At 47.3% G+C, this 144,179-nt stretch overlaps 1 protein-coding gene across 1 annotated transcript; it reads right to left on the bottom strand.

Moving 5' to 3' along the window:
• Positions 1–47,994: 47,994 nt before the first annotated feature.
• Positions 47,995–116,601, bottom strand: LOC147732818 (uncharacterized). Its single transcript, XM_086954718.1, has 5 exons — positions 116,422–116,601; positions 66,782–66,914; positions 51,000–51,101; positions 49,763–49,894; positions 47,995–48,431 (listed from the first exon to the last, which is right to left on the bottom strand). The coding sequence occupies exons 1-5, from the start codon at positions 116,599–116,601 to the stop codon at positions 47,995–47,997; spliced, it is 984 nt and encodes a 327-aa protein (XP_086810844.1).
• Positions 116,602–144,179: the final 27,578 nt, after the last annotated feature.

The raw sequence follows: 144,179 nt of genomic DNA, 5'->3' as shown, positions 1-144,179 counted from the left end.
AAACAGCCACAATGTACACAGTCATGCAGTCTGCATGAAAACATGTACAAAGCGACAACATACATGTGAACACAATGTTAAACTCCATCTCCCCTTCACATTGCAGAGGGTAATCCAACACCTCCTGCAAAGCAGGCCGAACCTCTCTTCTCTGATGACGAAGAGGACCACCACATTTTTGACTCCGACACCCTCCAACAGCTCGTGGAGAGCCTCTGCACCCCACCTCTAGGAACAGAGCAGCCCAGCTGCTCTGAGGAGACCCCACCCCCTGCACAGACCACACAGCAGGCAGCACCCACCACCACGGCTGCCTCCCAGGACCCCCACGAAGAACACATGGCCTTCCAACGCCAAGTGTTGGGGTGCCAGGAGAATCTGGCTGAACAGGTGCGGGTCGGGTTCGACCGCATGGCAGCCAAACTAGATTCCATGCGTGGGTGTCTAAGTCCCATCAGGGACCACTCACAGACCCTAACAGACACCCACAGTCTGCTGCATGCTCTCCAATGGACCATGGCTGACATCGCTGGAGCCCTGACTCAGAGACTAGAACAACTGTCCAGTCAGAGTGGCTCTAGAGATGACACACAGGAGTTGATACACATGGGGAGGTTAATGGAGACCATGTAGCGAACGCAGGCAGAAAGAGCCACAGCCATGGTTGCACACCAGCAAGAGGTAGATGGGTTCCTCAATGACCTCAGAACCATCCTCATGGCATTGCTGCCACAAGGCCTGGCGCTGATGCATGCTGCTGCTACCACAACATCCACATCTCCACCCCCTGAAGTGTCAGTGCCACACAGTGTGGCAGGCATTCTACCTCCGGCCTCTGATGTGTCACTGCCACACATTGCTGGAGACACCCACATGTGAGGCACATAAAACAGCAGAGGACGAAGATGCAGATGAATCTGGCTTCGTGGTAAGAAGGACGCAGTAGCATTCATCTCCGCCATAGGGCTGGTTTCTGCTTGGTTCTGCCCTCTGCATTGTAGTGTAGCTCCTATATTCCCAATAGGCTCTGCGCATTGGAATAATATATCCTATAGATTTGACGTAGGACTTATGTCGACTAGGACTCGAATATACTAAACTTAATTGTGTGTGTGCCAGCTAACTCAGAGGTCACTAGAAACTTTCTCGAATTCAAAAGAAGGGATTAGGTTCTGGCAAGCGCATAAACATGGCAACTTTGTTTCCCAAGAATGAGAAATGTATCTCTCAGAGTCGCGGAAACAATAGATAAGTATTTCACTCAGTCAATCCTGCATGCTTTGTTTCTACAGAGTTGCAGAGAAATAGTGAGACGGGCGTTTTCAATAAAAAGGTTTTATTGAACAGTCTTCTTTCTCATGCAAGAGAGGTGAACTGCTACAATTGTTATACAGACTGCAAAGTATAATGCGTACAGCGTAAACAGTAGTATGAAATAATACTGTAATAGCATTGTATGGTTTCTAAGCCATATAAAAATACATACATAAATAACATATACTAAAATATTCAACTGGTGCTTCTAAAACTGCGCCTACCCCAATGTACCTAACCTAAGTCTAGTTCGAGGGAAGAGGTAAGTATTGTGCAGCATAGGTCTAGTTGTTTTTGCCAAGAATCTACCAAAGGTTTATCTAGGTTCTAATCAGCTCCATACCTTTGTTTAGAATGAAGGAAGTCTGGTATCTCTGTCTCGGGACTCGATTTCCCAACACCCTGCAAGGGGAGCCGGATTCTCAGCAGGAGAAGGGCAGCCTCTTAATCAGTGCGTCAGCTGGAGAGTCGGCTTCCTTCGGCACTTGCTGTAGCGAACTGCGTCGGACAAGTAGATAGTAGAACTGCTCCGAACCACCGTAGTTTGCCGTAGCAAGTGAAGGCATATTTATACCTTAAAGGTGTTTAGGAATGCAATAGCTTGACGTAAAGTCGGGCATATGAACGTCAGGAAAGAACCCCTAGGGAATAGTTGTTCTTTGTAAAGTAACTGAGTTCTTGGACAAATCAATATTCAAGCAAGGGGAAGTCCCTGACTGCTTAAGCTGGTGATCCAAGAAGTCGTTGTGATGTTTTGTATGGGTGGAAGTAGCCATGCCTGTATTTGGGTAGCATGGGCTATGCCTAATTAAGGGTTTGATTTCTATGCCTATATAAGGGCAATGTGAATTGTACCTATATAAGGGCATGAATCGGGAAAATTCACTCGGAGCTTAAAACGCCACACAATACCATCATCACCTTACACTGTCCTCTGATACACACTCTGTGACACTCACCTTGGACCTCGCAATGGACTGCCATATTCTGTTTGATCGCCAATGACACAGCAATCAGACTGCAGACTGAACTCTTCCTCTTCTTTAGGATTGTCATTCCCTGGAGGACTCTGGCTGGCCCTCCACTGGCCAACATTGTAAAGTGGGGTTTGCATGGCCCTGTACTGCTCCAGCTGCAACAGTCAACTGAATGTGCATTACACATTCATAATCACACAGATGTGGTATGTATATGATCTTTCAAGTGTGGAAGTATGGATGAATGTAGGGTCATTGATTCCCCTTTATGTCCATGTTGCTCATGTTGTTGGACTTGGGTCACAGGGTGACACATTGCCGATTGCGGTCCGGGTGGCGCCGACACAAAAACAGGGGCACACGCATTTGTTACATCCTTGTCCAGCCCAGTACGGACCCACGCCCAGAGCCCTGGGGTCATTGTTCAAACCCTTACGCTGGACTGGAATACGCCAGGCCAACCCACTCCGCTTACGCTCACAGGGGGGGACAACGCTATATGTCCCAGGTCTACCCTGAAGTGATCTACTGATCACAAGTCTAGTTGTCAGCAGGCCACAGCCACAGCCACTCCCTCATGGCTGGTTTACACCCACACCACACCCATCCAGCTCACGCATCACAGGACATGTGACCCTGCCAAAAAAAAGGGCCTGGTGTATGTGCTACATGCCATTTCCACTGTCTATCTGGGTGTATTTGTGTGGTTATCTTTTATGCATGAGGGCCTAGAACCCTGCAGCATCACATTCCCCAGGGACAGAGGTGACATGATGGCGTCAGCACCACAATACTAAATCAAAGAGGGTCCATGACTTGGAGGGCACAGACATGGTGGCACCGGACACACTGTGTCCGGCATAGGCACACCACCACTGGATGGTGACTTTCGGTGCACTGAGGTAGGGGCACCTTAAGTGCTGAGCGCGTGTGCACCCTGTGATGATGCCCCATCCTGGTGGCCCAGACTGGTGAGGATCATTGTGAGCCCTGCTGGACCGCAGTGTAGGACTGAGCCAGTGGGCAGTGCAGGGCTACCAGCACGTGGCATTGCCTCGCTGGTCACAGAGTTAGTGGCAGCTCAAGGGCTGACCTGATGAGCAATCTCCAATGATGCCCCGTCCTGGTGGCCCGGACTGGTGAGGATCATTGTGAGCCCTGCTGGACCGCAGTTTAGTCCTGAACTAGCGGGCAGTGCTGGGCTACCGCCATGTGGTGTTGCCTCGCGGGTCACAGAGTTAGTGGCACCTCAAGGGCTGAGTGCGTGTGCAGCCTGCGATGATGCCATGTGCACTGATGTGTCCTCTGCCATAGCGAAATCAAGACCCAGAATCAAGTGTGTGACCTGGTGGTCCGCAGAGCAGGGCTGCATGATGTGGAGGGTGTCATGTTCACGGCCCCAGGCTTGGGGCTTGCACGGGCACGTGGTGGGCCCTCTTGGAGACACAATGGTGGTGGAAGGTGAACAGTGAGCCCTGGGTGCGCAGGGGCGGGCATGCACGGCTGGGCGGTGGGATGGGCTAGGGTGCTGCTGCCTGGGTGCGCGGGGCCGGCATGCACCGCTGGGTGGCGGGAAGGGCTGGGCTGTAGAAGCCTGGGTGCACAGGGGCTGACAAGCAATAATGGTGTGTGCAATTGTATGTACTCTGCCATTGATGTTTCTGGACTCTGTTTCAGATGAGAGACCTGCTGCATTGCAGTGCATACCAGCACGTGGTTTGAGACACATCAGTGGCAGCAGGTGAGCAGTGACGCCTGGGTACTCAGTGTCGGCACTCTCTCTCCCTATTTCTCACTTCTATTCACTGTGTGTCTCTCTCCCTCTCGTTCCGTCTTTCTCTCACTCCCTCTTTCTCCCTCTCTCTCTCCCTCCCTCTCTTTCCTTCTTTCTTCCTCTCTCTCTCTTTCCCTCTCTTTACGTCTTTCTCTCTCTCTGTATCTCTCTGTCTGTTCTTTGATGAGCACATGTCACACATTATCATCTGTATTTTTGTCTTACAGGCTTTGAGCTACATATTGTTCTGAGGAGACCCTCCATGAGTCTTCATAATTGTTGTTTTGAGTTTTTTTTTTTAAATAAAATATTTGGTTTGGTAATTTGAAGGTGAATGTGTGATGCTCCTTTTTGTGACAACACATGCATTTTACTTGTTTTGATTGTGCGACCTCAGGCGAAATGTTTTCTACATGATTTTGTGAGATTGATGTGACATGTCTTTGCCCAGGCGGGGTGCCCTAGCAGGGGGGACTGGGGGTCACAGCGGTGGGTGTTGTGGCCCTGGTGGGGCTCCAAGCTGCATGATCAGTGGCTCCATGCTACCTGTTGCACTTCAGGTGGGGCTCTAGGCTGGGCTCGCTTTACGGGTGCAGGCTGTCGTCCGAGTTTACACCAGGTCAGAGCAGGTGTTAATTTCCTGCTGCTATCGCGCCTCATCGGCTGTTTTGGGTTTTCATTGCCGATCTGGCTGGCCGTTGAGAATGTTGCGGAGTGGTGTTGTCGCGACTTTTTGCACAGGAACGCCTACTCTGCATCTCATTAGCGATAGTTGCCGGGGTCATATGTGGTGATATGGGCTGTTAGCACCAGCTTGTGAATGGGGCGATACTTTTATCGTGACTTTGGCTGCGATAAAGTGCCGTTAACTCAGTGATACATCCTTGAGAATATGCCCCTTTGTGTAATAATGTTATGTTACTGCACAGATATTTTCTCACTGCATGGCTTGCTGCAGACATTTGATATGATTGGCAGTTTTGATATCATAGGAGCACCGTAGAACTGCAGCGTAAAACTCCTCTCACACAACTCCTGCCCATATATGCTTGCGTGCATTGGTCCGCTGGAACGCGGTGGGGTTTCTTGTCAGGGCAGGACGGGCCGTTAACACATCCAACACACAAGTTGTCCCCTTAACAGAAGCCTCGCACAGGAAGGTAAGTATTCAGCGTTTACGCCAAACAGTCCACAACGCTTTACATACAACCGACGCAAGCATATATGGGCAGGAGGTGCGTGGTAGGAGTTCTACGGTGCAGTTCTTAATGCTGTGAGACATTTCACTGACCCGCGGAGGTTTTAAATTGTATTTTATGTTTGGCAGCTCGCAATCGACTCACAAGAGATTATTGCACAGCACTACAAAGACCATCAGGCAGCTCTGCTGCCACGCCCACCTCGGCGATTGTCAGGAGTATGTAAAGCGCTGTGGACAGTTTGGATTTTGCTTGAACTTTAGCCCCAGATGAAGTGCGAGGAGGAGCACGAACCGCGTTGAGCATTGTGAACTAATGGGAACTGCCTTTGCCTTATAAAACTGCAGCTGCTATCAATAAACGCTGAATACTTACCTTCCTGTGCGAGGCTTCTGTTAAGGGGACAACTACTTGTGTGTTGGATATTTATATATATATATATATATATCCGAAAAAACTCCAAACACCACTTCCAGGTCAACCAACGTCAGACCGGCGAGGGAACATAGGAGACGGACCACAGAATGCGCTGCACAGGATCTTTATTTGCAGAGAAGCCGGTAAGCCAGAGGGCACTACGCGTTTCGGGCTGGGAAAGCCCTTGTTCACATGCAAATGAGCCAGTTTCAACTTTTTAATTTTATACTGCTGTGCACACCCAATTGACCCGCCCTGTCACATGGTATAAATCTGCATAGACATAAAAGACATTTTTCTCCTGCATTTAAGGAGAGAAGTACTGCAAAATATACTTTTTCCTTTTTCTCAAATATATATATATATATATATATATATATTTGTTACATTATTACATTTACAAAGAAAATTGTAAATTATAATATACATTCAAATTATTATTTTAATAATAGTTTTAAATTATGTATGTTTCAATAAATGTACACTACTTTCTAACTATACTTATGTTAAAAAGCAATATTTTCTCTTCGATATTAGTGTACAATTATCATTTTTTTGCTCAATATTTTGAGTTTATCGTGTCAGGCTCCTTTCCTGTTGACTCGGACGTATAATATAATTTCTGGCCAATTTGGTAGTAAATTTCAAGCATTGCATCGTACTCAGCAATTTGTAAGGCGTGTGTACGGTTCGGTTGGAAAAAATGACAGGTCCGTGTAGGGTTGAACGTTTTCTGGCCAAAATCGGAATCGACCCATTAATGTAGACATTATGGACAACTTCAAAAGCAACTACTTCATTGACAAAGCCATCATGACCAACACCCCTGCTTATCTTGTAGACAGCCTCAGCATCTCTCATTGGATCTCTGCACACATGCAGGCAGGTCACCACCAGACTGTAGACTAAGAATTGTAAACAAGAAAAACTAAGGTAGCAGGCTTTTCCATGTATACAACCATCTGTATCCATGAGAAGTGCCCAAAACTCTGTTTCAATTTAGGGAAGAGTTGAAGACGCACTTCTCGCATCCTCCCGGTCAACAAGAGGATAACCTTCAAGCTCCTCACCCATGCACACTAGGCACTCCACAACACCGGACCAACGTACCTCAACAGACAACTCAGCTTCTACACCCCCACCCGCCATCTCCGCTCCACTGACCTCACCCTCGCCACAGTCCCCCGCTTCCGAAGAGCGACCTCCGACGGCAGATTGTTCTCCCACCTCGCCACCAAGACCTGAAACACCCTCCCTATCCACCTACGGCAGACCCAAGACCTGCTGACCTTCAGAAAACTCAAGACCTGGCTTTTCGAGCAGTAGCAGCATTCCACTCCCCAGCGCCTTGAGACCCTTACGGGTGAGTAGTGCGCTTTACAAATGATATGATTGATTGATTGATTGATTGTAAGAACGCTACATTCCTGCATTAAGAGTTCCCAAACCAACTACCTCACTCATTAGTTTTAAGCCTACCTTTGACCCTGTAGAGATCTCTGCTGCCTTTTGGTTAGGCTCATGTTATACCAATACCACATACATACATACACACAAACATGCATACATACATTCTTACATGAAAGGAACATTATTCCTTGGATTCAGCACTTTTATTACAAAGATAAAATGAAGTATTTTCTGTATGATAAGACTTCCCTTCTTGCTGCCGGGCCAAGTGCCTCCAGCTGACTCTGGAGAGTAAGCAACGCTGTTTTGAAGACTCTTCTTTGCACTGGTGAATGTCTAGGTACGGTGTATTGGGCTGGCTGAATACCCAGGTGCACCCTGTGCCTTCAGGCGTACTCACCACTGGAGGTCCCCCCAGTGCTCTCTGGCTCTATGGTTTTGATCAACTAATGCCGTGCAGCAACTGGCAGTGTGCTGCCATATTTCCATACAAAATGCATAGCTCAGATTGGTATCTGATCCTCCGTGGATCTGAGGATATTTTAGTTGTCCCTTTCCCCAGTTACCTCTAATTCCTCCTGGGAGAATCTGAGGTCTCTTTCTTCTCTATCCTAGGCCTTTTGGGGATTCGATGGTAGTCTATGTACAGCTGAGGAATAGGCTATTCCTGTTTGTCACCTTTAGGGTAAAACAGCGTCTCTGCTATGTAGTTCTCCGTCTCCGCTACATAGCTCTTCACCTAGACAGCAAAAGCAGAGAAAGGATCTATATAGGCAGAATGAATAGGAATATGAAGAGAAGGATAGGAACCAAAGGATTAGGGTTCAAAACGGCACCCAAGTAGGAACTGACAATACATTAGTCAAATTGGTTGATTTAGTAGAAAAATGTGTACATTAAGATGTATGATCTGCTCTTACATGTCATATGTGCTGTACGTGGGGTGAACTCATGTGAGTGGAAATTAAAAGCGTGGGAGAATTATGTGGTGGAGCCATGACTGTTAAAAAACCTACATCCGTACATTTACAGATGTGTGGAATGCAATTGAGACATTGTTGCTATGTGAGATCTACACTAATGTCAGCTGTTTACTCCTATGTGTCCGTATTTCCATTAAAATATATTAAAATAAAAAATAACATATTTTTGAGACATAAACATATTTCTCCTTTTTCCACATTTTCCCCTTGTGCTCTTAATGTTATTCTTTGCCTCTGTAGAATTCTATGATTTCTACTCCTTGTATTCCCAATAAATGGCCATGTGTGGTGTGTGACGTGCTCCAAGACTTAAGTGGACTAGATTTGAGCGTGATTGGTCGCTAGTACTATTGGAGTAGATGTGGGTGTAACTTTTTTATTGATGTGTGCCTTCTTGAGTCCCGCCTTATTTTGTCCCATAAGTGCTCCCATTGAGTAATAGATATTCCCCATCCTCCTACCACTTCCCCCTGCCCCTCCCACATTTACTACAAAAATGCACACCATTGTGTGTAAAGTTCTCTGCACTCATGGAGGGGAACTGTGCGCATAAGAGACTGGGCACAGTTAAGCAGAGATCTCCACCTGCATGTTGTGAATACATTTTGTGAGTGCATAAAGTAGCAGAACATGAGTCCCTCTTCAATACACAAACATACTTTGGTGGAGAGGCTCCAATGATTTTTTTAAAGTTATTTACCTAAATTCTGAGCTGTTGGAAGTGAACTTAGGTAGGAAAGGGACAACCTCTTCCAACAAATTCTTCATAAAAAATACATTTTCATAGACACTACAATGCGTTGCATCCTTAAAAGTGAACAGGAAGGGTAACCTTTTGTGAGGAGGTACAAGCACATTACTGACGGTGAGGGATCAATGTAGATGTTGCAAAGTGTTTTCTTTTCCTGCCTACTCACAGTTAGTATTGAATTTTCCTTTCTTTGAAAATAGATGAAATTTTAAGGGTGCAGGGATTGACTTCAGGTGAACGGGTAAGAAGACATTGTAGCTGACAGTATGCATATTTGTCCACCTCGAAATATTTCCTGGCACCAATAGATTATTCAGGCCTACCAAGGTTCCTAGGTTCATGCCTGATGTACTGCTCAAGCCCAGGTTTTGTCTTTGAATTATGGGGCTTGCAGAGGAATGCAAATCCCATAATTCAGAGGAAAAAAAGTTAAGAGGAGCAACACATCATGCATGGAGATGGGAAACCTGGCTGCAGTGAATATTATTGCGATACAAAAGGGGATGATGGACGGAGCGTTCGAGCAAATCAAACACTCACCCCCAGTCAACTGATCTGGGTTTCATCCATCACCATTCTTTAGCTCACTCTGCAACCCCAGTTCAGACATGGCCATATGCAAATCAGTCTGACCCTGTGCCTCATGGGAAGAGTCCATCCCGAACTGCCAAGCCATGTCTTCCCTGGACCGGAAACAAGCATCCTAGGACCAGTTTCTGGCATTGCAGCTGTCATCAGCCAGGCTAGCTTGAATCCAGTGGCAAAGTGAGCAAGAGACTCACATCAGAGCATACCCTGCCAACTTAGGGCGAGCAAAGTGATACAAAAGGGGATGATGGACCGAGCGTTCGAGCAAATCAAACACTCACCCCCAGTCAACTGATCTGGGTTTCATCCATCACAATTCTTTAGCTCACTCTGCAACCCCAGTTCAGACATGGCCATATGCAAATCAGTCTGACCCTGTGCCTCATGGGAATAGCCCATCCCGAACTGCCAAGCCATGTCTTCCCTGGACCGGAAACAAGCATCCTAGGACCGGTTTCTGCATTGCAGTCGTCATCAGCCAGGCTAGCTTGAATCCAGTGGCAAAGTGAGCAAGGGAATCACGTCTGAGCATACCCTGTCAACTTAGGGCGAATAAAGCGATACAAAAGGGGATGATGGACCGAACGTTCGAGCAAATCAAACACTCACCCCCAGTCAACTGATCTGGGTTTAATCCATCCTCATTCTTTATCTCACTCTGCAACCCCAGTTCAGAAATGGCCATATGCAAATCAGTCTGACCCTGTGCCTCATGGGAACAGTCCATCCTGAACTGCCAAGCAATGTCTTCCCTGGACCGGAAACAAGCATCCTAGGACCGGTTTCTGGCATTGCAGCCATCATCAGCCAGGCTAGCTTGAATCCAGTGGCAAAGTGAGCAAGGACTCACATCTGAGCATACCCTGCCAACTTGGGGCGAACAAAGCGATACAAAAGGGGATGATGGACGGAGCGTTCGAGCAAATCAAACACTCACCCCCAGTCAACTGATCTGGGTTTAATCCATCACCATTCTTTAGCTCACTCTGCAACCCCAGTTCAGACATGGCAATATGCAAATCAGTCTGACCCTGTGCCTCATGGGAACAGTCCACCCCGAACTGCCAAGCAATGTCTTCCCTGGACCGGAAACAAGCATCCTAGGACCGGTTTCTGGCATTGCAGCCATCATCAGCAAGGCTAGCTTGAATCCAGTGGCAAATTGAGCAAGGGACTCACGCCTGAGCATACCTTGCCAACTTAGGGCGAATAAAGCGATACAAAAGGGGATGATGGACCGAACGTTCGAGCAAATCAAACACTCACCCCCAGTCAACTGATCTGGGTTTAATCCATCCTCATTCTTTATCTCACTCTGCGACCCCAGTTCAGACATGGCCATATGCAAATCAGTCTGACCCTGTGCCTCATGGGAACAGTCCATCCTGAACTGCCAAGCAATGTCTTCCCTGGACCGGAAACAAGCATCCTAGGACCGGTTTCTGGCATTGCAGCCATCATCAGCCAGGCTAGCTTGAATCCAGTGGCAAAGTGAGCAAGGACTCACGTCTGAGCATACCCTGCCAACTTAGGGCGAACAAAGCGATACAAAAGGGGATGATGGACGGAGCGTTCGAGCAAATCAAACACTCACCCCCAGTCAACTGATCTGGGTTTTATCCATCACCATTCTTTAGCTCACTCTGCAACCCCAGTTCAGACATGGCCATATGCAAATCAGTCTGACCCTGTGCCTCATGGGAGCAGTCCATCCCGAACTGCCAAGCAATGTCTTCCCTGGACCGGAAACAAGCATCCTAGGACCGGTTTCTGGCATTGCAGCCATCATCAGCCACGCTAGCTTGAATCCAGTGGCAAATTGAGCAAGGGACTCACGTCTGAGCATACCTTGCCAACTTAGGGCGAACAAAGCGATACAAAAGGGGATGATGGACCATCATCCCCTTTTGTTTCGCTGTGAATATTATGGCATCATCATTGCCTCTTCACATAAGTTGCAGAAGACATTTAAAAACAAAAAATAGACACTCGATTACCCTGCAAAGGATATTCAAATGGCCTAAAAAAGGTCCTCGTACAGTTACTTAAAACAATTGTGGTGTGTTGGTTTGTCCACTTTAATAATACCTTTTCTAGCTGCAGTGAAAAGTACTATTGACAAACTGTTTCTCTCTGGCACGAAAAGTACGCTCTTTTCAAAGATTTTTTAAATGGTAAGCTAAAGTGACAATGTGTTGCGAGGGCAGAGGGTCGTGACCGTCTACCACCAAGATAGTTGGCAAGCCCTGTGAATAGGCAGCAGGACAGAATACACTGTCAGCATTAAGGCAGGTAGCATTCATGTCATAAGCTAACAAGGCATAGGTCGCCTCTGCATAAGGGTTGTAGGAAGAAGTGTCAGCGCTTCCATAGCATTTACTCCATCACAATGCTCAAGGATTGTGGGACATATTTACAGGAAAAGTGGGAGTGCGGGGCTGCAACTAAATTTGGCAGCGCAGCGCTCTGACATTTCCAAAGTGCAGGGATGTGCCGAATTTACAAGAATATGGCACACCCTTGTGTTTTCCCTAGGGCTGGCGTTAACATTAGCTGCCTAGCACCAACACCGGTACCCTTGCACCATAGTGCAAAAGGTGCCTGCATTGCAGGGAATGATTGTATATGTGAAGGAAGGTATTCTTTCCTGAACATAAACAATCAATAATGGCGATTTGTTACTTCTAGAAGTACACATAGAAGTAGCAAATCACCATTATTTTATGATTGTTTATGTGCAGGAAGGAACACCTTCCTCACATAAACAATAATTTATGTAATTTTGCTCTTTCTATGCGTGGTGCAGACTGCAGCACACGTAGAAAAAAAACAAAAATGAGAAGAAATGAAAGTATTTCTCCTTATTTCGCCATTCTAATGCATGTTGTTGCATGGCGTTTGTTTTTTGGTCCTGCCTCAGATTTCCACATCCTTGTAAACCTGGGACAGCGTTAGAAAGCAATGGGTTTTGCCGTGGAACGCCCACAGCAAAACCCATTGCACGCCCCTTTCACACAAACTGATGCTTGTAAAGGACCTGTATTTACAAGGCGGTTTTAAGTGGCAAAACGTAGCTTAACGTCACTTTGTAAATATGGAGATGGGCAAAGTGCTACCAAAAAGCCACTAAAAGTGACGTTCTGGTGGCGCTATCCCCTTGTAAATACCCTGTTATAAATATACCCCTGTGATTGCTGATTCATATTTTCTGTTCAAAATAACTTATCTTCGAACCTCCACTCTGGAAAGAGTCTTCCCATCATGGCACTTCTGGCAGTATACCATCAAGGAAAGTTGTTCTGAAATTTGTACTTTAGATTAAATGTTGAGTTCATGAACAAAACAGTCAAGATAAGGAAGATTTACAAATGGACAGGGAGAACGTCAACCTGTTTCAAAAGGAAATTGTAGGCTTCCGAGCACAGACAAGAGCATTAGCAGTAGATCTGCATCCAGCGTCTCTTCTCTGTGGGAGGGAGAGCTGCAGCTCAGGTTTTTATTCTTAATCTTGGAGATGAGCCAGAAAGAGTTTATGTCCACAGTGGGTTTTCACGTTGAATCTTGGCTAACCCTGCTCTTCCTGGAGAGAGGGAACATGCTGAAGTATTTTTCGACATCTTAACTCATGCTGTGTGCATCCACGTTCCACTGTTGTCCTTCTCAAGGGGTGTTCTTAACATTAAGGCAGTCCCAGGGAGCAGGTCACGGAAATTAAGAATAAGCTTTGCCGATTGTGTCTTTCTCGGCCATCTCCTTGCAAAGATGTGGCTTAGTCAGTGTTTAATTTGCAAAAAAAATAGTGCTGGGTCCAAAATTTTTCTTGCAAGGTTTCTGCTGGCGCTTCCAAATGTTGGGCTTGGCGAAAACCAAGGCTGTCTGACCTTGAATTCCCGTCATGCCTCTTTCATCCCTCCCATCTCCGCCTGTCTCATCGGTCACCGTACTCTCCCTTCCCGCTTATCAATTTCTTGCAAGTTTTTTCTCCTCTGCTTTCTCCATTTGCCACTGATTTTCTTTCTCTACCTCCTTCTTTCTCTGTGTTAGACCTGTCAGCCCTTTGGGTGGTCCCTCCTATTATTTATTTATTTTTGTCCCCTTTTTCCCCTCCATTTCTTTCATTTTTTATGTCCACCGGAAAGTTTTGGTGTTGTCCTGGGGGTTAGGTACTCCTTGACCCTAAAGTTCCTCATAGGTCTAGAAATCCCTCCTTTTCTAGGGCAAGTTTAGCTGCACAAAATGGTGGCTAGTAACTGCCACAACTGTTTACCTCAGGGACTGGCCTATAGACTCATATGGGGAATCAAGGGGCATATTACCAAGCAATAGCGATAATTATCGCTATTGCTTGGTTAGAGACAAAATTTACCGCTCAGCTGCGGCGATTTTTACCGCAAATAAACCTAGGTATTACCAAGGTTTATCGCAAATGCGATAAAAATCGCCGCAATGCATGAATATCGCTGAAAAGTCCGCGATATTCATGCATTACCGAGCTAATGCTCTTAGCCATGTTATCCACTTCCCATTGGATAACATGGCTAAGAACTGCACAGGGCAGGTGTTAGCTTTTGGAGATATTCGCGCTTAGCGCGAATATCTCCAAAAGTTGGTAATAGGAGATAGCGATGTTAGCGACTGTTTTCAGTCGCTAACATCTTGGCACGCCCACTTTGCATGTCATTAGTGATAAATATCACTGACATGCAAAGTGGGGCCCAAGATGGTCGCTATCTCCTACTAGCTGTCGCTAACTGGTGTTAGCAACAGCTAGGTAATAGGGAGATAATTTTATCTCCGCTTTCTTGGCTTTTAAAGCCAAAAAAGCGGAGATAAACCCCCTTGATAATATGCCCCCTAGAACCTTCTGGCCTGTTCTGGACACTTGAGGCAAGGAGTATAAAAGGCCAACTGTAGGGCGGCCATTTTGTCATTCAGAGAGGGTCAGCTGGAGTACAGGCTGTGGCACTAGGTGGGGTAGGACATTCAGAGGGTGGACTTCTTTTTAAGGGTTGCCTCCTTACTGTAATCACCGCCCCTATTCCTGCAGACCTGACCTGGTTAGACTGCCGTCCTGTTGACCCTGGACAGGTAGTTGGCTCGAGAAGAGAAAAAGATCTAGCCCTAGCCTGGGGTGAAACTCGAGAGATTTTGACGAGGGAAGGGGTGTGAAAATTGGCCCCACTGTCCAGTATTGAGATTTAACCAAACCCTTGAGGAACTTTGCAAGACTGGTAAACGGATCGAGGGAATTAATCATTTTCCTCTCCCTTCGGCCATTGTGCCCATCTGCCGCCTGCGCTTGGCCCCCAAAGTCTCCCCTCACCTTTATTTAGAGGCGCGGCTGGGAGTCCCATCCTCCGCTATTGGTGCCCTGGGTGAGGAGAATCGAGACCCCTGAGGTGTGTTCCGCCTGGCCTGCAGCCCGTTTCTGACAGAGAGGCTAGAGACGGTTGGGGCTGCGGTAGTGTGGCGAAGCGGAACAAGCATCCAGCTGGGCCTGAGGAGGCGCTATACTGTGCAGGCCCGGTGCAGCGTTCGCTGTCTCTGAAGGGGGTGGAGATGTAGTCAGGAGGGGCCTAGGATCGCGCAGGTCTGAAGAAGGGCCACTGTTCACTTGAGATGAGCGGGGCGGCCTCTGCCTAACGCCGCTACTCTCCCGCGCCTGCGCGGAGACGCCGATCACGAGGAAGACGACGGAATCTGTTTGAGGCGGAATTCAGCAGAATAGCAGGCCATGGAGCACTGTCCCAGTGCAACCTCTCCTCGGTACCGGCTTGGGTGACATTCGGCCTGGCCCGCGAGGGAGGCGCTGCTGGGGAGAAGGAGAGTATTCACAAGGGGTTGTACCCAGAAAATGTCACTGGGACCTGGGCTATCAACGTGATAAGTGGAAGGGGTCCCAGTAATCAATGAACAGTTTACTACATAGTAACAAAAATAAAACAACCAAGAGACAAATCTGTCCACATTGTTTTAATCACAATGTGACATGTATATAACAAATATATAATGTTATGTCAGAACGTGAACACAATTTCACAGTGCCCCAGAAATAGTCAAGAAGCAAGGGAAAGGGGAGTGATCCTGTGAGGAGGAAGTGAAGGGAAAGAAGAAGAAATTCTCAAGTGACAGTTTAGTCAAAATATATACATCATTTGTCCTCACTACACAGTGTGTGCGGAGATAGAGACCACAAGGTTCAGATAATTATTTATACAAAACAACATACTCCACAAAATTCAGAAAATGAAAACAATGGGGAGTGGAGTTGATAATGCGAATAGTTGTCGACGTTTCGACCCCCTAGTATGCAGGTAGAGTTGCTATCCTTGCTGTGGGGTCTTCATCAGGACAGGGGTGGGGACACCTATTTAATATAAATGTATGAATTAATGTGGGAAGACTAATCCCTATATGAATTCATCAGAAAACGCACATCAGTATAAGAATCAAGTGGTAGAGGGAAACCATGGCTGTGCCATGTAATTAGCGTGAATTGAAGTAATACGCCACATGGTCCAAGAATATAATGGTCATTAGCAATTTAATCACGAGCGCATGAAGGATAAGCGCTCGATGAATAGATAAATTGAATTAAATCATGACGTTTATCATGAAGGAAGGAAAAACGGCCAGTCCGGATGGGAGGCAGCAAACAAACATCTCAGTACCCACTAAAAGGGACCCTAACATATAGGCAAGAACGAACAATGTCCAGGTATGGCAAATAGATTTAATAAAGACTTACCACGAAGTGGTATTCAACAAGGACCGTGGTGCAGTCCACTGGTGCGGTCCATATGAATCGTCAATAATGATGGTACTAGTTAATATACAAACAAGGCCCACAGTTAGACCTAGTTACTCATAAGCCAATTAGTTAGAAGATCTAACATATAGAGGAGGGTGAGCTTACCACAAGTTGATATGGGGACAGCCACGTGTTAGTCAGTTAACATAGTGCAAAGCGTCATCGAATCAGGCGGAACTACGGAAGACAAATAGATAGTAAAAGAGAACCATTATCACAACGGACTGGGTATATAACAATAGTCCGAGTGAGACAGGGATGCACTCACCAAGGAACGCGGTCAAAGGTCAGAGCGCGAGGCAGTCTGGACTAGTCAGATCAGGGCTCCGTTAATAATCTAGGGGGAGAAGGCGGAGAAATAATGAAAACCCTCCAGAGCGGGGTAGTCATTCAAATGAGTATCAGTGCAAAGAAACGCACGCTTACCGGTCAAAGAGGTAAATCAAGTCCCGCAGCGAGCTGGAATCGCAATAGCGAGGCTCGTTCCGGGTTTGAAGATATCTCCATAGTAACGAAGTCACGTGGTGCGGAGCACCCGTGTAGACATAATAGACAGACTAGGTTACTATAATGGGGTTACTTAAAACTATCGACTTGAAACCGGGTCTGATGATAATTTTTAAGTGAAGAACCTTTTATAAAGTGACCATAATAGATTGATATATTAAAACATTGCGTCATGATGGCATTCATTGATCATTTTCATTGACAGTAATACATGATGTTAACCATGCCGGTGATAATAATATTTGTCTCCCACTAAACGGTGTGTCTTTCGAACGCTTTCAAAGCCCTTGTAATGGCGGCAATCACTCCATTTATCCATTGTCTCACATTAGTAGATGAGGTCAACCGTGTCGGTCACAACAATTGTCTCCCACGATATGCACGGCGTGCCCGGTTTTTTCGAACAGGTTTTTTTGAATGTGGTTAAAGCTATCTATGATTTAACTATGTGAGTCTATACAGTCCCTGTACTGGCGGCAACGACTCGATGCATGTATAGTATGAATATCAATATCCACACGGCGTTTCCTCTGAATGCGTAACGCAATGTTTTAATATATCAATCTATTATGGTCACTTTATAAAGGGTTCTTCACTTAAAAATTATCATCAGACCCGGTTTCAAGTCGATAGTTTTAAGTAACCCCATTATAGTAACCTAGTCTGTCTATTATGTCTACACGGGTGCTCCGCACCACGTGACTTTGTTACTATGGAGATATCTTCAAACCCGGAACGAGCCTCGCTATTGCGATTCCAGCTCGCTGCGGGACTTGATTTACCTCTTTGACCGGTAAGCGTGCGTTTCTTTGCACTGATACTCATTTGAATGACTACCCCGCTCTGGAGGGTTTTCATTATTTCTCCGCCTTCTCCCCCTAGATTATTAACGGAGCCCTGATCTGACTAGTCCAGACTGCCTCGCGCTCTGACCTTTGACCGCGTTCCTTGGTGAGTGCATCCCTGTCTCACTCGGACTATTGTTATATACCCAGTCCGTTGTGATAATGGTTCTCTTTTACTATCTATTTGTCTTCCGTAGTTCCGCCTGATTCGATGACGCTTTGCACTATGTTAACTGACTAACACTTGGCTGTCCCCATATCAACTTGTGGTAAGCTCACCCTCCTCTATATGTTAGATCTTCTAACTAATTGGCTTATGAGTAACTAGGTCTAACTGTGGGCCTTGTTTGTATATTAACTAGTACCATCATTATTGACGATTCATATGGACCGCACCAGTGGACTGCACCACGGTCCTTGTTGAATACCACTTCGTGGTAAGTCTTTATTAAATCTATTTGCCATACCTGGACATTGTTCGTTCTTGCCTATATGTTAGGGTCCCTTTTAGTGGGTACTGAGATGTTTGTTTGCTGCCTCCCATCCGGACTGGCCGTTTTTCCTTCCTTCATGATAAACGTCATGATTTAATTCAATTTATCTATTCATCGAGCGCTTATCCTTCATGCGCTCGTGATTAAATTGCTAATGACCATTATATTCTTGGACCATGTGGCGTATTACTTCAATTCACGCTAATTACATGGCACAGCCATGGTTTCCCTCTACCACTTGATTCTTATACTGATGTGCGTTTTCTGATGAATTCATATAGGGATTAGTCTTCCCACATTAATTCATACATTTATATTAAATAGGTGTCCCCACCCCTGTCCTGATGAAGACCCCACAGCAAGGATAGCAACTCTACCTGCATACTAGGGGGTCGAAACGTCGACAACTATTCGCATTATCAACTCCACTCCCCATTGTTTTCATTTTCTGAATTTTGTGGAGTATGTTGTTTTGTATAAATAATTATCTGAACCTTGTGGTCTCTATCTCCGCACACACTGTGTAGTGAGGACAAATGATGTATATATTTTGACTAAACTGTCACTTGAGAATTTCTTCTTCTTTCCCTTCACTTCCTCCTCACAGGATCACTCCCCTTTCCCTTGCTTCTTGACTATTTCTGGGGCACTGTGAAATTGTGTTCACGTTCTGACATAACATTATATATTTGTTATATACATGTCACATTGTGATTAAAACAATGTGGACAGATTTGTCTCTTGGTTGTTTTATTTTTGTTACTATGTAGTAAACTGTTCATTGATTACTGGGACCCCTTCCACTTATCACGCTGGGGAGAAGGAGCCTGTAGGTGAGAGCCGGTCCCCTGGGCTCGTGCAGTGTCGACGGACATATCCCAGTACACTTGGCTACAAGTAAGAAGGCAACTGGGGTCTGCTGTGGGTCTGGGGACTATCATCAGAAGGTCCCGGAAGGGAGACTCTTCCCCCAATTATCTAACTGGAAGCACGGAGTTGACAAGGCGGGAGAAAGACCTTTGAGCCCATTTGAATGAAGTCATTGCCTGAGTTTATTGCTTAACCTTTCTTTTACGGTGGTGGAAGGAAAAGATTTCTTTGAGTTCTCTTTGGCAATCACTTGATGTACCCTAGTGAAGCAGGTTGAAGTTTTTACTTTACCCACTGGACCCATGTAGAAATCCCTTTTTCCTTTGTAGGCGACAGACTCTGCTTCTTACTGTGCCAAGGCAGTGTAACCCAAGTAATGTCTGTATTATAGAATCCGTTTTGCTGAATAGTAACCCATGAGTTAAGAAACAATGTATTGCTGAAATTGAGTGGGGGGAGAAATAATTAATGTAAAAAGGGACAGAACTGTCAGATGAGATAAACAAGAGTATACAGTATTCTTTTATAAAACAGCCCGTATTTTTCTAAAACTGGTGTAGTGTCTTTATTTTCTAGTGGAGGGACGCTGTGTTACTGTAAGGGTGCGACGCAAGCTTTACACTGTGCCTTTGGGATAGTCCTTCCTACTTTGTGCCAAGCTACCCTATGCAGACTGGTAACCCCAGGTCCAACACTCTGTTTCTGCATTTCGCGCCCTCTTGCTCAAAGTCTGATGATGAAAAATATGTCCTGGTCCCCAAAAATGAGTGTCAGTGTGCTACACCTGCAACCGCTGGCTCAAATTAAGCACCGGGCCTAGTGATCCAGTCATGGATGGTGGAAACAAGAGATTGGAATTTCAATGGTTACTACCCTACTTGACCACTTTTTAAAGAGACCTGAAAATAATTGATGAGTAAGAAGGCGTTGGAGGAATTCCTAGCCCAGAGAGGAAGGGTTGCCCTGTCTTACATTAATATTCCAATATTTTTTAAGATGACAGCATAGTTTTACGATGCTAGTAAAACATTTTCTGATTAAAAATGGATTCTCCCTTTTGATTCGTACAATCATCAGATGGCGTTGTTATCTTTTCCAAAGTATAATCTCTATCAATGTTGTTGTCAGCTCTTCTAGGCAAAGCTAACTCTGTAGAAAACCTCTGCCCTTTTGGAGAAAAGTAAGCACCCACAAGTTTTCTGTCTAGTCCAATATTGTCCAGCTATGCTCTCCACAGCCATCAAAGTTGTGATGCCTTCGGTGACCTAAAATAAAATATAATATATATATATTTCCCAATGGCACACCCAGAATAATAGAAATCACTGAGGGAATCTATTACATAGTCATGTAAACTCTGCAGACTCAGCCCTGCTTGGCTTTGTAAATACAATTTAAGGACTTTTCTTGGCTTGTGACGACTTGTGTAATGAAAGGACTATGCCCCTCAAAGTCTAGATAAATTAGCATAACTGTTAAGTAACTCCTGTGTTCCAGGTTATAGACAACATTTTGTAATTTCTTTCTTTTTTTCTCTGATTCTATGCCAAAATCCCATTCCTCATATCCTGCTTGCAACCCTTGTCCTCAACTGAAACAAGCTTTGCAAAGCCTATAGTTCAGGCTTTGATGTGTTAAGGGACGCACACACAAGTTTGGAAAGCTGGACAAGGAGAAATGCAGTTTACATGCATCATCAGCCAATGCCTGTTTTAAGCGTAGGCTAGCTTACCTGAAACGCTGGAATGGACAGTGTAAAAGGCCCCCGTGCTCTTATTCTCATTATATGCATAGCCACCGAATGGTCCCATATAATGTGTGATTCTTCCAGCTAGTCCGAGCTTTTCAGCCAACAGCATGCTAGCCTACACAGAAATTTGACAAAGTCCTATAACGGAAAAGGAAAAACATGTCCCAGAATGAAAAGAGCTGTTGCCAAAAATTCCAGGACTGGCTGAGAGAGTTCTACTTACTTGACAGCTATCTCCCCAACTTCAAAGCACTGAACAAAAGGGTTAAAGGAATGGTCATTGGGCGAGCGACCTTCATTTGGAGAGTTCAGCTGGGCTTTGGCATTCATTTATTCCAAAAATTCAATTTTCCTGCTATGAAACTCAAAATGTTGTCTTCGGTCCATGCATTTTAACGTACACTCTATGGTAGAGAAAGATTTGCTGTTTGTCGGGCATTACATTGAAGGTTTGGAGCTATGTAAATGGTGTTGTGAAGCTCTGCTCTAAAAGAAGCACTGGCAGAGTCAACTGGTTTGTCCCTGAAAAGCCTGCTATGTTTTTCATTTTGTTTGCAAACATATGTAATAGGCAATAAAATATCTTGCATATCTTTTCACAAATAGATAAAAACTACCTTTCACAAAAGTAGATATAAAAAAAGCATGAAAGCAAAAACGAAAGTAGAGATTGGTTCACCAGTCCTGGCACTGGAGTGTACTACCTTCTGGGTAGATGTGCACAGGTGCACATGCAAAAGGCCGTCACTCCCAGTGACGAAAGCCAATGAATGGAGTGGACTGGCCCATTTCCTCATGTTGTATGCTTTGGTGAGAAGGACAATTTCAGTGACACTTGCAAAGACCTGCGGTATGTATGTAAATTTATGCACGTGTTTAAAAAAAATCTGAGGATTGTGAGTCTGTAGCTCAGACATGATTTTTTTTTTACGTTTGTGTATTTTACATGCCTTCTTATGAAAGCTGTGAAGATGGCCGTTTCATGTTGGAACATTGTTTAGCAATGGAAGGGTCATTTACACCCAGGCGGGTGGCCCACCATTCCCCATGATAATTAAAGGTCACATGGCCTCCTCCGGTTGTGGACTACTTGCCTTTTCATGAGAACCCAATCTGCATGACAGGGATCTCATTGGGCTTCCTTCATCCATCAGTGCGATATTTGCATGGAGGGCAAATAATGTTTCTGGGCAAGGTAGGTGTTGTTTTGGCCCTTCTCGGCAAACATTTTTGATTTTCAGAACCAACCCCCTGAGCTATAAAAACATAAATGGGCCTGACCAGCTTGGAGTTTTCTCCCAGCACGTGAGCGCAATTTATGTTTTTTCTTTTCGGGACCATCATGATTTTCCTAGCAGTCCGAATATGAAAAGTTAGAAGGGTAGCTTTAAATGAGACAATAGTTTTGAAACAAGAATTGGTAAAGCCAATTGGTAATGTCTACACAGAATATACAAATGTTGGGCTTTTCTGTATGAAATCTGTGCACTTCAGAATGCTCTGACCCCAAAATGGCCTCATAAAGTCATGTAAATCACAGTTATTATGGTCTGGCTTGACAGCGAGCTGTCGCCTGACAATTATGTGATCATCAATAGAGAGGGACTTTCCCTCTGTCCTCGTTGGGAGCCCGGAGTACATGTTTTGATTGGGCAGATGTGAGCATTCCACAAAAATAAGTACTTGCCCTCTAGCAGCTGTGATCATTTTATGTATCCAGCTATCTAAACTTGAACATTCAGGGGCACACACATGGCAGTAAAATGCTATTAAAGTGTCTTAGCTAACTAGATAATTTATTTTGTTTTCTCTGGCAGCAGCACAGACTGGAGGAGGGCAGCCATTAACTTACATGGATTTTTAGGTCTGCTAGACAGTACAACTGTGCATTGATCGTTTAACCAATATTATTTTACATTTCTTTCCTACCACACAAATACATATATATTCCTATGCTATTTACTTATAATACCTCACCTTACCATATAATGTTATTTTAAAGTCAGACCTATTGGCATTGCCAGTGCTTGTTGTTGCTGATCTTGTCAGACTTGAAGTGGCCATTCCAATGCTCACAAATGGAAAAGTCAATAATGTCGCCATACATGTGTAGTCTTGCACTTGAGTCCTACAAAATGCTTGCTTAATTGAAAAAATAAATATGTATTGATTTTGCATTAGAATGCATATGTGGGATAGTTGACTTAATATGACAAAAAGTGAAATGATGGATCTTACTTTTCAGTTATTAGCTAGTCCCTCGTGTATTGCAGTGGAATAACTTCATATGTAGCAGACTCCGACAACAAAGCCAGAATTATGAAGTGAGAGATGTTTACTCCTTTGAAGCTCACTGTGTGTATATGTGCATTTAAAAAAATATATATTTTTATTAATTTCACAGTTTTAAAAGTTACATACAGTACTTGAGCAACATTTTATCAGGTTATACAGTACATTGAACCACTAGGGAGAATAAACCAGGTGCAGTCACGGTATCTCCAAAGGCCGACCTCAAGTGCGCTGCAATTCCATTTTCACCAATGGGGAAACACATATGTCGCCTCTATATACATTCCATTGGCCCCATTTTCTGTCCCATTTCTTTGGACACCCTCTCGATTTAAATACCTCCTTCTCAGCTATCATACATTTGTCGACCTCCTTTGCCCACATGCGATGGGAAGGCTTATCCGCCACTCCCCACTTTTTCGCAATCTCACGCTTGACTAAGGTTAACCCAGAGTGGTTAGTTGCTGTTCCACCTCTATGAAGTCAGTCTGTTTCTATATATTGAAAAGGGCCAGTCTTGGTGTAAGGGTGAGTCCCTTCCACAGTGCAACTTGGATATGTCTCTTGGCTCCCTCCCATATGGGTCAAACAACTGGACAGTCCCAAAGTGTATGGTAAAAGGTCGTTGCTTGATGGCAGCCACGTAAGCAGAGCGCATCAGGTCTCGAGCCTATCTTTGCCAGTGTTATCCCAGTGAGATAGGATCTATGTAGGATCTTAAGTTGGATTAGTCAGAAACGAAGGGTGATGGCCGCCTCCCTTAGGGACAACAGTGCCGGTTGCCAGTCCTCATCGTCAATGAGCCCGAGATCTATCTGCCATTTCCCTTGGAGTTTGTGAAACATGTCTGGTAGGTTGTACCACAGTTTTTTTTATAAGTGAGTGACATGGCTTTATTGAGCAACGGCCTATCTAGCAGCTGATCCTCCAAGGGTGACGACTCTGGTATGTCGCTCATGTTGGGAAGAGCCGTGGTAAGGTCATGTCTAATCGGTGCTCCCGAAGCCATATGGTATTGCTCTCTTAATTCGCCAAATTTAAGGATTGTGCACTTCCTCACCAAGTCCCCAATTACGGAGATTCAGATGGTATCTTACTTATCAAACCCAGGCTGATGACACAGTAGTCCAAGTCGTTGGGTAAACCACAGTGGTGTGGCTTTGTTCAGTACATTCTAGCAGCCAAATGGGTGTTTGCTTGGTGCCAAATTGCAACTGTGTGTGCTGTGGGGCCAAAATACTTTCCTCTCCGGGACTTCGAATACAGCGCCCCCATATACCCCTCTCTGCCCATTTGACATCTGTCCAGCAGATAGGCCGGATCCATAGGAGAGCGATATTTCCAGTGGTTTACCACCATTAACTGCGATGCCCAATAGTAAAGTCTAATGTCAGGGAAGGTAATACCCCTGTCATACCACCCCTTGGTTAACTTGCTCATTGCTATGCGCGGGGATCCACCGTCCCATAGTAACGTCCTGACCACACTCTCCACCCCTGCAAAATAGGCATCTGGGACCCTATTGGGACAGTTCTGCAACTTATAGAGAAAACGCGGGAGGGCCAACGACTTAAATACAGCAGCGTGGCCCACTAGCTATTGGGGCAAGGACTGCCAGTGTTTAACATCGTTGTGCAGCCTATCTAAGGGAGCGGCTAGGTTACAATCATAGAAGAGTTGGGGGTCCGGAGTTATGAAGACTCCGAGTTAGCGAAAGCCCTCGAGGGTCACTTCCACCTTGCATCCAGTGGGGAGCCGGGGAACCGGGCCCGAAGGACAAATAGCACAGACTTACTCCAGTTAATCGAATAACCCAAGTATTTCCCAAAGTTGGTGAATATGTTTAAAACACAATGTAGAGACTTATATGGGGAGGTGAGATACAACAGGATATCGTCCGCATATAATGATATGTTGTCATCGTGTCCATCTGCCCATTTCAACCCTCTCAGCATGACATCCCTTCTCACCCACGAGGCTAGTGGTTCCAACATCAGTGAGAATATCAGGGGGGATAGGGGACCACCCTGCTGTGTGCCCCTTTTTAGTGAGAAAATTCGAGACGTGTGGTTGTTTACGCGCACTTGTCCCTGCAGGCCCATATACAGAAACCGTACCCAGCCCAGAAATTTTGGGCCGAAGCCGAGGCGTTTCAGGACTTCAAATAGATATGGCCATTCGATGGAATCGAACGCCATTGAGGCGTCGAGGGGAAGAACCACTGCGTCTTCCTCTATAAACTCCTGGTGCGCAAGCATGTTATGAAGGAGCCAGACATTTAGCGTCATATTTCTCCCTGGCATGAAGCCAGATTGGTCTGGATGGACCAGTGATGGAATGACCGAGACCAAGCGCAAAGCCAGCAATTTCGCCGGAATGTTAATTAAAGAAATTGGCCAATAAGAGCAGTCGTCGGTGGGTTTCCCCGGCTTGCGGATAACGACAATCGACGCTAGTCTCTGGTCATCCGGCAGAATCCCCCTCTCATAACTTTCATCATACTTAGCCCGCAAGTGAGGCACAGCCTGGGATGCAACCGTTTTCAAAAATTCTATGGGTATTCCATTGGGCCCATTCGCTTTTCCCAGCTGGATATTGTTTATGGCCTTTTGGATTTCATCACCCGTCAGTACCTCATCTAGAGCATCTCTGTCAGCTTCAGAGAGTGTAGGCAGACTACTATCTAAGACCTGGCTGAAGTATTCCACCATGTATGTGGTGGAGGGGGTGTAAATATGTTCTAGGTGGTCAGCGAATGCATCGGCAATATCTTTTGGGTCTGAAACCTGAGTCCCATCCTTGAGAGTCAGCTTGGGCACCCATCTTTTGCCCTATTCCCTCTTCTCCAGCCATGCCAGTAATTTACCAGCTCTATCCTCAGTTCATGGAGCTTTTATTGGGTGTGAAGGAGTTTGGTTTTCATATGTTCCCTCACCAAGATCCGATATTCTGACGGTTTGAGCGCCAGGTGATACTCAGCCGCCTACGAGGCAGGTTTGATACTTTCTTCCTCCAACAGCTGGAGTTCACTTTCTAGTTGTGCGATCTGTTGCTGCCTTTTTTTTATGTATCCCACTTTTAGTACCAAGGCATGCCCCTTCAGTACTGCTTTAAAGGCTTCCCACATGGTCTGAGCCGAGTCCACCGACCCCATGTTTTCTTTGAAGTAATTAGCCATCTGTGTGAGTAGCTCCTTTTTGATATCAGGGATTTTTAGCAACCAAGAGCTGAGAACTATGCTGGTTCGTGGTTGGCGATTAAAATATGTAAGTTCAACTCACACCGGGGAGTGGTCCGATATCCCCCTCAGTAGAGCATGGGGATTCTGGAAGAGGCCGATTGTTGCCGAAAAGGTTAAAAAGTAATCAATACGGGATGAGCTCTTGTGTGCATTTGAATAGTAGGTGGGCTGAGTTCCGTCCAGCTGTAACAAACCCCAAATATCAGTTAGTCCCAGAGCTGTGGTAAACTTCTCTAGACATGTATGTGGTCGTTTCAGTGGTCGTTGTGGTAGTGTGTCCCTTCGGTCATCCATTGTCATGTTACAGTCACCCCCCAAGATCAGAGTGCCCCTGGGGAGGTCTGCTAGCATCTTCCCCGGTCTATCAATGCTTCCTTACCAAGTGCCGGCGGGCAGTATACCGAGACAACGTAGAGTGCCCTTCCCTCCCACTGCGCCTCTAAGACCCCAAATCTACCCCTTGGATCCGCCCAGGTGCATTTCGGTGTGAGTGCCAGATTTTTTTTGACTAGGATACCTGTCTCACAGTATCCAGAAGTATATTCAGCATGTACCAGCAGCTTATATCCCCCACCGGGAGAGGGCTTTGCATTCGTTACCCACCAAGTGTGACTCCTGCAGCATCACTAAGTCAGGGACCCATCTTTTAAGAGATTGCTGTACTATACCCCGCTTAATTTTGTCCCATCCCACTCACATTCCAAGTGAGCATGGAGAGTGACATTTCTATCTTAGTATCTGTCATAGGAGTAGTGGGTAAGAGGACTGGAGCATTCGTCGTCTCCACAGGGTCCAAATCTTACATCTTGCAGTCCTGGCATCCCATGCCCGCACCGGCACAAACAGTTTTGCGCATAGCCAACAGCAAGGTCCATGACTGTTTTCCCTTTAAGGTAAGCATCAATACCCAAAATCACATATGCCTCAATAATCTCTGTGACTTGTAAACTCAAATAAATCTGTAACCCCAAACCCCCCTCCCACAACTCCCATGCCTCCCCCACCCTGCTCCCCTGCCAGTGGATTCCAAACTACCTACACCCCAACCAGGCAGAGTGCCTAATTCCCCCCTATGAATACTTCTAGGTGCTGGCAGGCAGCCCTCCCTCCCTTGCCTTACCTGAACATTACATCTTGTTTCAATATTTTGGGGATTGGCCATCGACCCTTCTCATATCAGAGCTCGTCTCTGTGGTTTGCAACTATGCTCTGGTCGACGGCTCAAGTCCACATCCCTGCCTGCCCAAACGCCTAAGTTAGGAGTATATATTTTAGAAGTCTCCCCTACTCGCCCCACCACCCGCAGGCCACTTATCTGCGACCAGTGAGTCTCTGTCCCAGTTCCAAAGGTCCCTCTTCTTAGCTCCGCATTGTGTCTCCCGTCCCCGACTGGGCTGGATCATCATCTGGCTCTATCCCATGGGTGAGTCTGTTCGTTCTGAGGCCACCATTGCATTTCCTGTGTGGTTTTTCAACTCTGTGCCAGCCCTCCAACCAGTCCCAGACGTCATCTGGTGAGGAGAAGAACCACGTCTTACCCTCCAATGCTATGTGAACCTTCGCTGGGAAGAGCATAGCGTATTTCATTTACCTATCTCGCAGCCCCTTCTACACTGCTAGAAAGTTGCAACGCTGGGCCTGAACTTTGGCGGTAAAGTAAGGAAAGAATGTGACCACACTGTTGTCTAGTTTGACGGGAGGACTGGCCCGTGCCGTTTGAAGTATCACGTCTTGGTCCCTATAGTTGAAGACCCGGGCAATAAGTGGTCGTGGGGTTGCCTCCGGCCTTGGATGCCCCCCCGGGACACTGTGGCCCGCTCAATGGAGAAGTAGCTCGAGAGTCTTTCAGGCTGTCGGTACTTCAAGATCAAATCCTCTACATAGAGGTCCACCGCAGGCCCCTCCACTTGTTCCGGCACGCCTAGGATGCGTATGCTGTTCCTGCATGCTCTGCCTTCATATTCGTCCAATTGTTTTTCCATTGCGGTGTGTTGATCTTGGAGGTTGCTGACTTGCTGTTGGAGCTGGGTAGTATTTTTCTGTAATTCAGCTGTTGTGTCTCCCAGGTCTTTTACTTTGACGTCCATTTTACGAACATCAGCTAGGAGAAGGGACACTTCTATATTCACAGAGTCAATGCGAGCTTCCAATGAGGTAGGTACCCCACCGATGGGTTCCATTATTTCTTGAAGTGTGAGGTCTCGCTGAGGTGGGGAGTTGCTTTGTTTATCTGGGGCTTCCAGTTGTGATGTATCCTGCCCCCCCCCCTTTATTCCAAGGCGAATTTGGCCAGTTTGTTCTGGGCGGACGCTTTGGGCCCCTTGCCGCACGCCATTGCCGAGTTCTGGAGCAGCGGCTCACATACGCTCACTGAAACCAGCTCCGGTAATCTCTGCCGCCTGCTCAGGAAAAATATCAGTCCCACTAGCGGGCTGGAGGGTGTCCCAGAGTCTGATCCCCGGGGTCCTGGCCACCTTTAACCTCCTGCCTCACGTCCTTATGAAATATGGAGTTTTCTCCTTCGTATGTCTGGGTCTTCATCTCCCTTTTTTGTGGTAGGTAGGGCTCATGCATAGATGGTGGAACTCCGGTATTGTTTGGGGTGGGCTGGGTACGCCAAGTGAACTCCCCTCTCACTCCGCATAGTAAGCCTTCTCACCGGGGTATGGGCCGCCAGCTGGACTCTATCCCTCGGTTTCTGGACCACCCCAATGGCTCCATCTCACAGGTTGCGGTCCTGTTGCATCCGATGGAGTGCGGGGCCACACACGCTCAATAAGGCTGCTTAAGAGCACCCGAGGGTGGGGGTCTCTGACCCGGATTCTGCAACTGCAGACCTGTTTAATATCCCCCACCCCCAGGCGCTCAAGGCTGTTGCTGCTATGTATTTTTGTGGCCACTCAGGGGAAAAAGTGGACGGCAGGCCAGGCAGAGGCTGACCATAGCAGGGTCCTTAGGCCGTACGCTATTCCGGGGGGCCCGGCAGGCCTCCGACGCCGGGGCCTCGATACGGCCCTCCACGGCTCCTCGCTCCCTCACATGCCGCCATCCAACCATTGTCACTTAATCGGAGATCCCGGGGGCCTGAGCACAGGTCGCTCTCCGTCCTGCTGCGCCTACCGCCACTTCTGAGGAGGTTTGGGGAAATCAACTGCTGCCGCAGGGGTCTCAGAGCCTCATCCGCTGCTCACACGTTCGCTGCCATGCTTACTTCACATCAGCCGTGGCAGCCCGATTCCGTTGTTCCTCGCCAGTTCACTGGGCTCTTTTTCCTCCGCTCCTGTTGCCGATGGACTCAGGGGTATGCAGTTGTAAAGTCAATTACGCAGGAAATTAATTTAAGAAGATTTATTGCAAGAACACAGGAGCAAGGTATGGCACAGCCTACACAGGTCTTCTTCCACATGAACTGCCTTCCCAGCAAGGAATCTAGAACCTTGCTTGGAAAGCACGAGAAGAGGAAGGTTAAGAATAAAAAATTCTAAATGCAATACAGAACATGACCCATCTTCCCCCTTAAGGAAAATAAAAATTAAAAAATCATAAATAAGCAACAACAGAATCAGCAAATAAAATCCTCCAACCACCTGGGTGTGGAGACTACTCGCTTCTTGAAACAACATCATTAACATTAGGATCAAAAGAATTAGTGTTCTTAATAGGTTCACAATGACTATTTCCAGTTGTAACTACATTTCCATTGACAGGTGTAGAATGAACCTTATCCAATTCCAAAGATATACTATCTCCAGAAGATACAACAGGACTAGCAACATTTTTCCTTTCTACTACAGGTGTAAGACTAACATTTCCTAAGTCCGAAGTATTAGCTGTTTCAGATGTAACAACATCACCTCGTTCCTTCTCAACAATTTCATCAAAACCACCCAAATTCCCACGAGAAAGTGAAGAGGAAGGAACAGCCAAATCATTTTTCCTCTGTAAATGGCAATTCTTCTAATGTTCCAGACCTTGCCATCACTTAAAAGAACTGCATTTCGCAAAACATTTTTAACCAACAAAGGTTCGTAAAATTGAGATTCACCCTTGCGTGTTTTCTAGGGTTTTTAAACTTTGACCCACATTCCTGCCTTGACATCTACAGAACCTGCCCCAAACTTATTATCAAAAGTACACTTGTGTTGTAAATGTATTTCAAGAACGTTATTCTTAACAGAGTTCATACAAATATCAAGACAAGAATTTTGTGCAACCAATACGGATTACACTTGGTCCTAGCAGTTCGGCCTCTCATAATTTCAAAAGGGGACATTTTCAATGCTTCATGCATATTTGTTCTATAGGTCCAAACAGCTTTGTACACTTGAAGTTCCCAATCTTCCCCTTTCATTCCTGCAATTTGAATAGCTGGGGACCTTGCCTGAATTACCTTGCCATTCTGCCGTGAGGGAAACGGCCAGCGCATGAAGGGAATCCGCCGTGAGGGAAACGGCCAGCATATCCACTACTTCGAGGACCAGGGACTACATCCCCCAGCAGCCCCGGACCCACGGCGCTCCCGTGACGCTCCTGCTGCGCTGGCTGGCGCCATAACACCGCGGAACTTCTCCCGCCCCGCGGGACGCGCGCGGCCAGCGCCGGGCTGAGCCCGGGCAGAGGGCGGGCCATCTGTAGCCATCAGGGGCAGGAAGAGGCAGGGCAGAGCAAGAGACCCTGTGCAAATCACCCAGTGACCCTCATCTCCACGGTAAAGTGACTGAAAGTGTCTGAAGGACTAATTGTAACTGCTGTGCCATTAACATTGGGTGCTGAGTCCATTGGCTTAATTTGCGACAAGGTTAGCTCTCGTTAAACTATAGTTGTACTCATGCCGGGGTCAAAGAAGGACAAGGCTATTGTGGGGGCGGGCTCTATTGACAACGTTTTAGTAAAAATGGTAAATAAGATCAATGATGATAGAAGGGCTTCCTTGGGTAGAGGTAATCTTTCAGATCAGGATCAATTCATGGACGGTCCTTCCACCCCGGAGGTTCCTTCTGAGACTGTCATTGTCACCGATACCGGACCCGAGGTTGTCAATGCAGTAGAAGCACTGATTCACCGGGCCCCAGATATAGAAGTTCTTGACAAGTCTCTCTCGGATCCGGAGGAGGAGGTAGTACCTGCCCACACACACACTAGACCCGTCAGAACTTGCAGGAAGCAGCAAAGCAAAAGGGGGGAAAGGCACATTCATAAAAGAAGGGTGGATACCCTTCTGCCAGACAACCACACCTCCCCTGAGTCTACTGCGACCCTGGAGGGTAAGAACGAGGCAAATATAATCCTGAGCCCAGAGCAGTCTGGCCTGTTAATTCGTACCTTAGAAGCCAAATTCGAATCAAAACTAGCCGAATATCTCCAACCTCTAGTGTGCAAACTGGATAATGCTACCACAGAGATAAAAAGATTAGGAGGACTGTTAGCGAAACAGTTAGCCCACATAGACAAGGTAAACCCCCCACCCCTTCAACTAGAATAGACCTCCCTGAGAGTGGTAGAAAGAAGGTAGCCAAGATGGATAAAAAAACGCATGCCTCTCAACAGTCTACCAGAGTTGACCTTGAACCCCCCGGTCCTTCTGTCCCTCCCCCACTTCCACCAGTTAGGCCAGTAGTACACCCAAAGCCAGGGCCTGTTACCAATCCGATTGCCGCCCCAAGCAGGAGAAGCAATTTTATTAATCTCCCCCCGGATTGTGCCCCCTATGTAATTGTATTAGCAAATGTCCCGCCTCACAACTCGCTTTCGGTTGAGTCACCAGAGGAGTCGCATGATTCCCTCAAGAATAAAGTTGTATCCTGGTTGAGCTCAAATTGTGGTTTTACTACAAAATATGCAGGAGAAATTATCACTACAAGGAGGGCAAATTGGATTGGTCCCACACGCAAAACCTGTAGCGGTGATTGCGTGATAGTAAATTTTAAATATCCTCAACATGTGGCCACAGTCCTGCTAAGGGCAGCCTCGATGACTAACGATAACAACTGCATCTGTGTGCGTCCTTTGGGATATTTTTATAATCATCTTATAGTAGCCCCCACCTCTAGCCTAGGATTGAGTCCCTTTACACCGTTTGGGCCTCGGTCCACTTGTCTAAGTCAGGGACTAGGTAGGGAGAACTTTTTTAGATTTGGACCTCACATCACAACACATAACAGGTTTGACGCACTATCAGGACTTGAAATGTGCGATTGACGGGGGGCTGGAGAGGGTATGGTTAATGAAGCCATAGTGGTCCCTGCCCCTGTGGCTCCTGTACCTTCTGCTGCTAACGATGGATATAAACCGGTAATGGGTACCCCTGACAAGGGGGATAAGGTCAGGCTGTTAAGTTGGAATATTGCCGGTTTACGGTCTAAGAGAGGAGACCCCAAACTTTGTAAAGCAGTATGACATTGTCCCCATGCAGGAGACTTGGGATATGGAATGCGACTTTTGGTTGGATGGCTTTACTTCATTTTTTGTACCTGCTCTGCCCTCTCCAGCGGGACGGAATAGAGGGGGTCTTTTGATGTTGGTCTCGGTGAATGTAAAGGGTAAAATGATAAAGGTTGATTGCGCCACACATAATTTCTTTGTTATAGAGGTAACCCTGGTTGATGGCTGCAAAATACTCTTTGTAAACTGTTACAACTCACCACATGGCTACCCTGGTAATGAGCATTTAGTGTGGCTAACAGATTTTTTAACTGCCTATGAGGAAAAGCAAACCACTTATTGTCATTTTATTTTGTTGGGTGATTTTAATGTACATTTGTGTTCTAATTGTGACCTAATCGATTCAGATGGCCCTGATAGTATTTCCCCCCCGCACTTTGAACATAGTCAGAAGGGGGAGGTTATTGAAAACCTACTAGCTAGTAATGATCTGTATGAGGCAGAGTTTTATGACAAAAGTTCACGTGTAGCCACAGACACTGGAAGGGACTGTGAATCGATAATTGATTACATTTTTCTTTCATTAGATCTTCTTAAATATGGGATTTTATATAATACTTTATCTATGCTATCGAGTGATCACAACCCTGTGGGCCTGGAGTTAGCAAATGGTTTTTCGCTCCTAAATTCTTCTGGTATTCCACAGGCTGTAATCCCAGTTAAAGCCAAAGATCAGGGGAGGAGGATCAAATGGGGACAGGTAGTTCCAGATGATTTTTTCCTTAAGATAATGTCAATGGCTGCAGAAGATTTAAATATTTGTGTCAATCCTCTCTCTAAGGGCGAGGAGGTTTTAACTTCTTTTGAAGGTATTTGTCGGTCAGTGGCCTTGAATTTAACAGCTAAAGGCCAGGGAGATAAAAATAGACCGGTAATGGGCTGGTTTGATAATAACTGTAGTAAAGCCCATAACCTCCTTAAAAAAGCACTCAATGCTCGCCCGAGGGATAAAGTTTTAGTGGTGCAACTGAGAAAGGATTATTTCAGGGCAATCCAAGCACGTAAAAATGAATTAAAGCATGAAGCCTGGGCCGAGCTCATGGACAAAGCTACCCTAAAAAATAGTGCCAAGTTTTGGTCAATTATTAATACCCCATTGTTCTCTCGTGACCAAAACGCGGTGCTGGAACTTAACATCCCTGAGGAAGACTGGCTTAGCCATTTTGAAAAAATCTATGGTAGTAACATGGAGCAGGAATCTTTTGAGGTCCCTGCGTCCGAACTCCCCTTGGCGCCAGTTAGATTTGATACAGTTGAAGTCATTAAAGCAATCGAGGGTACCGCGGGTCGAAAGGCCCCGGGCCCTGATGGGGTTCCCTGTGATATGTTTATGGCAAACTCTTTGTATTTGGCTGATATTTTAACTAAAGTTTTTAATGCCTCAGCTACTGCGGGATTTCCTAAATCTTGGTCCAGAGCTACTATAATACCCGTGTGTTAGACCTGACATCATTGGCTTGAGTCTCTCCTCCATTTTTTCTGTTTGCCTCTACTGTTTTACGATGTTTTGCTGGTATATGCTTTGGGCGCCATGTCACTGCTGATCAGTGCCATAGCGCAAGTGCTCCCTCTGTTAAAATGATGTATCTAGTGTATCCATGTTTGGCTTATTTGGTTTACTGTCAGTCCCTAGTCTAGCGCACCAGGAGTGCCAGGGCTTGTAAATACAAATGCCGCTCGTGGGCTTGCAGCACGTGTTGTGCCACCCACAGGAGCGGCCGTGTAAAAGAATGTCTACGGGTCGGTCATTGCGAGACCCACGTGCAGTCTTGCACTGTCACGTCGGCTGCGCAGGTATACCTACTTGCCAGCCCCTCCAACCTTCCCTTAACTTCATGTTAGTCACCCCTATGGTAGGCCCATGGGCAGGGTGCATTGTAAGTGTAAGGTAGGACAAGCCTGACCAAGTTGGCATGTCCTGATAGTGAAGTGCCGCCATCTTAGGGCTTCACTATTGCGAGGTAGCTAAGCGTGGGCGGAAAATCCGTTCCGCTCGCAGATTTTGCGGATTTTCGGGAAATCCGCAATCCGCGAGATTTGCGGATTTCCCGCAAAATCCGCAAATTCGCACGCAGCGGATTTTTTTGGCGGCGCGCGGCGTTGGTGATACAATTTTTGCGGCGCGCGGCGTTTATCATCGTTTGCCGAGTTGTTTTTTTCGATAGTTTGCGAGTGCTGCGCCATTTTGGATCTTGCTGTGTGATCCCGCGGGAATTGGCGAGCGCGATTACGTCATCGCGGCTTGCCAGCGATAGTTTGTCAACGCGAGTACGGCGAGATCACGTCTCGCGGTACTTCGCAATTGCGAGATTTGAGATGCGGCGAGCGAAAATATAAATTTGCAATTCTGCACAAGAAATCCACCAGCAAGCAGCATAAACCTTCTAGAAATGATGATTTTTATGTGAATAACTCCTTAGTTTGACATTTGCCTGCACTTTTTTAGCGAGGAGTCCATTTTGGGGAGGGGGCAGGGGGGTGGGAGGAAGGAAGTGCCCCATAGTCTTCAACTTCCTGTTCCTGTTCAGCAGGCTCCTCCCAGTGCTTTGTCCATCTCCTGGTCACTTTTCATTCGGATGTGGACCTGGAAGGATTACTTTTTGTGGATGCTGCTGGATCTTTGGATTTGAGGCCTTTTTGACTTTCTTTGGATCACTGTTGGATTAGAAATTTTACAAGTAAGTTTGTTTGGGGCATTACAGTTGCTGCAACTAAAATTTTGGGATTTTCGATTTTTGGGCTGTTTTGGGGCCTTTTGCCCAGTGGTGGGTGGACTGATTCTTTCTGTGGGTTGTCTTGAACTTAAACATCATGGAGGCCATAGATGAATTGGGATTGTGCTGATTTTTCTGTGTTTTTCGATTTTTTTTTGTTGTAAAATTTTGTGTTTTTCGATTTTTGACCTGTTGTTGGGGCCTTGACCAGGGGTAGTGAGTGGTGCATGGGCCTAGTCTTTCTGTGGGCTGTCTTGAATTTAAACATCATGGAGGCCATGGATGGAATGGGATTGTGCTGATTTTGCAGTGTTTTTCGATTTTTGGGCCTGTACTTGTGGCCTTTTCACCAGGGGTATTTGAGTCTAGCATGGGCCTAGTCTTTCTGTGGGCTGTCTTGAATTTAAACATCATGGAGGCCATGGATGGAATGGGATTGTGCTGATTTTGCAGTGTTTTTCGATTTTTGGGGGTGTTCATGGGGAGGGACATGCCATGTGGCTGGTGGCCATTTTGAGTGCAGCTACAGGCACTGGCCATGTGCTGGCAGGCAAGTGGCCATTTTGAATGCAGGCTTTGTTGTTAGGCCTCCAACCATTTTGCCTACTTTTCAACCTTTATTTATGCCCAGGGGTAGTGAGTCTTGCATGGGCCTAGTACTTCTGTGGGTTGTCTTGAATTTAAACATCATGGAGGCCATGGATTGAATGGGATTGTGGTGATTTTGCAGTGTTTTTCGATTTTTGGGCCTGTACTTGTGGCCTTTTCACCAGGGGTATTTGAGTCTAGCATGGGCCTAGTCTTTCTGTGGGCTGTCTTGAATTTAAACATCATGGAGGCCATGGATGGAATGGGATTGTGCTGATTTTGCAGTGTTTTTCGATTTTTGGGCCTGTACTTGTGGCCTTTTCACCAGGGGTATTTGAGTCTAGCATGGGCCTAGTCTTTCTGTGGGCTGTCTTGAATTTAAACATCATGGAGGCCATGGATGGAATGGGATTGTGCTGATTTTGCAGTGTTTTTCGATTTTTGGGCCTGTACTTGTGGCCTTTTCACCAGGGGTATTTGAGTCTAGCATGGGCCTAGTCTTTCTGTGGGCTGTCTTGAATTTAAACATCATGGAGGCCATGGATGGAATGGGATTGTGCTGATTTTGCAGTGTTTTTCGATTTTTGGGGGTGTTCATGGGGAGGGACATGCCATGTGGCTGGTGGCCATTTTGAGTGCAGCTACAGGCACTGGCCATGTGCTGGCAGGCAAGTGGCCATTTTGAATGCAGGCTTTGTTGTTAGGCCTCCAACCATTTTGCCTACTTTTCAACCTTTATTTATGCCCAGGGGTAGTGAGTCTTGCATGGGCCTAGTATTTCTGTGGGTTGTCTTGAATTTAAACATCATGGAGGCCATGGATTGAATGGGATTGTGGTGATTTTGCAGTGTTTTTCGATTTTTGGGCCTGTACTTGTGGCCTTTTCACCAGGGGTATTTGAGTCTAGCATGGGCCTAGTCTTTCTGTGGGCTGTCTTGAATTTAAACATCATGGAGGCCATGGATGGAATGGGATTGTGCTGATTTTGCAGTGTTTTTCGATTTTTGGGCCTGTACTTGTGGCCTTTTCACCAGGGGTATTTGAGTCTAGCATGGGCCTAGTCTTTCTGTGGGCTGTCTTGAATTTAAACATCATGGAGGCCATGGATGGAATGGGATTGTGCTGATTTTGCAGTGTTTTTCGATTTTTGGGCCTGTACTTGTGGCCTTTTCACCAGGGGTATTTGAGTCTAGCATGGGCCTAGTCTTTCTGTGGGCTGTCTTGAATTTAAACATCATGGAGGCCATGGATGGAATGGGATTGTGCTGATTTTGCAGTGTTTTTCGATTTTTGGGCCTGTACTTGTGGCCTTTTCACCAGGGGTATTTGAGTCTAGCATGGGCCTAGTCTTTCTGTGGGCTGTCTTGAATTTAAACATCATGGAGGCCATGGATGGAATGGGATTGTGCTGATTTTGCAGTGTTTTTCGATTTTTGGGTGTGTTCATGGGGAGGGACATGCCATGTGGCTGGTGGCCATTTTGAGTGCAGCTACAGGCACTGGCCATGTGCTGGCAGGCAAGTGGCCATTTTGAATGCAGGCTTTGTTGTTAGGCCTCCAACCATTTTGCCTACTTTTCAACCTTTATTTATGCCCAGGGGTACTAGTGAGTCTTGCATGGGCCTAGTCTTTCTGTGAGTTGTCTTGAATTTAAACATTATGGAGGGCATGGATGGATTGGGATTGTGCTGATTTTGCAGTGTTTTTCGATTTTTTTTTGTGCTCTATAACTGAACTGATGTTCCTCTGTCTTCCATTTTTTTTAGGTGCACAAGACTCAAGAGAACCACCAGTGCCAGGAAGAAGTCCTGCAGCGGTGTGTGTGTGCAGCATAACGTCACGCGACGTCACGTCTGGCCTCAGACAACTCTACAATTCGTGCAACTGCGGCCTGCTCTCTGACCTGCTCTGAAGAAGATGGCCCCGCCCCCAAAGAAAGTTCTCCGTAGCTCCTCTAGCAAGAAAGTTGCTAGTAAGGAGCAGAAGAAGCAAGGTACCAAGGAGGCTGGTGTGCCACCCGCCACGTTTTTTGGGAGCAAAAAAAAAAGTACGCCTGCTGCAGCAGGTTCTGCTGGGGACCAAGCTGGGAGCAGCACCCCTGCTCCATTGGGTTCAGTGCCTCCACCACCACGCCAACTTAAGTCAAAGCCCTTGAGTGCTTCAGAGGCAGTCAGTGTACTTCTCCAATCACCATCGACCAGTGATGTTGGCTCATCGCAAGAAAGTAGCAGCAATGTCCCTGAATCAACACAGCCGCAACAACAACACCATGTGCAAGTACACGCCCAAGTACATGTGGAAGGAGAGGCAGCAAAAGGAGATGCGCAAGCAAAGGTGCATGGAGGTTCACAAGTGCCCACAATAGTTGTTCCTCCCGAAGTAGGGGCACATCAGGAAATCGACAATGAAGCCGAGGTATCATTGGAAGCCACTCCTCCTGATGATCATTCATTGTCTTCCACATCCCTAGCAAGGAAAAGATCAAGGGGGGTGTCTACATCTTCTTCAAGCCCACCTCCTTCTGATGATACAGATCCAGCTTGGGAACCACAACTGCGGTCTGACAGTGAGGCACACCATGATCTGACACCGGAACCTAAGCGTAAAAGGAAGGTCGTCCAAAAACTCAAACCTATGGAGTGTGATGAGGCTCAACAAGAAGTGACAGATACTGCTGGTGATGAAGCCTCTCACGATGACGACGAGCCAGTCATCACAAAGGTCACTGCAGCCCCACCGGGCATGCAGCAAAGAGACATTTTGACCCTATCCCGAGAAGCTGCTGAGCGTGATGATGATGTCGGCGAGGAGGCAATGGAAATGGAATCATTAGATTTGGAGTTAAGTAGTACACCAAAACCTACCGCTTCCATATTTCTTCGCAAGAAGGTACCCACCTCGTCCTCGACCTCAATTCGTGGTGGTGAAAGTGCAAAACGTACTGAAGTTCGGCAATCCACATCCTCCACTTCATCTGTCATTAGCAGCAGGACCACCACCACCAGTATCGCCGCCTCCTCCGGCCCCCGAAGACATTTCAAGTCTCCAGTTTGGGACTTCTTTAGTGTTTGCCCAAAAAAGGAAAACGTAGCCATTTGTAGCCTTTGTAAGCTTCGATTTAGTCGTGGTAAGCTTGGTTCTAACTATGTTACCGGAGGCCAGAGAGGTCATCTTGAGAGAAGGCACGCTGTCGAATGGTTTCCGCACCTAGAGGCGGTCAAGAAAGCCGGAATTGCACGTAATGAAAACGTTGATTTGTCATCTGCTGATGACGAGGAGGTAGAAGAAGACGATTCAAACACTTCACTTACACCCAGTTCCCATGTCAGCAGCACACCCCATGGGAGCCACACTAAGAGTGTGGGAGAGAGTGAGACATCAATGCGGAAAAGTTCATCAGCGAGCGTAACTGGGTCGAAGAGATCATCATCATCCCGTAAATCATTGGTCCAGGGCAACATTATAAAGATGTTGTTTACAGAAGCGCAATATGAACGCAACCACCCAATGACCCGTCTGTATAACACTAAGCTGGCTAAAATGCTAGCTCTGGACCTTCTCCCTTTTTCTTTTGTAGAAGGGGTTGGTTTTCTAGAATTAGTGACAGCGCTCTGCCCTAAATGGAAGGTTCCTAGCCGGTTCTATTTTGCCCGAGTTGCGGTTCCAGCACTACATGAAGATGTTCTGAAGGTGATTGGGGCAGCTTTGCAGAAGAGTGCTGTTCACACTATACATCTGACAACAGACATGTGGACCAGTGGCGCAGGCGCTGATTACATGTGCATCACTGCACACTGGGTCTCTTTTTCAGGGGCTAAAGCAAAGCTAAACTCAGGTGTTGACACTAACATTGTTTTTAAAGGTGCTCGGAAACATGCAACACTAGCCATGTTTGGTTTGGAGAAACGTCACACAGCAGAAAACATTTTGGATGTCTTTAACACAAAGGTCCTTAACTGTCTGTCCCCACTAAAACGCAAGGTTGGTTATGTTTCCACGGACAATGGCTCCAATATAGTTAAGGCCATGAGGGACGGTTACTATTTCAGAGTGCCGTGTTTGGCGCACTGTATAAACCTGGTTGTCCAAAAATTCTTGGGTAATAAACGCAGTGCAGCGTACAGTGTATTGGAGAACTGCCGAAAAATTTGCAAGCATTTCAGGCATTCTTTTAAGGCCCGCAAGCAGCTGAGGAGCATGCTATATCAATGTCAAATGCCAGTGAAAGCACTCATCCAGGAGGTGGTAACACGTTGGAACTCAACCTTCTACATGCTTGAGCGTCTGTATGAGCAGTATACGCAACTCGATCAATATTTCTTGAAAGAGGGTATAGAGGAGCTGAGGATGGGTGGGCCGCAATGGAACATAGTTGAAAGCCTAACACGCATGCTTCGTCCTTTTGAGGTCTTCACGCGTGCAGTCAGCAAGGAGGACTCTAATTTGGGAAAAGCTATCTCATTGTTGTACATGCTGGAGGACCAACTGAAGGAGGTGTGTTCTGTGTTTGGAAAAGATGACAAAAAGAAAGACTCTTTGCTTCTGGCTGAGCAATTATTAGAGCTCCTACAAGGTGATGAACGTCTTAAAAAGATCCACTCAGAACAGCATTACATTTGTGCTACTATTCTGGATCCACGCTACAAAAAGGCGCTGGCAGGCAGAGCATTCTTTCCTTTTGGTGATGAAGATGTTACAAAGTACAAACGTTGGCTAGCCTTGTCAGCCAAGAAGTTTGAAACAGAACGGCTGGAAATTGAAGGAAATGGCAGTACATCAGCAGGCCATCCCCAGTCAAAACAATCCACTTCTGCACCTGTGGCTGTGGCACAAGTGACCTCTCAGCCGTTAAAGACACCGGCAACCGGATCATCTGCACGAAAGACAACAGAAACTTTGGAGGCTGAAGAGGATTGGCTAGCTCTGCGTGGGTTTGGTTCTCAAAAGGTCAGAGGCACAGCAAGAGCTACGCAAAGTGGAGGAACCTTGGAGGAGGACCTTGAGTCGATGGTGAAGGACTATCTGAATGACTCCACAGAGGTCTATGTTAATTCTGACCCATTGGCGTATTGGCATGGGAAAAAAGAATTGTGGCCACAGCTCACCAACCTGGCTTTAAACTACTTGTCTTGCCCACTCGCAAGTGTGTCTTCTGAACGGGTTTTCAGTGCGGCTGGTGGGATTGTAACTCCCAAACGGAGCCGCCTCTCGCCCAAAAATGTGGAGAGGTTAACAATGATCAAGATGAATCAGCACCTCATACCACCAGATATAAGAGTACGAGAGAGCGTGCCGGATGAAGAGGAGGTGGCCAGCACCATAGATGAGGGAATTTCTACTCTGTCAGGTGGCACTGACCTCACCCTGGCTGAATTCGCAGAGTATGATGACGAAGCCTTATTCTTATTCCTGGACCGTGATACCGACTTCGAGCCCTGAAAATGAGACAACGAATCAATAACTTTCTTTTTCATCCTTATTCACTTTTATTCCTGTGTGTCTGTCTTTCTTTGTTGTGCACAGTTAATATAATTCAAACTTTAATCAGATAATCACAAAAACAAGCCCATCAGCAGAACTGTCTTCACTTGTTTGCTAATTTATTTGAAGGTGCCGCAGTCTGCATTCCTCAGGTTCACAAGTTCAGAAGAACATGCTCCTCTATCCTCCTCCTCCAGACTCCTATTTCCATCAAAGCAGAGGGCTGGTTTACGCCCAATGAAGAAAGACTCAGCACTTGTGGGGGTGTTGTTCTACCTCTTTGCAGGTGAGTTGACGGGTCTGGGGCCATTGCTGGGAAGCACTAAAAGTGGTTTGTGCCAAATCCGAGGCGGAAATTTTTTTGTGTTTTTGATGACTTGCTTGCCTTTGAGGTGCTCTTAGGGGGGGTTCCGTCTGTTTGTGGGTGCGTTTCGTGGTCTGAGAGCATTGCTGGGACACTCTAATCTTGATTGCATTTGCTTTTCAGGAAATCCGTCGTGCCAACCCCGACTTATGGCCTAGCTACGCAGCGCGTTTGGACCGAAGGCCCAGAAATGTTGCAAGTATGAGATTTTGCTTTTGGCCTGTTTGGGGGTGTTATGCTTCTTGGCAGGTGGGTTGACGGGTCTTGGGGCATTCCTGGGAAGGTCTAATACCGGGTAGAAGTGGTTGGGACAAAATCCAGGCCGATTTTTTTTTTGTCTATTTCTGACATTTTGCTCTATGTAGCGTTTTCGGGGGCCTGTTTGGGGGGCTTCCTGGTGTTTGCGGGTGAGTTTCGTGGTCTGGGAGCACTGCTGGGACACTCTAATCTTGATTGCATTTGCTTTTCAGGAAATCCGTCGTGCCAACCCCGACTTATGGCCTAGCTACGCAGCGCGTTTGGACCGAAGGCCCAGAAATGTTGCAAGTATGAGATTTTGCTTTTGGCCTGTTTGGGGGTGTTATGCTTCTTGGCGGGTGGGTTGACGGGTCTTGGGGCATTCCTGGGAAGGTCTAATACCGGGTAGAAGTGGTTGGGACAAAATCCAGGCCGATTTTTTTTTTGTCTATTTCTGACATTTTGCTCTATGTAGCGTTTTCGGGGGCCTGTTTGGGGGGCTTCCTGGTGTTTGCGGGTGAGTTTCGTGGTCTGGGAGCACTGCTGGGACACTCTAATCTTGATTGCATTTGCTTTTCAGGAAATCCGTCGTGCCAACCCCGACTTATGGCCTAGCTACGCAGCGCGTTTGGACCGAAGGCCCAGAAATGTTGCAAGTATGAGATTTTGCTTTTGGCCTGTTTGGGGGTGTTATGCTTCTTGGCGGGTGGGTTGACGGGTCTTGGGGCATTCCTGGGAAGGTCTAATACCGGGTAGAAGTGGTTGGGACAAAATCCAGGCCGATTTTTTTTTTGGCTATTTCTGACATTTTGCTCTATGTAGCGTTTTCGGGGGCCTGTTTGGGGGGCTTCCTGGTGTTTGTGGGTGAGTTTCGTGGTCTGGGAGCACTGCTGGCTATATATACTTTACTTTGCAAGAGGTTTGAAGCAAATCCATGGTGGCAGAGGGGACTTAGGGCCTAGCTGCAGAGCGCGCGCGGAGTGATTTGGGAAATTTGTGAAAAATTGACTAAGTCCCCATTTTTGTACTTTTGCTCTTTGGCTGTTTGGGGGTCTTCTACTCGTCTTCTCCTGGGTTGACGGCTCTGGGGCCATTGCTGGGAAGCTCTAATACCGGATAAAAGTGTTTTGGACCAAATCCCAGGCGGAATTTTTTTTGTGTTTTTGATGACTTGCTTGCCTTTGAGGTGCTCTTAGGGGGGCTTCCTGGTGTTTGCGGGTGAGTTTCGTGGTCTGGGAGCACTGCTGGGACACTCTAATCTTGATTGCATTTGCTTTTCAGGAAATCTGTCGTGCCAACCCCGACTTATGGCCTAGCTACGCAGCGCGTTTGGACCGAAGGCCCAGAAATGTTGCAAGTATGAGATTTTGCTTTTGGCCTGTTTGGGGGTGTTATGCTTCTTGGCGGGTGGGTTGACGGGTCTTGGGGCATTCCTGGGAAGGTCTAATACCGGGTAGAAGTGGTTGGGACAAAATCCAGGCCGATTTTTTTTTTGGCTATTTCTGACATTTTGCTCTATGTAGCGTTTTCGGGGGCCTGTTTGGGGGGCTTCCTGGTGTTTGCGGGTGAGTTTCGTGGTCTGGGAGCACTGCTGGGACACTCTAATCTTGATTGCATTTGCTTTTCAGGAAATCCGTCGTGCCAACCCCGACTTATGGCCTAGCTACGCAGCGCGTTTGGACCGAAGGCCCAGAAATGTTGCAAGTATGAGATTTTGCTTTTGGCCTGTTTGGGGGTGTTATGCTTCTTGGCGGGTGGGTTGACGGGTCTTGGGGCATTCCTGGGAAGGTCTAATACCGGGTAGAAGTGGTTGGGACAAAATCCAGGCCGATTTTTTTTTTGGCTATTTCTGACATTTTGCTCTATGTAGCGTTTTCGGGGGCCTGTTTGGGGGGCTTCCTGGTGTTTGTGGGTGAGTTTCGTGGTCTGGGAGCACTGCTGGCTATATATACTTTACTTTGCAAGAGGTTTGAAGCAAATCCATGGTGGCAGAGGGGACTTAGGGCCTAGCTGCAGAGCGCGCGCGGAGTGATTTGGGAAATTTGTGAAAAATTGACTAAGTCCCCATTTTTGTACTTTTGCTCTTTGGCTGTTTGGGGGTCTTCTACTCGTCTTCTCCTGGGTTGACGGCTCTGGGGCCATTGCTGGGAAGCTCTAATACCGGATAAAAGTGTTTTGGACCAAATCCCAGGCGGAATTTTTTTTGTGTTTTTGATGACTTGCTTGCCTTTGAGGTGCTCTTAGGGGGGCTTCCTGGTGTTTGCGGGTGAGTTTCGTGGTCTGGGAGCACTGCTGGGACACTCTAATCTTGATTGCATTTGCTTTTCAGGAAATCCGTCGTGCCAACCCCGACTTATGGCCTAGCTACGCAGCGCGTTTGGACCGAAGGCCCAGAAATGTTGCAAGTATGAGATTTTGCTTTTGGCCTGTTTGGGGGTGTTATGCTTCTTGGCGGGTGGGTTGACGGGTCTTGGGGCATTCCTGGGAAGGTCTAATACCGGGTAGAAGTGGTTGGGACAAAATCCAGGCCGATTTTTTTTTTGGCTATTTCTGACATTTTGCTCTATGTAGCGTTTTCGGGGGCCTGTTTGGGGGGCTTCCTGGTGTTTGCGGGTGAGTTTCGTGGTCTGGGAGCACTGCTGGGACACTCTAATCTTGATTGCATTTGCTTTTCAGGAAATCCGTCGTGCCAACCCCGACTTATGGCCTAGCTACGCACTGCGTTTGGACCGAAGGCCCAGAAATGTTGCAAGTATGAGATTTTGCTTTTGGCCTGTTTGGGGGTGTTATGCTTCTTGGCGGGTGGGTTGACGGGTCTTGGGGCATTCCTGGGAAGGTCTAATACCGGGTAGAAGTGGTTGGGACAAAATCCAGGCCGATTTTTTTTTTGGCTATTTCTGACATTTTGCTCTATGTAGCGTTTTCGGGGGCCTGTTTGGGGGGCTTCCTGGTGTTTGCGGGTGAGTTTCGTGGTCTGGGAGCACTGCTGGGACACTCTAATCATGATTGCATTTGCTTTTCAGGAAATCCGTCGTGCCAACCCCGACTTATGGCCTAGCTACGCAGCGCGTTTGGACCGAAGGCCCAGAAATATTGCAAGTATGAGATTTTGCTTTTGGCCTGTTTGGGGGTGTTACGCTTCTTGGCGGGTGGGTTGCCGGGTCTTGGGGCATTCCTGGGAAGGTCTAATACCGGGTAGAAGTGGTTGGGACAAAATCCGCGCGGAAAAGCCTTTAGTTTTGGCACTTTTTGTAACTTAGGGTTCGTTAGGGTTAGCCCTAGCAGCAGGATTGCATGTGTTTCGGGGTGTTCTAGATTTTTCAAACTGAGTTCTGGGGTCTTAGAGCACTCGTGAGAATGTGTAATTTTGGTTGCAAGTCATTTGAAGAAAATCCATGGTGGGAAAGGGGGGATTTGGCATAGTTAAAGAAAGCCTTTGCCACTATTCTTAACTTAGGGTTCGTTAGGGTTAGCAGTATTTCTATTGCATGTGTTTGAGTGGGGGGGATTTCGAGTCTTGGAGCGATGCTGGCTATGGCTACTTTTGCTTGGTTGCTTGCAAGTGGTTTGAATGCAATCCACGGTGGGTAATGGGTAATTAGGGTACTTCGGCCTACTTTTACTTTCAAAGTAAGTTTTGTCACCAGTTTTCTGCTAGGCCTCGTTTTTTGAGATTTGATTGGGGGTCTTCTACATTTTTGCGACTGGCTTTAGTAAGGGTCTGGGTGGGAGTACTGCTAGGAAGATCTAATTTTGTTCTAAAACACAGTTTACAGTACACCTAGCTTGAGGGGCAAGATCCGCTACATTAATTTGCCCATACTTATTTATCCTTCAAAAGGTGACTCAGAGTACGCACTTTCAAAAACATTGTACTGTCTACTAGGAAAAACAAATTGTGACTTTTTGCACTCCACAGCCTACATACCTTATATTTATTTATCAGTGGTGTTGTAATATTATATCACTTCCTGTTTTTCGTTGAATAATTACAGGCCGGGTTTCAGTCTCTGCAATGGGGAAAAAAGGATGGAGTCAGGCTTCACAGTAGCGAGCCACAATTCAGCATCAGGCAGGCAGTGGACAGGGTGTCTTCTGGTGACCAACATCGATGGACGAAGCGTCGGCTGCAATGGAGGAGTGCCGCTAATAGGAGGATTTTTTTTCTGCGGGCAACTTACTTACCACTTCCAACAGGACCACTACAACCACATAGATACAGTATCCCTTGCCTTTTTCTCTGACTGTGACTGCATTTCTTGCCTCTCTCTCGGCTTCTACATTGATCCCTTAACACATCACTTAGTCCACTCCACTATCACATCTGCACCACACATAGTCATTTGTAAGTGCTCCTACGTAATTCGCAAGTCGCAGCACGCCCCAGCCCGTAGAGGACTGGGATGGCCCCAATGATGAAGCATGTCACCAAGGGGCAACCCTGGTGAGTGAGGGGACACCTAGAAAAAAAGCAATTTCTCCTTTTCTATCTACTATACCTTCTGTCAGGTTACGCAGCCCCTAAGCGCCTACCGTACTATGAAACTACATTTCCCATGAGTAGGCGGGAGACTTGCAGACTATTTAGTGAGACTATATGAGAGTACCCTTGTATGTTAGGACAGCACTTCACTGATGCCTGTCTTGTCTTCTGTTACAGGTATCCTTTCCCTGCTGACCCTACCTTTACCCATCCCACATTTTTTATTTTAGTTTGTTATTTTTCTCCCCCGCCTAATGCCTCGAACACCCTGTGTTTACACTTCTGGGTGTTGGTGACATTTGGAGGTGGAACCATATTTGCATCGACTGGATCACGGGGAGTAAACCTGACACCTTCCAGACCAACCCCATTGAGTGTTGTTGTGAATGGATTTATAGTGACCAGCAAGGCTCTCGGGTATCTGGCTACAGAGACCTTATGTTGAATATAGTTATCAATATTTCCACCCACGCCCTGTACTGTCGCATTCTTTCTTCCACAGTTGTCGAAAGTACTACTTACTTTTAACTGACATGCATGCAGTAGTGTATGCACTTTCAAAGATTGATGGATAGGTTTGTACCCAAAGATTTGTTTATGTTCACAATTGTTCGTCCATGCTGTGCTACTTTTTCTTGTCTCCAAAAACCTTTCCCAAAAACCCCCGTACCCATCCATTTTTCAAACCCTAACCCTCTTCCCCCGGGCTGTGTGGTTTTGATTGATGTGTGACTAAATTACAGCAATAAATCCACACACTTGCTGGGGAGGATAAGGTGATAGCAACAGGCTGGTGAAGAAATCCGAGGATATATTCTTACTCTGCTTGACAAAGACCCATGGCTAATGTCAAAGAACTTCAACCGAATTAGTTATACTTTAACATTTGTTAGGCTACAACGTGGCACTGTTCTAGTGTACTTCTGTCACCTGCTATATTCTGTATTGTACCTTTGTATTGCTCAGGAGGACAAACCAGATTTCATTTTCTTTTTTTTCATAGGCAAGCAACTGCCACTGTGTCACACCACTAGTACCACCGCTATGAGGAAATTTTATCCGCCCAGGATTGCCAACCTTATTTGCTGTTTCCCGTGGAGCCAGCCCTGGGCCTAGCCCTACTTGCAAACAGAAATTACAGGTAAGATAGGCGTTTGGTTGGAGGTAGTATAATGGAGTATTAGGAGAGACGAGAGATTTGATTGACGGTAGTACTACTAAAGTCCTAGGACTATTCAGGAAAACAAACTTACTGTTATGTTAAACCCCCACCCACCAGACTCAAAAGCAGTAAAAAACAGGTATGGTCAGATAAAGTTTCAAAAAGTATATCTTTATAGCCCTAACAAAAGAATCTCCCGCAAGACCCTCCCTAACCCCAACGATTGTCCTTCAAAAGTCCCCAAAAATCACAACTCCCAATTCCCACCCCCCAAAAGTCTCTAAAAAAGGGGCAAGGGACACTATGGCAGGGTGCTGTTGGAATTAGCAGCCAGGGCATCATGCTCCTTGCGGAGGGTGGCAAGTTCGAAGCGGAGGCCCTCCACCACGTTCTTATAATTATGGACCTCCTGCTCCAGGTAGGACAGTCTGAGGGATAAGCGGCGCCGGTGTGCCTTGCAAATCCTGTGAGGGGCAGCTGCTTTCTTTGCTGCTGGGCGGTGGTGTTTGGCTTTGGTAGCCCGGCTCCGTACCGCTGGAGCACTGCGCTGGCTGGCAGCCCGCACGGAGGAGGATGCAGCTGTCCCAGTGGACGTTGTTGTTGTTCCAGACTGTGTCTCCTCCTCCTCCAGGGCCACCAGCCGCCGATATTCAGCAACAGTGGCATCCAGCCTCCGTTGCCGGGCCATTCGAGCCAGCTCCTTCCTCCTTGATGGTGTCTTGGATTTGGAAGGAGCAACTACATGAAAAAAGAAAGACATAGTCTGTAACCAATGCTCCTTAAGATTAACACAAAATGATTGAGCAGAAAGTTGTCACAGTACAAGTAGCAAATTGAAAGCACAGTGCATAACTATTGAGGACAGTATCTATGTAACCTCCGACTTCTTCATCCTTGCTCTAACATTAGTGGGAGTTTAAGGAACAAATTCTACGAGCACTATGGACTTCTATTACAGTCGACTATGACAGTACACCACTCTTATTCTTCTTCTTCTCTCTTGTTTAGGAAAATTGGTACGTTATCTTATGCAAGCCGGCATAATGCCAGCGCAGTGAACTTGCACCCGAGAAAAACAGACGCACACCATGGTGAGTGAGACAGACTTGCGTTACTGTACCGGTCCAGTACATGCAGGTGGTGAAGCTCTTACTTTTCTATTACGGGTGGCACTGAGAATACTCTGTTAAAAGGGCTACTGCTTAATTAATTTAGCTTTCACCCTACAGTGCAAATGAGTATTAGAAAAGGAAAATGAAGAAGCTAAATTATCTGATTATCTATCACTTCACATGGGATGTATTTGATGACATATGGGATGACTTTAGGTGCTTTGCTTATTATTGAGTGAACAGTGATACCCCCACACATGAATGACGTACTACTACTAAACTAAAGTTATTAAGGGAGGTAGGGAGTGTCCACCGTAATAACTGGATATATGCTGTGCTTGCAGTTGCAATACAAACTACTGCTACTATTCATGGTAGTCTTTGGACAACGTTACAACTTCTTTTCCTTGCCTTTCCTACACTGGAACGGACGTGCGGGTGCGGTGTTACATGCTCTTCAAAGTAACACTTAGTTCATCCAGTGACCGTCTACTCTCTCTAGATTCACATATGCTATCTAAGAGTCAGATAGTACCATGAATGATCCAGGCATCCATCCATTCAAAGTATATTGCACACATACAGTTTCTGTCTCACCCACCCAGGCTGTTCTCCTTCCACCCATCCTTGCTTCATCATTCACCCAGCCATGCACCATACCATTTTCTTACCTTCCCAGCCACCTCGGGGACCAAGCAAACACATATCATTCTTCTTTGCCAGTCATCATTACATTTCTCGTGCTTCGACACTTACTTACACCCTTCTTTCGCTTTTCGTTCATCCCATCCATCAAGTTCACCTCAGATCTGATTGGGATTCTTCTCGCCAAAAACTTCACAGCTAAGTCGAAGTACATTTAGAGGAGGCTACTACCTGCTTTTTTTTATAATACACCCGTGCAGAAAGCACACTCTGCAGTCTTCAATCTCAATGACTAAGGAATGTATAGCTTACCTCTGCCCGCCACCACCGTTTGAACCCTCACAGGCATGTCCTTTTCCGGCACTTGCACCGCCTCCTCCCCAGAGTTGTCCTCCTCGTCCAATGCCACCACCTCCGCGCTGGCCCCGTCTCCAGATGTTCCACCTACAAAGTACATTTAATAATGTTAGAATACACCACTCACTACTATATAATATTTGGTCTAGGAGGAAGAAAGAAATGTGAAAAAAAGTGTACAATTTAATAATTTTTGACTGTGTACTCTAGAGTAAAAATGTCCCTTTTTCCAGGGAAGGCTGTTGTCTTGCTGCACTTTTTGGCACAACTGATGAATGTTTGCTTTTTACTTTTTAACACGCACCACTTTTTCTCCTAACAGACAGAACCTTGACTTCTAAGAACACGAGCAGGATCAAGTTCAAACCAGGTGAGAGCTCGGCTCGACCACAAGAAATGTGTCCAATTAATCGTCAGCACTAAGCACTTTTCCATTTTCAGTTACACGTTCACTTTTATGACAAACTTGAATTTAATAAATGTGTTTACTTTTAATAAAGCTTTTAAACTTAAATAGACTCTGTGGTTTTTGGTCCTCCAGACTAGAGTGGATGAGCTAAAGGTTTTCGAATTTTTGCAAGCATGAGTCCGTGCCTCTGCCATCGGTGACTTTGGGAGCTAAATGACTCTGCCACACTATCTAGTCAGTAAGGAGATTGGGGGTTCAACTACAAAGTCTGTTATCACTGAGGTATGTGGAAAGTCTAACAGTTACAGCACCTATTATAATTGATAAGCTAAGCGATGCATTATTTAGTGTCCATAGTTCTGTTTGTGCAGATTTGTCCCTGCAACAGTAGTCGAATGGATTGTCCTCCTATCCAAACCAAAAGTAAAGTAGTATCTTATTATTTCTTGGTGGTGGTCATTCACCTTTTTATTGTTGGCAATGGTCAAAGCATAAACATTTAGAATACTTGAAAAGACATTATGGACAATCCCAGAGGACTACACTCAGTGCATAGAGCTATTGCTGACTAGAATGGGAGTCCAATGGAAATGCCAAATGTGCAATCTTAGTTAGCTACACAGACAGACTAATAAGAATAATCTAGTAATACCACACGGAGTCATAGTCGAGGCAGGATAAGAATTTAGATCCTGTCTACAAGAAGATCAAAGACGATTTAGAAAAAATCGAATGAGGAACGCTAGGAAAAAATAAGTACTCTATATTAAAATTAAAACTTACTGGGGCCAGCAAAGGAGCCCTCGACTGCCCGGTCCTGGCCTGCATCGACAACAGCACCCTCCTCCTCCTCCTCCTGTGTCCTCCTCTTGCCCCTGGGGGAAGCTGATGTACAACATGAAAGAAAGAAAAACAGAAAACATGGATGATATTTCTCAACCAAATCAAACATTTAAAAAAGAACTAACAAAGTAACAAAATATTTTTGCGAAATAGCAAATAGGGAACGACTCCACGGGATATATTATTGACCAATCTCATGTGGTCGACTACGTCATTACTTTAGTATTGCTTGATTTGCGGACCGTCGAATTGGAAACTACCCTATGTAACTCACTAAACAAAGTACTAAAAAGGTTTGCCTAGGATTGGCAGGCAGCAGTCCGCAGCACGCAAAGTGACAGCCAAAGTCCATCGTGATTGAAGATCAGCGACAACACTAAAGTTTCCTACTACATTCACCAGTCATTAAAATACTCAAACTATTAATCCACCACCACTATTTCTTCTTATCGCCATGTGTACAAAGGAAGGACTGGACTTGAGTCTGTAGGGGCTGATTTATAAGGCCCTTGCGGCTCTTTTGCTCCATTGTTGCGTGACTTTTGTGACGCAGCGACAGCACAAAAGAGGCGCAATGGTGCGGCGTATATTAACAACGTGACGCATCTGGGAGATGCATCACGTTGTAAAGCCCTGCGCCAATAGGGGTGTTCCGGCGCAAGGGAGGGCGTTCCTGCGCAGGAACGCATCCTAAAAGTGGCTGAGGGAAATCTACAAGATTTCAATCAGTCACTTTGAGGACAATGATGCGTGACTCAAACCCTGCGCCTGCTTGAAGCAGACGTACGGCTTGACGCAGCATTGGGGAGATAGGGCACCCCAGAGAATTGATGGAGCTGCACCATCGTTGCGACGCAACTCCAGCAATGCGCCACCTTTACGGCACAGATGCGTAACGCTTTGGTGACGTTTTGGGCCCATGGCGCGCCGCATTGTAAATACGGCGCACCATGGGTGATGGTGGCGTGACGCACAATTACTGGCGCATCCCTGCAACTTTGCAGGGATGCGCCGGTAATTAAAAATCTGAACCTTAGTGTGTAGCATTGCGCAGTTCTTTCAACTACACTCATACATAATTTCACAGGCCAATGAAATGAACACAAAATCTAAAACAAATAAGCATAGTAGCAACACTACTGAGAAGGAGAGCAGTGTACCTGAAATGCACAGAAGATTTTGAAATAAAATGTACCTACAATGTAATGAGCAGCATTATTGCTCTTGGTAAAAAACAAAAATTTGCAATATAATAACACAGCAGGAGAAAACATAGTAGTAAAGACATAGCTACTACTACTCACCAAGCCCGGGGATCTCAAGGCCAAGGAGGTCGAGCAGATCTCGCTCACGGGTCAGGACATCCGTCCAGCGGTGGGTGGCCTGGTTGTAGGTGCGCCAGACCCGAGAGTGGTGGTAAATGGCCTGGCACACCTTCTCCCACCGCTTCCGGCGCTCCCGGGCCCCGTACCCGGCACTGATCTTGCCGCCTCCCATGATGGTCCTGGGGAGGCGGCGCTGAACATAAAAAATGAGTAGGGCCACCTCCTCCGGGGTAAAGATCTCCCGTGGCATCACTAGCTCCCCCCTCAAACGCCCGCACGGGAGCCGGACACGGGGTGCGGGACCCTTCCCCTTCTCGGGATGCTTCCCGGATCCCTTCACCATGGTCTGGGCGGAAAGGAATAAAGAAAATAGAATAGGGAAGAGAAGAAAAGAAAAGAGTTTACAAAAGTAGTTTAAAATTAACCAAAAGTAGCAGTAAACACAAAAATATAGGGCTAGAAAAATAGAGGGATAGATAATAAGTAAAATAGATAAAAAAAACTTCAAACAAGCAAAGGATGGCAGAGATTGACAGAGGATACAAAGACCATGCCCAGAACCATAGCAATGAATGAGAAACAAGATGGCCGCGCCCGTTCACGACCGCGCGGGTAAGTTCGCGCGAGATTTTCCTTGCGAACACGCGCGAGACTGTACTGGCAAGCCGCAAACTTTGCGAGATTACACTTCGCGCCTGGAAACGGAAATACGTCAGGCAAACAAGATGGCTGCGCCCTTGAACGACCGCGAGGGTAACTTCGCGTCTTGCGCTACGAGCGGCTCGCAAAAACGCACAAAACCTTGCCAACTAACACGCCGCAAAAAAAACAAATAGCATATTCGCACGAATTTGCGGCTTCCGAATCCGATCTTGCGAGTGTTCGCACCCCGCGAACCCCGCGAAATTGCAGAAAAACGAGTTTTTCAAAAGTGAAAGCACTCGGCAGGGGCAAGAGTTCAAACTCATCATTAGTAACAATTCCCGGTAGTGCTTCCTGACTGGGGCCCCTCCAGAATTCAGTTGCTAGTTGCAACAATTGTATGACCCTGCTCTGACCCTCACAGCAGGCTCATACAATAGCTACAAGTAGGCCACAAAGAAGGTCCTGGGGAAAAAAATGCACTGCAACAGAAAGCAAAATTACAGATAAGGAAGCAGGTGCCAGACAGTGACACATTAATAAACTAACCCCAAATTAATTCATCTCAGTTGAAGCAGGGCTGGTGTGCTTGCTTTTCCCCCCCATAATCTACAGTAATGATGAACCAGAGGGTGGCATTGATGTAACAGAGGGTTGCAGTGGTGAAACAGAGGGTGCTGGGAACCTGTGATGATGAACCAGACGTAGAAACAACATAATTCGCGACCGTTGCGCGACGAAATGTAAGTTCGCAATTGCGAACTGGTACGAAACCCTCGCGAACTGGCAGAAATCCTTGCGAACACAAAAAAAAAAAAAATCCGCAAATTCGCAAGAATTCGCGGATTTTGCGGATTGCGAGTTCGCAAATCCGCAAATTCGCGAACGCGAGATTCGCAAAATTCGCCCATGCTTAGAGGTAGCCTGCTCTCCGTTGGATAGAATGGGCCGCCGGGATTATTAACGCTATAATCCTAGCTGGCTCGGGGAGCATGGTGCAATGTCGAGTTTGGTATCCCTGAACTCGGGGTTTAATTACGCATCCGTTGGTGTGGATGGTTTTTGGACTCTGGGTTCGAGAATAGCACTTTTAGAAAGTGTCTATTTTCTTGTCTAACCATATCTGGTCTCTGCTGGTCTTGCGTGTGTGTGACAGGAGCTGGGTGGCTCCAAGAGGTCTGGATGAGTCAGTGTGGGATGAGTGGGACATTACGTTGAGAGTAGGGGGAGAGTAGTTGTTGATAGCCTGCCTTGCCTGATACAATGCTGGCTCCACCTCCTGCCGAGCGACGGATGGCTCTGTACCTGCCATGGACGATCCTGGCCCCACCTCCTGCCAGGAGGGCGATAGCTCTGCTCCTGCCAGTGTCAATGCTGGCTCCACCTCCTGCGGGGCGTCTGAGGACCCGGCCCGGCTCAATGAATAGGCCAGGTGCTACTGCCTAGCTCCACCCACCACAGACCCAGGATGTTGGGAAACCCCCGGCATAGACAAAGGGATCAAAGACGAAAAGGGGTATAAGAGAAGGACCCCTGAACCAAGAATTTAGATCACTTCTGACAAGGAACCCTGTAACCAAGGACAAGAAGCCTGCTGATCTAAAGGACTGCCTACCCCTTCTGCCGGTGTGCTGTTGTTGGGGGAATCCTGCAGTGCTTCTTTATTTTTGCCAAGGAACCAGGAGAGAGGAACTGTGTGTGTACTCTCACGCTTGCTAAGAAAATCTCCAAGGACTGGAAGAGTGCCAGTCTCCTGCCGAAGTCACAGGGCCAAAAGACTTCGCCTGCTAAAAAGTGCTATCCGCTGGAAGTGTGAATCCAGCACCTCTGAAAAGACCAGCAACCACGACGATCGGACGCTGGGCCCGACCGACGCCAGCAGCAACGCCAGTGAGTAGGAGTACGGCTCTAACTCCAGAGGACCTCGTGTCTGCCCCGCTGCTGATCGCATCAACCGTGTGCCCTTCGACGCCGTGAGCGCTGCTCACTCTGTGCAACTGCATCATCGACAACGCCTGCTGAGGCCTGATCGACACCGAAGACGCGACGCCGGATTGCTCGACGCCGCTGATCATCGTGTGCTTCATTTTCCTAAGGTACTGTGTTGTTGGGGGTCCGTGTGACTCCAGGCCCGACGCAGCACTCCTCGCGGTCGACGCCGAACCTGTGGATTATCTCTGCCCAGCGTTGTGTAGCTCCTGTGTGAGTTACCCTGTTGCTAAGAACTGTGTTTCCAAGAAGAAGATTTGCTTGATATAAAAGACTCTTGTGCTAAAGAAGAAACTACCTTTGAACTATCCTTTTTCCTTCCCGAACGTATTTATTCCGATTGTGTACAGTTTTGCCGTTATTTGGTCTTGTGCTAAGTCTTATATAAAAATACTTATTTTTATAATGCTACGGTGTTGTGTCCATTTGTAGTGTATTCACTGCATTACTGTATGTGGTCATAATTGCTTAACACACAGCCTCTGAGATAAGCCTGTTCTGCTCTGCCAAGCTACCAAGGGGGTGAGCAGGGGTTATCAAAGGGTGTGATCCCCTTGCCCTGACTAGAAAAGGAGTGTCCCTATTTGTCAGAAGTGTATACCTCTGCCAACTAGAGACAGCCGGTTCTAACATTGGTGGGTCAGCGGTGAGGATTTGGACCTTGCATTTATGACCCATGTACAGTGATTAGTGTGCGCTACATAGTGAAAGCAGACCATAACGCAGTCACAATCTGATTCGGAAGGATCCTATTTTTGTTCTCCGCTTTCCTGAAACTTGATTTTCTGAACACTGCCAGTTTAACCATGAGTGACAACGGAGTCACTACCCCTGCTATCGTTGTTGTGGCGGAGTTCGAGAGGAGTAAGCTAAAGAGATACAAGAAAGATGAGCTGAAACACTTTTGCAACCAGTTTGAAGTTCCTACCACCGGCCTCTCGAGAAAAGATGATTTTTATAAAGCATTGCAGGCCTGGTGGGAGTCCAGAAATCCCTCTGATGTGGTGGTGGTACCCACAGAGGAAGGGGATGAGGAGGTGCCGGTGAACGGACCTGTGGCCTCTCCCGGAAGCAGTGTTTCCTCCAAAGGTCTTTCCCCTGAAGAAAGAGAAGAAAGGGCGAAAGAGCGAGCTTACAACATGGAGATGGCAAGGCTAAAGATAAATGGGCAGTTGGAGTTAGAAAATGCAAGAGGTAGAAGGGAAGCTGATTTAGAGATCAAAAAGTTGGAGTTTGAACGAGAGAGGTTAGCTTTGGAGCGTGAAGCCAGGTTGAGGGAACTGGATATCCAAGCTAAAAAGTTAGAGTTGAATCCCTCTGGTGGCAGCATTCCATCCGAGCCTGCAGAAAGTAAGTTTTACTTCCCGAAAGATGTGATCAAAGATTACAATAAGAATGAAGATATTGGTCAATGGTTTAAAGCATATGAGTTAGCATTGTTGGCCCACCAGGTCCCTGAGAAGAATTGGGGAGCGGGGTTGTGGGGTCGCTTTGTGAATGAGGGAAGAGATACCCTGTTAGACATGCCTGTTGCGGATAGGATGTCGTATGCTCATATGAAAGATGCTTTAATGTTGCGATATGGTTTAACCCCCGAGCAGTACAGACAAGCTTTTAGAGAATGTAAGAAGTTGCCTGGTACGACGTGGGTTGAATGTGTCTTATTTTTGCAGAGCCATGGATGGTTGGGTAAAGGGCAGCAAAGTGGAAAGTTATGAAGCTCTCTATGATTTGTTTGCGTGGGAGCACTTGTCTAATAACTGTTTTCCAGAGCTGCGCCAGCACCTGATTGATAGCAAGATATCTACCCCTAGAAAACTTGCTGAGGAGGCGGACCGCTGGGTCAGTACCAGGGTCCACAAGGGTCCAGTGGGAGACTCAGCCAAAGGTGGGCAGGGTCCCCAGCAGAAGAGTGGGGGGGACAAGGGTAAACAGAAGGAGTCTCAGAAAGGGCCCCAAAGTAATCCCCAAGGGAACCAAGGGAAGGGTTCCCAGCCTCCCCCTGAGAAGAAGTCAGGGGCCCCGATGGGTAAACCTGTTCATAGGGGCCCCCTAACCTGCTACGGTTGTGGGCAGGTGGGACACCGGTTTTATGACCCCCAGTGTCCCAAGAAGGATTCGAATGCACCGCCGCGTGCACCCCCTCGTCAGTTGGCAAGTGTAGCCTTGGGAGGGGAGGAGATGGTTGTCCATGGTGGGAGGGGTCCCACAGAAATGTCCCTGGTCTCGCTAGGAGACATGCAAATGGTCCCTCCACCCCCTCTGCCTAGTAACACTAGTAAATATAGGCAGTGGGTGACCATTAATGGCCAGAGAGTGGAAGCTCTCAGAGACACCGGAGCGAGTGTGACAGCTGTCAAGTGTCACTTGGTGTCCAGAGAGCAGGTGGTTCCCCACGCATTCTACCCCGTGATAGCTGCCGATAACTCCCAGAAAGAGTGTGAGGTGGCTCAGGTTTCCTTTGAATGGGGGGGAATTTCAGGTACTCTTCAAGTTGCTGTGAGGCCCGCCATGCCTGTCGACTGTCTCCTGGGCAATGATTTGGAAGACTCCCCTTGGGCTAAGGTGGAGCGAGCGGCGCATTTGAAAATGTTGGGTGTGCCAGAGTGGGTGTGTGCAACCACTCGATCCATGACAGCGAGTAAGGGTGTTGATGGGGTCCCGGAGCCTGAAAGTACGGCCCAGGACCGAGCTGTGAAAAGAAGAGGCAGGAGGCGCGGGAAACCGGCCCCCTTTGTTCCCGTGGTCCAGAAGGAGGTAGACCCTGAGGGGGATGCCCTGGAGCCCACCGGGGAACAAATTGCCGAACTGGGAGATCTGCCCGAGCTGACCCACTGGCAGCAGGATGGTGGTCCCTCCAGGGAGGAATTCTGTGCGGAACAGAAAGAGTGCCCTTCTCTTGTGGGCATGAGGCAGCAGGCCTCAGCCCAATCCTCAGGTGATCAGTCAGGGTCACATTTTGTGTACTGGGAGAACGACCTCCTGTATAGCGAGCCTAAGGCTGCTGAGCCTGGGTCAGCCCGTGTGCTGGTGGTACCCCAGCGCTTCAGAGCCTTCCTACTGGGTTTGGCTCATGACGTACCGTTAGCTGGACATCTGGGGCAGGACAAGACCTATGACAGGCTTGTCACCCATTTTTATTGGCCTCAGATGCACAGGGATGTAGACATCCATTGCAAGACTTGTCGCACTTGCCAGGCAAGTGGGAAAAGCGGAAGGAAGCAGAAGGCTCCCCTCCAACCTTTTCCAGTGGTCAGCACCCCCTTTGACCGGGTGGGTATTGACATTGTTGGGCCCCTGGACCCCAAGACAGCCCTGGGCAACAGGTTCATCCTGGTCTTGGTGGACCATGCCACAAGGTACGCGGAAGCCATCCCTCTCAGGACAGTGGCGGCCCCCGTGGTGGGACGGGCACTGATGGGTGTTTTCTCCCGGATGGGGTTCCCCAGAGAGGTGGTGTCCGACCGAGGCACCAACTTCATTTCGAACTATATGAAGTCTCTGTGGAAGGAGTGTGGGGTAACCTACAAGTTCACCACCCCTTACCACCCTCAAGGAAACGGGCTGGTTGAGAGATTCAACCGGACCCTGAAAGGCATGATTATGGGTCTTGAAGAACCAATGAGGCGGAAATGGGACGTCCTCTTGCCATGCCTGTTGTTTGCTTACCGTGAGGTGCCGCAGAAGGCTCTAGGGTTCAGCCCCTTTGAGCTCTTATACGGTCACCCGGTAAGAGGACCTTTGAGTCTGGTCAAGGAAGGCTGGGAGCAATCTCCCAGGAAACCTCCCCAGGATGTATACAGCTACATGCTGGCCTTTCGGAACCAGACTCGGCGCTTCAGAGAACTTGCTCAGGCAAATCTGGAGGCCAGCCAGGAGGAGATGAAGCGATGGTACGACCGGAATGCCACTCTGGTAGAGCTTCAGCCTGGTCAGGAAGTGTGGGTCATGTCCCCTGTGGAACCTTGTGCGCTCAAGGACAGGTGGACTGGACCGTTTAAGGTTGTGGAGAAGAAGAGCGATGTCACCTACCTGGTGGACTTGAAATCTCCCAGGAACCCCTTGCGGGTCCTGCATGTCAACCGTTTGAAGCCCCACTTAGAAAGGTCCGAAGTGGGCATGCTCCTAGCTACAGATGATGGAACGGAGGAGGAGAGTGAGCCTCTTCCTGACCTCCTGTATGCTAAAGAGCAAGACGGGTCAGTGGATGGTGTGGTCCTCTCTGACACACTGACCCTTGAGCAGAAACAGGATTGTCGCCACCTGTTGGGACAATTCCCGGATCTGTTTTCCTTGGTTCCGGGTGTCACGCATTGGTGTGTCCATGACGTTGACACCGGAGACAGCCCTCCTGTGAAGCACAAGGCTTACAGGGTGACTGACAAGGTCAGAGCGTACATTAAGGAGGAGGTCTCCAAAATGTTCGCGTTAGGGGTGATTGAGTCCTCTAGCAGTCCTTGGGCCAGCCCCGTGGTCTTGGTCCCGAAGGCTGCAGCGCCTGGTGCTTCACCGGAACTCCGGTTCTGCGTGGACTACCGAGGGCTCAATTCAGTCACGAAGACTGACGCGCATCCCATCCCCAGAGCTGATGAGCTCATCGATCGGTTGGGGGCTGCCCGGTACCTTAGCACGTTTGACTTAACGTCTGGGTACTGGCAGATCGCCTTGACTGATGGGGCAAAAGAGAGGTCGGCGTTCTCCACACCAGATGGGCTATACCAGTTCCGGGTAATGCCCTTTGGGATGAAGAATGCCCCTGCCACCTTCCAGAGGTTGGTCAACCAGGTTTTGGCTGGACTGGAGGAATTCAGCGCCGCCTACCTGGACGACATCGCAGTGTTCAGCGCCAGCTGGGAGGAACACTTGCGCCACCTCCAGGAAGTGTTGTTGGCCCTGCGCGGAGCAGGCCTCACAATCAAGGCCAGTAAGTGCCAGATTGGGCAGGGTTCTGTGGTGTACTTGGGGCACCAAGTAGGGAGCGGCAAGGTTGCCCCCCTGCAACCCAAGATTGATACCATCCTGGCTTGGGCACCGCCCAAAACCCAAACACAGGTGAGAGCCTTTTTAGGACTCATGGGTTACTACAGGAGGTTTGTCAAGGATTACGGTAACATTGTGCACCCCTTGACTTCGCTGACTTCCAGGAAGCAGCCACGAAACGTGATCTGGACTGATGCCTGTCAAACGGCCTTTGACACCCTGAAAACTGCAATGTGCACAGCACCTATACTCCAGGCACCCGACTTTTCGAAAGAATTCATTGTTCAGACGGACGCTTCAGAGCATGGCGTGGGGGCTGTTCTAGCTCAGGTGAATGAAGAGGGCCGAGACTTGCCTGTAGCCTTCATCAGTAGGAGGTTACTTCCCAGGGAAACGAGGTGGAGTGCGATAGAGAGAGAAGCATTTGCTGTGGTCTGGGCGCTGAAGAAGTTAAGACCTACCTGTTTGGGACTCACTTCCGGGTTCAGACAGACCACAGGCCCCTCCGATGGTTGATGCAAATGAGGGGTGAGAATCCGAAACTGTTGAGGTGGTCCATTGCTCTACAGGGGATGGACTTTACGGTGGAACACCGTCCTGGTACAGATCACGCCAATGCTGATGGTCTGTCCAGATTTTTCCGCCTTAGTGATGAGGACTCCCTAGGTTAAGGGTAGTTCTCCCCACATTTCAGCTGGAGGGGACACGTGTTAGACCTGACATCATTGGCTTGAGTCTCTCCTCCATTTTTTCTGTTTGCCTCTACTGTTTTACGATGTTTTGCTGGTATATGCTTTGGGCGCCATGTCACTGCTGATCAGTGCCATAGCGCAAGTGCTCCCTCTGTTAAAATGATGTATCTAGTGTATCCATGTTTGGCTTATTTGGTTTACTGTCAGTCCCTAGTCTAGCGCACCAGGAGTGCCAGGGCTTGTAAATACAAATGCCGCTCGTGGGCTTGCAGCACGTGTTGTGCCACCCACAGGAGCGGCCGTGTAAAAGAATGTCTATGGGTCGGTCATTGCGAGACCCACGTGCAGTCTTGCACTGTCACGTCGGCTGCGCAGGTATACCTACTTGCCAGCCCCTCCAACCTTCCCTTAACTTCACGTTAGTCACCCCTATGGTAGGCCCATGGGCAGGGTGCATTGTAAGTGTAAGGTAGGACAAGCCTGACCAAGTTGGCATGTCCTGATAGTGAAGTGCCGCCATCTTAGGGCTTCACTATTGCGAGGTAGCCTGCTCTCCGTTGGATAGAATGGGCCGCCGGGATTATTAACGCTATAATCCTAGCTGGCTCGGGGAGCATGGTGCAATGTCGAGTTTGGTATCCCTGAACTCGGGGTTTAATTACGCATCCGTTGGTGTGGATGGTTTTTGGACTCTGGGTTCGAGAATAGCACTTTTAGAAAGTGTCTATTTTCTTGTCTAACCATATCTGGTCTCTGCTGGTCTTGCGTGTGTGTGACAGGAGCTGGGTGGCTCCAAGAGGTCTGGATGAGTCAGTGTGGGATGAGTGGGACATTACGTTGAGAGTAGGGGGAGAGTAGTTGTTGATAGCCTGCCTTGCCTGATACAATGCTGGCTCCACCTCCTGCCGAGCGACGGATGGCTCTGTACCTGCCATGGACGATCCTGGCCCCACCTCCTGCCAGGAGGGCGATAGCTCTGCTCCTGCCAGTGTCAATGCTGGCTCCACCTCCTGCGGGGCGTCTGAGGACCCGGCCCGGCTCAATGAATAGGCCAGGTGCTACTGCCTAGCTCCACCCACCACAGACCCAGGATGTTGGGAAACCCCCGGCATAGACAAAGGGATCAAAGACGAAAAGGGGTATAAGAGAAGGACCCCTGAACCAAGAATTTAGATCACTTCTGACAAGGAACCCTGTAACCAAGGACAAGAAGCCTGCTGATCTAAAGGACTGCCTACCCCTTCTGCCGGTGTGCTGTTGTTGGGGGAATCCTGCAGTGCTTCTTTATTTTTGCCAAGGAACCAGGAGAGAGGAACTGTGTGTGTACTCTCACGCTTGCTAAGAAAATCTCCAAGGACTGGAAGAGTGCCAGTCTCCTGCCGAAGTCACAGGGCCAAAAGACTTCACCTGCTAAAAAGTGCTATCCGCTGGAAGTGCGAATCCAGCACCTCTGAAAAGACCAGCAACCACGACGATCGGACGCTGGGCCCGACCGACGCCAGCAGCAACGCCAGTGAGTAGGAGTACGGCTCTAACTCCAGAGGACCTCGTGTCTGCCCCGCTGCTGATCGCATCAACCGTGTGCCCTTCGACGCCGTGAGCGCTGCTCACTCTGTGCAACGGCATCATTGACAACGCCTGCTGAGGCCTTATCGACACCGAAGACGCGACGCCGGATTGCTCGACGCCGCTGATCATCGTGTGCTTCATTTTCCTAAGGTACTGTGTTGTTGGGGGTCCGTGTGACTCCAGGCCCGACGCAGCACTCCTCGCGGTCGACGCCGAACCTGTGGATTATCTCTGCCCAGCGTTGTGTAGCTCCCGTGTGAGTTACCCTGTTGCTAAGAACTGTGTTTCCAAGAAGAAGATTTGCTTGATATAAAAGACTCTTGTGCTAAAGAAGAAACTACCTTTGAACTATCCTTTTTCCTTCCCGAACGTATTTATTCCGATTGTGTACAGTTTTGCCGTTATTTGGTCTTGTGCTAAGTCTTATATAAAAATACTTATTTTTATAATACTACGGTGTCGTGTCCATTTGTAGTGTATTCACTGTATTACTGTATGTGGTCATAATTGCTTAACACACAGCCTCTGAGATAAGCCTGTTCTGCTCTGCCAAGCTACCAAGGGGGTGAGCAGGGGTTATCGAAGGGTGTGATCCCCTTGCCCTGACTAGAAAAGGAGTGTCCCTATTTGTCAGAAGTGTATACCTCTGCCAACTAGAGACAGCCGGTTCTAACACCGTGTTTAAAAAAGGCCAGAGGGGAGACCCAAGATGCTATAGGCCTATATCATTGTTGGACTCCTCTATTAAAATCGTGGGGAAGGTTGTCCTGGCTAGAATAACATCTTGGGCAAATGGGAATAAGATTTTGACAGACGTACAATACGGCTTTAGAGCAGGGAGGAGCACGGAGGACCAATGCCTCAATCTTCACCTCATAACATCCAAGTACACGAGGGCAAAAAGGGGATCCATATTCCTAGGCTTTATGGACCTATCCACAGCCTTTGATCTATTCAATAGATCAAGGCTGTGGACTATGCTTCTGAAAATGAACCTTGACTGCTCATTAGTGCATTTCCTGGCGGAGTTGCATAAAGATCTGAATGCCTCCATTAGGATGACAACAGAGGGGAAATGTACAGCGAGTTTTAGGTCCTGCAGAGGGGTGCGCCAAGGCTGTATTTTGGCCCCCATGTTATTCACGTTATACGTGAACTCATTGGAGGCTAACCTAACAGCTGTCACTCAGGATATTCCGTGCATGGAGGGGTACGCCAATTCCGGTGCTCCTCTATGCCGATGACGCAGTGCTGATAGCCAGGACCCCGATTGCCCTGCAAAAGCTGCTTGATTCCTTTGGAACTTTTATGTCCAGTTTAGATTTGGTGATTAACAGTGGCAAATCCCATACAATGTCAGTGGGTTGTTCTAAAAGTAAAGATAAAACCTTTTTTTGTGGCAGTGAGGTTATCTCTAGCGTAAAGATTTTCACCTACTTGGGTGTAGTATTTGATCATAGGGGTACTTGGATACCACAGTTAACATCCAAAGCAAATGCGGTGAGAAGTTCTGCCTCCGCAGTTTTGGGGTTCGCTAAAAGACTAGGGGGGAAACCTACTGAGGCGATCCTGGCTATTTACAAAGCCAAGACAGTCTCCATTGCAAGATATGGGGCGGCAATTTGGAGGTTTGTAAAACCTGACCGCATCCAAACGGAGGAAAACAAATTTTTGCGGTCACTGCTGGGCTTACCTCAGTCTACAGCGACATACTCGATACACCTTGAGCTAGGTCTGGGACACATCACAGACATGTTAAAACTAGCACCGATCCTGTTATGGATTAAACTATGGCTAAATCCAAACCTTAGTCTTAATCATAAGATCATAAAAGATTGTCTTAAACTAGATCACATGAGGGATATTCAGTGGCTGTCCTATGTAGAGACCTTGGCTGTGAAGCTAGGACGCCCTGAGATTTTTGCTAGACCAGAATCCCTGTGTAAAGCAGATCTAGTGTGGGTGAAGATTAACTTCACTAGGCTATGTGTTGCCGAGCGTGAAGCGGATGAGCTAGGTAAACCCTCAGTGAGGGCACACGTAATGGTAACCACATCTCATGAGTTGGCTCCCTATTTGTCAGTGGTAACAAATTTTTTCCATAGATGGTTACTAACAAAATTCCGTTTCAATCAAGTCCATATGGTTCTGTGGGATGTGAAAGGTTGGTGTAGGCTTGAGGATTCTACTCCATGTAAATGTGATGACCAGTCTGCCCCGGACACTGTGCACTTTTTGTTTTTTTGCCCCTGGTATTCCGAACCCCGGAATCGGTTTATAAAACCTATGCTGAAAGAGATGAGATTTTCGCAGTATAAGCCCGCATTGCTATTTCTTCAAATGATGGAAATACCCGTAATTATGTACTGTGTCGCCAGTTTTCTGGCTGCATCTGCAAGAATCAGGAGATCAAGATTGGATTCTTAATGCTGAAAGCTAACTATTCTGTAGCATGTATTTAAATAATGGATTGTTGGGCTCGAATTGAAATGAGATTGTGTAATTATCTTTTTAAACGGGTTTTAATTGCCTTTATGACTGATAATGTATTAATTGACTTTTTAAATATGTTTTAAATAGTTTTATAAATGTCTAGTATACTTTTATGATTTTAATTAATCGAATAAAGTGGTTTTGACTTGACTTGACTTGAATAGCATTTTTAAGAACTTTATTAAATCTTTCACAGATACCATTACCACTAGGGTTATATAAAGAAGTGGTCCTAAGTGTCACTCCTACCCTCTCAAAATATGATTTAGATAATTTCGATACAAATTGTACTCCATTATCGCTGATGATTTGAACTGGAAGGCCTTCTTCAATGAAGACTCTATCCATAAATTGTAACACAGCAAGAGAGTCAATTTTTTCAACAATGGAAATACTTGGCAAGGGAAACATCGTTAACAACATGGTCACTACACCGCAATGCTGTTACGACCGCGATGTAACCACGCTATGCCATTACAACGCAAGTCTTTACAACGACTTGCGCTAGATGGCGTGCTAACATTAAAAATAGTGTAGTTTACTATCCCAACACCTTCCCTACTGTTAAGTGGACTGGAGTTGGAATAATAAATTACACTTTTTTAGCACACCATCTAGCGCAAGTCGATGTAAAGACTTACGTTGGAAGGGCACAGCGTGGTAACTTCGCAGTTGTTGTTACGACTGCGATGTAACGGCATGCTTTGTAATAGTTAGCGTTGTTCCGTCATACATCCCTTGGCAATCTAGAAAATACATCAATAATGGATATTATGTATTTAGAATTAACACCGATGGGACCCATGATGTCTATAGCAACTGTGTGCCAAGGACCTTCAGTAATGATGGGTTCACACATGTCAGGTCTTAATGTCTTAAGAGCTTTATCTGAATTGGCACAAACAACACAATCATGTACAATTCTTTCTGCACTAATATCAATACCTGGCCATCAGTACCATTTTTTGATAATTTGTTTTGTGTTCACTATGCCACAATGATCTTCATGACACAGTTTTAAAATAGAATTCCTTAATGATTTGGGAGGAATGGCTTTGTCCCCTCGAAAAACAGTGCCATCGACAACTGATAACTCATCTCTCACCTCCCAAAATTATTTGAGATCAGAAGTTACCTTAGAATTTTCTGGCCAGCGTTGGTGAACGAAAGACATAAGCAACATTAAATTACTCTCCTACAGATACTCTTCACTCCACTTTTCTTCTCAATACAAAATTGGCTTTCATCATGAACCAAAGCAACTTGTAAAGAGTCCCATTCATTTACATTGCATTCTTGTAATTCAGAAGGCATACGGGACAGAAAATCAGCTAAAACATTACTTTTGCCAGGAACATATTCCATTTTATAAATAAAATCTTGCAGACGCATGGACATCCTGGCTATCCTGGCTGAAGCTTTGAATAGCCGCTCAGTAGTAAGGATTTTTATTAGAGGTTTATGGTCGTATCTGACTGTGCATTCCTTGCCCCACACAACACTTCTGAAATGTTGCAAAGCCCATACCACTGCTAAGGTTTCCTTTTCAATGACTGAAAATTTGCATTCTGGAGCAGAAAGTGCCCTTGACGCATAGGCGATTATGCACTCCTTGCCACATTCACAAATTTGAGACAGGACACTGCCTAAACCCCTTATTGCTCACATCAACTGTAATTATAGAATTCCTATCCACACCAAAAGGACACAATACAGGAGCATGGGTGATGGCCTCCTTGGTAGAATTGAATTCATTTTCACACTCTTCAGACCAAGAAAATATAATGTTGCTTTTGAGGAGTTGCCTGATGTTGTTCACCTTGCTGGAAAAACCCTTGTCAAACTTTGAGTAAACTTCTACCATCCCTAGGAATTACCTAATTTCATCCTTGTTGGATGTAGGAGGGGCAACTTTTATAGCCTCCACCAATTTAGGTTTTGTTGCAACACCATCAGCACATAAAACATGACCAAGATAGGTCACGCACGGATTTAACAGCAAATTTACATTTTGCATGCTCTACAGTCAAACCTTTCTCCTCTAAAACACTTAAAACCTCATTCAAAACAGTATCATATTCAGTACTATCTTTCCCAAAAATAAGAATGTTGTCCTGGAAGAATCTCACCTTTGGATGCTTGCCAAACAATTCATGCATGATATGCTGAAAAATGGCAGCGGCAGATGCCAAACCGAATGGCATTCTTTTAAATTGGAAGCACCCCATAGGTGTGATGTATGCAGTAAGGTGTCTGCTCTCTTCATCCAGTAAAATTTGATGATATGCCGACGACAGATCAATAGTAGAGAAAAACTTGGCATCTTTCACTAAAGTCAGCATTTCAGATAACTTGGGTTAGGGAAACTTATCTATAACAATGTTTTCATTGAGATGGCAAAGGTCAATACATAAGCGAATTTTACCATTAGACCGTCAGGCAACAACCACTGGAGAAATCCATTCAGAGGATTCAATTGGTTCTTTGATATCCTCTTTAACCAGTTTCTCTAACTCTTTTTCTACTTCACCACGTATCAAAATGGGAATATTTCTCACTTTATGATCTTTAGGATTGGCGTTACTCTTTAAAACTATGCAGTGTACAAAAACTTTAAAACTTCCTATTTTTCCACTGAAAACTTTTGCGAATTTGGTTAACATAGAGTTCCCTATTCCATTGCCATCCTAAATCACAATAATAGGATCAGGACTGTTGGGATTCAAAATAATGTCAAGGTTCCCTTGATCCTTCGATCCAAGAACAGAGGGTCCCTTTTTTTGCAACATATAACTTTCCTAAGGATTCCCTACCTTTGAACCTAAAGTTTAAAAGTCTGAAGCCAATCAAATCTATTTTCAAGGAGAAATGTCGGGAGTGTAAAGTTTATCACCTGAATAATTCACAAACTTTGAATTCCATACATCTCCACTAATTATTGTATACGGGGAACCAGAATCTACATATATGTCAATAGAAATTCCACCTATTGACATATTGCAAATTGGTTTCTTTTTTACGAGTTTGTTCGTGGAACCATTAATGTTGAATACGAATTGTTTTTCCTCTTGGCTATCATTACAATCATCTTTAACAGAGCAGTGCAAAATCTTCTTAACGATACACGATACACTCATCCTCACTTGAAGTAGAATCATAGATAACTTTAACCTTCTTATTTTTTTCCTGTTACAAGCTTTAGAATAATGCCCAATCAAACCACAATTTGAATATTTTTCCTTAATGGCAGGGCACAATTTGTTATTCGCAAATGAGAGTCACTACCCCAATGGAAGCATTTAAGGACTGCATCTTTTTTAACCACAACAGATTTGTTTTTAAGTTGTGACTTTAGTTTAAAATTCGGTTTGTTTTGAACCTTAGAAATTACTTGTTCACGGGCTTCTTTGCTCTTATTTTTAATAGCTTTAGCGCTACGACCAGAAAGTTCAGCCTTTCTAACAATGGCTAAAACATCCTTAAGATCTGCATCGCCATTGATCGGTATGCAACGCTTACAACGCGCGCGTTACCACGACCTACTATTACAACGCGGTCGTAACAACGAAAGTTGTTACCACGCATTGCGCTGGGGGGCGCTCAAGGATAGGAAATGATTTAATTTACTATCCCAACACCTTCCCTACTATCCACGGGGACTGGTGTTCGAATAGTAAATTAAATTCTTTAATTTTGCGCCCCCCCCAACGCAATGCGTGGTAACAACTTTCGTTGTTACGACCGCGTTGTAATAGTAGGTCATGGTAACGCGCGCATTCTAACGTCATACATCCCATTGATCCAAAGCCTGGCTTGAATCGCTGGATCGTGAGCATACATAACAACCTGGTCCCTAATAAATTGCTCCTGAAGATGATCAAATTTACAATCTTCTGCAATTTTCTTCAATTCAGCAACATAAACATCAATAGTCTCAACTGGTTGTTGTTTCCTATGGAGAAACTATAGCTTGTTATGACTAGGCATACCTTAGGAGAGAAATGGTTATCGAAATGTTTTAGAACGTCAGAAAATACATTCGCATCACCCCCACCAGTAGTTTTTGTCATTTCATCATAAATCTAAAGCCACCAGCACCAATTGAATGTAAGTTTTTTCTTCCTTTCTGGTTTCATTTTACCATCTTCGTCGATAGTTTCAAAAAAGTTTAAAAAATAAGCTTTCCATTGAGGCCACTTCATACAAGGTTCTGAGCCTGTGTGCCAAAAGGCTTGTGGAGAATGAATAGAAAAGTTCTGTGTAGCCATAACGTAAGAGAAGATGAGAACGTTCTTTAAAGATGACATTAAATTGAGAAAAAAAAATGAAACAGAAAGTGGATAAAGGTATGGGAGTAGTCAAAAAGTAAATGTGGTAAATATATTAATGAAACGACGTGGATGTTGTATGGAATAGTCTTTAACTTGAAGAATCCTTCTTGAAACAAAAATAGTGAAAACGCTGTAATAAATCCAGAGTGTAACAACTTGATATGAGTTTAAGCATTTTAGTCTAAGAAAATGGCTTACTTGAAATCTTCAGCGAAATACTTAGAGATAACAGAAAAACAAGTGAAATCCTCGGCGGGAAAAAGCTTCTTCTAATGTAGTCATGGAGACAGAAGAGATTTCCAAAATGGCTGCCAAGCGTCTTATGTCATTGCGTAGCTGCGTAAGTGACGTGCTTACATCATATCTTCCGAAACGTCACAGGAAGAGATATCGGCAATTGGAACTCAGCCAGTTCTACTCACACTCCGTTGCTCCGTTGAAGATGAAGGCAATTACTTTTAAAATGATTTGTGCGCAGTAGATGAAAGCGCTAGAGGGCAGGTAGAAACGGATGTAGAAAAGATGAAAATAAAAAAAACTTTAAAATCTGCGCATAAAGGTTCTCAAAGTTCAGATTTTCTGTAGAGAAGGTCTCCAAATTTTCTTTAAAGGAAGAATAAAATCAATACTCACTCTGAAGATGCTTCACCCTTAAATCGGGTTTCACCTTTCAGCCATGGCGATGGTATTCACACCAATAAGCCTCTGCAGTCGAACGTACTACAAAAGGGAATTAAAAAAATATCCACGGAAATAAATCCAAGTCTTGAAGTGATCACGAAGAAAATTTTTAAGTAGAATGGGTTCGCTAGTTTCCTAGTGTTAAATCAGCTCCCTCGTCGCCAATTGTAAAGTCAATTACGCAGGAAATGAATTTAAGAAGATTTATTGTAAGAACACAGGAGCAAGGTAGAGAGCAGCTTACACAGGTCTTCTTCCACATGAACTGCCTTCCCAGCAAGGAATCTAGAACCTTGCTTGGAAAGCACGGGGAAGAGGAAGGTTAAGAATAAACAATTCTAAATGCAATACAGAACATGACAGTAGTCCACCTCACGGTCGAGTATTTACTTCGTAGTGAACCGGATATATGAAGGATAGTTAGCAAGGGCTGAGGAGCCTCGCTAGTAAGAAGTGCGTGTTAGGTGGCAACAATAGTGGAAGTGGCAAGTGTTCTGGCACCATAAGTTAGGACAGAATCTCACTGGCGGGGACAGGATTAAAAGCAAAGTAAGGGATGGGAATGTGAGGACTAGCAACTTAACCTGATAGGGAAGTGATTCGCTTTCCCACAAGTGCCTGACTGGTGCAGGCAGGCATTACAGCTATCCATCTCCAGTGCAATAAAAATGTGAGTGGAGAAACCATTGTAGCACTGTATGGTAAAAGGTGTGCATTTTCACCTTTGTAGACCTTTTTAAAGAACTAACAAGGAAATGTGGAAATATTTAGCTAAAGTAATACTGGTAAAATAATACTGGTAACCTGAATGATATCTAAATAGAAAAAAACCGAGGGAAGAGGTTTTAATACAATTATTATTGATTTACATGAATGGTCAAAGAACAAAAATAGCATTAGACAGTTCAGGCAGAGGACGATAAACAATAACATCGAAACGTCATTTCCGGTGTGGTAGACTGCTCCTAGGATGCATCTGGACCTATCTACAACGATATTCCCACACAATTAGGTGCATGAAAGCGCACTTCCATTTCAGGCAAGTCTCACCTACCTCAATTTCACTTACTTTACTGGACAACTCTCTCCAGACGTCCAACCTCTTTATCATTCGTTTTCACTATCGACATAAAATGTTCTTCCGGCAACAGCCACTCACTCAAGTCGTGCAGGGATTCCTCAATGGATCGTTGCTGAACAAGCAACAAGCATCCTTTGCCGTTCTCTGTTTAAAATCTGTTTACCAGTTTGACTCTCATTTGGTCTTAACCATTGAGACCTGCTTTGGTAGGTCAAAACAAATCGCTCCACATAATGTTGAGACACAGCGTTGTAAGTGGGATGAACAAACTGGGAGGGTGGGGGGGTCTCTCAAGGGGGAGTGGCCGATATAATTAGGGCGTGACTTAAAAAATAAGCTAACAATCTGTGCTTAGCATTGTGTGTTGCCCGAGAGGTAATTTGCTGCTTCTGTCATTGCATCCAGATTTATAATACAGCAACATTACACCTACAGCAAGTCAGTACTATTGGCTTTGTCAATGGTTGTCAGTTGCAAAACATAAATAAGCAACAACTAGGGCTTTGCTGTATATAACATTTTTAAAATGCTTCAGTTCTGAAGTGGTGGGACTATGAAAGAACTATGACGAGTCTCTTTGAAGTTGCATCAAAGGCAGTGAAGGGTGGCAGTGCTGCAGAGTTGAGTTTTTTTCTTCATCCTGAGGGTGCGATCAAAAATGGAGAGCCTGATAGGGACCCATCTCAGCAGCTTCTTCTTAGAACTGCCGGTGCTGAGTACTGGCAGGACCTGGTCCACATAAAGTGCTGTTGAAACAGACCTGCCACCCACTCCACGTTTAAAATGATACACCAGCCACCTTAACATATACGTGTGCTTGGCCTGGGCGAATTCCTGGACGGACTCCAAAGTGATCATTTGCTTCATCAAATGTTATGAATTTATCTCCATTACAGAAATCTCCTTTCTTACAGCGGCTTCCTCCTATTCTTTCTGCAACACTTGATATATTTCTTAAAGACGTAAAACATGGGCGTTCCTGGACCTCATGTTAGCCACCAGCCGTTGAGACTGACAGCCAACCACTGGGGCAAATGTTGCGACTGAGATGACGTGTAGCAAGTTTCAAAACCCGGCAGTGCCAGCCCCCACATTCATCCGTAGTTTAAGGGTAGCTAGCCCTGACCACAACTAAGAGAATGTCATAAGATCCAGCTCGACCAATAAAGAACTCAGGAAGAAACACATCATGCCCTAAAACAAATAGAGGCAGTAATGGAGACCATGATATTTAGCAATATCCCTGGCCTACATTTAATTTTTATCTTCTCTTTACTGTGTGTGCAACATGGAGACCCAGGTATTTCAGAGGTCCAGGCTGTTCCAGCGCACCAAAGTCTGGAAAGACACATTCCTCGCAGCTTACCAGTACACCATTGGGAAACAGAAAAGATTCTAATCATTTGGTCTTAAGACCAGATAAGGAACACAATTTCATCAAGGCAGTGGAGCATCAGTCAGAAAACTTCTTCATTGGCACTCTTGTCAGAGGTTCTGTAGCCAGGGCAATAATGGACACCCCTCTCCGGTACCATGTTTAGGTTCCCAGCTCTCGGCTGTCACTCTACTTATTTTCACACTTTCTTCAATGTGGAAGTACACCAATCTTACCCAGCTAATATAAAGGGACCAAAGTTGTGTCTACTCTGTGCCGTTAATAGGAAGTTTTGTCTGATAAAGTTGAATGCCTCTTCAGTGTTGAGAGGCAACTATGTAACCTCTCTTGCACATATCCCGGAAGCGACTCATGTAAGCTTGGATACACAGGTTGGCAATTGTATTGCTGCCAGGGAAAGAGCCACACTGCTATTAGTACCCCAGCAATGTCACCACCTTCATGAGTCTCCCTACAATAGCTTTACTAATATTTTTAGCGACCATGTTACTGATAACCGTTGATTACGTATCATTACAGTTATGGATTTCTCCTTGGGATTTGGCAAAATCTCTAAACTCTAGAGACTAGTCCCACACTTCTAGAAGATCTCTAACAATGAATCAGGGTCATATTGGTAGTACTAGTTATAAAAATAAAAGGGGTCGATGAAGATGAGGCACAGTGTAGTCTCCACAATCATATCCGGGTGAGATAATAGAAACCCACACATCTCGAGGAGGTGCCCCGTCAGGATATGAGTGTGATGCAAGAAGGGACAATATGACTCCCGCCTATGGGGGCCACATAATGTTTACTGATTGGATCAACCCAATGTTGAACCAGGTACGCAAGTGTCGCTGCGTGCATTAATCTTATTCAGAGACCTTTCACTGAATACTACAAGTTACAATGTACTCAATCACACATGAGCTTACTAGGTCCTACTGAAAGCTCTCTGACCCTTTCAGAGCAAGAAATGGGGCTGAAATATGTTGAGGCTGTAGGAACAAAGAGGCTATTGTTGCCCTCCTTTTTGTCCTATTTGTTTTTTTTAATGTTACTCTAAAGGACATTATTAAATTTAGGAGTCCCCAACCACGGCATTACCACTTACTCCAATCTCAGGGGAAAAAAAACAAATTTTTGCAAAGTTCAGACCATAGACATGCAACACTCATCTCCTATCCAGGTTTCCGCAGACTATCACACATCTTCCTTTTGTGGACCACTATGGTTGGCTTAAATTGTACACTAGTATTAAAAAGTACAATGATAAGGAATATAAACACATCTTCACCTTTTCACGAAGTTAGTATACTCTTGTGTGTTAAGATGCATCTCCTGCATGAATGCCATTTCAATTCCACATTTTTAAAGAAAGCAAAATGCCTTGTGCCTCATAGTGAAAATATTTAGGCCACGAACATTCCACAACAACCGCTTAAATGAAGCAGCCATTCATAGAAGCTACCAGATACCAAAGCTTGGAAACAAGGGTCAATAACACCCCAATCCCATCTCGTCACTCAATCTGCCTCAATAAACTACGCCAAATAACACTGCATCTCTTCCCCTCTTGAAACAACAACATAATAAAAAAATATCCTCTCTTGGGTGTACACCATAGGAGTGTTCTCCCTGGACATAACATTCAGGGCCTTATTACATCTCCGGCGGTCCATGGGATCGTCACAGTCGTGGTGACATTCTGACCACTGCCACACTGCTGGACTGCCCGCAATATTATAAGTCGGACCTCCACTGAACTGCTGCTACTGCTGTGGATCAAGGATACCCCGGTGGTCTGGCAACAGTTTGAGTCCAAAATATGCTGGTGGTGCTGCAGCGGTACAGCTAAGCATATTTTGAGTTGCCTCTCCACCGCCCTTTTCATGGCAGTCACACCTCCATGAAAAGGGAGGGGGTGAGGCAACAAAGGGAGCCCTACAGTGCCCCCTCTTGCCCCTGTGCATGGGGAGTTTGCATGGGGAGTATGCAGGGGGTGCACATAGTATGTCCCCCTTGTGGTTTTTCACCCCCAGTTCCTGCACGGGAATGAATGCACCACATTGCGCATTCCTTCCCATGCAGAAGCGTACACTGGCGGTCCTGCCCCAGCGCTGTTTAAGGCTCACAATGAGCCTTTAAACAACACCGCTGCTGGACTGCCATGCCACCCGCCCATCAGACCACAAAATTGCTTGTAATCTGGCTGGCAGGCGGAGGTGAGTTTCAGCGGTTCGGGAGATGAGCGGTGACTTGCTGCCCACTACAGGACCACCAGAACTTGTAATCAGGCCTTTAATGTGATGTTTAATAAAAGCACTGGCAAAATTGTTAGATACGCAGAAACAAATCCCCATTCATCCTGATGAGGACCCAAAGCCCGTCCTCCCAAAACATATTATACCAAATAGAACAGGTAATGGTGACAGGACTCAGCCTCTAGCCGTTCTGGGCCGCTTTACCATAACATGAGGATCTCCTGAATCACCAGCGCTGCAGGTGGCATTGTTCTGTAGGGATGAGGTTGCACTCTCCTCTATGGCCATGCCATGACTGCCAGCTTTTGAATACCTGTACGTGCTGGTTATAATTTCAGAGCCTGAAACACCTCATCTCACTCTTGTGTACTGTTGTCGAATTCTAACAAGTCTTCATAATTTACCACCAGACTCTAGCACAGAGTTTAAGTGGTCTTTCAAAGAGATGTTCTCAGTCTGCAGTTTTTCCCATCCACCCAGCCAATCCCACACCATCGCTGGGAGTAAGAAAAAGTGAGAGCTACCGTCTATAGTTACTCCAGGTTTAGCAGGGTTCAATAACATGTAGAGTAGGTCATTCTCCTTGAGCCTATGCTTCACAGTCTTAAAAGCTTTGCACTAACGTTGCAGCTGTTGGGTGTAATCCCAAAACACCTGTTTAATCAAGCCTTCATATTGCTCTGCTGTCTCATTACATACCCGATGTGACATTAAATCTCCATCTCAATATGTAAAACAAATGCTGTAATTACCCTTGTATGGGTATCTGGCCTCTAAATGGGCACCAATGTCTTAAGCAATTTCAACAGAGAACAATTTGAACGTGCCTTTGAGATTCAATGTTTCAAAGATACATTTCTCCAGAAATAGGTTGCACAAAGGTCCCTCTGCCATGTCAGGAGTCCCTGGAATCAGAGGTTGTTAGTTTAGGACATCCCCTCTGTATCTTTGAAAATGACCTCTGATATACATGAGGTTTCTGTTTCCTACAGCTTTGCAATGTTTGTCTGCCTTTGGGAGATATTCTCAGTTACTGTTTTGAGTGCTGCTAAAGTTTAGATTTCAGTATAAATATCACCGGCGCCATCTTGCCCCAAACCTAGGTTCGTACGAGCGCGTAAGCGGCAGCCATTTTAGGCACCATGGCCACTTCATACATTGCTGACTGCCTGCACGTCTGCCTGACCTGGCTAGCATCCCCCGCGCGCTGGCAGCCCCCATGCACACATGCCTGAACCATAAACGCACCTACAGCGCAACCCTGCCCCGGAGCCACTTCCCGTGCCGGACCCACATTCTCTTTCATCCCTTTCACTCGAACAGCCCCTTTGATAACCCCTTCCTCTGTACCCGATTGTCCGACCCGATCCCAGGCCATCACCTAGCCCTGCGGATGCAGTTTATTGCCCCCCCTACTGTAGAATCTCGCCTTTCATCAAAGAATGCGGGATTAATCAATGTCACCACCCCATGAGATCCGACCGATTGCACACATTTCGGTTCCCAACGGAATGTCCAGCTGCGCGATAGTCTTCACCTGCTGAGATTGGGGTGGGGGCCTCTGCTGTGAATACATGTGGGAACGGGCCTGAAGCAGGGATTCCGGGGAAGTCTTACTGTACTTCAAAGTAATGTTAAGATTGTGTCTTCATGCAATAAAGCAATAAACTACAGTATAAGAGGCCAGGCCACAGAGATGCAGTTAGAGCACCTCGAGACGATACCCTTTTTGTCCGATCTGACGTGCTTTGCTCTGGAGAAATAAAAAACACTTTCCTGCTTTCCAGTTTCCAGCGCCCGCCTCTTTATTGATAATTTGATAATTATTGAATGGTTCAGAGGCGACTATCGCCAAGCAGTACTTGAAGGTCTTCTACAGGAAATTGCTTTTCCACAATTGGCGTCCCAAACGTGGAGCCCATCAGCGACACGTGGGTCCAGTGAGAGGGGTCCTAACAACAGAGTGAATGACTGCAACGATCGGGAAGAGCTCCTGCCCGAAGGACCCTCGTCCGGCAGCCGATCATCCGACCTTCACCGGTTCTGGACGGACCTCTCTCGAGTGATCTACGGTCCTGACTGGGAGCCCTCAGGAGTGCCTCTGCAATAACGGAGAATAGAGGACGATCGGGCGCTGGAAGTGGAAGACGAGAAACTGTCCATACGGTCCGGGTAAGGTCGTGCAGCACGACTCTTTTTGTTTGATTGACTGATTGATTGTTTTTGATAATACTAGTATTACTTATTGATTGGTTCGTTTACCCTTCGTTGCTACTCGATATATTTATTGGTTCTTTTTGAGATATCCTCTGTTTGCAAACAACGAAGAATAGAAATATTCTGTCTAGTCTTTGCAAGTAGTGAAGGATAGGTAGTGCGGACCTTTGTCCACTATTGTTTGAGATCTTCACTTGTCCGATATACGTCATGCCTATCTTCTCCCCACTGATTGGTAGTTGGTTCAGCCCGGACCGTTTATTAGAGGTAGATCATCCAGCTGCACTGGAAGGCACCCCTAATAAGGACATGTTTACGAAATATGGAATAGTCGCTGTAGCTTATAGTAAGTTATGGCATAAAAACACTAAAAAGGACCGAGAAAGTCAGTGGCCACTGATAGGATCTTTTGACCTCAATAAAATAGAAGCGCTAGAAATAGCCCTTCGTAAAAATAAAACCACGCCAACCATGCTTGATAGTCTCGGCATGTGTGGCAAAGAAGCAACGCAACGCAAAAAAGAGAGACGAAGCAAGGTTCGATAAAGAGCTAAGAAAAGCAGCTCATCTAGACGGTAAACAGCTAGAAGAGGAAATCAAAGAAAGAGAAAGAGTTAAAAGAGAATAAGAATCAGAAACCTCGGGCCAATGCCCTGTTAGAACACCCTCAGTGCTTTACCCTGAACTCCCATCAAAACAAAGAGCAGATGATGATTTACTTTTAGGTCCCCCAATCATCTATATGCCCCCTCCTTATGCCCCTACCCATCCTTTAGTACAGCCCCTACAACCCCAGAGCCTAAATGAAGGTAGTGCCAGGGCCTCGGTATCAACGGCCTCCGCGCCGACCGAGCCTCTCGTACTAAATGTTGTATCAAAAGAGGCCTCAGATAAACCCGAAACGAAAGAAAAAGAACCAGAAAGAATTCTCCGTTTGAACAAAAATGAACGAGCGGGCATTGATAAAATAGTTAAAACACTAGTGGACCGAAAAGAAACAGCAGAGTATTTATCGGACATATGTAACTCATATGCTGACAACCATAAATGACACTTTATTGTACGTTTTTGCTACCATACCCTCACAGCATACGAAGAAAGGTATAGAGATAAGGGACCCGAACGCCTTGCAGCTCTGTACAGGAAAATAGATATTGGGGATGAGAGTGAGTGTGATGTGACGGAACTTTTCTCGCATACGCTAGAGGTCTTCCGCCACCTCACAGAACAACAACTAATAACCAAAGGTGCAACCCTGGTAACGATCGAACCCCCGATAGAAAAAGTTAGACACTATGATGCCCATAAAAGAAGCCGCTCCCTACTGGGTCCCCCCACGAGGTTAGGGAACTCATAATGATATCAATCACCAGGACGCTAAAGGTAGGGTGGTGTACAATTGGGTATACCAACCCTGGGATCGGCAAGATATCCTGACCGTCGGTAAATCCTTGCCGGATTTGCGAAAGAACCCCACTGCCTTCGACACAGAATTAGGTACTGCCTTGGGATCGACAATCATGACCCTAGCTGACATAAACTTGTTCTTTAGGCTATGTCTGCCAGATGATGTGTGGAAGCAAATCCGGAAAGTAGACCACCTTGAGCTGTTGGGACATACCTGGGGACAACTCGATGTCATAGATAAACAACGAGATCCTGGACAGAAACCCCTGAAAGCTATAATGGAACTCCCAGACAAAATTGTGCAGAAAATAAAGACTCTAATCCCGAGAAAAAGGTCGACTGGTCAATAGTAACAGCTTGCCGCAAGAAACCCCAAGAAGATGTCTCTGAATATTTCTCACGGTTCGAAACGGTGTTCTCCGATTACAGCGATCAGGACATGACTACTGCAACTAGACATCACTTATTCGTGCAAAATTACGTTAAGGGTCTGTTGCAGGAAGTTTCGCAGAAAATCCAGGCTAGCGAGAGTAGTTGGGCAGCCTCAAAGCCTGCGGCCATCCTTCAGATGGCACAATATTATGAACATCAAAAGAACGAAAATGATTGAGCCTCAGAGAAAAAGAAGAAAGACTTAAAGTAACGAGTCATGATAGCTCAGTTGCAAGGTGTGAATTTAGGGAAGGAACCCTACAAAGGAAACTACCAGCAACATGTCCCCAGAAATCCACCTCCTAGGAATAATGCACCCGCACCCTACACTGGACGTAGAGATTTAGGCGAGAACAAATGCGCATTTTACAAAGAGTACGGACATTGGAAGTCTCAATGCCCGGTCCTGCTAGAAATAAACAGAAACAAAGAGACTAGAGACTCAACAAACAGACCAAGAAATAGAGGACGTGGGCGAGGGTACACAAACAACACTAGCGACGAAAAACCCGGTAGAGTGAACACCTTTGACCGTCCCCGACAGAACCAATACCAACAATCCGACTATGACAACGCTTACGACTTTGCATAGGACTGCCTAGGGCAAGGGAGGGATCCAGTCGAGCTCTATGTTGACCAGCAAGGCCTTTATGTCACCGCTAAGGTCCTGGGCACAAAGTCTCCATTTCTGGTGGACACGGGAGCAACACGTAGTGCATTATCCAAACGACTGATTCCAAGGGCACCCTTGTCTGGCTCACACGTAACATCAATAGGTTTTGATGGTACGCCCTCCACTAATCCCTTGTCCAAACCAATCCCTTTTGATCTGGAAAATAATATCACCGACACGACATTCCTTCTCTCCTCCAATACCCCCGATGCCATTATGGGTCTTGACTTGCTGAAACATTTTCGAGCAACTATTAGATGCTCACCTGACGGAGTCTGAGTCATTTTGTACGGCAATCCCAACCTGCTCAGACCTTGTCCCTCACGACACATGTAATCCATAACGGATGCAGACATGTCTCTGCTTGATACTTTACCTTCTTACTTATGGGCAAAGGCAGACACAGACGTAGGACGGATGATGATAGACCCAGTGCATGTGACTGTACGACAGGACGCAACGCTACTGAAAATACCGCAGTACAAAATATCACCCAAAGGCGAGAAAGCATTGGTAGAAATTATCCAGTCCTTAGTGAATGCAGGAGTGGTAGAGGAAGTAGTCAGCAACATTTGCAACATCCCTATCTTCCCGAATATCAAAAGGCAAGGAGAGGGAGATGAGAAAGCGTACCGCTTCATCATTGACCTACGAGAGATCAACAAAATAGTTGTGCCACAGTACCCCGTAGTCTCTGACATCACCACCATTCTAACCCTGATCCCGCCCACTGCCACCACATTCACCGTGATTGACCTAAAAAACGCCTTTTTCTCCATACCCATCCACCCAGACAGCCGCTACCTCGTTGGATTTACCCTAAAATCCCGCTCATATTGATTTTGTAGAGCAACCCAAGGGTACACCGAAAGTCGACACCACTCCGCTCGCAGTCACAGCCACCATCCGACTCCTACATTTCCTTGCAGAGAATGGTCACAAGGTTTCCCGAAAGAAATGACAGTTGTGCAAACCCCAAGTGACATACTTAGGCCACCTCTTGTCTAAAGAAGGGAGGAGACTCACGCCTGACAGAATCCAGACCATTTTGGAAACCCCCATCCCTAAGAACCAGAAGCAAGTCTGCTCTCTGGTAGGCCTCACCTCATTGTGTTGACAGTGGTTGCCGAACTTCAGTCTAATTGTTAAACCCTTACTTTCCCTTCTGGCCAAAGATACTCCCTTCCCACTCCCTTGGACCCCCGAATGCCAAACCTCCTTCAAAGAGTTACGAGATGCCCTCTGTTCGGCACCCGTTCTAGGAACCGCAGACTACTCCAAACCCTTCTCCCTCTACACCCACGAAAGGGAGAGATGTGCTTTATCTGTCCTAACACAATCCATTGGCCCCAAACAACGCCCTTGTGCTTACTTCTCTGCCACTCTTGACCCCGTAGCCAGAGCTTTACCAGCTTGCCTAAGAGCTGTAGCAGCTGCCGCCGTCTCAATATGACAGATTGAAGGAATTGTACTTTCGAACCCCCTTACAGTGTTAGTACCCCATGCTGTTGACACCCTCCTGAACCAGACCAAGACTCAACACCTGACCAGCGCACAACTGACTGGATACGAACTGACACTATTCGCACCACACATTACCTTGAAGCGATGTACCACTTTGAACCCGGCTACCTTGTTACCACTACCTGAGAACGACCCCAATGTCACTCCCCTGCATGACTGTGTGACCCTCACTGACTGACGAACAGACTAAGAGTAGGGTAGACCTCCGAGACACTGCCTTCCCAGAACCTGACAGAGAGCTATGGGTAGATGGCTCATGTATCAAACTCCCTGATGGGACCACCTCAGCTGCATATGCTGTTACCACCGCCCGAACTGTTGTTGAAACCGCCCGCATTACCCAACGATCCGCACAGGCGGCAGAACTAATTTCCCTTACACAAGCGTGTATTTTAGCAGAAGGGATGACAGCGAATATATATATACGGACAGCCAGTATGCCTTCGGGGTGGTTCACCATTTTGGGCTTCTATGGAGGGAACGTGGATTCCTGACCTCACACGGCACAGCGATCTTACACAGAGATCTAGTCTCCGCTCTGACTGAAGCAGTCCTCCTCCCCAAAAACTGGCCGTAATCAAATGCCAGGCACACAAGAAAGTGAAGGACATTGTAGGACAGGGAAATGCACTGGCCGACATCACTGCCCGAACCGCAGCCGAAAACAGAACGACAACACGATTGCACGTGACCAGGTCACTAGCAGAGAAATGGACAGATGCTAGGGAGACTATAAAAGACATCCAATCGACAAGTACACCACATGAACTGACTGAATGGGCACGGGTGGGACTAAAAGACGATGAAGGCTGCTGGAGGACGAAAGACACGAACAAATGGTTGCTGCCCAATGCTTACCTGATCCCCATACTGACCATGGCACACTCACCTGCACACATAGGACCTGCCCCTATGACTGAGCTAATCACCAGAGTATGGCACAATGACAAAATATCAGATGCAGCGAAACGCCTAGTTCAGCAGTGCATGATATGCCTACAACACAATCATGGGAAAGGGACTGTAGTACCTCGGGGAGGGTTTGGGGTCCCTGAGCATCCCTTCGAAATCATCCAAATGGATTACATTCAGCTAGAGAGGTGCCATGGTCTAAAATACGTGCTAGTGATTGTGTGTGCGTTTAGCAAATGGGTGGAAGCTTACCCCACTCGAGACAACACCGCCATCACTACTGCCAAGGTGTTGTTGAAGGAGTTTTTCCCATGCTACGGCCTTTGTAGGATTTTGTGGAGCGACAATGGCCCTCACTTCGTAGCTGAAGTTATCCAACTCATACTGAAAGGGTTTGGTGTGAAACAGAAATTTCACGCAGTTTTCCACCCCCAATCTGCAAGCTTGGTAGAACGACACAACGCCACACTAAAACTAAAGCTAGCGAAGATAGTTGCCACCACAGGACTGAAATGGCCTGATGCCCTGCCATTGGCATTGTTATCAATGCGCTCCACTCCAACCAAACACCAACTAACTCCGTACGAAGTCGTCTTCGGCCGGCCTATGAATATTTGGGCCGCGCCAAAGCCGACATCCATCCATGATGTCCCGGACATCCTAATGTCTGATTATCTGCACAATTTAACGAAAACACTAACTGTTATCCACCAACAGGTGCAGCAAGCCATACCAGATGCATCCAGGGGCCCCGGAAACGACATCCGACCTGGGGACTACGTGTTGATCCGAAATTTCCAAAGAACGAAAAGCTCGGAACCCAGGTGGACGGGCCCCTGGCAAGTCTTGATCACTACCCGAACTGCACTTCGAGTAGAAGGAAAACGAAATTGGCTGCATGCACACCCTTGTCGAAGGATATCCTTAACCCTGACAGCGACCGAAAACGTGGATACCCAAGAAGAGCTCCTGACGAAAGACCGACCAGCCCTGAGTTGTTACCCAGAAACAGAGACACTTGAATTGACAGAATTTCCAGATCCCACTGTGCCAACCAGAAAAGGGTACAACTTGCGACAAAAGGAGAGTGCTTCGGCCAAGCAGACCACTAACTAAGTCAAAAATCTCAGAGCGGTAGCTAACACTACAAAGGCTACCAGGAGAGATGCCAGACAAAGCATGTGGTGCTGGACACCCCCACGCCGCATGGCCCTCAAGCTGTAGGTGCGGATCTCCCCCATCGCCACAGGTCCATCCCTGACCTCAGGTGCCCCCTCGCTGCTGCTCTCTCTCTGCGCCTGTTTCTTTCCCGCTTTTACCCCTCTGTGCCCAGCTGTCATTATTCTGTTTTCCACTGTGATTAATGTTTAGTGCTTCTTTTTTTGTAATTAGGATTTTGTGCCTTGTATTCTTTCACTGTTCCCATGGTGTGACCCCCCTCCGCCCCCGCATTCCGCCGTTGCTCCCTCGTGGCCCCACCCCTTTTCACCTCTGTCAACCCCATTGGCCCCCCCGCTCCCGCCTCCCAGCTGCTCCTCGATCCCACTTGGCCTTAAATGGTCCCCGCGCAGCATAGGCGAGTGTGACCTGTTTCAGGACACCCCCACGCCGCACTGCCCTCAAGCTGTAGGTGCGGATCTCCCCAGCGCCACAGGTCCATTCCTGACCTCATGTGCCCCCTCGCTGCTGCTCGCTATCTGCGCCCGTTTCTTTCCCGCTTTTACCCCTCTGTGCCCAGCTGTCATTATTCTGTTTTCCACTGTGATTAATGTTTAGTGTTTCTTTTTTGTAATTAGGATTTTGCGCCTTGTATTCTTTCACTGTTCCCCTAGTGTGACACCCCTCCGCCTCCCCGCTTCCCGCCGCTGCTCCCTCGCGGCCCCACCCCTTTTCACCTCTGTCAACCCCATTGGCCCCCCCGCTCCCACCTCCCAGCTGCTCCTCCCTCCCACTTGGCCTTAAATGGTCCCCGCGCGTACGCGAAGCGTTCATGCCCAGCGGGCGCGCCGATTGTGCGCCAAAGGCGTGCCAAAGGCAAGCCCGTCTATGCCCGTCCGCGCCTGGCCCGCGCCCAGCGCCAGGACCCCTGGCCCGCGCCCAGCGCCAGGACCCCTGGCCCTCGACGTCGCCAACCCTCCCGACGGAACTACAACGCCGCCACCCTCCACGCACTCAACGCCGACCGGAATGCCGCCTGCTACCGAGCCAACCCGAAACGCACCCACGGACCCTTCACCTGCCAAGCCTGCAAATTCACCTGCCTCCGGACCTGAGTGGTGTGGCTCACTGGTTAGAGACGGCAGACCCGGAAGCAGAGGACGGCCCGGGACCAGGGTTCAATTCCCGATGCGGCAGGGTCATGGACCAGGGTCTGCGGACTCGATAATTCTCGCCTCGGTGCCTACTCTAACCAGGGATCACACTCGGCAACTCTGGGCATTAGCTTGCCTCATCTCCACAACGGGCCCCCACATACACCAGGGATGCCTGGTTTCACCTTGGAGATACCCAGTAGGGACCATCTCACAGGGATAGCCAGGACGGGTTCCCCAGTGGTCTACAGCGCGGAGATACCCCAAGTGGTGATTCAGGCGCTTTACAAGACATCATTACATCACATTACATTACATTACAAGCCGAGCACCAGCAGCAACCACCTCAAGGGCATCCTGCTCAACACCCACTCCGTCCACAGAGAAACCTGTATGAATGCTTCCTCAGCGCCTGACATCGCCATAGCCATTCCGGACGGATACAAGATCACCGGGAAGGACCGTGTAAACCAGACTGGAGGAGGCATCGCCATCGTACACAAGAACACCATCCACATCACGACCAACCCCAACGACACCTTCACCGCCGCTGAACAACTCCACTTCCAGATACACACCGATCCCAAGACCACCCTCAGAGGCACCTTCATCTACAGACCCCCGGGACCACAGACACAATTCAACGAAGACATCGCAGACTTCATTGGCCCGCACGCCCTCCCCTCCCCTGACTACATCCTCCTAGGGGACCTCAACTTCCAACTGGAGAACAACAAGGACAGCAACACCACCACCCTGCTGGGCAACCTCGCCAACCTCGGACTCAAGCACCTGGCGAACACCCCCACCCACTATGCCGGCCACACGCTTGACCCCGCCTTCTCCTCCAGCAAGCACATCTCCTTCAGCCACTCCACCGGACTCCACTGGACTGACCACAGCTGCATCCACTTCAGCTTCAGAAGAACAACGACCCACCACCACCCACAACAGATTCCTCGCAGGAGCTGGAGCAGGATCACCACCGAGCAGCTCACCACCTCCCTTCCGCCAGAACCCTCCCGCCAGCACAACTGACCCTAATGAAGCAGCCAGCAACCTCACACAGTGGCTCACCAACTGCGCAAATGACCTCGGACCACTGAAGAACCCTCCCAGCAGACCCGGCAGCAAGAAAACCTCCTGGTTCACCGACAAACTCAAGAACTCCAAGAAGAACTGCTGCAACCTCGAAAAAGCCTGGCCTCACGACCAAACCACAGACAACATTACTGCCCTCAAACACGCCACCCGCAAACACCACCAGCTGATCCGCACCACCAAGAAGACAGCATTCACAGAACAACTGGACAACAACGCCGACAACAGCAAGTGACTCTTCAGCATCTTCAAAGAGCTCTCCAACCCCAGCGCCGGAAACAACTACATCACCCCCTCGCAAGACCTCTGCGACTCACTCGCCTCGTTCTTCCACCGCAAGATCGCCGATATACACAACAGCTTTGGCGCACCTACCACGCACCCAACCACCGAACCAACGCCCCCCACCCCCACCCTCTGCACCTGGACCCTGATCAGCACCGAAGACACCACCGGCACGATGAACACCATCCACTCCGGATCAACAACCGACCCCTGCCCCCACCACGTCTTCAACAAGGCCGACTTCATCATCGCACCCCAACCCCGGGACATCATCAACACCTCCTTTCACACCGCCACCTTCCCGGAGATCTGGAAGAACGCCGAGCTCAGCGCCCTCCTGAAGAAACCAACAGCAGACCCCACCGACCTCAAGAACTACCGCCCCATCTCACTCCTCCCTTTTCCCGCCAAAGTCATCGAGAAGACCGTCAACAGACAGCTTGCCGCCTTCCTCGAGACGAACGGTTCCCTCGACCCCTCGCAGTCCGGTTTCCGAGCCAACCACAGCACCGAGACCGCCCTCATCGCAGCCACTGACGACATCAGATCCCTGCTCGACAACGGGGAAACAGCAGGCCTCATCCTCCTGGACCTCTCTGCAGCGTTCGACACTCTCTGTCACCGCACCCTAGTGCAGCGCCTCAGCAACATCGGAGTCCAAGAGAAGGCACTGGAGTGGACCATCTCGTTCCTCGCCGGAAGAACCCAGAACCCAGAGTCCGCCTCCCCCCGTTCAGATCCGAGGCCACCGAAGTCATCTGCGGCGTACCACAAGGATCATCACTCAGCCCAACCCTCTTCAATGTCTACATGAGCCATCTCGCAGCCATCGCACGCAAACACAACCTCAACATCATCTCCTACGCCGATGACACCCAGCTGATCCTCTTCCTCACCAACGGCCCCGCCACCGCCAGAACCAGCCTGCACGAAGGGATGAAAGACGTCACCGAACGGATGAAGAACAGCCGCCTGAAACTGAACTCAGACAAGACGGAAGTCCTCATCCAGGGATCATTGCCCTTCGCCTGGGACGACTCCTGGTGGCCGCCTGCCCTGGGCAGCGCACCCAAACCAACGGACCATGCACGCAACCTGGGCGTCATCCTGGACTCCTCCCTCGCGATGACCAAGCAAGTGAACGCAGTCTCATCATCCTGCTTCAACACCCTGCGCATGCTCCGAAAGATCTTCCGATGGATCCCCACCAAAACCAGGAAGACGGTCACCCAGGCCCTCGTCGCCAGCCGTCTGGACTATGGAAACACCCTCTACGCTGGAACCATGGCCAAACTCCAGAAAAGACTCCAGCGCATCCAGAACGCCTCAGCACGACTCATCCTGGACATCCCGCGCCGCAGCCACATCTCCGCCCACCTGAAAGACCTGCACTGGCTCCCCGTCAACAAGAGGATCACGTTCAGACTCCTCACCTAAGCACACAAGGCTCTCCACGACTTGGGCCCGAAGTACCTCAACAGCCGCCTCACCTTCTACACACCCACCCGCCAACTCCGATCCGCCAGCCTCGCCCTCGCCTCCGTCCCAAGAATTCGGATATCCACCATCGGAGGAAGATCCTTCTCCTACCTGGCAGCCAAGACATGGAACTCCCTCCCCACTCACCTTCGGCTGACCCAGGATCACCTCTCCTTCAGGAAATTACTCAAGACCTGGCTGTTCGAGCAGTAGCCACCCCCTCCCCCCCCTCAGCGCCTTGAGACCTTACGGGTGAGTAGCGCGCTATACAAATTTCATGATTGATTGATTGATTGATTGCCCGTCACCGAGCCTCTTGAAGGTGATGGAAGATCCTGGATATCCGAAGACCACCGTAAAGACCCCAAGACTGCCAAGCTGCATAGCACAAGAACAATTGCACTCTTCGTTGCCTCCCTCATCTGCCTCTTGCGCATGGTCACAGTTTGTATCATGGAAGAAAGCGCTCCCGCTCACAAGACAATGATACCGACTGTGTAGCCCACCACCAAGAAAGAACAATATCTCATTTCGTTTTCACCCCAACTCCAAGAACGGTGCAAAGAATTTTGGAACAATTCATTTGTACAATTGCTGCATCAACACAACCTTGCTGCCAATGCCACGAACTGCTGGATCTGTGGGCTGCTTCCCCATGCAACTGGACACTCTATCCCCTTCATCCCTTCACCTTTCTCTGTGCATGGATCCTGCCTTGCCTGGCTGATACTCCTACAAGGGAGCTACAAAGACAATGCAACATCCGATGAAACAGTTGCACAGTTCCACGATGAGTTCTGGCTGAACAAAACAGGAAAAACCTCTGCTCCCTTTTGCCCACTGACTTCCAACACCACTTTTCAAATAAACATCCCGGATAAAGAAAGAATCGAAATGCAGGTGTTCAACAATCCAGCCAGACCCACCGACTCCTAGCTTCGGAAACAGACAGCCGCAACTCTGACTGTGGCCCTATCTGTGGTGAACGTCTCAGGCCTTGTCTGCATTGAAGGTCAGGGGACGAAAATCGTGGGTGAGATCTCCTGCCGCATCACAAGGACTCTGAACACTGCTGATCCTCCATCTTTCGTTGCCTCTCTGAACATGTACTTTGTCTGCGGTACAAAAGGCTACACATGGCTCCCAAAGGGCTGGGGGGGCACCTGTTACATTGCCTTTGTCCTCCCTCCAACATATGTGGCACCAGCAAATCACCACAGGCAGAAATGAGCAAAAGACATAGAACAAGCAGATTCCACTGCATCACAGTTTCTAGATGCAGCAAAAGGACTCATTCCTCTCTGGGGTCCGATGGCAAACAGTCGAGCCATCCGTCATCTGACCCAAGCAGTCGAAACAGCATTGAATATCACGGCTGGCATCCTCACGAATAATACAGCCGAGCTACAGGCGGTCCGCCTGGTGGCTCTTCAGAACCGTCTCGTCCTAGACGTGGTGCTAGCGGATCGTGGAGGAGCATGCCGCATCATTGGATCTAGCTGCTGCACCTTCGTACCGGATAACTCACCATCAGTTTTCAAAGCAATTGAACACCTCCACAGACTTTCATCAGAGGTCCATCAGGAACAAGAAGGCTGGTCGCTTGGGAGCTGGTTCTGGAGCACTTTGGAAGACTGGGGTTGGAAGTTATTAATGATAGTATTGGTACCAGTTTTCATAATATGTGGTTGCTGCTTGGGGATACAATGCATACCGCCTCTGTGCTCTCTTCTCATGAACTCTATTTGCCCTAAGACTTTGGACTCTAGAACTGAACGTATGAAAGCCTTATATGATTTAGAAGTACGGAATATAATGTGCATCAATACAGACTAACAAGTTGGCTAGAGATGTTCAAAAGGGTGCACTGTTAAAGTTTAGATTTCAGTATGAACATCACCGGCGCCATCTTGTCCCAAACCTAGGTCCGTACGAGCACGTAAGCGGCAGCCATTTTAGGCACCATGAGCACTTCATACATTGCTGACTGCCTGCGCGTCTCCCTGACCTCGCTAGCATCCCCCGTGCGCTGGCAACCCCCATGCACACATGCCTGAACCATAAACGCACCTACAGCGCAACCCTGCCCCGGAGCCACTTCCCGTGCCGGACCCACATTCTCTTTCATCCCTTTCACTCGAACAGCCCCTTTTGATAACCCCTTCCTCTGTACCCGATTGTCCGACCCGATCCCAGGCCATCACCTAGCCCTGCAGATGCAGTTTGTTGCCCCCCCTACTGTAGAATCTCGCCTTTCATCAAAGAAGCCGGGATTAATCAATGTCACCACCCCATGAGATCTGACCGATTGCACACATTTCGGTTCCCAACGAATGTCCAGCTGCGCGATAGTCATCACCTGCTGAGATTGGGGTGGGGGCCTCTGCTGTGAATACGTGTGGGAACGGGCCTAAAGCGGGGATTCCGGGGATGTCTTACTGTACTTCAAAGTAATGTTAAGAATGTGTCTTCGTGCAATAAAGCAATAAACTACAGTATAAGAGGCCAGGCCACAGAGAGGCAGTTAGAGCACCTCGAGACGATACCCTGTTTGTCCGATCTGACGTGCTTTGCTCTGGAAAAATAAAAACCCGTTTCCTGCTTTCCAGTTTCCAGCGCCCGCCTCTTTATTTGATAATTATTGAATGGTTCAGAGGCGACTATCGCCAAGCAGTACTTGAAGGTCTTCTACAGAAAACTGCTTTTCCACAGTGCTACTTCCATTGCCATGGTTTTCCCTGCCACCTTTCTTCTGTCTTCTCTAAGCAACATCATCTTTAGGGACTAAGTTGATTGTATTCTCTAATGCAGAACTAGAATCTCTGATACACCGGAAGAGAGCTGCTGATTAAGGGGCATCACCTTCATTCAAAACTTGCCTTGCGCTGGCCATATGGGCTTTATGCTTGCTAATGCCTGACCAGTCACATACTAGACAATTTAGCTGGTCTGTGTATGCTTATTCCATTTATCTTGCGCCATATTGGCATCAGACAAATAAACATACACTCAGAGGGGACTCTCAATGTCTCCCCATGGAAGGGCCTCTTAACTCCTTGCGTGCTCAGCTCGTCATAAGGCACGGTAGCCATGTGCTCATGACGAGCTGAGCTTGTCATGACACGCGCGGCGCTCACAGGCAGGGCTAATTCCCCCGCTCTGCCGAGCGTTCCCGTAAACCGGCGTGGTCATGACGAGCCCAGCTCGTCATGACCACAACAACACCCTGCTGTGTGACGAGCCAAGCTCATCACGAGCACCGTGGCGCTGCGCGCAGCCACCAACCCCCAGCGCCGCTGGGGAATTCTGAGAGTTCTGTGCATCAGTGGCCTCGCACCTGTTGCCTCTATTTTCTCGGGCAAGGACATACAACAGTTTCTCTTGGTCCCACTCCACAGGTGTCTCAAAGGTGCTCTCTGGTCCCACCTCCAACCTGCCTCTCCCTGTTAGAGCAACATGCTGAACTCGATGCCCGTCTCCCGCCCGGCAGCTTGGTATTCCCTTCAGACAGCAGAAGAGAGTCAGTGTCAAACGGGAAGCTCCATTTGCAGCACAATGCAACTTTCGATGCAGCAGCACACTCCTCTCTGGGCCCTGCGCCATCCACTTGTTGATAGTCGATAAGGCAGTGCCCAGAGAGGCCTTCATACCAAAGCCACAGGCGCCCACAGCCAGGAGAGGCAAACACATCTGCAGTTTTGCTGTTGTAAGTTGATTTTGGACTGACACCATTTTCACCAAACCTTTCTGACAGGGGGCCTCCAATCAGACCCTGTTCCTGTGTGTGGTATCTTCATTTCTAAGCCATGTATTCTTTCCTTAGTGTTTTGTCCCCTGCTGCTCAGCCAGTGTGACTGTGACGTAATTAGAATGCTGATGAGTGCCTGGTTGAATGAACTGTCAGTTGGAGTGCATGAGCTGAGCAGCAAGGATACTGCTCTCAGTGGGGCTTCCTTAATACCTACTTTACCTGTAACCAGTGATTCCTACCTTCTGAATAAACCTGATCCTATTTCACCTTACTACTGGCTACCCTGCATTGTCATTTACCACAGTGACTAGTTAAATGGACAAATAGGACCTACATACATGGCTTCGCTTCCCCTGCATACAGAGTTGGCCCAATCTGGTGGATGGCTCAGCCCAGTCACGATTTGTAATAGGATATTAGGAGGGCCGGCAGAGACAATGGTTTCTATAGCCTAAAAGCCACCTTCCAGTCCACTCTATAATTGAGACAAGTGCCAACAATATATACCATAAAACCAGGATCACGTGCCATACCTCATATCACTCCCACAGAATGTATGTGTGTTTTCATGAATGGGGGGGTCCCCGGTGGCCAGTGTGCCCCATTTATAGGCATGCACAATAAACACAGAGAAAGGAACTCGGGCACATTGAGGTGAAATGATTTGCTCTGGATCACCCAGTGTGAGCAGTCAGGAAGCCCAGTTCTTTAAATGGGCCGGTACTGAGTACCGCCTCTTTTCTATTGTGAGAGGGGAGAGTACCTACACCTCAACAGAGACATACTTTTAATTGGAGAGTACCGGCACTTCTCAGAAATAAGCAAGTACTCTGATACAGAGTACCTGCACTTCTATTTTTCTATTTCAAGCCCTGGGGAAGCAATATTATAGATCTCATGCCTCCAAGCACTATGTTTGTAATTCAGCACTGGGGTGCCCCCAGTGGTGAACATTAGCTTTACAAATACACATGCTATATTATGTTGTGTCATGTCTGCCAGAAGTACATTTGAGTGTTTAGCAAGTCGGGTATGTCTTATTTTTAGTGTGTGTTGTGGTTAACTGTGACTTAAAGTCAAGATGACATATTTTTTAAAGTACTGCACTTATGCTACAGCCCAGAGAGCGAGGCCAACGTCCTTCCACATCATATGTGGACTGAGGATTTAGTTCTTGTTAGCAATAACAGCTCTTGCACTGGCCATGGGCAGCGGCAGGTCCTAATGAGCAGCGCTCTCCGGCAGTGCATACTGCTGCTAGGCTGTTATCTCTCGGGTAATGGCAGCAAGCACTTAAAATGCCACTGCAATTTACAACTCAGCTTGAACAGTTAGCAATGCATTAACACTGACTATAATGCCAGCTCACGTGATGATGCAAGGAAGCCTTTCAGTGATACAACTTCCGGTGTGTAGCGCACATTTTCTTAGCATGATGTGCATGCCTATCTCATTACATGAACAACCCGCCTTTCAGAGGCGGCATTATCAGAGTACCAAGAAAGTCTCTAAAATACAAAGGGGCATATTTACTAAAAAGTGATGGAGCGCAGCGTTAACCTTCCAAGCTTCACGTCGCACTCCGCCACTTCAGAAACACAGGCTGCACCATATTTATAAGAATAAAGTGCAGCCCTGCGTTTCCCCCTGCGCTAGCACTAAACTTAGCAGCCTAGCCCCAATGCAGGCACCCTTGCACCATAGTGCAAAGGTGTCTGCATTGAGGGGAAGATTGTTTATGTGCAGGAAGGTGTCCCTTCCTGCACATAAACAAGCACACATAGAAGTTGCAAAATGTAATTTCTTTTTTTTTGATTGTTTATGTGCAGAAGGAAGGTGTCCCTTCTTGTTTTCCCTGTTTAAGAACAGGTTTTCTCTGGTCTTAATTTTGGCGCGGCCTCCTATTTACGCTGCCCTTGTAAATAAAGGGCAGCGTCAAAATCAATAGGTGTTGCAGTGAAACGCCCAAAATAACACCCATTGCCCTCTCCTTTCAGGCTAAGTACAGGGTGAAAGGGTGGCTTATTAACAAGGTGGCGTTAAGCGTGGCTTAACACCGCCTTGTAAATAAAGCGAAGTCCCAATCGCCATCACACCGTCACTGAAAGTGATGTTGTGGTGGTGATGGGGGCTTGTAAATATGTCCCAAGGAGCTTTTCTGTGCTTTAGCATATTGACTGCCAATCAGCCTTCTCCTTTTCTTGCGGTTTTTAGGTCGAGCATCAGCGAGCATGCTCTGTCTGCAAGACCTAGTGTAATCACTCTACGAAGTGTAAGTACACCTGCTTGCCTACCATTGGTTCACAACTCCATCACTCCTATTTGCTGGCTCCTTATTGGCCAGTGCTCCTGCTATATCACTTCAGTTTGTAAGCAAGGAGCATGGCCAACTACAGTGTCCTTACACTGTAGGTCTTTATCTGTTTCCTTAGAGCTTACATATCTTATTTCCTGTTACTAATTAACCAGAGTGCCCTCTTCACAGAGCTGCCATGCCATAACATTTATATACCCTGTCGTCATGCTTTATGAGTAGCACGGTGCCCACCATGGCACTCGCTTTATGGACTGTCATGTGCATAACTTTTGATATACATAGATGCTTTAAGTTTCAGCACAGCACCTGCTTTCATGTTTACAAAGCAGGCGCCATGCTTTATGTTTCAGCGCAGCTCTCTGTGGGCTGGTGCATACGCTGGTGTTCATGTTCGTATTTCTGCCCTGTGTGTTCTTCTTGGTATATATGTGTCAGTGTGTTTGTGGGTGGCTAGACTATGTATGTGGTTTGCCTGCCCTTGACGGCATCTGATCCCTCTCCCTGGGCTGGAAGCCTGGGCAGAAGCCGAGGGGTTCCCGGCTAGGGCTGATATATAATAACTTTTGCCAGTTTGCCATCGTTCCTTGGAAGGCACGCATAGTGCCCACACCACCAGCGCTCGCTCCGCATTGCACTTATACACTTCTATACCAAATAAAACTCATGAGACATAATTGTGGGAAAGCAGTGCTGCAGGTTTATTTCCACAAACAGGTAGTTGTTAAGGTGGGTCATCTTACAGGCGATCCAATGCGGCAGCCCCTCGCTGACCCGCATGCCTAAGGAGCCATCTTGCACGGCGAGTCGATGCTCTGACGGTGCAGAAAATTACCATTTCGTTATACTCCCGCCCCCCCTGTCGGGGCGGAGCGATGAGGCACACCCCCGGTCGGTTCAGGCCCCCCGACCGCCCGAAGGACTAATGGGGCGCCAACGCTGTTTCCTGGGCCTCCTTCGGCTCCAGGTGCTTTGCTCCGGCACCCTTACTGTGCCAGGCAGAGGTATCTAGACTGATTCCTTCTGCCGCAGAGGTACCCTTACTGTCCATCTGCTTCCAGATCGCCCTGTGACTCCGCCTGCAACACAAAACATGACCATTAAAAAATTCACAACTTTCACCCTACCGCTCTGCAGCTGGGTCAGGGGTCAGGGTGGGATCAGCACAGAGCCTAGGGGAATCCTGGCGTGGGAAGAGAGGCCGAGCCAAAGTGCTGCGCCATTTTATACTGGAGGAACGCCCCCATCCCGAGGTGAGCCCTCCCTATTGGCTACTGGCGCCGAGAGGACGGCTCAGGGAGGGTCCATGGTAAGGGCTCTGCTCACCCGTCGTGTGGGACTAGGGTGCTGCCCGCCCATGCTCCCCTGCGTGTCGCGCGGTCAGCGGCATAGTGCCCACACCGCCAGCGCTCACTCCGCATTGCACTTATACACTTCTATACCAAATAAAACTCATGAGACATAATTGTGGGAAAGCAGTGCTGCAGGTTTATTTCCACAAACAGGTAGTTGTTAAGGTGGGTCATCTTACAGGCGATCCAATGCGGCAGCCCCTCGCTGACCCACATGCCTAAGGAGCCATCTTGCACGGCGAGTCGATGCTCTGACGGTGCAGTAAATTACCATTTCGTTATACTCCCGCCCCCCCTGTCGGGGCAGAGCGATGAGGCACACCCCCGGTCGGTTCAGGCCCCCTGACAGCCCGAAGGACTAACGGGGCGCCGACGCTGTTTCCTGGGCCTCCTTCGGCTCCAGGTGCTTGGCTCCGGCACCCTTACTGTGCCAGGCAGAGGTATCTAGACTGTATCCTTCTGCCGCAGAGGTACCCTTACTGTCCATCTGCTTCCAGATCGCCCTGTACTCCACCACAGCTCTGGAGGAGGCCTACGTCGATGACAGAGCCCCCCACCCACCTAGCTACTTTCGGTCGCTGTTTAGTGCACCTTTATCATAGTACCCTTCCGTTTTCTCTTCGTATTGGTACCTGCCCAATGAAGATTTCTCAGATATGGTTCTCAAGTCATGCTCTCAATTACATAGGCCACACCACTTATGGAGATTTCTTAGAACGGTTCTTAGGTTACGCCCTTAGTTACATAGGCCGCACCTCTTATGGGGGTTGCTAAAATGCGGTTCTTAGGCCACGCCCTTAGTTACGTAGGCCACACCTCTTACAGAGATTCCTTGTACCTGTGTTTGGTACTCTTGGTACATGCCATGCCACTTCTCTCTTATAACACACTGTTTGCTATTTCTCACGTGTTGTTTGCCTTTTCACTTGCACAAGTGCCACCATTGCCTACGTAACGTTTGTTCTTGTGCCTGGGTGTCTAGCATGTATTGCAGTATTTTACCTCTAATTATACTGTATTTTCCCTTGTGACCTGCACAGTGTTGTACCGTTTGCTACCTCCTGTATTTCGTTTACTCACAATTGTCACTCTTACCTCATGTAACTTGTCTGCTTTTGTAAGTTTTTTCACCTGTCATTTTCTGCAAAGTTTCTCGCCTGTCATTTTCCGTACCTATTGAGCCCCACTCAGGGTGACATGTTTGCCGCCATGCATGGCATAATTGATTTTGCAGTGAGGGCCACTGGAGGAACGCCCCCATCCCGAGGTGAGCCCTCCCTATTGGCTACTGGCCCCGAGAGGACGGCTCAGGGAGGGTCCATGCTAAGGGCTCTGCTCGCCAGTCGTGTGGGACTAGGGCGCTGCCCGCCCATGCTCCCCTGCGTGTCGCGCGGTCAGCGGCAGTGTATTTAGAACTGTAGACGTATGACCAGGACTGGTTCTTTGTTTCGGAGGCAGCAGCATGCTGCTCGGCCACAGAGATGGCTCTTCCATCAGTCTGAGCCTGGCCTTGTGTATTTTTTTTGCAGTTTGATATAGCACATAATCGACCCAAAGGTATCAGAACCCTTTACATAAGCACCAGTTGCATTACAGCCCACCCTTTTCATTTGTTGCGTTGTACCTTAAGTTCAAGTTCGATGACCTCATGCTTTCGTGGACTCTGTGGGTGACTCAAATGGGGATTTTAAAAGAAACATAGGGCCATATTATCAAGAACTGTGAAAATATTATAGCCTTTTTAGCGTAAGGAAACTGCCGCTAAAACTGCGATAATGGGCTTGATAATATGCCCTTGTGAATTCCTATAGAAGCCCAGGTTTGCTGTCCCCCACACCAGTACCTGGGCTTCTATAGGAATTCACAAGGGCATATTATCAAGCCTAATATTGCCGTTTTAGCTGCAGTTTCCTGCCTCCAAAATGGCGATAATGTTATTGCCGTTCTTGATAATATTGCCCACATAGAGTATGAATCTGATGGCAGGAAAGTCCCTCATGGCCAATTTCACTGACTAATAGTGACAGCCATCCCTTTCATCCTTGCTAAGCCTTACAGTCGTTTCCTCCTCTAGCCTCAAACCATAGCCTTTGCTCCAAAAGTACTCTTCTGATGAAAAAACATCTGTTATTTTATTCCCTTTAGCAATGGCTTGCCAAGCCACTCTGAGCCTCTGTATCAATACCTTTGGAGGCTATAGGGGCTCTTTTGAAGTTTGAGCACGATTCAGTAGGAAGGCAGCGCAGGAAGAACAGGGCTAGGCCTGGGAGGCGATAAAAAAGATGTGCCAAGTCGTGCTTTCAAAGACGCCCAATACCATAGTTTTTGGAATGGCGAGGTTTCAGGTAATGAAGTGATGTTATGCAACAGAGTACTGTGGGCTTCTAAGAGGAGGGTGAAAAGTGTCAAGGATGGAGAACGCCAAATTAAAGAAAAAATCAAGCGGATTAAAATCCGTGCATCCCTCGAGCATGTGTGATTTTAATGGGGTAACAAGAGGAGGTGCCATGCCTTGGAAGGAACCAGTATGCCTTGCATCATATATGCTATTGCTGAATACCTTTTTTAATGGGGTAACAAGAGGAGGTGCCATGCCTTGGAAGGAACCGGTATGCCTTGCATCATACATGCTATTGCTGAAGACCTTCTTTCGGTCTCGCTCTCTGGTGTACCACAATGAAGGTCCCGTCTGTCACAGTCACTGGTTGTGGTATCATTGAGCCTCCCTTTACTAAGGTGGACACAAGTGGATTTCAGAATTCAAGGACGCATCAGAGACGGCATGAAAGGAAGGTGTGCAGCACCAACCTGGCAGAGAGCTGCACTGTAGGAAAGTATCTACCCCTTCGTGCCAAATATCCCAAAAATGAAAAAAACATTGATGCTAGCAGAATGTCTTTTTAGCAAGCTCGGAAGAGTTTTTCTACAATTTTTCTTTTAGGATTATGTTTAGAGAGGAAGGAATTCTGCCCGGTTTTTACCGTTCGTATGAAAACAACAGCTAATTGGGAGTGTGCATGCGAAAAAGAGAAACCCCACGACAAGAGTGACCTTGGCAAAAACAAAGAGTTACCTTGGTATGAACTCCACTGTCTCGACTTTCAAACTGTCTTCCTACATCCATCTTCTGTGAGCTGTTTAAACTGTGTTTTACTAGGGCCTGTGCACTTTGTTTTTTGGCCAGCAGGGGGAATAAAGTTTTATTCAAACAGTTTTGTTAGATTTCAAGTTAGTGAGGCCTTTTACCAAGTCCAAAGTGTGGATTGAGCCTGTCTGTCTCCTAGGAGATTCTGAAAAGGTGAAGCAGCTGCCCAGCCCCCACCCTCAAGCCAGCAGACCATTGGCTATTCAGCTACGAGGCAAGTCTGAGCCCTCCTCTCACACCTGCCCAGGCCCCTTAAGGCCTTGCTGGGCGCACCCCAAATCATTCTCCTCCATCGTGTGAGTTGCAGCCTACCTGTGCACCAGATTGCAGTGAGCAGAGTCCAGGAAGTAGTAAGGAGACAGACTAGTGCTGTCTCTTCCCAAGACAAAAAGTTGTTTAAAAAACGATTTTCACTTTCTGTGTTTGCTGACTATGCCTGTGGTTGTTACAGTTAAAAATTGTAGTTTTAACCTGCCTGTAATTGCATATTTTATCACCTGTTTTGTGTTTTAAATTTGTGTTTTTCCCTGCCCATGATTGCCTCCATTTAGTGTGTTGAATTGTAGGATTTGCAGTCCAACCTCTGTAGTTTGTCCCTCTCATTCCTTGGTGACAAATCTTTTTTCCCTCCAAATTTCTTCTTTGCTCTGTGCTAAGACCTGTATGTTAAAACAGTGCACTCCCAGCCACCATTTTGTGTTCACAAGCCAGTAAAACCAGCCCCACTGCCTCCACCCGCCCCCCCCTCCCCCCTCCCAGCAACAGGGATTTTTCTACATCAGAGGGTGCTTCTGTGAGCTGTTTAACCCGTTCCCAGCGTCGAACGTTCAGCGCCCAGTGCTGAACGTTCGGAGAACGAATGCTGGCCCATCGGCCAACGGTCGTGCGCAGCACTGGGGAGGTAGCGCTCGTGACGACCGTTGGCCGACGGCAGCAATTAAAGGGTTAAACTGTGTTTTACTAGGGCCTGTGCACTTCGTTTTTTGGCCAGCAAGGGGAGTAAAGTGTTATTCAAACAGTATTGTTAGATTTCAAGTTAGTGAGGCCCTTTACCTGCTGAAGTCCAAAGCGTGGATTGAGCCTGTCTGTCTCCTAGGAGATTTTGAACAGGAGGAGCAGCTTCCAACTCCCTGGCCAGCAAACCTTGTCTGAGGTTGCTGGGATCTTATATGGTCTGCTAGTGGTTGGTACATGTCTACATTGATTGGTGGTTGTATCTGGTGTTTCTATTGGATTAGGGTTATTGGCCTCATTGGTTGGGTGTTTGAGGGTTCTGATTGGTTTCTGGGTCTGTGATTCAATCATTGTAGGGTTGGGACTAGGGCTAGGCTTAGGATTCCTATTGGAAGTAGGGACTAGGGCTTCCTATGTTATTGGTTGTTGGGAGTAGGATGGAACTAGTGCTAGGGTTAGACCTTTAATTGGAAGTAACGATTAGGGCTTCTGGTGTGATTGATTGCTGGACTAGGTGTGGGACTTAGAGTAGGGTTAGGCTTTCTATTGGAAGTAGGGATTAGGGCTACCTGTGCAATTGGTTGCATGGACTTGTTTTGGGACTACTGGTAGGGCTAGGGCCTTTATTGGACATAGAGATCAGGGTTTTTGAACTGATTGGGTGCTTGGATTAGGGCTAAGATTGGCTGTAAGGTCCTGGTCTCCTATTGGTTCCTAGATTTTAGAGCTAGTGTTGTGATTGGATAGTGTTAGGGCTAGGGTTCCCATTGGCTGAAGGGCTCACCTGATTACTAGGGCCATAAAAAAGGCCAGGCTTAAGGTGTCTCAGCCCGGGCGTCGAGGCTAAGGGGAGAGAAGACAAGGGCAGTTGCCTGTTTGAGCCTGTTAAGGTCAGAGAGGACAAGGGCAGTTGCCTGTTTGAGCCTGTTCAAGACTCGTCGGGACTAGGGCCAGAAATGCTGCCCTTTTTCTCATTTAGCAATTCCCGGCCCACACCATTCACATCCACAAACAGAACAACACACTCATACCAAATGTACACCACACACAACACTATGCACAGATTAATGTACCAGCCTGCACTACAAACCCAACCAAACCACATCTACACACCGTACTATCCCAACTACCACACATATCCACCATCACCTACAAACAGTACACAACTCTATCCTATACCACTAACCAATACACTCATCACCAACACAGCATCAATCAACACCATACATAACTACATCCCATGCAGACACACTCTCCCTGCTGTAATTACATCTAACACACCACCTTTTATTACTAACAAACGTATAATCATCCTTCCATCTGTTGTCCAACAAACACCCTCTTCCCCCTTCTACCATAATAACACTAACACACACACTGCACACCACCACACTTTGTAACTCTTGCAACACATATACTTTCAATGTAATTATGGATCTACATATGTATCACTTTCTTCTAATTTAGAATTTCCAATGCGCTTCCCTATTTCTCAGCCTATACTTCGCTCAATATATCTTCTAGCCCAACCATCTAACTTATCTCAAACTTCTTCTACTACTCCTTTCCAATGCACTACCCTATCTCTCATCCTATACAGCTATCAATATATCCTATGCATCCACTCTCTCATTTATCCCAAACCCCATACCACTACTATGATTGCCAAAATAACCCTTTCTAAACTCTCTCCTACTCTATCCCTCCTTGTATCATCTGACACCTCTTTTACTATACCAATGCCCTTAAACAAACCTTTCTAAACTCTTTCTTCTGAGTCCTCCCCTCCAAAACTCATTTTTACTCAACTAAAAGCCTCCTCCTATTGCTAAGACCTAAAAATTTTTTTAAAAATCTTTCACTCTTTTATCCCTCCACTATCCTTTTCAATTGAAATTAAAAGACTAACATGTTTACTTCTCAAATTCCATATTAAACTATACTAATATACTACCCAAATAACTGAATAACATATCCACTACTCAAATTACTTCATATTTTTTTTTACTATACAAATTTTCAACTGTAATCCTTTATGGGTTCTGGAGTGGTGTGCTAATCGCCAGAAAAGCGATTCAACACCCATCAGGGGTAACAAGTGCTATATGAATGCAAATCTTTCTTCCCCTTTTATGCCTCCGCTACCCTTCTCACTCCAAGTAACTGATTAATATCCACCTCTGAAATTACTTCATATTTCACCATATTAATTCACCACTAATCCTTTGTAGGCTTCCTGAATAGCGTGCGCCAACAAGCGCTATATAAATACAAACCTTTGTCCTCCTCTATCCTTCTGCTATCATTCCAAATCCAATTAACTGACTAACCTATCCACCACTTAAAATGTACTTGCATGTTTCACTATACTAATTCAACACTAATCCTCTATGGGTCGCGGAGTAGGGTGCTGCTCGCCGAAAAAGCACTTCAACGCCTCGTCAGGGGTAGTAGGCGCTATATAAATGCAATTACGATACAATTGCAATACAATATTCGCAAATAATCCAGTAGACTTTATCTTAACAATTGTTTTTATTCTTTTTGGCAATCCATTTTTTATTCAATTATTTATTGATTATGGACATCAATACATGTTTTACATCAAGTATAATCAGATTCCATCACATATACAGCGTCACCATCGCATATGACTTGAATATTGGTAATTGTTGTTATGTAGCATATCATTGCAATTTCAATACTTACGCCTGATAATTGTCCCCCTTCCCTTAAACGTCAGCGATATCAAACATCAACTACCTCCTCGTCCCCCTCCCCCTAATGCTAAGGAAGTGAGTAAAAACAAGATGATGAGACTAAGCAATGGACCAATGTGCTCAGTGGCGTAGGAAGGGGGGTGTGGTGAGTGCTGGCCGCCCCCGGTGTTAACACTGAGGGGGGGTGACAAAATGGCAAAAAAAATTGTTTTAAACACATATTTTTGGAATTTTATCAAGCTGGGGGTGAGAAGAGTCATCACTGAGGGGGGTGACAAAATAGCAAAAATAGGAGTTTTAAACACATATTTTTGCCATTTTGTCAAGCCGAGGGTGACAAGAAATGTTGTGCACCGTTTACCACCTGACCTTGCTACGCCACAAAAGTGCTGACTTGCTCTCGATATCATGTGATTATGACGGGGCACAGTGACATTTACCAGTATATATCTGGAGGTACAGAAGTGGGGCACAACTATTAACTCATTTTGGCTCCACAGTAGGTTTGGCTGCCCTTAACCTGTTCCACATAGCGCCTAGTGTGTAATAAACGCAATTTGAGGTCATATCGTTCTACCTTTTCCTATTACCCGGTGCAGCTCCTTTTCAGGGCAGCCCGGTGTTGTCTCTTACATCTTCCCTGTGCACTAATAGTAGGGTACCCTACTGGGTGGCAATGCGTTTTCCTCATCAGCCTCTTTTTGCTTCTTGCAGTGAACTAACCCCCCTGCTGTTGTCTGCTTGTTAATACATTTTTCAGACAACTGGCAATAGGTATAGTAGGGACTTCTAGAGAATGGTTAGAGTTTGTTTACTTAATAACAATGCCAAGTCTAGACATTTTGTAGTATCATCGCTCTATTTTGGTCGGGAAACAGACCTAAAGTATATCCTTCAACGCTGCCAAAATCTACTTGTCCTAAAGTGTGAACTATACTGTCTACCACCTCCAACAAGTATTCTTAGTTTTATGCATTCCCATATGTAGGAAATTAGGTTTTTGATTGAGGGATGTAGAAACCCTACTTAAGCAAAAACCACAATCCTTGTCAGGGTTAAACACAAAAGTCACTAAATTAAGTAGTGGCAGGTTGGTGTAATTCTTTCTTGCTCAATTACTGCAAAGTTACTCCTAATTATTCATAATTGCGTGAGAAGCTTAATCCAGCATTTAGCGCAATTGACTTAGTGCAAAATGCCTCCTCGCATCAATAATGATCCAGAAAATGCATTTTGCGCTAAGGAAATAGCACTAAATGCCACAGAACACAAACTGCAGTAGCCAGTAGCGCTCGTTTGCTCTTAGCTCATTGTTCTTGTGCTCTTGCGGTAGGATTTTTGCCCCAAATTGACGTGTAGTTTCTACTAATTTGTATGATCTGCACATTGTTTGGACAACATAAACTAAGGGCTTGGTGCCTAGACTGATTCCGAACACCCCACAGGATATGTTGGCCTACAGACCAGCTAGCTCACAGTGCCACTATAAGCACCCTAACCTACCAGGAAACAAACAGTTTCTGGCAACCACTGAATATGACATTCCTGATCCCTCAAGTATCATGGAAACAGTACAGAACCTTTCGTTCAGTCACTCGTGCTCACTTGTTCTCAGAGAAATGAATACACAATGGGACGTTTTCAATAATATTTATTGAACCAACCTTATTCTTGCATATGATTAGGAGTCAGAAGCAAATAAAGGAGGTTACAAGCACCAACAGAGTAAACAGTTGATACATTTCTACCATGGTGCTGTAGCAATGAATATATACAGACATATATGCAATATGGTAATCTAATGTAGTCCTACAATGCGGATCCTACTCTCCTGCGGACCCATTACCTGATGGGAGAGAGTGAAAGACCCTGTCTTGGTCTTGAGTTGGACACCCCTCACGGAATATCAGACCGGTGCATAGTGATTTCTCAGCAGACAGAGACCTTCAGTGTCAGCAGAAGTGCCTCCTCTACCAATCTATCAGGATGGCTGTTATTTATATTGAAAGCAGCCTTCACAATGTACTTGCTAGATTAGCGATGTTATCGATATGTGGATAGTACTGTCAACCTGTGGATGAAGACATGACGACGTTTGTACCTACTGGGTAAATAGGCCTAGTACATGATCAGGGCATTGTGACAATGTTGTGTGAAGCTGGATGTATAAACAAAGTTGTTTCAGAGAATGTAATCCAACATTGTCGCGCATGCAAATGTGTGCAAAAGGTCACAGCTGAAACTTTATTTTCTAGGACAATATAAGAAATAAGCTGCCCTGCTTCATGGGAGTAGCTTGGGAATATAACAAAATGACACTTAATTACTCAAACTGGCGTAATCACGTAATTTTAGTAATATCACATCAAAAGACTCCAGCGTAATTAAAATGGCTCCCAGGCCTAAAATTAATCTGCGCTAAACTCTATGTTAACATGGCACAAAAGCAGTCAGGCTTAACTTAGAGGCACTGTATCAAGAATTCAGGCAGCACAGAATCATTAAAAAAGTGAAAACACAACACCAATCTAAAAATATAGGGTAAAATTGAACAAATTAAATGAGACCAACATTACATAAATCCAATCAGTAGAACTGGAGATATGCGATTTTAAAGGATTAAGTACAAATAGTACCAAGAATCAGAAATTGCTAACTGTGAGTATCTGATCGTGCTAGACATGGACAGAGTCACACGTTTAACTCGACCGTAATGGAGTGAGGGTCGGACACTGGGATCAGGTTAGTCCAGTGGAAAAAGTAACCTTCTCAATTTCCAGCATGCAGTTTCAAACTTCAAGATTTCACATAAGGTGCTCAACTGACACCAGTGAAGGGCCCAGTACATAGGGGGGCACCTCTTGAAGATTAGGAACTCACTCAAGCAAAGTCCCACAAGGCTAGGCAGGGTCCATTTACAGGTCTAGACATGGCCAGTTGCAACCGTTCAGCTGGGCAGTTGCAGGGAGAGCTCTGGAGCTTGCTGTGTCCCTGTAACTCATAATAGGAGGTCAGTCAACTGACTCTTGGAGTCACTCTGGCAGTACTGTGTTCAAGGAGATAGTCCTCTCTCTTTCAAGCAGGAAGGCAGGATTCTCATAGTAAGGTAATCATTTGAAGATCATGGCAGGCCTTAAGCAGCAGGTCAGTCCTCAGTAGTACAAGACAGCCTTTCTGTAATCTTCCACAGGCACAGGAGTGTACTGAAGAGGGGGTAAGATTATCCACTATTTAAACCTGATGCAAGCTTTGAAGTGGAAGGAACTTCTGACATTTTCCCCACGCAGTTGGTTCTGGAATTTCTTTCCTCCTTGCCCACTTCCTAAGATGTCTGGGGTGACAAAAGCCTGGTGTCAAATTCTTTGAGAGTGTGCTGAGGTAGCTCTTTTGAAATGTAAGTGGGGCAGGGAACAGTTCTAACCCTACCATTTTTGCAAGATGGCCTTCTCCCAGCTACACCCAGGTCCTAGTAATCAACATCTGGGCTCAATACGCATCTCTGATGGGGAAAATAAACAGGCTGAGGCAACAGGAAACATGTAGAAGGCATCAGAAGGTGTAGGGCAGGAAAATGGAAACTTATTAAAGTGCTATTTTCAAAATTGTATTCTAAAATATGACTTTACCATTAAAGGGGATTTTAAAGGGCAATTAATTTGAGTGCAAACAGGACATTTCTACCTGCTCTCAATCAAAAGGTAGCACTTGGTAAATGTGATAAGGTAACCCAATGTTATCCTATGTGTGAGGTAGGCTTTATAGTAGTGAAAAACAAATTTAGGAGTTTTTTTAATACCAAGACATGTGAAACTTTAAACACTTATTCTACGTTCTAAAATACAATGCACCCTGCCCTTTGGGCTATTTAAGGCCAGCTTAAGGGGTAGCTTATATGCATTAAACATAAAAGTTTAGGCCTGGCAAAATGTTCATTTTGCCAGATCAAATTGACAGTTTAAAACTGCACACAGGCCCGACCTAAAAACATTTGTCAGCCACTCCGCTCCTATTTACTGCTCCACGCTGAACTCACTGAATAAAAGCCTTACACAGCTGCACATAGATGTGTTTTTAGCTAGCCAGCTTAAAAGGAAACTGCATTTAACTATCCTTGTATGAACCTGCATTGTTATGTGATTGTTGGTATCATATTCGTCATTGCCATATCGTATGCTAAGGCTTACTTGACATACTATGTATTGCTTTTTCATGGTATTTTTTTGTGTGGAGAAACATAATAAAAAATGTTAAAAAATCTATATATGTGATAATGGTTGGCCAAGGGTGCATCGAGGACAATAAAAACATTTTTTCAGTCAGTATAACACCTAAGATAATCAGACAAGATCTCTGGGTATAATCATACTTTATTTATGCAGTGCAAAGTAAGCCATATGCAGGATGCGAAATTGTATGTATTTAAAACACATATTTCTGGAGACCTTGTGGAGGTGTTGTGGCATTTTATCACATTAACTGTAATTGAAAATGTGTCCAAATTCCTCCCACCCTGTCCCACAGGGGGTGAAGAGACACTCCTGTGTGTTACTGTATGGCTTTTTATATAGGTTGCTGATAAAATTTCTACCATTCCTATGTATGGCCTGCAGTACTGAGTGTGTCTACGATGCCATCTGCCTGGTGATCCATTGATAGCCTAACAGTTGTTTATTTTCTAATAACATTGATAGAGAACAACAGATGCCATGGTAGCTCTGGCTACTAACACTTCCAACTGCTGAGCCAAGCTGCTGAAAATGAAAACAACTAAATGAATAAACACATCTATGTGGTCACGTTAGGTACACTGGTCTTCTAAAGAAAGTTAAGAACTGCATACCAGTCATTGAGTGTCAGAACCCAGTTCAGAGATCCACAGTGCAAGCTGGAGCAACTGGCCCAAACCAAGGAGGTTAAGGGCTTTTAATCCTGATGTCTCGGGTCTCGACCAGTCAAAAGTGTTCGAGCACCGAAGCTCTATTTGGCTGACAAGTTTCCCGGGGACTTCCGGCCCATAACTCAACTCACTGCACCAGCAGAGATTGCACGACCGAATTCTCAGTGAGTTTCTGTCTCCCAGGCACAGCAGCTTCAGCTTCTCTGATGCAATGGTAAGTCTTATTTGGTCTTTCCCTAAATGGGAGGTTGTCAGCATTCACTGGTCGAGACTCTCAGTTGGGGCTCGTGCCCTAATGGGTAACCATGGCAGCCTTTTCTCACAAGGACGGTATCTACCAGGCTGCACTTCTTGTGTTCCTCCAGTGGGCCCCTCTGTTATACAGGGTCACCATACCTGGTCTACACTCTGGTGACACCTTGATTGGCTCAGCAGCAGGCTCCTTTTCAGGGCACTGGCAAATGTGGTTGCCAACTCACACTACTCATGGCAGCCCCAGCATTTGGGGGAGCTCATGATTCTCTTATCAGTCCCATTTCCTTCCTGAAATGAACTCAGGCCCTTTTCCAGTGCCATGCCTCTGAATCAAAGAGCACCCTTTAAAGTGTACTGGACAGCCTGGCTCTCCTTCCTTCAGTGTGTGTCCTACTCAGCTCACGGGAATGCAGGAATCAACAAATCTGTCTGGGGATGTTACTACCTCCTCATGACCAGTCAGCCCAAGGCCTCCCAAAATGGAACAGAATATTCCATGCCTTGCACCATTCACAGGCACACATACACCCAGTACATGCATACAACACACACACAGTGCACAGCCCTATTCAGTAACTTGATGTAGGCAAAGTGTGAGTTAAGCACACAGCCCCAGACCTTTACATGAGTGAGCCTGTAGGCCTCACTCCAGTGACACAGGTGAAAAGGCCTGTTCATGTCTTTTGATCACTACACAATATGCTGCCACCTCCGCGTGTGTGCTACTTCTCCTAGGTCTAAATAAAACCACAATCCTTGAGACAGGTCTATATCATTGAGCACATGAATGATACGTGTTCTCCCATGAGAACAAAAATCAGCACCAGGAATCCAGACATCATTGCAGCTGGGGAACTCGGGGCAGGGGTACACGTCCATCAGCATGCAAGGGACCTTTCCTTCCCAAAATTGAGGGTGAGCTATTTTCTTTGTGCTGAAACTGGGGTACAACTAGTTTACCCTCTTCCGATCTGAGAGTTTGCTTTTACCTCAGGTGGACAATGCTGGGGGCCTTAAGACAGGGAGACCCAGTGACAGTGCGTCACGTATTCTTTCACCCACTGGAGCCCATAAAGAGCTATCCATGCTGGTCATATATACTCCCCTTTCTCAAGTGCAAAGGGCAGGCTTACATAAATGAAGGAGTCAAATGTGCCCAGAGCCGTATATCTGGACGGAGCTGGCCTTGCTGTCTAACTCATGCTGGTAGGCAAGACCACGATTGGTATACTTAGCCCTGGCCCTGGTTCCAAGGCTCCTTGGCTGATCCATTTATGTATTTTTTCTTGTATAAACAGCATATAGTTCAACTCTTTGGCAGGTTTACTACCATGCTCCGAACTGCGTCTGGGTTACAGACTCCCATCCTGCACTGACACAGTCAGCCTTTAATCCTTCAATTGCTTGTGCATTGCAGCTTTTTGATGCCTTTATTTAATTTACTAAGGAGACACAAGTTTGACCTACTACCGTGGCTTTCAGGGCCATGCAGTATCTGGATGTCATAGTGGTCATTGCCTAACAGGCATGCTAAAATCAGTGCTGTGAACTTTGCAAGACAGTATTGTTTTTTTACCAATTTTGAAACAAAGGCGAAAAGAGCAGGTCAGGATATGCGGTGGGTTTGCACTTAGATGTTGTTTAAGTTCATCATCATAAAGAACAGTAATATGGAGGTCGGAGGAGAGAGAATTGTACTTGATATGTCAGAAGTATAGGATGGTTAGTTGGAGATATGAGTGTCAAATCCTGGTAGAATAAAACATTAAAAGCATTGCAATGAATACAAGTCCATCCACCTGAAAAGCATCCCCGCACACAGTCCTGGTTTACGGATTGTTGTCACCCTATGGGTTTGCCATTTGGCCTACCATACACTTTACTTACGTAGCCTTATTCAATGTCTCTAGAGGCAATCCGGATCTGGGTTGTTGCCATCCTAAGGGGCCCCCAATACTACTTATTTATTTATTTATTTATTTATTTATGTTATTTTAAAGGTTTATATAGCGCTGGCGAGACCCGGAGGTATCAGAGCGCTTTACATGAGTATCAGACCATAGTTGCAGGTTACATTGTTACAAAGGTTACACAGTTATTAGAGCTTGGCAAACATAGTTACATGTAAGGTCGGGACAAACAAAACAGGACATATATGTAAGGGAAAAAGCAGGCAAGGGGAGATATTGCCATACCACTGCCTCATGCTCCACATTGGGCATTTTATAACTAATTTACTCTGATGTAGCCAGAGGTATCCAGTGTGTTAATTAAAGCCATAAAGTTCATTTCGACACTCCAACCAGTCTGTCTCACATCTAGGGCTTTAAGTGGGCCGGGTCCTGCCTGTGCTCAGCACCAAAAAAATTACAAAAAACAATTTGATGGACAGAATGTAGATCAATGTCTTACATTCACCCCAGTACAAGGATCTGGGCCAAAATCCATCGTTTTTTGCACTCCACACCACCCTGGGTCAGATAATGGCTTTATGCAAATCAGCTCTGACCCTGTGCCCCATGGGAACAGTCCAGTCCGAACTACAACAGCCATATCTTTCCCAGACCGGAATCAAGCATCCGAGGACCGGACCGGTTTCGAGGTAACACCTCTCATCAGCCCGGCTAGCTTGACTCCAGTGGTGTGGAGGCTCTGGGACCCACGTCTGAGCCACCCCAGTACACTCAGGGAGAAAATTACAAAAAACAATTTGATGGACAGAATGTAGATCAATGTCTTACATTCACCCCAGTACAAGGATCTGGGCCTAAATCCATCGTTTTTTGCACTCCACACCACCCTGGGTCAGATAATGGCTTTATGCAAATCAGCTCTGACCCTGTGCCCCATGGGAACAGTCCAGTCCGAACTACAACAGCCATATCTTTCCCAGACCGGAATCAAGCATCCGAGGACCGGACCGGTTTCGAGGTAACACCTCTCATCAGCCCAGCTAGCTTGACTCCAGTGGTGTGGAGGCTCTGGGACCCACGTCTGAGCCACCCCAGTACACTCAGGGAGAAAATTACAAAAAACAATTTGATGGACAGAATGTAGATCAATGTCTTACATTCACCCCAGTACAAGGATCTGGGCCTAAATCCATCGTTTTTTGCACTCCACACCACCCTGGGTCAGATAATGGCTTTATGCAAATCAGCTCTGACCCTGTGCCCCATGGGAACAGTCCAGTCCGAACTACAACAGCCATATCTTTCCCAGACTGGAATCAAGCATCTGAGGACCGGACCGGTTTCGAGGTAACACCTCTCATCAGCCCGGCTAGCTTGACTCCAGTGGTGTGGAGGCTCTGGGACCCACGTCTGAGCTACCCCAGTACATTCAGGGAGAAAATTACAAAAAACAATTTGATGGACAGAATGTAGATCAATGTCTTACATTCACCCCAGTACAAGGATCTGGGCCTAAATCCATCGTTTTTTGCACTCCACACCACCCTGGGTCAGATAATGGCTTTATGCAAATCAGCTCTGACCCTGTGCCCCATGGGAACAGTCCAGTCCGAACTACAACAGCCATATCTTTCCCAGACCGGAATCAAGCATCCGAGGACCGGACCGGTTTCAAGGTAACACCTCTCATCAGCCCGGCTAGCTTGACTCCAGTGGTGTGGAGGCTCTGGGACCCACGTCTGAGCTACCCCAGTACACTCAGGGAGAAAATTACAAAAAACAATTTGATGGACAGAATGTAGATCAATGTCTTACATTCACCCCAGTACAAGGATCTGGGCCTAAATCCATCGTTTTTTGCACTCCACACCACCCTGGGTCAGATAATGGCTTTATGCAAATCAGCTCTGACCCTGTGCCCCATGGGAACAGTCTAGTCCGAACTACAACAGCCATATCTTTCCCAGACGGGAATCAAGCATCCGAGGACCGGACCGGTTTCGAGGTAACACCTCTCATCAGCCCGGCTAGCTTGACTCCAGTGGTGTGGAGGCTCTGGGACCCACGTCTGAGCTACCCCAGTACACTCAGGGAGAAAATTACAAAAAACAATTTGATGGACAGAATGTAGATAAAGCCATTATCTAACCCAGGGTGGTGTGGAGTGCAAAAAACGATGTATTTAGGCCCAGATCCTTGTACTGGGGTGAATGTAAGACATTGATCTACATTCTGTCCATCAAATTGTTTTTTGTAATGTGCTCAGCACCAGCAGTTCTAAAAAGCAGGTGCTGAAAAGGGGTCCCTATTGGGCTCCCCATTTTTGCCCTCACCCACGCTGAAAAAAAACCTTAACTCTAGCAAAATCACCCTTCAATGCGTAACATCAAAGAGACTAGTTTTAGTACTTTCACAGTCTCATCATCGCGCACGAAATCATTGTCCACACCTCTTTAGGAGCAAGAAATGCCACTTTATTTTAGGACAGGTGCATCATAAATTTCATAACACATTCATTATTTATTTATTCACATAACGCAACTCTACAGTGAGCCTACGAAACCTAAATCCCAAAACCCCGAACAAACTCCTGCCTACTACCCCTAGACCTACCCAACTAGCTACCCTTCAGGATGGCCAACCCGCTCCAGGCTGCCCACCCCCACTAGCAAAAACCCGCCTCCAAAAGAACAAAGGCACCCATCCTAACAGTGGCAAACCTACAGAAACGAAACAGCGCCTAGAGCACCGCAAAATAAAAAACCCACAAATAAATAAAAAAGAGGGAGGGTGGGTGGGGCAAAACAAACCTCCCTTCTAGCCTCCCGCCACGCAGTTCCTAACCTCCAGCCTGTCTCCTCTTTTATCCCCTCCGCTAATCAGTTCCACCTGATTCATGATCCTCGCGCGAACCTACCCAGGAAGAGACCGGCTCGCGCCTGGCTCTCCCTGGGTCCCCCCTCGCGCAAGAAATCATTGTCCACACCTCTTTAGGAGCAAGAAAGGCCACTTTATTTTAGGACAGGTGCATCATAAATTTCATAACACATTCATTATTTATTTATTCACATAACGCAACTCTACAGTGAGTCTACGAAACCTAAATCCCAAAACCCCGAACAAACTCCTGCCTACTACCCCTAGACCTACCCAACTAGCTACCCTTCAGGATGGCCAACCCGCTCCAGGCTGCCCACCCCCACTAGCAAAAACCCGCCACCCAGGAAAACCTTTAGTGTTTTCCTGCCCCACCTAAAATTGGAAAGGAAGGAGCACACCACAACTGCACCTGAAGAACTTTGCTAATCAAATCCCTGAGTTCCAGAAGGTAAAAAGAGATGCCCAACGCAGAGAGATGCACACCGTCCTCACAAAATAAATGATGTTCAGAGACTTTCAAATGATAATGATTCAAACAGTAGATACCCAAATGGTGACAAAAAAGTTGCATTGTCCTGTTCACTTTCCTTCTAGCCTTTTCCAGGGCGGAATGGTCCCTTGCCCCACGCCATTGCAAACGAGGCACGAACTCAGTCCATACCAGCATGGTGCTCACCCATGTGGTTTTGATGATTTCCAAGTCTTGCTTCATTAGTTTTAACAAAGTCAACCCAGAGAGAGAAACCAAATCATTCTCGCCCAAATGTAGCACCAGGAGATCCGGAGGGCCCCCCAAACACTGAGAAACCAAAGCAGCCAAGGCGGGAAAAAGCCCACCCCAGCGCATGCCCCTTGTTCCATGCCAGGAGACTTCGTGTGTCATGCTGTTTAGACCAAGTGATCTCCCACAGAGCTGACTGGCAGCGGCTAAAGCTGCCCGTTTTACAAAAGAGTGCCCCAGTATCCACACCCTCCGTTTGGATCCGGCGACTGATGGCCAAGGACCTAGGAGAAAAAGAAATGTTAGACAAGTAAAATTGCACTATTTTCTCACATATTTTTCACAGCACTTGGAACGCCAACGACCAATGCGACGAATCTGGGACCAGTCCCACCCCAACCGAGCGGCCTCCGTCGCCGCACCAATTCTGAATGAATGGGTACCAAATGGAACAGGATCCTTCCCCAAGCGCAACAAAACCTTGCGCAATACAGCCAACAATTGCCCGAAATGCCCCAAAGAACAACCAAACAAAACACAAACGAAATTTGGCACACTCAAAAGCATCATGGCAACACACCTCCAATTCCGGCAACAGCATCTGGAGCAACTCAAAAGTCACTGGCTGCCGGAGCCGCTGACCACCAGCCCGAAGCCTAGCTAAACCCTTCAACACTTTACGAACCAACACCCCCCCCAACCGGATCCCTCCCCCACCAAAGCTGCCCATAAAAAGAAACCCCAGCCAATTTGCCAGAAATAGTAGTGGGCGATAGGCCTTTGTCCGCCAAATGTAAAACAAACTGCAAGATGCATTGTTCATCAGACCAACCATCCCTGATCGAACCCATCAAATCCTTACCGAACTGCAGAAACTCATTCCAGGCCTTCACATAACCCCGCCGTGTGGAGTCAGCCACAGAATTTTCCACCAATTGGTGAACCCTCAATCCCCCAGGTCCCATACGTACTGTGGGATCGCTGTCGGTTCCAGGTCCGCCCCAGGAGCTAACTTGCGGAACTCGGACCACTGAAAGCGAGACAAAGAGTCAGCGATGCAATTAGAAGTACCAGGAACATGCCGTGCTTTAAAGACAATATTTAATTGCAGACACCGCAGCATGAATGCGCGCAGGAGCCGCAAAACTCGCAAGTCGCGAGCCTTTTGGTGATTGACAAGGTGTACTACTGCCAAATTGTCCACATGGAACAAGACTGAGCGATTCTGAAACTCAGCCCCCCATAGATACAAAGCAACCAGCAGCGGGAAGAGCTCCAGAAACGCTATGCTGCGACCCTGTTCCTTCCAGTGCGCCGGCCAGCCGGCCGCGCACCATCGACCTTCCCAAAATACACCGAAGCCGTGAGCCCCCGACGCATCAGTGAACAACTGTACTTGCCACACCATGTCCTCATCCGCAAAAAACAAGGACACGCCATTGAACTCCTGCAGAAAACGAAGCCAGACTATCAAATCGGCACGCACAGCGGTGGTGACACGCACCCGGTGATGGGGAAGGCTGGCGCCGGACATGGAAAGACCCAAACGTCTGCAGAACGTCCTGCCCGCCCGAACAACCCGGCAAGCAAAATTGAGGTACCCCAACAGCTTCTGGACCGTCCGCAAAACGACTTTCCGCTCCTCCAACACCAGATGTATGAAATCAGACATTTCCTTCACTTTAGCCTCAGGCAATCTCGCCACCATAGACAGAGTATCAATTTCAATCCCCAAGAAAGTCAGGGACGTACAGGGACCTTCTGTCTTGTCCGGCGCCAAGGGAACACCCAATTCCTCAGCCAGAGCCTGAAAGATGTTCAAAGCCGACTGACACTGCCCAGAGCGACCTTCCCCAATGAAAAGAAAATCATCAAGGTAATGACAGACCAAGACGTGGCCACTAACAAAAGTGAAGCGCCACTGCAGAAAGGTACTGAATGTTTCAAAAAGGGAGCATGACACTGAACATCCCATGGGCAACACCCGATCCACGTAGAAACTACCATCAAAATGCATTCCCAACAGACTGAAATCCCAAGGATGGATGGGCAAGAGCCGGAAAGCCGACTGAATGTCGCTCTTTGCCAGCAAAGCCCCAACACCAGCCGTGCGCACGAGCCGTAAGGCATCGTCCACCGAAGCATAATTGACAGTTGAGTCAGCTGGATCAATAAAATCATTAATTGATGCACCCTCGGGCCAGGACAGGTGATGTATAAGACGAAACTCCCCTTCCGCCTTCTTGGGCACCACTCCCAGAGGTGATACAATCAAGTCAGGCAGAGGACAATTCACAAAAGGACCCGCAATCCTACCCGCCGCAAGCTCGGCATCCAGCTTTTTCCGCACAACATGGGGACTCTCCTTTGCAGACTTCAAATTGTCCGACCACCTGCCCACCCTGGGTCCCTGATACCCAATCCGGAACCTGATTTTGAAACCCCAAGACAAAATCTTAGCAGCCTCAAAATCCGGATAATCCACCAGCCAGAGATCGAGAACCTCCTGCCTAATAGGAGTAGGAGCCCTTGTAAACAGACTGTTGCGGCTGTCCCCTACCCCCTGAACCTCTTCCCTGATCACCAAACCGCTGTCCGGGAAAACACTGGGTGAGCGCATGCTTCCCCCCACACTGCGAACACTCATGTTTGTACCTGCAAGCTGGTCTGTTACAGGAACCCCTGTTAAAATGCCAGCATGTGCCAGAGGCGGCCGATTGACCTCTGCCCCAAACCCCCGCCCCAGACTGAGCGGGGCGAGCTGAAAAGGGGCCGATAATACACTGGCTGCCCGCTAGCCGTGTGGGTCGTAGCAGGTGGATTTGCCGATGCCATCCATTGCAGCCATAACTCGGAATCGACCTCACCCCACGAACGATCAGGAAAAGCGCTCATGCGCGCCCTGAATTCGTCATCGTAAGACAACCATGCAAAGCCGCCAAAATAACTGTGAGCCTTGCGTATGACATCTGCATATTTAAACATGTCTATTACCTTCTCTGGATGACGTTGGCAATAAACGCTGGCATAAATAAGAAAGGCCGAAGTCCAATTCTCTATGGACTTCGGAACACGAGGCCTCCGAGCCAATTCTAATTCCTCCTCTTTGGACCCTTCTTTTGCCTGGACATCCCTATGGAGAAGCCGAAAAACATCCACAAATGCCCCAGACCATATCAGATTCTTTGTTTTTTCAGACAAATGGGACCCCAAGGGCATCCCCACCCCAGAATAAGGCAACTTTTTCGGTAGGATACTATCCTCCGTGACCCGTGTGGCAACCACCCCGCCATCCCCTGCTGTAGAAACTTCTTTTGCAACTTGCACAGTAGAAACATTCGAAAGTACAGGCCGCTCAAGCCTCGGTGCCAGAGCGACTCGCTCAACCACAACCCCATCACCCGTACCAATAGATCTTGTACTTTTAACAGGGAGACTCTCCCTGGGTTGCCACACAGACCACCACCCATCCTTACCTCCTGGCAGCTGCTCCGCCTGCGGTTGAACAGCCACTCGATCCCCTTGAGTAGGTCCAGACCTCACTGCCCCTCGTACTGCTGCATGGTCCGCACGAGACGCCTACAAAACACGAGAAACAGTGGGTTGCCCCAACCCACCCCCCTGGGCCCGTGCTGCCAAAAGCCCAACATCTTTGTCTCTCAATTCCCCCTCTTCCAAATCATCATCATGAAAACTCCCACAGAAAACTTCATCAGAAAATGCGACTTGCGCGCTGCCACTGGGCATAGCCCCATCACCAATACCCCCATCATAAAACTGCCAGTCAATGTTCTGAAAGCTGTGTGTACCGAAAGCTGTAGAAGAGTTATCCGCTCCAGATAACTCCCTTGAAAGCCCACCACTGGAAACAGCCGTGGGGACAGTTCCCGGGCCCGTAGAAACTGCCAACAGCTGCCCAGCCGGAGGCGCAGCTTGAAAACTGCGGCCGCTCAAGCCAGACAATGAAGTGTTCGCAACAACATGCTCCCTGAAAGCTGAACCGCAATCTCCCCCCAAGGGACGGCCCACCGACGCCAGACCATGGACACCCCCGACCCAGTCGTATGACCACCCTGGAGGCCACCTGGCCGCCCCCTAGGGACCGGGAACAAGGCTTGCCCTGGATACAGGGGCGCCCCCTTGTGTAACAAACCCCTCTCACCAGGAGCCAAGGGCGTGGGGGTGGCAGACCGGGGGCCAGGCACACCGGCGGCCGCAGACTTGGTGGCCGGGGGGGGGCAGCAAGCTAGGGACAGTGCCCACTGAAACCACGGCAGGGGCCGGGGTGGAAACCTCAGGGGGGGGGTGAGCCGGCAGCGCGGCAGTGCGTGGCCCAGCGGCGGCCACGCACTGCCGTGGGGGGCCAAAATCGCGGGGGGGCAGGACCAGGCCCCGGCGTGGCAGGAGAGAGCATGAAACATTGGCCATTCAGCCACAGGTATGGGGAAACCCCCTCCGGCAAATGGGGCACCGTAATTGGGGAGTCTACAGGCAACACAGCAGGGGGAGAGGTCAGCGAGTGCCCATGGAAATCCAGGCTCCGCCCCCGCTTCGGTCTTGGGCCCGCCTGCGGCTTCCCCGACTTCCCCGAGGCCAGTCCGCCTGAGCGCGGAGCCTGCCGGCCCACAGAACGCCCCCGCCTCCCCCCGGGCGCCCCACGAGAACCAGCGCTAAAGAATGGTAAATCACATACCTGCTGGAGGGCGCCCGGGTCACCCGGCGGGGGCTCCACAGCAGCGGCAGGCACAACGAGCATGGGCCCGTCCGCCGGCATGGCCGCCTCGCCGTCTTCCTCTTCCTCCGGGCCCGGGGATAAACACGCCTCCACAGCCCTGGAGACGCCCTCCGAAGCCTTGCGAGGTGGGCGGGCCATTCCGACCCACGCCTCCGCCGGGACACCCGGCCGCAGCAGGTCCTCGCGCCCGGCCTCGCAGAGTATCTGCACGGCCCTCCTGACCTCCGCCGCTTCCTCCATGTGGCCAGAGAAAACCAAGGTACACCAAACACGCGCCGCAAAACAAACCTCCCTTCTAGCCTCCCGCCACGCAGTTCCTAACCGCCAGCCTGTCTCCCCTTTTATCCCCTCCGCTAATCAGTTCCACCTGATTCATGATCCTCGCGCGAACCTACCCAGGAAGAGACCGGCTCGCGCCTGGCTCTCCCTGGGTCCCCCCTTTCAAAACTGAAGCATTATCAATATTATATACACCGAAGCCATGGTTGCCACTTATTTGCGCTATGCAACTAACAACCATTGGCAAAGCAAATAGTCCTGGCTTGTTGAAGCTGTAATGTTACTTGGTGTATCATATATCTGACGCAACAAAATACCAGTCGGGGGCACACTATGCTAAGCACAGGGGGCCTCATTTATGAAGGCCTTGCGCCACTGGTACGTCACTTTTTCCCATTTTAAAAGTGACGCACCGGCGGCGCAAGACCTTCATAAATAAGGCCCAGGATTTTTAGCTTGCTGTGTTGTGAAGCCACTCCCTTAATTGCAGCGGCCACGCCCCTTTGAAAGACCTCTGAGGTTTTGTATCCTACTTAAAGCCCTACTCACATCCTATTCCTGTTTGCAGTGCACCTCCGCCGTGGACGCCCCAAAGGACATGCACTCACACCAACAGGCTGTTGCAGCCCATTTTAGGCTAGCACGAGTACCTGTTTTAAAAAAAAAATGCTTTTTTTTTTTTTTTACATAGGTTGATGTCCCCGCATAACAGCAGGAGTTAGATCAGTTTCTAATGATAGGATAGGTCACAGCTGGCACGTGCTCGTGCTGTGCTTCCTTTGCAGGTGAAGTGGACAGTGCACTTGCGGCCGTCATGTGTGTACTGTGCTGCGCAGCGTTTATGTACACTTCAGTGAGTGTAAAGAGCTTTACAAGTAGCAGATTATTATTATTATTAGTGTGCCCGGTTCCAGCTGACCCTGAGTGACTGCATTAGGTAATTGCCCTCTAGAGCGGGTGTAATCACAGGGAGGAGGACAGGCGGAAGGAGCCGTGCTGGGAGCTGCAGCGCGGGGCGCGGGGTATGTGCGCGTGTCCAGGCAACGACGCTCCAGCGCGAGCCATTCGTCTCCATCCGCTCCGTTAAGCTGTGTCTGCACGCGTCCTGCGCCTGGTTAGCTTCCGGCGGCCATGATGAGTAATAGCTGCGGAAATACACTGCAAAGTGTGCATATCTCATGTGTGCAGAATGCCCATTATAGCTACAGGCAATCCTCAGAATTAGAATTCCTTCCACGTTTTCAGGTTTGGGGGAAGGAGTGCTTTAAATAGGAAAGTGCAGGTACTCATTAAATCTAGCTAGGGTTCTAGCTAGGGGGCGGGGCTGAAGGTAGGGCATGATACAAATACACTTCTGCCATCTGGTCAGTATTCATTTTGCTCTTGCATTCTCCTTGTTAGTAGTCTCGATTTCCTATATGTGCAGATTCCTTCTGAACATGTGGCGCAATGCATAAATAGTAATTAATATCCAGTCTGCTGCTATGACCCATATAAATATGTAGGCAGCCCATTGTATTTAAAGTGATCTTGATAGATTGTGTGTGGTCTTTGGCCAGAAATGTTTGGACATGGCTCAGCACTGTCTGGTCTTGGACCATTGATGTACTATCTGGTGCCAGTGATGTGGGGTCTTGGCTTAGCCCTGTCTGACCTTGCTTCTTCGGCCTTTTCAGAACTTTGCTCAGTGCTTTGTAACACACGGAGGACACAGACTATGAAAATTCCAGAGAGATCTCCCAAAAGCAGCACTTAATTCCTAGTGTCATGCATGCAAAAGCTCACCAAGTAGAGGGTAGACTTTTAGCTTAAAATTGTATTTTAACCTACGCACGCCTTTTTAATCATTCACATGAAATCTAACAGGAAAATAACATTATTGAATTGTATCTCTCTGAAGCTAACCCTTAGGTTTCCCAATATGTTGCCATGTATAGAATGGGATCATGGTCCTTCCACATGTCATTACTACCATGAAAGGAGGTAGAGGGAGCATCTACACCACGCACACTGACAAAACACTGATTTCCCAATTTTTTCTTTTTAACCGGGTTACACCAATACGTTTCTGTGCAGTCCTGGGCATTCCCTCCTTCAGCACCATAGCTTTCTAGTGATCCCCATTTTATGGGCTCGTCCTCATTTTCTCTTATATGCAATGGGAATATTCATGCAGTCTATTCGATTTATAAGAAATGTCTACCTAAGACCATGCCAAAGCATCCCCATAACGATTTTGACAGATTAAAAGCCATGCACATTGGTCAGCACTGTGAGTGATGTTTGGCCTGCACAGTTCTGTAGGCCAGCATTATGTCCTCATTGCACTGTGAAATATTGGAGGGCCTAATTCACAAGAATGTGGTGCACCCCTGCGCTTCGCCAAGTACTGGCACTAAATCTAGCAGCCTAGTGCCAACGCAGGCACTCTTGCATCATAGTGCAATGGTGTCTGCGTTGGGGAAATGATTGCTTATGTGCAGGAAGGTGTCTATACATTTTTTAATTCATTTTTTGAATGATTGTTTACGTGCAGGAAGGGACATGAACAATCATTCATGGCGATTTGCTGTTTCTATGTGTGCTGCACAATGCAGCACACATAGAAACAGCAAAAACTAAGAGAAATTAAGCATTTCTCCTCTTTTCGCCATGTTAGGACCAGGTTTTCCTGGTCTTAATTTTGTCGCTGCCTCCTATTTACACCACCCTTGTCAATAGGGGTCAGCGTCATTTTCAATGGGTGTTGCGGTGGGCGGCGCTAAGCCACCTTGTGAATAAGGCGAAGGGTTTATAGCCATAGGAACGTCATAAAAAGTGATGTTACTGTGGCGATAAGTCCTTGTAAATATGCCCCTGGGTGTTATTAGGATAATATGTTAATTTGGGCCATTGCTGTATAATGGACAGGTGCTGTGTTTTATTGGATCTGTGATACAAAGGGACATATTTATTGAACGGTTGTATCGCTTTTGCACCAAGCAATGGGATGCATGCACAATGCAACCCTTAAGTGCGATTTATTTTGCCCTGCAAGGCCATATTACGTGGCCCTGAGTGGCTTGATAAATCTTGAGTAACGCAACACTGTGCAAATTGCTGCTTTTAGTTACTCTGCCTAGGGTGGCTTTTCATGGGTGGTGCGTGGGTGTTCCCACTCAACACCCATGGATTTTGATGCATTCCCAGATTAACATTACATCACAGCCAGTAGTGGTTGGTGACTTTTGAAAGTGGTGCGGCGGGTGCAGCACTTAAAAGTGACCCCCACCCCCACGGGCACCCACCCTCGCGCGTCATACACCCTGCACTTCACCGCTGAAGAGCAGCCCGATGCAAGGAGGGTGGGGAGCCGAGGAGCAGTCCACTGCATGCGCTGGCATACCTGTCAGTGGTCCAGGCGGAGGCAGTCGAAGTCCGCTTAAGGTCCGGGACAGAGGTTTGTGGTGTTGTGAGCTTAGTGCGCTGGGGAGCCGGGTTCGATCCTCGCGTGGGCTCAGCATCCTGATTCTGGGCAATTCACTTATCTCCCCGTGCATACCAAAAATGAATGTGTCCTTGTGCTACGTAACTGGCGTTTGTGTAAAGCGCTCCGATACCTACAGGTCGAGATTGCGCTATATAAATACCTGTCAGCTGCTTTTGACACGGTCGACCACGTCATCTTGGTCGACCGTGTCGCAGCCCTTGGAATTAGTCATCTGGCTAAAGATCTCATAGCTTCCTTCCTAGTTAATCGCAAACAGGCAGTCAAATTGGGCAACTACTACTCGCCCACTTCTGAACTGCTCTGTGGGGTCCCTCAAGGATCCTCGCTAAGTCCCACGCTTTTTAATATCTACGTTGCGGACTTAGCGAGGGTTATTAAATCACATGGGATGCGATTAACTACCTACGCGGATGACACCCAGCTTGTGTTGGCTGTACACTAGAACGGTCCAGTGGTAGCAGCTAAGTTTCTGGAGGGGTTACTGGATGTACAATCATGGATGCACAGTAACTGCCTGAAACTTAATGCAGAGAAAACCAAAGTCATGACCTTCGGTAAGATCTCTCCCGAATGGTCCCCAACATGGTGGCCCAGTCAGATGGGCTCCCCCCCGATTCCAGCTGCTAAGGTTAGGAATTTGGGAGTGATCTTTGATAACAGGTTATCTTTTGGTTATCATGTCAACAAGGTGGTCTCTGCTGCATTCTTCGCGCTGAAGAAAATAAAAAAACTCATGCCATATCTACCTGCTTCGGCAGGGAAAACACTGATCACCACCTTAGTGTTTTCGAAGCTGGACTATGGAAACGCCCTCTTCCTTGGCACACACAAATACATCCTGAACAAACTACAGTCTGTGCAAAATATGGCAGCACGGATCCTGCTTAATATTCCTTGGCGACACTCCACTTCAGTAGCCATACGCCATCTACACTGGCTAAGAGTGGAGAGCAGAATCAAATTTAAGGCTCTGTGCATCGCCTATAAGGCCATTCATCAGACTGGACCAAAGTTCTTAAAGGAAGCTTTTCAGGTGTACATACCTGGAAAGAATCTAAGATCAGCAGCAAGCTATCTATTGCATGTTCCCCGAACAAGAACGGGCACATGGGGAGACAGACGTTTCCTGGTAGCGACCCCCATACTGTGGAACACACTCCCCTTGCATATTAAAACAGCACCAACACTCATTGCCTTTCGTAAGGCCTTGAAGACTTGGTTATTCAATCAATAAGTTTGTGCCCTGAATTTTGTGTATCCTAGAGCATCTCACTGCGCCTAGACACCCTAGATTATTAGTTGCGCATTAAAAATCCCATAAATAAATAAATAAATAAATCAGCAAAAAAAAATGAAAAGCAAATTAAGTACTCACTGTTACAGCTATCAGCTTCATCACAGGGTTTCTCTTGGACCGGGTTGAAGCTGGTTCAAGGAAGGAGGGCGCAGGAAGCAGTATTTGAAATCCCGCCTCCGATTGTCATAGGATGACTGTATCAACAGTCAGAGGAGGAGGCGGGATCCTAGAACTAGAAGACTGTTCTGAATTTAGCATTGTCAGAGATCCGGGCGAGCCGAAAATCTGACCGAAGTCCTGGAAACCCAGCTGCTTTAGGTAGTGTCTGCTTGCCCTCACTACTGCTTCACAGACACGCTCTGCACATGTGTGACTTGGGCGATATTGAAAACGGACGTCCACCACACATGCGCAGGGTGTGTTTGTACACTGCCTGCTGCACTGCTACCAGAGTGCCGCAGCCTCAGACCACCAGTCTCCTTTCAATCTCTTTCTCCTTCTTCTGAGACTGGTGGTGCTCCACCCCATACACCCTCATGCAAGGACTGCGCCTGATCACAACAATGTACAACGATCACTGCTCCTCTGAGGACGCAGGAAGGAGAACAGAGGACACGAGAAGAGAGAGGTAAGAGGGGCTGTTTTGAAGGGTTTAGGGTAGGTTCGTGTAGGGGGTAGTCTTTTAGAATTAAGGGTAGTGTTGTGTTTGAGGAGCAGTGTTTAAGGGTTTAGGGTAGTGTCGGGGGGGTCGTGCAGGGTAGTTTTGCAGTTTAGGGACAGGACTGGGGGTCAGGGGAGGGTTGTGCAGGGGTTAGTGTTTTAGGGTTTAGTGTAGTGGTGCTGTGTTTGTGTAGTGTAGGTTAGTGTTTTAAGGTTTAGGGTAGTGTTGGGGTGTCGTGCAGGGTAGTGTTGTTGTGTAAGGAGCAGACAGGGGGAAGGGTGAGGGTCGTGCAGGGTGTTGTGTTTTAGGGTTTAGGGTAGTGTTGTAGTGTTTGTGTAGTGTAGGGTAGTGTTTTAGGGTTTAGGGTAGTGTTGGGGGGTCGTGCAGGGGAGTGTTTTGTTGTAGTGACAGGACTGGGGGTCAGGGGAGGATTGTGTAGGGGGTAGTGTTTTAGGGTTTACTGTAGTGTTGTGGTGTTTGTGTAGTGTAAGGTAGTGGTTTCGGGTAGTGTTGGGGTGTCGTGCAGGGTAGTGCTGTAGTGTAGGGAGCGGACTCGGGGAGGGTTGTGCAGGGGGTAGTGTTTTAGGGTTTAGGGTAGCATTGTGGTGTTAGTGTAGTGTAGGGTAGTGTTTTAGGGTTTAGGGTGGTGTTGGGGTGTCGTGATGGGTACTATTTGGGTGTAGGGACAGGACTGGGGTCGGGGGAGGTTTGTACAGCGGGAAGTGTTTTAGGTTTTAGGGTAGTGTTGTAGGTTTTAGGGTGGTGTTGTGTAGTCTACAGTAGTGGTTTAGGGTTTAGGGTAGTGTTGGGGGTCGTGAAGGGTAGTGTTTGTGAGTAGAGAAAGGACTGGTGGTAGGGGCAGGGTCGTCCTAGTGGTAGTGATTTATGTTTTAGGGTAATGTAGTGATGTTTGAATAGTGTAGGGTAGTATATGTTTGGGTGTTTGGTTAGTGTTTTAGAGTTTGTTATGTGTGGGCTAGTGTATTTGTATTTAGTATTTAGTGTAGTGTTGGGGTAAATGTCTGTTTTTATTACTAGGCAGGTTTTTAGTTTGCATACATTAACACTTGAAATGTAAAGGTATGCAAACTTTCATTTCATTTCATGAAGCTTTATTCGGTGCATTAAAAGAACAATGACCATAAAAGCACATAAGCAAAATGATTACATAATTATACAGATAAAACAGGATTAAAAAATCATGCTTTTCCTAAGCTGCATTGACTTACATAAAAATGTGGCAATATAAAAACATTTGTCCGGAGAATTCAATTCATAAATCAATTTCATAGCATCATCAACATTAAAAATAGCATATTTTTTAAAAATTGGTTTTAGATAAACAATCCTCAAGTTCATATAGAGAGTACAAATTAGCATAAAGTGCAGGGTGCTCTGTTTCGAGTGGCCATCGCATGGGCATGGTCCAACTGGATGCTTTTTTAATTGTGGGAAAGCCACCAATCCATAGGCCAACCCAAGTCTAAGTCTAGTCAGAACAAACCTATGAGCTGGTCTGGTTACCTGGCTCAAGTACAATTGGGGGCCCTCACTTTTCATATATTTATTGTACAAAATAACTGAAGTGAGGTGTCCGCTGGATGCTACACGTTTTTGGGCTCTTTGCATCATGAAAATTTGTTTCATGTCTGACTTTGAATAGTTACTAGCAGAGCCTGGATCAGCCACTATATTGAGTCCATATATAATTTGAAAACTGTCCACAATATATTTGAGCCCTGGTATCTTCAAACAATTATCCAATTTGAGACAATCCCCAATGACAGACTGGTTAAAGGCTCTCTCTTCCTTAATCCAGATGGCACGCCATACCATTAGTGGCCTAAACAAAATTAGGTCACTTAAGTGGGCAAACCCAGCTTCCCTATGGATCAATTCAGTGGAGGCTGATGTGGGAACACATAGCAATTTTTTAACAAAACAATTTTCCTCCCTTTGCAATGAGTCAGTGTTAGTATAGCCCCACAGCCCCGCCCCATATAATGTGATGGCAACACTCCTCGCATTATATATTTGGATCATGTCTCTAATTCTTCTGTCGCCGATCTTAGTTGCAAATTTAAAAATACCATAGGCGCTTTTCTTCATTTTGGACCTAACATTTATTAAATCATACGACCAACTACCATCATGTTATGTGTAGGCTAGTGTATTTGTATTTAGTATTCAGTGTAGTGTTGGGGCAAATGTCTTTTTTTATTACTAGGCAGGTTTTTAGTTTGCATACATTAACACTTGAAATGTAAAGGTATGCAAACTAAAAACTTGCATAGTAATGGCATTTGCTAAGTAAAAACATTGTAGTAAAATGCTACTAAGTAATGATATGCGAAATAACAAGTCATATTCCTGAAGTACAGATATCTGCGCTCCATCAGTTAGGAGGGCGAATTCACTAATCAATAGTTTTCTTAGCGAGAACTGACAAGGATACAACTTTTAAGGCTGGAGGATGTTGAGACAAGCCAGAGTCACATGACCCCCTGCACCATACCACTTTCATCTGACTGAGCACCCTTTGATGAAGGATCCAGGGAAATCTGTCCAGAAGAGCCATTGAGAATACTTAATTTCTCTGCCTTATAAACCTTTCCCTTCTCTGCTTCTCTGCCAGCTTCTTTCCCACTACACTATGTATACTTGAGAAGTGATTCATTCGGGCTTGTCCAGCTCCACTTCTGGCGGCCATCCTAGCAAATCTTTAGGCAGAGGCCAAGATTATACTGCCAACCAATGTGATAAAAACACCCCTGTGTGCATGACAGCAAGTATTTGTACAAGGTGCTTCTTCTGCACCTGTTGCGACTTCTGCCAAATATGAAAAGTGAGTAGCCGCCAGATTTGCCAGCTTCTTCCAGTTTACAAAATTGAATAGAGCGGGACAGACTTGGTTGTTCCCATATTCTGAAACACAAACAATGGAGAATGGGGTCCCAGGTCTCTTCCCCCCACAACCCTGGACATCATCCTATCCCAGCTGGCACTGGGTCTGCCTCTAAAATTGACAGCCTGCTGTACCACAGCCCTGAAGTAATCCTTTTCTCCCTTGACTTCTCCTCCTAGCATGTACCATCCTCACTGCCTGGGCTCCTCTCTTCCTTGAACTCGCCCTCCCTTGAGGGGCGCCTGGCATTCCTCATACCAACTTGTGATATCCCCCTCCCTCCATGTGCCGATGACCTGAAGCTTTAATCCCTCCCACCTCCCTCAGTCATTAGCCTGCCCTCCTCCTCCCCATCGATATCCTCACTGAGCAGGGAGCCAAGCACTGCGGTCCTGGCCCTGCCCCCTGAAGCCCCTGTTGTTCCAGCCCCCACTTGCTGAACCTTCACGGTATGGCTCAAAATGTGATCTCTCCTTTGCAGAGGCTACCCGCTCAGCTCCAGAGGGCGTGTGGCCCCTGGCAAGCGCAGCACATGGGCCAATTCAGGCGAGGCCTCCCATTTCCCCATAGCACCTGCCCCACAGCCTCACAGATGCGGGGCCGCTCTCCATAAGCAAGAGTGGGCCGCCCACTTATCTCCTAAAGATACCAGATGAACGCACACCTGCCAAGAGCAACTTCCATGACGGGATGAAGGCAGTCACCACCTGGATGAAGGACAGCTGCTTCAAGCTTACCTTAGACAAGACCAAAGTCCTCATCCTTGGTGCCTCCCCCTCTGTTTGGGACGACTCTTGGTGTCCCTCAGTGCTCAGAATCCCCCCACTCCCAAGGACAACGCAAAAAAACCTCATCATCATCCTGGACTCCTCTCTCTCAATTGACCACCAAATCAGCGCCATCTCGTCCTCCTGTTTCCACATGCTCGCCTCCTTTTCAAGATCTTCATGTGGATCCCCACTGAGTCCAAGCCCTCCACAATGCCGACCATGCATACCTCAACCACCACCTCTCCTTCTACACTCCCACCAGACATCTCCGCTCCGCTCTGCCCAACTGACCCTGGCCACTGTCCCACAGATCTGCAAGACCACAGCTGGAGGAAGATCCTTCTCCTACCTCGCTGTGAAGACCTGGAACTCCCTGCCTCTGCACCTTAGGCAACCACCATTGCTGCCACAATTTAGGAAGGACCTCAAGACCTTGCTCTTCAACTGAACTTCAGACCCAGCCCCTCCCCCAACCAGTGCCTTGAGACCCTTAAGGGTGAGTAGCTGCGTTTTATAATACTATGATTGATTGAGGAGGCAACAGAAAGTAAGGCAGGTACTAAGGGGAGAACAGCGAGTGACACACTGCAGACGAAAGAGATAGGGACCTAAAAGGGAGTAGAGGAGCTAGTGGGGGTGACAAAGGGGATAAGGCAGAGGGAAAGGTAGCGGTGGAAAAAAGTGCAGAACTGAACATTAAGAAAACTTCCCTACATGGGGGTTTCGAAACCGCTGGCAGCCCACCTCATGCTGGTGACGAAGAAAAACAATTGAAATATTAAGCACGTGGAGATGTTAAAGTTGCTACATTGGGAGCTTATGGCTAAGGAGGGATCATAAGAGGAGGGACATAAGCTGGCTAAGTGCCCTAAGGTACCGCTCACGTTTGAAAATTGGATGACAGCCTTTTTAATTTATGCTAGTGTGTGCTGTAAGAACACCCCAAAAGGTGCGTGGCAATTTTCAAGTACTTGGATATGATCAGGAAGGTCCAGAATAACTATGGGGGTTATGATTGGCACAATACGATGATGAGTTCTGGGCACCCAGGATTTACAGAGGGGAACGGTGGATGCTGTTCTTTGGCATCACACAATGGGCCCCCCAAATTTGGTAAGACCATCTTTATGGCATGTGGTCTGCCAACTGTACATAGGCCCTTTCAGGGCCGCCCCACTCAGGAGGGGGTGCCTGGAAAAAGTCAGGTAGGGCAGGCAAGCACATGTTGGAATTTTAACAAGGGTGTCTGTACCTGGGACTATATCAGGTTCTGGCATGAATGCTCAAAGTGTGCCTATAATTAGCCCCTTGCCAACTGTTACAGAGCCGCAGGTCCAACCAGTCCCTCAGCAGGACAGTGGCAACAGCAGTCAGGATACACAGGTATTCAGCAGGGTAACAAAGCCTCAGGGTTCTGGAGTGGTCAGGGGACAGAGATCAGGATCAAAAAGCTGGTATGTCCATTATGCTGGAGCGTTTGGAATTCTGGTAGGAAGGTGTTAGATCTGGGGGTCTCTAGTTGGCCAAGGTGTTCACCTTTGTCCAAATAGGGACCATTACTTCTAAGTCAGGATGAGGGGATTACACTCCTTAATAACCCCTGCTCACCCCCTTGGTAGCTTGGCATGAGCAGACGGGCTTAAATCAGAAGCAATGTGTTAAGCATTTGTGAATATTCACAGTAATACAGTGAAAACACTACAGATGGACACAACACAGGTTTCATGAAAATAAGTATTCTTTAGATAGACTTAAACACAAGACCACAAACGACAAAAATACACAATACTACTCTTAAAATGACTTAAAGATGATAAAAGTTGCCTAGTTCAAGTTGATGATAAATGCGACAAAGTTCTCAACAAAGTACCTGGATGCGTAAAGCAAAGTAAACAAAAGGCTTGCAAAAGGGGAGATGCGTCATTTCCGTGATCCGGGGGAGATGATGAGTCGTGCCTCAATGCTTGCTCAGAGTAGGGGATGCGTTGTAATCCTTACCGGTGCGGAGGTGATGCGTAGATTCTCGGCCTGCGGGCCTGTTGCGGTGCGCAACATGGCGCCTTGATGCGATGCGATGATCTGGTTGCGATGCTAGAAGATTGCGCCCTTGATGCAGCGATGCGATGACGATGCATAGACGATCTGGCAGCCTTGCGAAGACTCTGTACTTTGGAGCCATGACAGGCCCTGCGACATGCTTCTCCGGTGATGCAGTGGCGACTCTCACAATGGCGTCACGCTTCTCCGGTGATGCGACAGCAGGCAGCTTCGATGAACACAGGCTTCCAGGGAGATGCAGCGAAGGCTCGCTTCTCTGGCGATGTGACGATTTCAGCTGCAGCGGCGAAACGCTTCCTCTCGATGCGTCGCGCTTTCAGTTCCCAGCGACACGCAAATGTCTGGAGTTGAGAATTCCCAGCAAGGAAATTCAGAGGGGAGCTGGAGATGAAGTCTTTTATCCCTGAGACTTCAGCTGGAGGCAAGCACAGTTCAAGCCCTGGAGAATATTCTGAAGGTGATGAAAGTCCTTAAAAAGTTCCTTCTCCTTTCCTTAGCAATGAAGCAACCACTGCAGGCCAACCCAGCAAACAGCACACTGGCAGAGTGGCAGACCAACTACTGCAGCTTCCTTGGTTCTTCTTGGTTCTTGGCAGAAGGTTTCTTGTTCCAGAAGTGATCTGATTTCTTGGAATCAGGGTCCCAATATTTATACCCCAAAATCCATTGTTCTCTGAAGGCAGAGAGGCCTCTGCCTAGTCTAAACCAGTTCATGAGCACTTTGTTTACATGACTCTCTCCTTCCTTTTACTGTGCAGGGCAAGACATCAGCCGCCCCACAGGAGGTGGAGCCAGCACAGGGGAGGGAAGATACAGCTCTGGAGCACTTTGTTGACAAGATTCCTTCTTTCCTTTCACAGTGCAGGGCATAGACATCAGACAAGCCACAGGAGGTAGAGCCAGCATTGTAGAGGGAAGGCCCAGCCTATTCAAGTCCCAGGTGCAACTCCTCACTCCCATCTAGATGCAGATCTCTCTATTCACCACTGGGCTGCCCCAGCCTGTCTCCTGGAATCCCCCAGCCCTGTCACTCATAAACCCAGACAAGGAATACACAACCTAGCAGAGGCAGGCCTGGACAGTTGGGCAAGAAAATACCTACTTTCTAAAAGTGGTATTTTCAAACACAGAATATTAACACCAACTTTACTAAAATATGTATTTTATCATTCTGAGTTCAGGCATATTAAATTCGAATTTCTACCATGTTCCCTGAGTCAGTTAGGATTAGAAGAATGTAATTTTCTAACTGCCTATTCTGGCCTAAGGAGAACAGGTAGCCTTCAATAGTGAAACACGAAAATGGCTGTAATTCACCATTAGGACATGCTACACACATCAGAGCATGTCCTACCTTATACTTACAATGCACCCTGCCCTTGGGCCTACCATAGGGGTGTCTAATATGAAGCAAAGGGAAAGTTTAGGGAGTGGCAAGTGGGTGCACTTGGCCAAGTCGACAGTGCTAGACTGCACATAGGCCTTGGAATGGCGGGCCTGAGACACACTTTACAAGCTGCTTCTGTGGATGGCACAACCAGTGCTGCAAGCCCACCAGCAGCATTTGATTTACAAACACTGGGCACACATGGTGCACTGTATTAGGGGCTGACAGATAAATCAAATAACCCAATCATGGAATACCCAATTAGTACATCAATTTAACGTAGGGAGCACTTGCACTGTGGCACTGAATAGCAATGGCACAGTGCCCAAAGAATATAACCAGCAAAAACATATCAAAACAGAGGAGGCAATCCGTCGAAAATGTAAGGGAGACTCACGCCACTGATGCCAGGTCTAACAGAAGGTTACAATAATGACAAGCTGTTGTGGAAGGGATTCAGGCAGGGTTCTTGTTTGGGGTACCAGGGTCCGAAAGTGTGCATGTGGGCAAACAACCTTAAGTCAGTTGCGGCAGCGCTATCTGTGGTGTGGGAAAAGCTGCTGAAGGAGATAAGAGAGGGTAGGATGGCAGGCCCTTTTGATGACTGGCCCATGGAGGACTTAATTGTGTCCCCGATTGGGGTGGTTCCTAAAAAAGAAAAAGGTCAGTTTAGGTTCATCCAATACTTGTTGCAGGCTGAGTGTCGCTCACTACATGATTTTATCCCTGAGGAGCTGGCTTCAATTACATATTTTTTGGTGGATGTGGAGATAGGCATAGTTGAACATGTAGGCAGAGGGGCACTGATGACGAAGAGCGATATCAAATTGACTTTCCTGATTTCCAGTTGTTAGGCTTGCAATTTGAGGGCCAGTAGTATGTGGATAAGATGCTTCCTATGGAGTGCTCCATATACTGTGCACTATTTGAATGCTTCAGTATGTTTCTTCAATGGGCTTTATCTGCAAGCTCAGGGGATAGGAAGGTGACTCATTACCTCAATTGATTTTTCTCTCTCTGGAAAAGTCTAGTTCCACGGAGTACCAACGGATGTTGGACAGTTTCCAGGAGCTCATGGACGACCTGGGAGTGCCATTGGCACTGGAAAAGACAGTGGACCAGCACGATACTGTCACTTTTGGGCACTGAGATTGACTCAGTAGAGATGGAGGCTCGCTTACCAGAGGAAAAAAGTTAACCATGCTTTTACTGCTTGATGCAATGCTAGACATGAGCAAGGTTACGGTAAATGAAGTGCATGTACTGCTGGGCCTTCTTAACTTGTATGCAGGGTAATGAGAGCTGAGAAGACGTTCTGTAGCAGGTTAGGGCTCATTGTCGGGGTTGCATTTGTGGCATCACCATGTTAGATTATCAGCGGGGACTAGGAAGAATTTGAGAATGTGGTGTTTTTTCATGGAATCCTTCGACGGGGTGCCCTTGGTGGTACTGACAGATTGGTACGGGATGAACAAATTTCCTTGGACGCTGCAGGGGTCGTAGGATTTGGACTGTACTGGCAAAGGAAATGTTGTGCAGAAGAATGGCCTTTTGCCTGGAAGTGGTGAGGGCACAGTATCGTGTTTTTGGAATGGTTTCCACTGGTGGTTGCAGAGGTGCTGTGGGGAGATCAACTGGCCCGCAAGAAAGTTCTCTTTCACATTGACAACATTGCAGTAGTGCCGGTGGCTAACATTCAATCAGCTAGGGATGCTCAGATGTTAAAGTTGCTGCAAGTCTTTGTGTTGCATTGCCTACAGAATGACATTTTGTTTTGGGCAAGACACGTGCCAGGTGTGAACAATGACATTGCAGATCCTTTGTCTCGTTTGCTGTGGGAGAGTTTCCATGGGCTGGCAACAGAGGCAGATGGAGTCCAGACCAGGATGCCACAGGAGCTTTGGTCAGTAGGCGAAAAAGGACTAATGCTTGTGATGGAGTAATTGACTTTGTTGACACTTAGGGCTTATAGGTAGGCCTGGGGGTAGTTTTTATCTAGTGGGGCAAATAGGAGGGAGGACACTTGAGCCAGGATGGAGGATGTTGTCCAGTTTTTTTATGCAATAGATTGAAAAAGGACGATCTAGGGTACTATTGAGGGTAAGCTAGTGGAAATTGCCTTCAAGAGGAAGCTGTTGTGGGGTTACACTCCGTCGGCGGGAGAGTTGAGGTGAGAATACTGGAAGGGTGGGCTAGACAAGTGGGACGTCGAGGTCCTTGAAGGCGTCCCTTAACGTGAGATTTATTTACCCCAGTGATTAAGAGTCTTCCTGGAGTCTGTGCGAAAGGGTATGAACGGGTCTCGTTTTCAGCTTTGATGTCATGGATTTTTTTTTAGCTTTCAGCGTGTCATAGTTATTGGGAGGTAGGGTGTTTCTTCGGGAAGAAGTGTGTCCATGCGAGGCAGGCATACACATATGGTTTCATAGGTCAAAAATGGATCAGAGGGAGCAGAGTTCTTATGTTTTGTTGCACCATTTTCCAGTAAGCGCGTTTTGGCCTGACCTGTGCAGCACTGCCTCTTTGCAAGAGTCTTCAGGGGAGGAGGGAGATTTTGTTTTAAAACCCCTTCGATGGTAAGTGAGTACATGCTTTTCAGCTACAGGCAGTATTACGGAAAGGTCTGACTGGACTACGTTTTGAGGCAAGGGGTTTTGGGACTCATTCTGTCTGTATTGCCATGGCGACTGAGGCAGGCAAACGAGGTTTGAGTAAAGAAGACATTACCAGCCTGAGCAGATGGGCTTCCAATTGCATTCAGCGCTATGTGCAGGAGGTGGAGGGGCTTTGCTAAGCCTATGTTCTCTTCTTATACCTTTTTATTGTTTATTTTTTTAGGTTTGCTTCCAGGCCCACAGGTAGACAAACTGTCAGTTTGAATAATTGGACATTCCTTTATTAAATGGGTGGCACGGAAGGCGAGGCAGACCTCCCCTCACTGTTGCCCACTACAATGGCAGGGTAGAGGGGGTGAGAGAGAAGGAGTTGATCTTGTGTTTGAACTGGTGGATTTTAAGGCAGCAATGGCCAGCCATTTTATTTATTTATTAGGGGCAAATGACTTAGTTGTAGAAAAGAGTGTTGTGTTAATGAGAGACATGAAGGATAAGTTGCAGGAGATTCTTAGGCAATGGGCAGGCTACCATATCACGTGGACTGATTTTATACCACAAAGGGAGTGGAAAGGGGCAATGAAATCTTCTGCGATCAAGAAAGCAAGGAGGAAGGTAAGTTGGGAAATTAATGTTTTTTGTAGTTAAACTAGTGACAAGGATGAAGCATTTGGAACTGAAGTATGATGCAGTGGAGTTTTGTAGCAGAGATGGCATCCATCTTTCATATATGGAAACGCATTTGTACTTGCAGCAGATTCAGGATGCCCTGGCCAAGGTTTGTAATGTGTGCTAATACTTAAAAGACAGGTTGGGGGGACTGAAAAGTTGTTAGAGACTTTTCTGGGTGGCAGTGGGCAGACAGGTTGGCATGGTTTAGCATAGTTTATTGTTGGTGACAGCAGCATTCCAGGCTGAAAGGGAATGGGTAGAAAAGTTCATGCCTGTACTAGAAGGAAGTTTAAGGTTCATTAGGAAGGTAGGTTAGTAACAGGTTAATAGTTGATGTAAAATTCATGGGAGGTTAAGGGTCTCAATTGCTGAAGATCAGCCCAGGAGAAAGTACAGAATTGCAGGTTTAAGATTTGTTAGGGAAGGGACTTTTAGGGTTGCAGAGTAGTTAAAGTAGGTAACAATTGTATAGTGAGGTGGTAGTATTGTACGGGGCAGGCACAAGTTTATAACTGTGATGTGCACCTGTTTCAATAAAAAGCAGCCTTTTTACACTATTATTATGTCAGTGGTTTGCGCTGTCTCCCATATTCCCCAATGGAGAATTTGTGGGGCAGACGACTACAGGGAGGTCTGTCCCCAGGGATTATTTGGGGAATGGATCAGTCAGAACGACTGCTTCCTTATTTGGGTTTGGTTGGGATATGGTTGGGGATACAATGTAGCTCAAGTATAAAATGGGGACATTTTGAATGTAACGTTGTAACACAGTGGCTGGTATTAGGGATAGTGAGTTTTTTCCACCCTCCCATGCCCAAGATTCAGGTTTCAGGGGGGGTTTCTGTTTTGACCTCTGGTTGATACATTTTCCTTGGATTTGTTTTGGAACAGGTGTGCAGGGAAAGAAGGCAAATGTTCGGTTGTTGCTTTTGAGGTAGGTGCATAGCAGTGGGTAGGCAAGGTGGCATGGTTTAGAATAGTTTATTGTTTATTGTATTGTTAGTGAAAGTGGCAAACCAGGCTGAAAGGGATTGGAAGACAAGGTCATGCCCGGACTAGGTGGGAAGTTTAAGGTTCAATAGGAAGTTAGGTTTGTTACAAGTTAATAGTTGCTGTAAAATACATGGGAGTTTAAGGGTCCCAGTTGCTGAGGATCAGCTCAGGTGGAGGTACAGAATTACAGGTTTAAGCGTTGTGAGGGGAGGGGCTTTTAGGGGTGGAGGTAGTTAAAGTAGATAACAATTTGTGTATAGTGAGGTGGTAGCTGTGTATGGCGCTTGCACAGGTTTATAATTGTGAAGCACCTGTATCAATAAAAAGCGTCCTTTTTCACACTAGTATGCTGTCAGTGGTTTGTGCTATCTCCCATATTCCCCAAATGCAGGCCTGCCCAGAATGGCCCAAAGAGCTTGTGCTGACACTGCTTAACATGCCTGTTAAGGGCCTCTGTCCTCATCACTCTCTGAACCGCACATGGCACGTCCCATGGCACCATCAGGAGGGAGAACATCAAGGCCACTAATCAACACAGCAAGCTGCCACCACACTCCTCCGCCATGCTCTCTGCTCCGGCCCCCATGTGGGGCCTCCTAATGCGCTGGGATTACTCCTCTGCACTTGTATCAAGCCACCATTGCTGCTACCACAAAAAGTCACAGGTACAGTTGGTTAGGGCTCAGTGTCCTCCTGAGGTTATCCTCATGCCACCATATTTACCACGATACCTCCACAAAAATTATTTAACATTAAAAATTACATTTGTCACAGCCTTTCCATTGAATTTTGGTTTGGGAACGGAAATGTTCTTCTTCATGTTTGAATCAGAGCAAATAGAAACTTGTTTGTACAGGCGCAGTAGTCTTAAGGATCTATTGTAAGGTATTCTGCTTTGCCAACAAATCTGGACACAGTGAATATTTCTACAACCGGTTTTCACTAACTGGACAGAGAACCCTGACAGTTCCTCTGGCTGACTTGTGCCTTCTGCATGTTGTTCTGGCCTGTTTCCAAAATTGGAATACAGCATCCTCTGATATATCTACACAGGCTTTGTCACCCTCTATACCATTGCTTACCATAATGATATTGGATTTTTGAATAATGCAAAACAGAATAGAGTGATGCAATGATGCTAAAACAATAGGATTTTTCCTGCATTGCTGTAGTACTTTTTAACATGGACAGGATGAAAGACAGAGGTAGCTCTACCTATTACGTATTATATGTAAAGGACACAGAACTGGTCACTGGACTCTCAACACACTAAGCTATCTTTACAGCTATATATATATACACTGTTTGACATCGCGAGCGCAAGGTAAGTGATTTTATTTATTTTACATTCCCTATCCTGTCGTTTTTCACTTTCACCCTCCTGCCTCCGCCACGCCCTGCCCCACTGCACTTACCTGCACAGACCCCCACTTGTGTATAGAACCCTTCTCTCATAAACATTGACAAAGTATTCAGGGTTGTCTTTTTATCAATAAAAAGATGTGAATTGTATGAAGATTTCTATTTGTTTTGAAGATGGTTGGTAATCTTAAAACTGCGGCAGTGGATTGAACTCCAGGCACAATGGTATGAAGTGTATTAAACTACATCCTCTTCTCATGAGGGCTGCTGTACTTTAAGGGAACAGTTACAACACTTCTCCTCAAGCCTCCCACGCTTCGGATGAGACAGTGAAATGGCTTCTTAGGACTGCACTATCTAGTCTGTCTACTGCAATGGAATAGTGCAATGGAACTATATGGGCATTACCTGTAATTCACAGCAGCACTACTAAGGTCCAGATTACGAGTTGCATGTAATATTCTGACCCATGCACCCTGTTTACATGTGGGAAAGAATTCCAAGTTTGAATGTATTTAACGCATCTGACATTTATTGGCTTGTTAAATAACTCAACTTATGTTAAACTCCGGCGGGTCAAACCTAGTGAAATTTATCAGGGGAAAACATACAGTGTTTTATTAACAAGGAGGTTGCGCCACCATTGCATCATCATTTTTTACGTATTTGCGGTGCTTTCAGCAATCCACATTTACAAGGTGACATGTCTAGGGCGATGCATTACTTCTTGGACTACTTACTGCATCAAAATGTACCTGCGCCTGTACCGGCTGCGTCATGTAAGTATTAATATATGCAAAGTAGGTTTTCTATCATAATTTCCACTGTAAAACAGACTCATTGATATTTACGAGATTTTTTAAAAGTGACGCATCACCATCAAGTGTGATATAGAGGACCAAAAGCATAAAAAATCCTCCACTGTGGAAAACCATACATAGGAAAATACACATTGGGTTTGGTATATAAAGAGAAGCCAGACTGAACAGTGTGGCAAGCACACCTACGCCATGGAGGTGCTGATTTTGCAGCTGGGAGTCACAAAGAGATGACCATAACCCCTCTACCCCCAACCGAAAGGCAGCACAGGAGAAGAGAGCACGTTTATCAGCAGTGGACTTCCCTCATTGATAACTCAGGGAGGATGATGTAATCACATACTACTGACTCAGGAGGGAGTCATTTGTCCATCTGCTAAACCAGATAGTGCTAAAGCTCCAGCCACCAACTTCCAGTTCCACCACCATCCCTCTGCAGGTCAAGTTCATGACTGTCGTCTACAGGTTGACATCTGGGTCATTCCAGATTACAACAGCCAGAGTGGTTGGAATCTAACAGCCACCTTTCTCAGTTTTCCCACCCTCTGTCCTGGACACCATCATCTGCCTAACACCACAGTACCTCAACTTCCCCAACACACAATGACTGCAGCTGGAGATCAAGTAAGGCTACTACGTTTCCCACATGTGCTTGGTGCCGTGGACTACACACATGTGCAACTGTTCCCCAGTGCAGCTACATCCCATTTCTACGGGAACCAGAAGCACACATGCTTGATGAATGTCAAGGTCATCGTGGACCATTGGGAATGTTCACCAACGTGTTGTCCAAATACCCCTGCAGTGTGCATGATGCATACATCTTCAGGCCCTCTGTCATCAATGAGCACTTCCTGAATGGCATATATAAGAATGGCCTACTGGTTGGTAATTACATCTGAAGTATATGATAGACCTAATAACAGTAAATAAAAAACGACCCAATGGGCAGACCTGTGTGTGCTGCCTGTGACAGTGCATATATAGGAGGGGTGGTTCTTATGTGCCAAGATGTGCTAAGCCACTGCCTATGTCTATCAATCGTGGGATAAATGCAATGCTTGGACACATGTGGTATTGCAACACTGTGTGCCGGGAAGAACTGCCATGGCTGTTGTCTTTGTGTTCAAATCATGCACCACATGTACTCACCATATTACACTTCCAAAAAGGAAGTTAACAATTTGAAGGCTCCGTTATCGCTAGTTAGTGCAGCAACAACATCAGTGGTTCTACAGGGACATATGTATTTGTGTGTGTGAAATAGGTTCATACTGGTACAGCCTACTTAAGGATGACAACAAACCCCAATTTGTGATCAACTTACTCTCACTTATTGCGGTAATGGACCTTCAAAACACCTATAACACTAAGTCACAGCCCAAATGTTTTTGACCCACTGTGGTACTGTCAAAAGTAGGAGCCATACACATGTTTCAATCTGACACAGAGAACAGGAATAGACATGTGGAATTAATTGTGCCAATCTTCATGTAACCAATTGGGTACAATAGTGGCAATACACATAACAGACATGTACTTGAATGAGGCTTGATCAATCACCATGAGCATTGAGTAAACTTTTCTCTCTTTGTCTTGTCAGTTGACCAAGGATATGGGTCATGATCTCGTTTGCACATCCACAGAGGCTGAGCGCACCTACAGCAATGCATTGGACAAGACCAAGGGGACCATGGACTGGACCTTTGGGATATTGAAGTCTTGTTTGCGCTGTTTGGACTTGTTCGCGGGCCAACTGCTACACTCCCCCCATAGAGTTTGCAAAATGATCTTGGTTTGTTGTATATTGCACAACTTTTGTGTGCGTACAAATGTCCCATGAGACGAGTGCCATGAGGAGCAGGAAGCAGCGGATGAGGATGAAGATGAGGACAGGGGAGAAAATGTATGCACAATTGCTGGGAGTCAGCAAAGGAACACCATTGTGCAGAACTTTTTCACTGAAACAGGATTCATTGTTGTTAGAAATTCGGGGTCTCTAGTGGGCATTGGCTAGCCCCTTTCCAAGTAGGGACCTTTATTTTAGTCACAGTAAAGAGATTACACAGCTAAAATAATCCCTGCTCATCCCCTTTGTAGTTTGGCACGAGCAGTCAGGCTTATCTCAGAGGCAATGTGTAAAGCATGTGTACATACATATACAGTAACACAGTGAAAACACCACAAATGGACACCATTCCAGTTTGGAAAAATAACCAATATTTATCTGAATGCTACAAGACCAGAACAACAAAAATGTAACATACGCAAATAAAGATATCACTTTTAAAATGTTCAAAACAGTTGAGTCCATAGGAAACTATAGATACGCCACTTTTATCACAAAGTATCTGTGATGCATCAAAATCAAAGACATAAACAGGAGCAGGGAAGTTGAGGCACCAGAAAAGCAGAGCAATGCATCAATTCCTTATTCTCAGGAGAGGTGATGCATCGGTTTCTTACTTCCATACGAGGTGATGTGTCGATTCCTTACTGCAGCAGAGGGGCGGTGATGCGTTGATTCCTTACTGTCAGGGAAGGTGACGCGTTGAGTCCATGTCAGGACCAGAGGCTCCGATTATGCCATATTCTTGCTTCGCTTTATTCTTACATAAAAACACAGCAGCTAGAAAAAAAATACTAACTTGATCTTTTCCAAACAACCAGAAAAAACGATCATTTGTGCCAAAGAACAAACACAAGTACACATTATGCTACTTCAAGTCCCATCAGGCCATAGAGGGTTGCCACATACTTAGTCCTGCAACAGTGTCCAAGCCGTGTAGATAGTCCCTCCATCTTGTCTGACCCTCCTCTTTCTTCGCTGCTTCGCGGCCACTTAAGTGCCTCTCTTTGTTTCTCTTCAAAGATTGTTTTTTTATGTATGTTTGGGGGACCGGAGTGGTTTTCTACCTCTTCAGGGTATCGTTTCTGTGTGCCTTTGATAGGTATTCCTTTTTCCAACAGATTCCCTTTGGCCGCAGGAGAGTTTTCGCTCCTTCCACAGCCATTTCTCAAATTTGACATGCCGTTTCGCCGCTAGTGCGAGCACGCGTGTCTTGCGGCGCAGTCTCCTCAGACACAGTCGGACCGCGAGCCTTGTTCCCTTTGCCGCCACACCTTGATGCCCTACGGGGTAGTATTGGCCTGTTACCTGTAAATTGTATGCCCCGCTGGGGGTCCGTATCGTGGCTCTGCCGCGCTAATCACCTGCGGGCACGTTGGGCACAGTTTCTGCTTTTAGGCCTTACGGCCGTTTTTTACTTTGAGTGTGCGCTAAGTGGCGAGACGAGTCCCAGTCTATTTCGAGGGACTGCGTGCACAGGAGGTTGGTGCCACCTCAATTAGCACTTCTTGGAATCGCCTGGAAAGCCTGCAGACCTCTGGCCTGCCCAGACTTTGCTCTGTCACAGCAGACTGGTTAAAACTGTAGGTTACCCATCTGTACCTTAGTAGCCCTGATTCCTTCTTTGTAAGTGTCTGTCCTGGATCAAGGGGAGTATCATGAGGAGGAGGTTCAACAGTACCTACCTTTGGATAATACTTTTTTTGGCGCTGTGGATGACTCCATTTACAGGTGTGTAAATGAGGTTGTTGGTCCTATGGAAGAGCGTCTTTCCAATTGCATTATTGCAGAGTGCGCCAAGCTTGCTCAGGGACACCTAGGGACCCCAGCTCCTACTGTTGTCCCACCGCCTGGGGAAAACCTTCAGCCCCGAAGAAACCCTGCATGGAGGGGGGTCTGGCAGGGTGTCAGGGGGTGGACAAGGAAGCCATTGAGCGACTAAAAAGTGCTTTTTTGGCGAAAAGAGTCACGCCTGTCCCTACTCCCCTTCCGGCCTCGGAGTCCGTGGCATCTCCTCCGTTGCCCCCGCCCCCGCCATCTCCTGATGGGGATACGCCGGTGGATACGGATGATGAAGATGGGTCTGTGCGGTCTTGGTGCCCGTCCACCTCTTCGACCGCGTGGCCGCAGGACAGCACTGGCATGCTAGACCTAGATGAGATAATTCATCTGCGGTCGGCAGCCTTGGCGCCCGGGGACAATGTGGCCAAGTTTGTGGCGGGTCGCCTCCGCAAGCCCCTGGAAAAGGAGACCAGGGGATGCCTGAGAGCAGAGTGACCACGCCCCATGCTTGAGGGAAAAGTAGGAATGACTCCAGAACTAGACTCCAAGATGGCCATTTTCTTGGCCAAGTACATGGAAGACCCCTGCAAGGGTGTCAATCGTTCCTGGTGCTCCTGTCAGGATAAGCTCCTTGAAACGATAGGGCCCCTGCCAAAGATCCTAGATATGGTGGAGGAAGCAAAAGCAACAGGTTCCCCCATATCCCCCCGAAATTCTCTCGAATTGGGCACAACGGGCTGTCATATTTTTGGGGAATGCCAATTGGGCCATATCAACAGAGCTTCAGCGCTCCCTTTCAATTAGGCTCGACTTGAAATTTGGCAACTTGGCCCCTTCGGAGTGGGGAGCAGCGGCACAAGGGGGACTCTTTGGCGACCTATTTGTCAAGGAGTTGGGGAAGTTTGTGGCAACCTTCACCTCTCTAGATAAGGCCCAGTCTAGCATTAAAAGGGTTTTTCAGTCACATTTCTCCCAAGGGACCGGTCGCGGAAGGGGCCGAGCGACCGGCTGCGATGGTCAGCATTACCATGGCAAGGGACAAGGCTCCGGGCAGGGACAATATCATACCACTGCAAACTACAACCATATTATCCTACCAGAGGACAACGTTTCCGAGGATGCGGTGGCTTCAAGCACAATGCAGGTGGCAATGGTACCACCAGTAAGTGTTATACCTGCAGAACAGGTGTGTGTCGGGGCCGCCTGGGGCGTTTTCAGGAGGCGTGGGCTCAGATCACATTAGATGCTTGAGTTTTGAGAATGGTGCGGGGTTTCCACATCGAGTTTCACGATTTTCCCTGTCAAACCAGTTACCCACGCCCCATCGCCTTTTCAGAAGCAGATGCACAGCTGGTCGACAACGAGGTGGCCGTGTTGTTGCGCAAGGGGGCCATTTTTCGGACGGTTTTGCACCCCAACGGTTTCCTCAGCAATATTTTTCTGGTGGACAAAAATGATGGAGGGGAAACAGCCGGTGATAAACCTCAAAGAATTCAACGGATGGCTTGTATTTCAACACTTCATGATGGAGGGGATCCATCTTCTCCTGGACATTCTCCTTCCATGCGATTGGATGGTCCGCCTGGACTTGAAGGATGCCTATTTGGTAATTCCCATTCATCCTCCACATCGGCGGTTCCTCTAGTTTTTCTGGCAAGGCCAGGTGTAAGAGTTTACCTCCCTTCTGTTTGGTCTTTCATCAGCACCTTGGTGCTTCATCAAGGCGCATCATCCGGCAGTGGAACTCCTCAGGAGCCAGGGTATTCGGAGGATCGTATATCTGGACGACATCTTGCTGATGGCGCAATGCCCCATAAAGCTAAAACAGCAAGTTTGGCAGACGGTCTCCCTTCTGCCGGGACTCGGGTTTGTCATCAACAGGGACAAGTCAGTTTTCTCCCCAACATAGAGTATAGTGTTTTTGGGGTTCGTGGTGGATTCTGTCTGCTTCTCTTTGAGTCTCCCACCCCGGAAGGTGGCCAAGATATGACATATGCTGAGGCAGACCATCACAAAGACACACATCTCGCTCTGGCAGATTGCTCAAGTAGAGGGCCTTCTCGCCTCCTCTATCCAGGCAATCTTCCCTGGGCCCCTGCATTATTGGGCGCTGTAACGCTTAAAGGCTCACCAACTCAGGAGAGGTTTATAGTGCGATCAATCGGTGCCCCTCTTGATGGAAGTGAAGGAGGACATGTCTTGGTGGCTCACTCACACAGAGGCATGGAACGGCTGAGGGATCTTTGGATCGGTTCCGGACTTGATCATCGAGTCAGATGCCAGCAGGACTAGATGGGGCACCCGTTGTGGAGATTTCTCCACCGGAGGCGTCTGGTCATCAGAAGAGCAGCAGTTACACATCAACCTCTTACAACTTCTGGCAGGATCGTTTGCTGTACGATGCTGGACCAGAGAGTGGGATGGGTATGCTCAGACGTGAGTCCCATGCTCTCCACACCGCTGGATTCAAGCAAGCAGGGCTGAAGACGGCTGGAATGCCCGAAACCGGTCCTCGGAAGCTTGTTTCCGGTCCAGGGAAGGCATGGCTTGGCAGTTCGGGCTGGACTGTTCCCATGAGGCACAGGGTCAGACTGATTTTCATATGGCCATGTCTGAACTGGGGTGGTGTGGAGTGCAAAAAACGATGGATTTAGGCCCAGATCTCTGTACAGGGGTGAATGTATGACATTGTTCTGCATTCTCTCCATCAACTGTGTTTTTTGCATTTGTCACCCCGAGTGGGATGGGTATGCTCAGACGTGAGTCCTATGCTCTCCACACCATTGGATTCAAGCAAGCCGGGCTGAAGACGGCTGGAATGCCAGAAACCAGTCCTCGGAAGCTTGTTTCCGGTCCAGGGAAGGCATGGCTTGGCAGTTCGGGCTGGACTGTTCCCATGAGGCACAGGGTCAGACTGATTTGCATATGGCCATGTCTGAACTGGGGTGGTGTGGAGTGCAGAAAAACGATGGATTTAGGCCCATATCTCTGTACTGGGGTGAATGTATGACATTGTTCTGCATTCTGTCCATCAACTGTGGTTTTGCATTGGACCAGAGACAGAGTCACCTCATGCGTCCTTTTAAAAATGGACAATGTCTCGGCAGTTCGCTATGTGAATCATCTGGGAGGCCCTCGCCGCCGGGCCCTAGCGAACTTGGCGAAGGAGTTTTGGGACTAATGTCTGAGTCATCATGTGTCCGTTTCGACGGAATACCTGGCGGGCGAAGCCAACCAAGTGGCAGACTGGCACTCCAGACATCTGAGAGATTCAAGTCTGTGGAAGTTGGACATGCAAACATTCCAGTGGTTGCACGGTCTTTGGGGCCCGTTCATGGTGGATCTGTTCGCCTCACGGCTGGACCACCAACTCCCACATTTTTTCAGTTGGAGTCCGTTTCCCCATTCTCCATGGTGATGCGAACAGTGGCCCAGATCCGGCAACAGAGGGCGGAGGTGGTTGTGGTGATCCCATTTTGGCGGGCCCAAGTGTGGTTTCGAGTTCTTTTGGAACTTTCCTGGGATTTTCCAATCCTACTCCCCCCGTTTCCTCACCTCCTCCTGAATCCAAATGGAGAATGTCACCATCTTGTCACCGAGAGGTCTCTCTGCCTCATGGCATGGCGGCTTTCAGGCGTCGCTGGTCGCTCTTAGGCCTTTCATGATCGGCTGAGATGCTCCTCTTAAAAGCCTGGGCAGACAGTACCTCAAAGCGCTACCAATCAGCCGGGCCTAAATTGATGCATTGGTGTCTTCGACGGGATTTGGATCCCATGGTCACAGGCGTCGTACCATTTTTGAATTTTTTAGTGGAATTGGCGACTGACGGCCTAGCATACTGGTCTATTAATTCAATACGATCTGCGATTTCAGCGGGCCACTGCCCTATTAGGGGCACCCCGATCGGGGAGCACCCTTTCATTTGCAGGCTCCTCAGGGGTATTCGTCTGTCGTTACCTCCGGAGCCAGAGTATTCAGTATTGTGGGACATCAATCTAGTGTTAAATATCTTCCTGTCTTGGCAACCCAATAAGTACCTGTCATTGAAGGAAACTTCTGCCAAGCTAGCAATGTTACTTTGCCTTGTCTCCTGCCGCAGAGTGTCGAATGTGCGGGCACTGGACATTTCTGCCAGTTTTTTTTCCCCTGAAGGGGTTACCTTTACTTTAGGTCGTCGTACTAATCGTCGTCTAGAACGATCTCTTATCCAGCTTTTACTGGCATTCCAAAACTGTGTGTGGTGTATTGCTTAAAGGTATATGAGGATATGACACTTGATTTGGTCCATCCAGGCGAACAGCAACTGTTAATTGCTTCAAGGAAACCCTACAAAGTGGTATCCTCCCCCACCATAGCCAGGTGGGTGCGGTGTACCATGCAAGAAGCGGTTATTGATACAAAACAGTTCGGCGCTCATTCAGCCAGGGGTGCAATGGCTTCCAAGGCTTTTTCCCTGGGTGCCCGTTTAGAGGATCTCATGCGTGTGGCAGATTGGTCATCTGATTCCACTTTTAAGCGGTTTTATTTCAAACCGGTAGTGGATGTGGCTCAGTTAGTGGTAAGTAAGCTTTGCACCAGCATAATCAAAGCCTCCAGTGCTGACATAGAATCAAAATTTGCCTAGCATAGTAACAGTAAGTTTCAATTCTATTAAGGACACGGAGGCGAGGATTAACCCTCCCATTGCACGTCAGTGCGAACCCTGACATAATTGTGTAAGTAATTACATTTTATACACGTTTTTCTTGTTAGATTAAGCAATGTAAATGCAGTATTGCCCT

Source organism: Lissotriton vulgaris, chromosome 2_1 (genome assembly GCF_964263255.1).
Source record: "Lissotriton vulgaris chromosome 2_1, aLisVul1.2, whole genome shotgun sequence".
Taxonomy (NCBI): domain Eukaryota; kingdom Metazoa; phylum Chordata; class Amphibia; order Caudata; family Salamandridae; genus Lissotriton; species Lissotriton vulgaris.
This window is presented reverse-complemented; position numbering and strand designations above follow the sequence as displayed.

What these genes read in the sequence shown, in the direction of transcription:
- LOC147732818 (XM_086954718.1), bottom strand. Translation starts at nt 116,601, where the DNA reads ATGGCCCGCCCACCTCGCAAGGCTTCGGAGGGCGTCTCCAGGGCTGTG. An exon ending in ACCCGGGCGCCCTCCAGCAG is followed by an intron (nt 66,915 to 116,421) that starts GTATGTGATTTA and finishes GCCATTTTTCAG; the next exon opens with CATATCATGCATGAATTGTT. An exon ending in AAGTGTTTTAGAGGAGAAAG is followed by an intron (nt 51,102 to 66,781) that starts GTTTGACTGTAG and finishes GTTGTACATCAG; the next exon opens with CTTCCCCCAGGGGCAAGAGG.